This window comes from Paroedura picta, chromosome 3 (genome assembly GCF_049243985.1).
Source record: "Paroedura picta isolate Pp20150507F chromosome 3, Ppicta_v3.0, whole genome shotgun sequence".
In the NCBI taxonomy this organism is placed as follows: Eukaryota; Metazoa; Chordata; class Lepidosauria; order Squamata; family Gekkonidae; genus Paroedura; species Paroedura picta.
The window spans coordinates 144197326-144341504 of NC_135371.1; the positions used below are offsets into that span (position 1 = coordinate 144197326).

The following is a 144179-nucleotide window of genomic DNA, read 5'->3' on the forward strand; positions in this document are numbered from 1 at the left end:
AGAAAACTAGGAAAGCAAAAATGCATGAGAATTGATAAGCCCTACAGGGAACTCTGCGCTCTTCTTTTGGTCATGCTACTCAAGGTTGTAACAGGCAGCCGTGAAAATGGCGGCTGCTAATGGGCAGCGTTAAGTAAGCTAAAGTGAATACCACCGCTGAGTTGGCTCATTCCTTTTCTATAGGCTCATGCCAATGAAAAAGGGTGGGAGAAGGGGTGAGATCTTTTGCATGCTTAACTTCAATGCCACGGGCCATCAGGGCAGCATGGAGGATAACAAGAGGCTATATATAGCTGATGCACGAGGAGAGGGGAAATGACCAAGTATGTGGAGAAATGCATGAAGAGCACCTAAGTGCCATGGAAGCTACATATAGTGCACTGCTTGGGGAACCATGCTATACCTGTCAAAGAGTTGCATGCAAATCCTGAGCCACAGACTGACCACTGCTGAATATGGGGTAGCGATTGTCTGACATTGTTTAATAAAGGTAAGAAATTTCTTTTGAATTTCCGATATAAATACTGATTTCTTGTTATAAATAGGTACTAGCATCCATATTTTCTCTGGCACCCAAAAACACAGTGGGAGCATTTTTAATGGGAAAACTACTGGGGAGAAGTGGGTTAAGCAACCTGCCCACCCTCCTCTTCTCTACTACACTGGCAGCCAACCAATATTTTTTTGTTTTTGTTTGCTTAAAAAGGTGCCAGGGACAGAAACATATCACTGTGTTTCGTATCTAGTGCCACACATGTAAACTGCCACCGAACTTTAATCTCTTTAATTATAATGCTAAAGCACAGATTTTTTCTTCAGAATACAGTTCCTTTACTCTTTGCTGACAACCATCTTTCTAGAGTACAATGGAAAACGTTTTTACATGTTCTCCATCCCTCCCATGTTATATAAAATTGAGTCAACAAACTGCAGCTGTTGTCACTCGTTACAACTCACACACTGTCTACATTGGTCAATAATTTTGATGGATGCAGTTCAGAATTCAGATGATGTATCTACTGCTCAAGACACACATATCTAAGTAAAAAGCATCCTGTTTCTTGGCATTTTGATAAGAATTCTAAAATGCAGAAGTGGTTGAAATGGCACCCGTAGAACACTTAAGATTCTGGTTAAGTTTTGAGGTTTGTTTTTTTGTTTTGTTTTAATATTAAGATTAGGTGAAGCTAATGGCAGTTCCTCTGCAGAACCTGGAGAATGGAGACATCTTCCTACTCCATATTCCCCACTCCAAAAGTCACTCACTGGGAAATTGACATTCTTATAAGGACACTGCAAGGAAAACAAATTAAGAGGCACTTTAGGTTAGTGAACTGTGGATCACTTTTACAATGCTTACTGATGCTGGACTAGGCCCACTAAAGAAAGTTAAGCCTGTTATATTAATGCACAATTGGCACAGGATTTTAAACTACCTTCATCTAACATATGGCAAAAGCAAAATGTTTATCAAAAATAGCAAGATTTTAACTGACTTCCACCCATTCTCAAAATTCCATAGAAGTAGCCCTTAATGCATTCCCATCTCTCAAATGCAAACTTTGGCCTATGCGACAGAAAACGGAAACTGTGCTGCTACTCTCTGGTCATGTTAGCTGTTAAGACATTTATGGCATTCAAGCATTAGAACAGAAAAAAAAATTGTCAATCCCTTTTACAGATATCTTTAAAGCATAGTATAATACCTGTGAAAATTTCTCATTAATTAATCTGCAGCTCAGAGAATAACTGGTAATATATGGACTTCTAATCAATACCTGAGAAATCAAAAGTCAACTCTGGTACCACCAGCTTCCTCAAAAATGAGATAGAAACAGTTATTAGTTCAACAGTTCTGTTCTAATTTCAGTGAGTATTTCCTTGCAAGGCTGAGTCATAGGTGCATCCTAGGCGAAGGGGGTATTTTTTATAAAAATTATACTTCAGCAATACAGTATATTTGAGATGTAATTCAGTTGCTTTAATTTTTTTTCTTTCTGCAAAGGTGTCTTGCCTTCTGGGCTACTGATGCAGTGGCCAATATTGACTCACTTACAGCTGTGTCTACTCTCAACACAGTCATGTTACTTGAGCAATATGCATCCGATATCCATAAACGCAAGCAATCTCTACCAGGAAAAAAAAAAGCCCGTTTTGTTAGCTTCTTCCACGTATCACTCAACACACAGTCTGGACTTACTGAAGGAAAAAGGGTACACCAGGTAAATGTGTAACTGACGGATGTTTCCAAAGCTGTAGGCAACCATGTGATTTAGGTTAGCTTAGCTCCAAACTGTAAAACGCAATTTATTTTTGTAAAACGGTTATGATCTCACAATGACCAATCAAGATCAGAATGTCCCTTTGCTTGACTGATTCCACTGCATATATTCAGTGATAGTAAACCTCAGCTGATTTCCTTTCTGGTACCATTTGAGAGTATCTCCTATTGGCATGGAAGCAAAAATGCATTTGTAAACTTCAAATATAGGCTATTTAATAAAGCAGAGCTGTTCACCACGCAGAACAAGCTCTGGAAGGAAAAAAAAGGCCATGCTTGGAAAATTGTCTGCAGGTACAAATGTGTCACATTTTTCTACAGCCCTTTCACGTATCACCAAACCTCTTTTAAACTTATCAAGTTTCCAAAGGGGATTCTGTCAATCACATGTCTACAGATATTACAAGGTTATTTCAAGAATACATATTGTATCAGTTTGGAAAGATGGAAGAGGCTAAAAATTCCAAGTTAGCTTTAAAAACTTGAGGTCTGTTAAGAAATTAGAAATGATGCAAAATGGAACGACAGTGGAAGGGATTAAAGCCCAATTTTCAAGAGAAATTGGAAATAACTTGAACAGCAGCAGTTTTCACCCACACACTGAGGTCTGCCAAGACCCGGGGGGGCCGGGGGATTTTTCTTCCAACTCTGCTGTAAACGACTAACACAAACCAAAGTCTTTCTGCACATCACTGTAGCATGAGCTGCTTGAGGTTGTCGTGAAGGATTGTATCCTTGACGTCACGGAATACCAGGCGGATGTTCTCTGTATTTATAGCAGTGGTGAAGTGATGATATAAGGGCTTCTGCTGCTGATCCCTGCGCTTGGTACGAAAACAATCCACCAGAAATTTTTGGACATCTACTAAGGAGTGGGGATCCCCTTCAAATTCTGGGAAATAGTCTTTGATGCTAACTTTCTGCACTTTTTCCTCCAGCAAGTCTGTTTTGTTTAGGAAGAGAATGATGGAGACGTTGCTGAAAACTCGGTTGTTGACTATAGTTTCAAAAATGTTCAGAGATTCTGTAAGGCGGTTTGTTAGTCGATCCTCCATAAGGACCTGGTCAAATTCGCTCGATGAAACCAGGAACAGTATTGAAGTGACACTGTCAAAGCACTCAAACCAACGTTTCCGCTCCGACCGTTGGCCACCTACATCAACCATCTTGAAGGGGACGTTTTTAATCTCAAAATTGTACTCGTGGATCCCCTTTGTTGGTCTTCGTGCCAACAGAATATCTTGCTGGGAAGGAAGATAATCCTAATAAAAGGGAACAAAATGTGCATCACTGATACGTTCTATTGAATGCTACAAAGTAGCCTGTCTCTTCAGTTTAAAATATAGACAGCTTTCAACTATTAGAAGTTGCAAATTCAAACCAAAAGGCTCTTCAGGATATAATATTAATTTAAAAACTCAAATAAGGTATTAAACTTACTGGTTCTCCCAATTTATCCAAGTTGTCCAGAAAATATTTTACAGATTCTCCCTAAAAAAAAAAACACACCACAATTATTAATTTAAATAGATAATATGCCTATTTAAAATGAGTTAGTGAACTACTTTTATAAAATACCAACAACAAAGCCTGTTGTATCTAACAATACAGTGGGGGCTAGGCTCCTCCTTCCCCTCCCAGGGCAAGCCAGCCAAGGCCTCCCTCCCACTGCTCTCAAAGACCCACTGAGGCCTCTGCAGGCCTTTTCGGGGCAGGGGGGAAATGCTGGGGGGGAGGGAGACTCCACTCCTCCCCATGCCGTCCCGAGTAGCCCTGACAGCAGGAGTTCTGTCCCTCCTTCCCCACCGCCCTGGCTGCAATCCCTGGCCTTCTTACCAATGGCTGGTACTTCTTCCATATGGAAGATGTTGGAGGGGGTGCAGCCTGGGGCGGAACATCTCTCGTGACTGGCTGTTTGTTGGATGGACAGCCAATTAGGGATGGGACAGCCTACCTGATTGGTGGTTAGGCAAGGAGTCCCAACTCCTTCCAGCACTGTCTTACCATTTTATTTAGAGGTTCAGATGGCCAGTGTAGGAGCACTACACCCCAACTTTAACTGCACTCATTTGAAGTTAAGCTCTAAGGACATCAGTGACATTTCCATCATGTTCAAGGCCACAATTTAACAGAAATAAGTATATTTATACCTGCAGGTTTCAAGGGACCTTAGCACCTTTGTAAAAGCACTGATGGATTTATACCCAGGACTGCCAAGTGTTTACAAGCTCTGTTTCCAAGTAACATAAACCAAAGTTAGTCCAAACTGTGTAATGCTCTTCTGACAATGTTATACAAATACTCTAATTCTAGTTCTAAAATGTAAATAGCTCTGTGCTTAAAAGAAATGGCAATTAAATTGCAAGGAAAAGAAATTCACAGAGAAGAGCTAAACTTAACACTCCAATGAAATCAATCCTGTACTAGTGCATCTTTACCAGAAGCCATGAACTATGCTCCAAGATACTACTGTTTGGTGTCTTCTACTGCTTTTCAAATTGCCTTTTCATGCTTGCATGCACTACTGCAAATGGACTGATGCCAATATGCTCCTAAGCCAAAAAGATTCAAAGAGGAAAAATCCCTCTCCTTACAAGGATTATTTTATTCAATGAAACCCTGGGCTAACAAAGTAATCTTCTGGACAACCTAAATAAAAAGACTCAACTTTCACTAGAAATTGACTAGGAATCTTGTTAAACCAAACATTTTACAAGCAAAATATTGTTCAATCACTGGCTATGCTAGCAACGAGATAACGAGAACACTGAATGTATTGATGATTTCATCTTTCTTGGCTCTATGCTCAATCAAAGTGGTCGATGCAGCTGTGAAATCAAACTGGGCCAGAATGCAATGTTAGGTATGAACCAAATATGGAAGAGTAAGGATATCAGCCTTAATACAAAGTGCCGGCTAGTCAATGCCATTGTCTTCCCCATAACAACCTATGGATGTGAAAGCTGGACTCTGAAGAAGGAAGACAGGAGGAGAATAGATGCTTTCGAATTATGGTGTTGGAGACGAATGCTGTGAATATTGTGGACAGCCAAGGTTACCAACAAGATAGTTTTAGAGAGGAAAAAACGAACTATGTCATTAGAAGGGAAGATATTACGGCTAAAGCTCACTTACTATGGACACATTGTGCAATCAAACTTGCTAGAAAAATCATTAATGCTCGGCATGGTCAGCGGCAAAAGGAAAAGTGATCGCCAAAGGATCCGCTGGCTCGACGCAAAGCCGATACAGGGATGACCAAGAACCAACTAAAAGAAGCAGTCAGAGACAGGGGAGCATGGCAAAGACTTTCCTATAGAATCGCTGAGGGTCGGACACGACTGAACGGATGACATCATCATCATCATCGTCTATGCTAGCAAAAGCTTTGAACCTCACAGATTGACTTTTTGGATAGGCTTAGCTGATATAGAAATGAATACCTTGAAAACTTTTGTGCAAGTGAAATGAGCAGCTCTAGTAGTACTATTACTAGGTTGACAGAAATGGTAATCCATGGCTTAGACATCTTAATCCCTCCCACCTTCCATACAATTCAATTTTGTTTTCATTGTCTTATAATTAAGAAAAATTGATATGATGGACATAAGAAAGCTATGGTGGGGTATTATGTGTGGTACGCTGTTATAGACAGGTATGGTATAGTACAATACAGAGCTATGGTTAGATAATCTAATCATGATTAGAACTATAAAATGTAAAAATATCAGGATTAATCAAAAAACTTACTTACGTTTTGAATAACCTTATCGCTATCAAGATGAATTCTGATAATGGTAGAATAGAAATATGAAAGTCTACTACTTACTCAACTGTTTGAAGAGAAACAGGGTTGCACTTATATGTAACTATTATTGAGATTTCCCATGCACACTGGAACTGCATCTGTGCAGGCTGGCCCCAAAGAAAACATTTTCTAGCTTTAAAAGACTGAAAGGGTTGCCCATCCCCATTGGTGAAATCAGCATGTCAAGGGAATAGGTGCCATTTCCCCTTAGTTCCTCCTGAGTTGCTACAGCTAACATGGAACATAAAAGAAAAGAGGTGTAAGATGGAAGATCTTGACAAACAACAGTTACAGGTATGTGTAACCCCGTTTTCATCATTGTTCCTCCATGCAGCCCCACATTGGGATAGTAGCATCTGGAGAAGACGGTGAACCTTTCAGCCAAAAAGAGAATGCAGGACAGCTTGTCCCACTGCTGACACACTGTGTGCATTCACATCCATGTCATATAGTGGTTGACAAGCTCTGATGAAGGCCGCGTAGCTGCCTCGCAGATGTGCTCCTCTAAGGCAGCCAAGGCGGCTTGTGAATTGGTGAACTGTGCCCGAACAAGGAAAGGACATCACGCACTTGCCTATGTAAAACAGAGCTTAACTGTATTCATGATCCAGTGGGACAGAGTCTGAGAGGAGGCTCCTTTGTCCTTATGAGGGCCAGCATAGCAAATGAACAGGGTTAAGTCTTTACAAAGGAACTGGGACCTATGAAAATAATTTTTAAAAACTCCCAAAATGTCCAGAGTGTATAAAGCCTTTTTTGGCAGAGTTCAGGAGAAACACTGGTAGATATAGTGTTTGAGATCGGTGGCAATGCTAAACAACCGTCCTGTGCCCCTCTGGGGCACAGATCTACTCTGTTGCTAAAAAACTGGATAAAGGATTTGTCAGCACAAACAGTGCCTAGTTCACTCACTCTTCTCAGTAACAGTACAGCTACCAAGAGACACATCCTCATAGACAAACACAGCATTCCAGGCTGGATTTCTGTGAGTAAAATAGCAGGAGTGCGCAGGGTCTTTTCCAGGCCTATTTTTGGCCTTGGTGGGAAGTAGAGTTGTGCGCGGCGGCATCTGAATCGGCCGTTCCAGGCTGACCCAGCCAGCGCCGCACTGGTACATCAGTCGGCACACACACGCATGCCTCCCCCCCTCGTGGCGCTAGCTGCATCGGCCTTGATCGGCTGAGTCAGAGGCCACCGTGCACAACCCTAGTGGGAAGACTCAATGAGGTCAGACATCAATGACTGGAGTTGCCAGCTACAGGTTGACAAGCTCCTGGAGATTTTGTGATAGAATCGAAGGAGGGCAGCATTTGGAGAGGGAAGAAGCCTCAGCCAATGCAATACTATAAAGTCCATGCTCAAAGCAGTCATTTTCTCCAGGGAGACAGACCTCTGTCATCTTGAGTTCAGTTGTAATTCTGGGAGGATGGCAACCTTTGATCTGGCAGACTTGATCTGGTCTGGGTGATTTGATACTATCCAACTCCTATGACTCAATTAGGCCTGGCTGCTTCCTACTCTTCAACAGCAGCCACCCTATGAAGTAGAGCCATTGTAGTAGAGCTGTTACAGCTTCAGAGTAGGGTCTAGGAGACCCAGGTTCAAATCCCCCATCTTGCTGTGGAAGTTTACTGGGTGATTTTGGACCAGTAGCACACTTTCAGCCTAACTCATTTCACAGGGTTTTTGTGCAGATAAAAGGTAGAAGAAAAGAATAATGTAAGGTGCTTTAGACCTCACTGTGGAGAAGGGTGGGGTATAAATATAGCTGAAGATGGGAGGTAGATAAAATGTAGATTGGTGAATGGTTGAGAAAGCAAGAATGAGGCAGGGAAACTGGAGAGAAGGAGGGTCAGATAAAATAATTGCGGGGGGTACAGGGAAGAGGTGCCAATCGCACAAATCCTTGAGTGTTCCCTACCATGCAAGCAAGCCTAGTCCAGTGACTAGTATCATACAACTATGACTCAGTTTTCCCAGGCAGAGGCTGGCAGCAGGTTAGGAGAGGGAAAGATTAACACACAGGGACAGATGATCAAAAGACAAAGGTAATGGTGTTTCGAGATCAGCCAAAATTAAGAGCCTGCAAACAAAACCATCACAAAATTGAACAGGTCAATAAGTATCCAGGGGTTATTATACAGTCCACAGGAGCTTATAATGCCCACTTCCAGTATGCAGCAGAGCAAGGCCAAAGATCAGCATTCTGACAGCCTCTGATGGCTAGTTACTCCCTTTGTCTACATGCTGGAACTCTAATGTGAACCTATGAATCATCTTCAGCTGCGCCCTGACAAGATGATCAGAACAAGCGCTCATGGTACTCTTCAAAATCTCCCAGCATCAGCTCTGGATTCTCAAACACATGCAGTTGTTCTCTATTTCACTTCTCTAAAAAGGAGGGGAAGATGTAATCAGAGGACTGATCTGAAGGCTGGCAGGATAACGTTGGTTGCTGGTCCTCTTCTTCTGGATCTGAAAAGGAACCTACAAGAGAGGCCACAGGGGGAGAAGGAGTTCATGGAGGCATGATCTTGCCTCAAGTGGTTATTTTAAAACAAGGCTTTGAAGAAGAGGCGGAAGGTTCTGACCCTGAATGTTCTTTATGTTTGGATTTCTGGAGCTTCTTAGCAAGGGGCTCAGAGTGTGATCAAGCCTTAACCGCTGGACTCTTGTGAGGTAAACCTCTGTTCTTTGCACTTCACCTCTGGAACTAACCACAAGGCCCTCTTCAGAGGCACAGGCATAGCACAGGACCCATAGATACCAAACAGGCTGAAGCCAATATGGAATGGGGCACTGTCGGAACCTATGAAGGCTGGGGTGCCTAAAGGTCTCAGAGTTGGAACCAACTTGGGCTGGAGAGCAGAGGACAGACTCTTCTCCCAAAGCGCTGCCTTAAGACAGGAGGCCCTGTCTGATTGGGCTTTTGGAGAAGTGTGGACAAATATGGCAAGCTGTAAAATTATGATACTCCCCAAGGCAGGTGAGGCACAGCTCATGTTCATTCACTGCACACCATTTTCCTGCTGCGGTGTGTACACTTCTTAAATAAGGCCTTGGACGCCATGGACAATCCACAACCCCCAAATCTCCAAAAAGAGGATGAAGCCAACAGCCATCAACTGAACATGGTGAAGGAGACAATCATTCGCTACACTGACAGCAAGAACTCTTCCTTAACAAGGTAATAAAGTCCAGAAAAGGAGCAATGCTAAGGAGTACACCATTCATAAATGTTAATATATTAAATGCAAGCTTAATCCATTTATATATAATTCGTATTTTCTAAATTGTACTAAACGTAAGAGAAACATTTGAAAATGAAGAAGCGCTGTAATTGGCTTGAGGTCATAAAGAAATCTGTGGCGAAAGAGGGAGCTGAGCTGAGGTTTCTCATAACCAAGGATAGCATTAAATGATGAAATTTTGGCCACATAGCAAGCCGTGTTTTTACAATATCAGTGACAAAATCTCGATAAGCTGTCGCAAAGTTATATTGTCACATACTGAAAATTTTTGTAACTTGCAGTTGTACTACGAAAGCTAATTAAAAGATAATACTTTCCAATTAACTTAGACTGCCTTGCAACTTCAGATCAAGCAGGACAGCAGTGATCAGTACACCACATGAAGGCAACTGGGACAGTAAGCTGACCACGGAAGAGTGGTTGAAAGAACCAACAAAGCTCCACTTACACTTAGTGGATATTTTGTGTCTCCCCACCCCTACTCCCCCTTCTGATGTAACCTGGCGCATCTCCCTAAAAAGCCACTCCAATGGATTAGGACAACCTCACAGGGTTGAAGAGATGAACTGCAGCAAGAACAGGGAAATGGTTGAAGTTTCTCTTATTGCATGATTAGCTTTCTAGTTACGGTTGGAGAATTGCAACTCTATAAATAATCTATAGTTAACTCTATAAATAATCATGAGAGATTATTTCTTATCACTATATTGTATGCCGTCTTTTGGAGCCTGGATATCATTCATTATTTTTCCATATACAACACTATAATGAATGATATCCAGACTCTAAAAGATGGCATACAACATAGTGATAAGAAACATATTACCCTTACTGCCAAGCAGTTACAAGATGGATCTGAGAAATGAGCTATTCGTTATATCATCTGAAATATAAAGATCCATGAAGTCTAGTGCTAAATCAAGTACACAAAACACAAGTAGTTCACTGGGAAACTAATTCCTCATCACACCCCACTACTGTGACAATTACTGTGTCTGAAATGCTTAACAATGATTAACAACAGTTGCCTTAATCCAGAAAGCAGACATCCATTGTTATAAGAACCTATATTGAACCCTACTCCCAAAATGCCTCATAATAAGTGGCTTTTGAAACTCCTTTGGGAAAAAGAAACCTCTAAACAGGGCTAATGTAAGACACTCTAAGTCAGTCAGTCCTTGAAGATAACTTGGAATCTGCAGCCTGAACAAAACGAAGCAGCAGAGCTTGTGGAAATGGGAGATGTCCCCCTATAACACCTATATTACAACAGTGGCACTGGCTACCAATCTGTTTCCAGGCTAAATTCAAGGGACTGGATTTTTATCTAGAAAGTCCTACTACTGGGACCTCGTATTTGAATAAGGGAAAGAAGAGAAATCACAAAGAATTTAAGAGTGAAATACTCATGCGCCAAAAGCAACAGCTTACTTGCACAGTAGGATTGCTTTCTGTAAAATGTCAACACCTAGAAACCAAGCAATAGATTATGACTTGAGAGTTTTCATTACAAGAAGAGATTTCCCCAAATGAGACTGAAAGATCCATTAGGGCCCATTATGCATGGAGTGGAAGGTCCGCATTCGGAGTGGAATGGCAGCGACTAAAATCACCAATTATGCACGCTGCAGGCGGCAACCGGGCGCAGAGTCAGCGTATGCCGCTGAAAAAGCCGTGTTAGCGAGATGCGGAAGAAAGTGGAGCTTCCCGGGACCAGGGCGCAACCAGAAGCGGCTCTGGACTAGCCGTGTGCATAATTGGATACTCTGGGTTTTGCCACCATTGCGTTCCGTCCCGTGCGTAAGCGATTTGCTTTGCTTCTTCCTCCTCTGCATTCTCCATGCTGCCGTTTCAGCGGTCGTGCTTAATAGGCCCAGAAGAAGAGGTTTCCCCAAATGATACTGAACGATGCACAAAGATTGCATCCTAGCGAAATATCATCTTGGCACCTCTGGCTGTAATAGGCTGTCTGTCATTTGGCTGGCCTTTAGCCAGTGCATCTAAAGGGTCAAGGAACATCTGCTCACATGTTGAATTTACGGTCACCGTTATCTAGGTCCAAGGGCTCACGTCTGACTTCAGATATCTAAGTTACAGGTATGTATTTTAACAGAATATAAATATTCTATTTTCAGAAAGGTCATATTTCCAATAGCCACTTATGGCTGTGAAACTTGGACGATGAAAAATATCCCACAAGAGGAGAATTGATTCATTTGAACTCTGGTGCTGGAGAAGGCTTCTGCAGATTGCATGGACAGCAAAAGTAACCAACAAGGAAATACTAGAATGCAGAAAGACTGATATATCGATGGAAGTCAAAATCACAAAACTACGGCTCACTTACTTTGGCCTTATCATGTGATCCAGTTCATTGAAGAAAGCAATAATGCTAGGATTGGACGGTGGTGAAAGGAAACCAGACCGACAAAGAACATGATGGTTAGACATGCTCAAAACAGACACTGGCCATAGCATTATACAACTAAAAGAATTGGTGCAAAACTGAAAGACTTGGTGACAGCTGTGCCATGGGATTGCCTCCTTAGGCACCACTAAATGGCTAACATCATCATCATCATCATATTTAGATAGCATGTGTTTATCTATAGTCTTGTGATCTAAGGAAAAAAGTTAAAACAGGAATGTTATCAGACAGACAAGTGCTAGTTTACAATTAATTATGAACAGAAAAAAACGAGACGAGATCTTTGATAGAATTATAGAACCAGAGTTGGAAGGTATTAGTGTGTGCTGACTTTGATAAATGTATCAGCAGGATAAGAGCTGGGAATATAGATATCCAGCTATTGGGACACAATTTCCTTTGCTGCTCCTTTTTGTAATTGTGACTTTGTGCAGGGGAGACAGGCCAGTTTAAAGGATGAAGCTGAAGCATAAATAGAAACGGAAGTCTGAACATACATGAATCCCTGTGTCAGCTTGATTACTGTCAATAGATCTTGTCAAGTCATCCTACAACCATGTGCAATTAGCCTTGGCTTGACTGCAGGCTTCTGCAGTGGTGGACCAGTCTTCTGAAATGGCTTATCAATGGAAAGATGGCCAACAACTTCACAATTGGCCTTTAGCAGTTAAAGTAACATTGTTTAAAAGTGTTCTGAGGAATTACTAGTGGGGCAATGGGAATAGGAGCTTTTTTCCCCTTGTGTGGCAGACATTTTTCTGGAATGCAAGTTTTTGCTGCACTTTGTTTTTAGGGGGTTATTTTTTTCTGCTTGAGCATGTGAGCCTTGCCCCTTCTTCTTTTAAAGTCCTCTAAACAAACACATTTGCCTGAACTTTTGTACTATTAATTTTCTCTCTCTCTCAGTATTTAACTACAGCATAATTTATCTTCTGTTTTCCCGTACCATTTCTAGTGTTTCAGTCTGGCATTTACAATGGTAAAGTGATGGCAGACAGTGCTTAAAGCACAATAGAATCTTCCGTGAAACAACTGGCTTGACCACAGGGAATGCAGTTCCTCTCCTGTGAAAACAGCACCAAATCAATAATAAGAGCTCATGCTACTTCTGCTTACACTATCATGTTTCCTCTTTTGAGTATTTCCTGTGTGCCACACCAGATATTCAAAAAAGCCATAACAGAGTCATATCATACAAAGCCTTCAGAACTAGATTTTTCTAGAATCTCTCTGAGGTGGTGGGTTCTCCATCTTTGGTAATTTTTTAACAGAGGCTGATTCTGTGAAGGCTCAAGGGGGTGGCAGGTTACAGTGGATGAGCGATAGGGTTGTGAGTGTCCTGCATAGTGCAGGGGGTTGGACTAGGTGACCCTTGAGGACCCTTCCAACTCTATGATTCTATGATATCTTTCTTGTACAACAGAAGAGCTGGAATTGCAACCAAATGTTACCTGCAATCTTTCATTCTGAAGGATGCATGGTTTGTAGTGGCAAGAGTCACTTGTGATTAGACACTACCATTCTCTTTTCAACTCAAAACAAAATGTCAGTAATTTTTATTATAAAAAAGCATCGGTTATTTTCAGAGAGACTTCAGACAGATGCTACCCTTTATGCTTCCCAAATTTAATCTTCAGATTCTGCCATGTTTATCTTCACAACTTCCTCCTCAATCTCAGCTTCTCCCCAGCACTGGTATTACTGACAATCTCTCCTTCACCTTTTGGCTGAGATCAGGACTGTGATGGTATTGCTGACATTAGAACACAGGCCTTCAGTTCCTCAGATGGAACCTTCAGGTGGGCTGCAGAGCCCTATTCGGTTGGCTGCGAGCCACAACTGAGCTGCCATTTAAACAATAACTTAAGAAACAGATCTGCTGCTAGTGTGCATAGATAACTAACTACGGCACCATGCCTCCAGCCTTGCCTTGGACACACATTGAGAGGAATGGCAGAATGATGAGGAGTCACTCAGTGGTGAAGAGCACCCTTTTTTCACAGAAGCAGCTCCAGAGAGTGTAGCTCCTCTTCTTCCTGTCATGACTGTGATGCCATGTAGCTTCCTGAAATGGACTTTCAAGTAAGTTGGTTCCAGGCTGCCATTGGGAAAGAGGGTCCTTGTTTCAACTGCAAGGGTCACTGCTAGCTTCAACTAATTGCACAGTAGTTTGTGGCATATCTTCTTCATAGAAATCCAAATAAACAAACAAACAAACAAATAAATAAATGAAATAATGTGATGTATGTGTTATGTAGACTGCTCTGACTTTTAATGACAAGTAGCAAGCTCTCAAGCTAGCTCTAGCCTCAGCTTTTATTCCACCAGGCATTCTGAGATTACTGCATTAAGACAATACATCTTCAAGTTAAAGTACTGGATTCAAAAGCAACAAGATGCTCTCAGAAAGACCAAGGAAAGGTGCCTCAGTACATAAATTGTTCAATTAATGGTCAAAAGTAGTAATTAGTTCACATGGCTTTATTTGAAACAAGGGAATACATTCAGGAATACAACGGGCGCTAGATTGCGGTGAGGTGGAAGAACTCTGCAGATGGCCTCTCCCTCCCCCCCAGGACCCGGAAAGGCTGCAGGTTGGAGGCTCCCGGGAAGGGAACTCACCGACAGGGGCAGCTCTTATGCAGCTGGGATCTGCAGCCTCTGAGTCTGCATGTTTACAATGTTATATATAATATATACTAGGGGCCAAGCGCGTTGCATTCAGGAATACAGCAGGCGCTAGATTAGGGGGGTGGGGTGGAAGAACTCTGTGGGTGGCCTCCCGTTTCCCCTGTGACCTGGAAAGGCTGCAGGCAGCTATTAGGAAACTCACCGGCAGGGTTAGCTCTCACGTGGCAGGGATCCGCAGCTTTCAAGCCTCAGAGGGAAGTGGAAGGAGAAGGGATTGGACAGGGGTGGGGGACAGAAGGAGATCGGCTGGCTGCTGGACAGATAGGCAAGGTGGTTGGAGGAGGCAGCACTCGGGGCGGGACAGCCGCCCTGAGTGGGTATTAAGCGCTGAGTAGCACTTAAGCCATGAAACACACTCCTCCTCCAAGCCCTTATCAGAAGTATATTGTAGAACAGATGTGCAACTTATCTGTATTCCCCCATCCCCGGTTTCATGTAAATAGCTGCTAATATTGCACATTTTCCAGCCTCTCTATAGAGTGATTAAGTCATACTGACACTAAAAGTCAACAATATAAGATTAATATAACAGGGAGAAGTAATAGAAAAATACAGCATTTAGGAAGTGTCAACTGTCAGATATGAAAGGTCTGTTTCATTTACCAAAGTATACTTATACCCTGTTTCTGAAAACATAACATTACTGACTCTCTGTGTGGCATGAGTTTCCTGCTTAGCCTGGAAACAGCGAAGAAGCTTCATGTCTAGTCTAAGTCGACTTCAAGACTGCCAGACTAGGGACAGAACTTGAAGCCACTTGATTGACTACACGCTAAAATGAGCAACTGGATAAGCATGGTACTCACTGCAAGCAAGAGTGGGTTGACATTGATTAAATTGATAAAACATAAGCTGGCAAATGAGACTATTTCTCAAATCCTCAATTCCACCAGGTGGCGGTATGGCTGTAAAAACAAAACAAAAACCTCTAATACTCCCATCTGCTAGTGAAAGGACTGAATTTTACCAACCAAGGCTCCAGACACACCAAGTCAGTATAACTGTGTGCAAATATAAAGAGAACATTCACTTCTGGAATACAAAATCACTTCTCAAAAGATTTTCGGAAGTTCTTTTAGGGGATCAGCTCATCTTCAGAGATGTGATCACTGTAGAAATTCTAAATAACGTTAACCAAATACAGAGGGGGTATTGCTGTCCTTTAGCATTCCCAAGCTTCCCTCATTGTTGCTGTATAACAAAGCTTGCTTGCTTTTTTTTTTTTTTTTTTACAAACAAAGATGATTTTTCCTGTTTAAAGTTTACATTTTATTTTGTCTCCATTAATTCTGAAATTTAAAATTCTGGGACGATAAGACCACCAAGGAAGATACTAAGGAGGATTCACATACGGATGAGGAATATGATTGTCCAAAAGGATTTGATTAGTTAATATCATAGAGTTGGAAGGGACCTCCAGGTTCATCTAGTCCAACCTCCTGCAGAATACAGGAAATTCACAACTACAGAGCCATTAAATAACTTAAATAACTCAAGCAGTACACTGGATCTTGTCATGGAGGATAACTTAAGCAGAGAGTTCTAAGCCCTTTCAACTTGTTAGTAACAGTGAATTACTGATATGCTCAACAGTGAATTACTGATATGTCTGAGAAATAGCTTACCAAACAGTATAGATGGCATCATAAACTCAGCAACACCAGCAATCAATCAACCAGCCTGGTACTGGGATATTTATGGACCCAAGTATAACTGATATGACATCTTATAATATAGACAACACCGACTGGCTGATAAAAAGGGGTGATGAGGCAAATTTTCTGGCCCAAGACCGCAGCCAGACCAATCTAACATCCTGACTGCTCCCACTCAAAACACCGGAAAAGCCTCCAAATCCACTGAAAAACTCATCAAATTTGGCCAATTTGACAAACCAACCTGAAACGAAAATAAAAGGAAATTCAATCTCAAAAGGAATGATCAACCCACCGGTGACCACCAAAGAGCTAAGAACAAAGAGGCAAAGACAAAAGAACTTAGCAAGGAGGAAATAAAAAATGAAGAACTAAAAAAAAGACAGACAGAATATCACATGCGGAGCTCCACCACCGGAGTCCCTGTACTCCCTGAGCAACAACCATTCACAACCCCCGTTCTCCCTCCCCCAACCCCAGGCACAGCAAACTCCCGGACAGCCAAGACCCAGACTGCCATACCTCCTGCCAACCCAACCACCAGTGGAGCATAGCCTGTGGTTGCAGCCGAAATAGTCCAAATTGCTACCCAACGCCAGGAAGCCCACCCGCTGACCACCGTCAGAGCTGAGTTGACAGCCACATGTGGGGGACCAGAACCAGTAACAGTCTAAGCTGCGCCCAACACTGGCACAGCCACCTGGTGACCTGGCTGCTACTGGAGCAGAGCCAGTGGCCACACGTGGAAAGGTAGCCATGGAGATGCCAGTGGTCATCTCCAGAATTTTGGTTATCAGCAGAACCCTGCACCCAGGGTTTTAATAATTAATATATATATTATTATTAATAATAATATATATTAATCAGCATAAATTGAAAACAGCATAAATTGTTTTTTTATTGGAATCATTTTTATAGATTTGTAGAAGAATTAGAACTGAAATTCTCCACATAGAAATGCTGATTGCAGGTGATTTGAAAGTAAGACCAGGAGAAAGTGGGCTGGATTTGGTGAAGTCTTTAGGCCTTTAAGGCACTCTGCATAAAAATACTAAAATTAACAGTTAAATATCAGTAACTAACAAAGCACCCCCCCCAGCCATCTTCCATCTGGCCTTCAGAGTTAGTAATATATAGATAGTGTTATCTTACCCTCCTTCCCACAAGCAATCAGTTAACAATTTATTTAACAGTTTGTATGCCTACAAAATCATTGCACTATTTCCATATTAAATTTTCACTTAAATAATTTCCCCTTGGTTTTGTAAATAATCAGCCAAATTAAATTAATATAATTTATTTCGTTATCATTGCCGTCCCTAATGCCTTTGAGCTCACCCTCTGATCTCCAGTCTCTGGGACTCTTGGGGGTCAGACTCTATAGGCTGAATATTTCACTAGCTTCTGCTCCTTGTGGGTACTGGACAGTCCCCCTTCTGTTCTCCCAGGATAGTTTGGTGGCAAAATTCTCTCTTTCCTATAGCACCCTAACTGTAGAATAGGGATGAGATGAGCCTTGAGTGGTGTCGAACATTTATAGCAACAGATCTGCTCTTCTCTTCTTCTCTCTCTCCATCTCCATCTCCTTGGCTGTCTCTTTAGTTGCATGCTGGTCGATGCTGGGGGTGATGCTACTGGAGTAGATTTCCTTGGCCACTAGTGGCTGCTGAGCTGTTCCTAATGTAGCAGGGTTCTGCAATTCAGTCCGGTGCTCCCTTGCGGCCTCCATTCCTCTTTCTGCTAGACCCTATCTGCTCGGAGGTTCTAGTTGCATGATGGGATGAAGAGACATACTCTACTCATCCAGCTCTGATGGAAATCAGCCTGGCACAGCTCTCAGCCATCGAGGCATGCCAGGGAAAGTAAAGGACCCAGCAGCAGGTGACATCAAAGCATTAATGACTGAATTCTGTTTCATACAGAGGGTTGGGGCTCTGGATCAGGGACCATGCCTGACTTCTCACAGAGAATGTAATGGGCTTGTCGTCCAGCAGTTGATCCTAGAGACAGAAAAGTTTGCAGTTGTAGTGGGTTCCTGGATAAATTCTTTTGGCTTCTGCAGCAAGTTTAGTTGTCAAAAATGGTGCCTTGGCATCTTAATGGCAGCTGAGCTGGAGGTGAGTTGTGTTCTTGACAGTTCTGAAAGTTTCCTTTTCTGAAAGTTTCCTCCCTCTCCTGACACTTGACTATAGTGATAAGAAATGATTTTCAGGTAGTTTTCCTCATGTCTAATCAAAATCCAGAAGCAAAACTGTTGCAAGGTTCTGCTATAGGCAATGAAGTATCGTGAACTGAATGCATTATATATTCCAATACCTGATTCAATTTATGTTGTAATTGTAACTGATTACTTTAACTATTATTAACCACCCTTCTTGGACTCGCCATCTCGGGGGCAGTGAAAAGCAGTTTGAGCTTACATTGACAATAAAACAATAAAATTATATATATTACTAATAAAACAGTGACTGCAAAACTTTAAAACAGTAAATTAAAAACGGCTGTCACATCAGTAATAAATTACTTGCAATGATGGTGAATTTGCTAGCATCGATGTCAAATAGGAAGTGAGAGTTGGGGAGAAGGCCAGTTATTTTTTGTAATATGATTTTCTAACTGACCTCAATAAGTCCAGCACAAGAGCTCCATCTTGCAGGCTCTGTGGAACTTGGCAAGTTCCATCAGGGCCCTGATCTCTCCTGGGAACTCGTTATACCGGGCAGGAGCCAGGGCCAAGAAGGCCCTGGTTCTGGTTGAGGCCAGGGGCATTTTTTAATTTTAATATGCCAATAAAGGCTATGCTATGCTAACTGTGAACCAGGTGAGAATTTCTGAAACTTTTCTGACTTTATACAAGTCATTAGTTCCCTCATTAGCTCATGAAGCTCTTCATACAAAAAGATGCTATGATGCTTCCCATTCCACTTCCCTCTCTCAGAGGCAAGCTTTTCCCTCTGTTTTTCATTCTTTTTACTGACTGAGTAGCCCGAGTACTGTTTTTTATACAGTTAATGTTTTATATTGTTACAGCCTATGAACATACACAATAAATTCAAGTAATAACACAGGTAGGAGAACTGGGGGAAAGCTGGTAAGGAAGTTTGGGAAGTAGGTGAAGACTTCCATTCAAGCTAAAGAAAGGGGACTGGTCTTCTAGTGAAAGGAGAATTTCCCTACCCAGTCAAACAGGGAATTAGATCCCAGGTCTGGTGTAGTTAGAAACTGCTTTCAGAGACCCCCAGAGTCAGTTAAAAATGCAAGACAAGTACTGATGTTTTAAGAAAAGGGGCTTGGGTTCTGGAAAGAATGTACCTGCCTTCTGAAATATGTGTGCCTCATTACATTGCACTACCATTTCTCTATTCCAACTGCTACAAGAACAGAATGTCCTCTCACAACTGAATTTCAAAGGATGTCTTCGTCTCATTTCACTGCCTTTCCCTGACATCTGACCAATTTCCCTGACTTTCCAGAAAGGTACAATCCTACAAGAGCAAGATGTACAGTGTGAATGGTATGTATGATGTGACTTAAAGCAGCTTACTATTATTTTCCTTTTCTCTATTTTATTCTCACAACCTTCCTTGAAGGCAGGTTAGGATAAGCATGGGTGACTGGCCCAAGATCACCCAGCAAGCTTCCATGGCAGAGTGATGATTCAAGCCTGGGTCTCTCCAATCCCAGTGCAACTTGAGCTTTCTTGTAAAATGTTATAAAATGACACATAAGAAAGAATACAGTGTGGATAATAGACACCTCCCTAGTGCTTTTCTTAACAAGAGAAACTGCCTATACAGATTCTAGATGAACACACCTTTTCCTGTCTTTGAGAATCTGATCAAAGTCTTACAGGCAATGCCACAGAAGTAAACAGGATTCAGACTTAAAGTGATGCCAGCATTCTTCCCAGACTGCTAATATTAGTTGTCATGTGTTCTCAATCAAGATACTGGTAGCCGTGTTACCTGAATGTACTTACTGACAGAATATTCTGCATTACTGAAGTAATGTATTTCAGGTAAGGCACTATAGTTAATATTTGCAGCAGTATTATTTAAGTATAAACTTCACCTATCTAGACTGCAACAAGTAAAACAACCATAAAACTACCGGTGGGACCCAGAACTCATTTTGCAGACTGATCCCTTCCCCCAGCTGCCTGACCCACCCCATGGCATTCCAGAGGGCCCTCTCTGTGGTTGTTCAAGGAGTGCACAGGGCTGCAATAGAGAACGCAGGAATGTTCTGAAGATCCAGCCAAATGTAAAAGCTGTATAATTCATTTAGATTTTTTATGTAAGTATTCCAAATCCCAAAAAGTCAACAGGAAGATTTTGTAGGTACTGCTGTAATGAAAACTAATGTTGCTTTTCTATTCCAATAGGATTCTTAGTCACTCCCTTAAAAAAAAAAAGCAAGGCAATATCTATATTCAAGTTTCTGTGCCCCCCTGTTTTATTCCAAGGGGGGCAGGGTATGTATCCTTGCATGTAGGAGGTATAATAAACAAGGTTAAAAGGCCATGAAACTCTAACAGAACAGAGTTAAATCTTAATTATACAAAATACAAATATAATCAAGGAATGTATTCAGGCTATTTAATAGCTTTACTTGCCCTAGGTTCCCAGCTGCTCCTGCCAGTAGAAGAGCCACTGAATTGCACCTGGAAAATTGACCTCTAGGCCAGAAAAACCTATGCTATGATAGTCCTTATATTATACTAAACTGTTTTTTAAGCCCCTGACTTAAAAGTCACTCCTTGATTTTCCTGTATGTGTGCATGCAAAGGCCAGTGTCCCTTGCTTTACTCCCTGACTTTCCTGCATGTGTGTTTATGTGCAAGGACCAGCAGCCCCCCCCCTCACTCCCTGAATTTTCTGTTTATGTGTGCACATGCAAGGACAAACATTCTCCTGTTTCATTCCCTGTCTTTCCTCTGTGTATGTGTGCATGTGTAAGGGTCAGTGTCCCCTACTTCACAACCTGGCTTACCTGTGTGTGTGTATGTGCGTGCAAGGGCCAGCACCCCCTTCTGTTTCGCTTCCTGACTTTCCTCTGTTTGTGTGTCTGTCTGCAAGAGCCAGTATGTCCCCACCTCTTCACTCTCTGACTTTCCTGATTGTTTGTGTGCGCACGTGCATGTGTGAAGGCCAGTACCCCCCTGCTTCATTCCCTGACTTTCCTGTGTGTGTGTGTGTGTGTGTGTGTGTGTGTGTGTGCGCGCGCGTGCATGCAAGGGTCAGCGTGTCCCCCCCACTTCACTCTCTAACTTCCTTGCATGCGTGTTACAATGGTCTTGGATGCTCGTTCCAGTTATAAAAGACAGACTAATACTATTATCGCCCCAATGAGCATGTATCCCTAGTAATGTCAATCCTTCCTAACTTCCTAGTCACAAGTCCTACTGAGCTGGTTCCTGGCACAAGTCTTTCTCATTCTTCCTAAGATAAGTGGCAGTTTAACCTGGAGATTCATTATTAAGAGTTACGTCATTTTCAGACAATTCCAGTCTTCAGATCTAATACCTACTAATTCAAGGGTGCAATTTCAAATATGCCTAGCTGCACAGCTGTCTACTCAACAGTCACATGAAGGCCGCCCACCATCAGAAACAATGTGCATGAAGCTGCTTGCCATTACGGTTCCCCATTTGACATGTGAAATTTTAAGCATGCCTTTGGAAGCACTCTTTGCAATATTCTGGATGAAATCACCCCCAAAGAAAATACTTTGACATTCAAGCATATAAAGTATTGCTCGTGCACCTGACACAAAGAAAAAATGGTGGTGGAGGAAGGAAAAAGAGAAATATAAGCCAGCCATGAATAGTCTCCACGTCTTCACTTAAACAGCTACCTATTCTATATTATGCATATATGAATCAGGCCAGTTTTGTTGAATGCTTGATTCAGTTAGATATAAAGGTAAAGGTATCCCCTGTGCAAGCACTGAGTCATGTCTGACCCTTGGGGTGACACCCTCTAGCGTTTTCATGGCAGACTCAATACGGGGTGGTTTGCCAGTGCCTTCTCCAGTCATTACCGTTTACCCCCCAGCAAGCCGGGTACTCATTTGACCGACCTCGGAAGGATGGAAGGCTGAGTCAACCTTGAGCCGGCTGCTGGGATTGAACTCCCAGCCTCATGGTCAGAGCTTCAGACAGCACGTCGGCTGCCTTACCACCCTGCGCCACAAGAGGCTCTTGTGTTAGATACAGATTACCTTTAATGGCATAAAATTCATATAGATAGATAATCACAACAAAGATGTACATAGGTGATATACACTGAAACCCAATGTGTGGGCTAGCATCACTGTATCCCTCATTCTCTGAGAGCCGTCTGAACCTTTTGAGCCATTCTAAATACATACTTACACAACCTGAGGTTACAGCATATTTACACAACAGTCCCCTACAACTTGACCTATTATTCACATCTCAAAATAGCTCACATCAGCTTAGAGTTAAAGACAAATTAACAAAAAGCCTTAAGGTTGTATAACAAGCTTGCAACTGAAATCAGTAGAACATAGCTTTGAACTACATATAGTACCTAAATTCCAGAGAAGTAATCACGTTTGTCTTTTGTAGCAAAAAGATTTGTGGCATCTTAAAGGCTAATTACAAGCTTCGTATTGCACAGCACTTTTATTTTCTTCTAGGGGGCTAAGATTAAACATTATCATGGAATACGTTCTGGTGAACTAGCTGCATCTGCCCCGTATTATATGCTAGAATACGCCATTGCTTCTACTGGCCATCGTTTTCAGTAACTGTGCTTTTGCTTTTTACTCAGTATTTTCTGATGCTTCCACACTGATAGGAATACATTCTTGGACCTCAATGGAAAATGGGCTAAACAACCATTTTCAGTCTGGAACAGAAAAAAAAAACTTTTAATATGCAACGTTCTTATGTTTTAACTATCTGCAAGCCATTAAGCACCACTGGTTGCGAATGTGGAACAGAAATGGTTAAAACTAAACAAAGCAGGCCAAATTAGGTTTTGCGCACCACCCTAACACATCAATGAAAACTGAAAAGCACACAATAGCGTCTCACATTGAGAAACAGTTTATTCTGTGTTCCACATCTGCTGTACCAGTAAACCAACCAAAGCCTTCCTTGGAAAATACTGGACTGTCTAAATAAATATGAGATCTTCTATGTGCCTATTGACGAATAATATGCAAGGGGGAGTAAAAACAAAAACAAAAAACAAACTGGGTCAAACAAATAAGATCCCATTTTTAAAGCATCAGGAAAGTTTCCCAGAAAAACCACATCACTGCTTAATAATATATGAAACAGAAAATGAAATTGGCAACACACACATTACTAGCAGTGAACAATAGGTTGGATCCAGAGAATGATGAGTGGAGTGCTGCTTGTACATGCACCTCTCTCCCTGCAGCCCATTTTATTTCCCTGAATCGCATGCGCGATTTCAGCCGCACGTGGCGCATGTGTGCATGCGCGGCCCCAATTCCCTCTCCCCCCCCTCCCACAGTAAGAAGCTTCCCGGGCTGCAAGCTTGCGGCCTGGGAAGTTTTTTACTGCGGGGGGGGGGCGGGGAGAGGGAACCGCGGCCCGGCACCGGGCCGCGGCCCGCAGGTTGGGGACCACTGCCTTGGAGGTCTCCCATCCAAATAATGGGCAGGGCTCATGAAATTAAGCTAACTTGGGCTAGTTTAATTTTAAGCATATTTAAACTCACTTTCTTTAATGCGATGGCAGTTCGACTTAAGAAAAATATACCAGCAACATACAGGGTGCAGGCAATTCCATAAAAATCCCTCCTATTTCAGGAGGCCTGGGTTGGAGGAACTCCACACAGATTGCACTGTTCAATTCAGCGCATAAGTAACTTTAGGGATTGTATGCAAACCACAGAATACAATGTTTTAAATGCTTGCTTTGGCCCAGCCCTCCTGAAAGGGTTCTCCTCATTTTAGATTATCAACACACGTTTGTTTGGCTGTTTACATTGGTCCCATTAATCATATCAATGCCATCAATACACCAATCATGTATAGTATGTTTTTAAACAAGATGCAACAGTGATTTTGTTAAATGTATAATATACTACCCCAAAGGCATATCAAAGTTTTCCCATTAAATAAAATATATGGTCTCTTTTATGACAACCACAACAACGTGACTCACAAAAGTGCCACTAAGTGCTGGGGAAGGGAAGAATAAATATTTTTATACTATTGATAAACCCTTGAAATATTCTTCAGGCTTCAAGAAATCACAGAAGATGCAAAATTGTGCAAATATAGTTGGAAAGCATAGGTGTGTACATGCCCACCTAGGGCCTCTCCCCATCCCACCTCCTCCAAGCCCATCATTGGCCTTTTTGGGAAAGGGGGAAATATTGACATGGATATATATGGTCAAATCACACAATAACTGTTTAAGAAATTAAAAAAAATATATTAAACATTAATTTTCACCCACTCAGGAAACCCTTCCAGGGATGTCAAGAGAAACCCTGGTTGGGATGCAAAAACATTTCTCTCACTGCATGATCAGGCTGGAACTGAAACAATTCCACTTTGCTTGCAGTCAGAACCCTTTGAATATTGGGGAAAGTAGCTGACTAGGATTAACCCTAAATGTGCAAATGTAGCCAGAATTCCTGAACTCCCTGCCAGACTAACGGAACATCATCTGAGGGTGCCTTACGGCCTCCTTTAATAATACTGGGACACAGATCACTAGCTTTTTTCTGGACTAAATTCATGGATGTTTTTAAAGAGAACCTGAAGACTACTCTTTTTGCACTCTGAAGTGTAAGTTCAAATGCCAAGTTCTGCTATTTCTCCATTGCTTAGCCTTGTGAAAAATAACTTCCACAAGAATCTATTTCTGGAAGAAAATCAAGCCTGATTAGGCTATATATCTTTACTTACATTTTTATCTACATTTGCTATTCCAAGAATATATAACTACTTTTATATTAGTAATGAAACAGACCACTGTTTCAATTGCAATTTTTTAAGTGTACCATCTCAGTAAGAACAGCATTAAGAAGGATCTGTGCATCTTACCAGCTGAAATTCTCTGCGCCTATCGTAGGCATGCTGGATACCACTATCTGCCCACAAGGCTCTTATTGCTAGAAGATACTGTAAAAAAACTGTGGTCTCCACCATCCCTTGTGCCACCATTGCTGAACGGGTATCAAAAGCCATCAGCTTGTCACCATTCTTTTGGTTAGCAGGATCTCCCCAGGGAATATGAAGTTTCTCTCGTGCATCCACAAGGACTCTTATCCCTAAAACAAAATTAAAAATTCATTAGTTTTCTAATCATATTTATACTTGACATCAGATCCAATAGTTTTTTTCAGTGTAATCAATATGCACATAGACGCAGAAATGTCTCAAATCACGAAACAACTGTGTGCAATATGCAACACATGGGCAAAAATGGCTAGCAGTAGACCCATTTAGCACACAAAAATGCCAGTATCTTCCCACATCCAATGCATGAGAACATGTAAATTCTTTAACCATGTGCAAGGCAATTCAAATGGCACCAGCCAAATTACAGCTACATGGCATAAGGTCCCACTGAACTGGAGATAAAAAGGCCTTGGAGGGGAAAAAAAAATCTTTAAAATTGGATGAAAAAACTGCATCCCTCCCCTGGATTTTTCAACATGGTTGCCACTGACATTTTATTTTCCATTTCCTTGACTCTAGTTGATTTCATTGAACACTTTAAAAAAATAGCCCCAAGTTAAACAATGCATATGATTAAATGATTAAAAACTAGGCAAGTACTGAAATGCAAATATTTATTAAGAGCTTCAATACAAACTACTTTGAACGCTTCTTCAAACATTCAAACAACTCCTCACACACAATACATCTAACTTGAACATAGAATCTGGCAACACAGCTTGCAATAAACTCGGATACCAACTTTGCAGCCACATCTACTCAGACAACACAATCACTGGACCTGACAATATCAAGTACACCATCTCAGGCACATTCACCTGCTCATCTTCTACCAATGTGTATGCCATTAAATGCCAAGAATAGTCTTTGGTTCTCTTTATAGGATTAACTGGTAACACCATACATGCCAAAGGACAAATGGACACAAATCACTTCAAAAAGGATGTGGACAAAATCGAGAGGGTGCAGAGGAAAGTAACAAAGATGAACTGGAGCCTGGGAACCAACCCCTATGAGAAAAGCCTGGGGGAATTGGGAACATTTAGCTTGGAGAAGAGGAGGTTGAGGGGACATGATTACTTTCTAAGTATTTTGAAATGTTGACCCTTGGAGGAGGGCAGGGAGGTATTCCTGTTGGCAGCAGAGGATAGGACCCACAGTAATGAGTTAAATTACATGTAGAACAGCACCAGCTAGTTATCAACTTCAGCAGTGGAATAGGCTGCTTAAGCAGGTGGTGAGATCCCCATCTCTGGCAGTGTTCAAGCAGCAGCTGGACAGAAACTTTAGGCTGATCCTGCATTGAGCAGGGGGTTGAACTAGATGGACTGTATGGCCCCTTCAGAATCTGTTTTTCTAAATCTAACATTTAGAATCACGAGTGAGAAACCTGTGGAACACTCCAGCCCTCCAAGACATTCAATGGGTGACCTTAAAGTGACTGCTTTATAAAATAACTTCAAGAACAGACTAGAAAGGGAAAACACTGAATTAGAAATTATTAAAACACTAAGGACAATGGAATCCCCAAGACTTAACAAGGATATTGGTTTCGTATCTCACTACATATGCTAACTTCATTCAGTCCTTACACCTGTATTCTCACCAATCCCCCCCAGAAGGGTCATATATATCTTTTTAACATCTTTATTAGGTTGTATGCTAATTTACTGCTCACTTCATATATGGAATGATACACATAAAAGCTTATTCGTTGAATAAATCTCTGTTGATCTTAAAGGTGTCAGTGAACTCAAAGGTTTGTTGTACTGCTTCAAACCAACTTAGCTATCCACCTGAATCCTTCTTTAAACAGTAATTATACTGCCAATCTTGTTTTATTCTCTATTATATATGTTTTGCTGTTTTGTTATGGGATGCAGTTTTATCATGCTTTATGGGGGCCTTTATATTGTACCCCACTACGAGTCCCTGGAGAGTGGCGAGCTAAAAATCTATGGAATGAATAAATAAAACATTAAAAGTATAAATATGGCTGGAGCAAATAACAGCTTGTGCTGTTAAAATAAAAAGTTAAGCGGTAGGTGAGTGGAGAGTGGGCGGGCCTGTCCTGTCACTTCCTAATCAAAAACAACAACCTTCTATTAATATTTGTCTTAGTTAATTTATCCCAGAGTAGATCTCTGGGGTGGAAGCAAACGCCCCCTTCAAATTTAAAAAGGCAGTGTAAAACACAGAGCTGGTCTTCTTGGCTTTTTTTTTTTTTTTTTGGCTAAACGGGTAGTTTCTCCCTGACAAAATTCACTTTGTTGGGGCCCAATATCCTATATTGTGACATCCAGGAAGTAAGTTTACATAATAAGTGTTTAGCATATAACTTCCCTACTACAGACAAAAGACTTTTAGGCCAATAGTTTGTACGTGACATGTTCTCTCTTAGTCGCATTCACCCGAACAGCTGGCATAAGACCAGTTCTGTCTACCATCATAAAAAGAATGGCCAATGTAGGGGGGTGGGGCTGGGGACGACACAACATGAGAACCAGAAGCCTTGCCCAACTTTAATTGGCCAAGTAGCATTTTTATTTCCTCAACAGTCACTGGTGGCCAATCAAGAATATTTTCTAAGGAAAGTTCAGAGGGTTGCAGGGCAACAATCCCTTCTTCATAGAATACACAAATGTATTCATGCCAAGTATGGGAATGGGTAGATGACATCATAAAAGAATCAGTATGAAATGCTCTGGAAATTACCTAGAATTGTTAGAAGTTGTGGCCCAGATGAGCTGATCCCATTACTTATTAATAAAATTATTTCCTCTTTTCCCTTGTGAGTTCTTGGAATTGACTGCCCGTCGTTGTTTATGCCATTTAACTTCTATGTACTCTGTATATCATGTATGAGCATGCCTGACTTACTCCAAGAGGCTCCTGTAAATTACAATAGAGTCAAGTCCTTCAGAACTCAGCATAGCAGCATAAACCTGGCATTGACAGGTGGCAGTTTCTTCATACAAATTCTCTATTCATGTTGACTTATTAACTGAACATCTACCTTCAACTGAAGTATTACCATTAGACAGAATAAGGCACATTTTGACAACATTCCACAGGTCTTAGAAATTCTTGTTGCCCATCAAAATGCCATTGTAAGATGTTGCCAATACAACTTCATTATCCTGTTCTACCATGTATGAGTGAAACTGAGTCCTGAATTCATAGGGAGCAGCTGTGATTAAAGTAGTTTATTGCTGCTTTGATTTTCCAGCTGTTGTGTCATTGGTTTGATTTGCTGCATGCAGAAGTGCAAAATACTGTCCCTATTCTGGTGATCCCAATGTTTGGTGTCTGTATAATGATGACAGTAGGATCTAACATTGATAAGTCATGAACCATACTGAACTTGAAAGGACTTTTCTCAACCAACTTTTCAGCAACTGCTGCTACCATATTTAGACATTCTATTTATCTATTCAGTTATTATTCTATTTCTATTCTATAACCGCCCCTCTCGGCACAGCTGTCCCAGGACAGTTTACAATAATTCATTAAAACAATACATTTCAATGGTATCAGTAAAAGGATTTTATTTTTGTAAGTTTAAATCCTTTAAAATGATTCTATGCACTGTAGCCACCAAACAGCAATCAGACAATCTGCTCACTAGTCAATCCAGGATGGGAGGTTTGTACAAAGGAGGGCTCCTATGATTGACGTTTGTTAGATTCATTGGCCCCAACCAAATACCTGGTGGAAGAATTTTGTGGCCACTTGACACTCACTTAATTTATTTTAAGAGCTTTACTGCAAGGTCAATTTTTACTTGCTCACGGCAAGAAAGTTCTCAGCCAACCGCATGTCAATTGTCAAGAACTGAGAACCAGATGACAATTTTTTGTTGCTTTTTTGATTTTATGCTCCTGAATTTAGCTCATGAAACTCTTCATAAAGAACAGGTGCCAATGCCTTTTGGCTTTGAAATCTCTTGCTCTTCGCTTTGAAACAGCTTGCAATCGCCATCAATTGTTTTCATGAATGACATTTCATGGGTGGCTCTTGCATTGCAAATTTTATGCAACTTGCAAGTTTACTGTTAGAGAGCTTTGTTTCTACCTCATAGTTCTTGACATTGTCAAAAACAATACCAGCAAATGCTGGCAGAGACTCATGGGAATTGTAGTCATGAACATCTGGAGGACCACAGGTTGACTACCCCTGCTCTAGTTCACATAGAGCCTGTTCTATATAGGCCAGAACTTGAGCCCAATGTCTCTTCAAAAAGCACTTTCCTGGGGACACCTTGTCTAAAGATCTGTAATTCAAAGCCCCTAATCCAATCTGCACATAAGAGTTGTTTTTTATACCCCTCCTTTTCACTCCCCTTCCTTTCCCCATAACAGACATCCTGTGAGGTAGCTGAGGCTGAAAGAAACTGCTATGAGAACAGCTCTAACAGGAGTATGATGAGCCAAAGGTCACCCAGTTGGCTGCACATGGAAGAGTGGGGAAGCAAACCCAACTCTCCAGGTTGGAAGCCACTGCTCTTGACCATTACACCAAGCTGGCTTCCTAACCTGAAGGGTATTATAGAGAGAGCATCCAAGAGAGGTCCATCACATGTTTGATTCATCTAGCTTGCACAGAATCCATTTTATACACTCCAGAACCTGCACCTGACATCTTGAAAATCACTTTTCTGGGGCGCCTTGTTTAGGGGTCTGTAACTTGGCCAAGTCCAATCTTCACCAAACTTGGTGGGCAGGTAGAGGAGAGTCAGATGAACATGCCCTGTGATTATGGAGTCTCTGGGACATGGGAGAGCTACCCACCATGTCCCAAATTGGTGTGGCAGAGTGGCTAGGTTTGGGCACCAGGTTTTCCCAGTTTGTGCCCATTCCTAGTTATGGGTACAGACGTAGACTATTGATACTTCAGTGAAAAGTCTGAAGTCTATTTTACATAAACAAAATGCTTCCATCAGCTTTTGGCTAAGAACCTCAAGTGGCCTACAAGAAACATGCTTAGATACAATGGTCAATAACTGGAAATTTTTGCTTTCCTGAACACCATGGAAAATTGGCTTGATATTTCTGTCTATTGACTCTTTCTGCACTCTTCTTTATGTAAAGCGAACATCTAATGTTTGTTCCATGACAGAAATGATGTAATTTCCTTTGTATAAAAGTAGAGGAGAGAGGTGTATGCAAAACAGTATTTCATGAAGTGTTCAGCTTACCATTTAAAAATTAAAATTTTAAAATAATCCCCCCCTTTATGAACATCATTCTGCATTAGAAGGTCTGATTTCTCAAATTTATTGTTGAGTGTAGTGCTAAGACATGCTTGGGTTTTATAGTTGGGCAGAAGAAATAATGCAGTATTTGCTAACCATCCAAAATATTCCCATCCTCCAATTAATTAAAATTGATACCAGTTTCTTTAAATACAAAAAAGTTTCAAGAAGCCAATCAGCTTCTCCACAAAAAAGCTCTATCTTTCAAGTTCATTTTATTTTGTTTTACTGTTAACAACCATAAGCATTTTCAAAGATATATAATCAAATCATGGAATATGCATGCAACATCACATTAATTTGTATTCTGCCACTTTTCAATTTCAACTGCCCCAAGCATAGACTGTCCTCCTGCAGTGGCATTTGACCCATTTCCCTGACCAGTTTCCATTTCCCTAACTTTCCAGAAAGTGGCAAGCCTGTATTTATTCAACACACATAACAAGCCAGTTCCAGGCACTGAGAAAGAGTAAGATTGATACCATACATTTGTATGGCTTTTATGAATTAACATAAACTCAGCACTCTTACATAGTATATACAACCGGGAAAGAGTATAAAATATTAACAGTACAAACACAATACTCAGGTTGATTGCGTATTATTTGGGATTATATAGGCTGCTTATAGAATTAGATAGATTCTTGAAGGACAGGTCTATCAGTAGCTACTAGATATGGTGAGGGGAACTTCCATGTTCTGAGGCACTAATCCTCTGAATCCCAAGGAGCAGGCCTGACGCGTCTCCAACACGTTGGGCCTGCTGCTCTCACCGCAGCGTTGGCTCCCCCCCCCGCGAGGTCCTGGCCTTGGCGCGCCCAGAAGAGCAGGGCCACCGCGTCTCCGAAGCAGCAGGCCTGCTCTTCAGGGCGCGTTGAAGCCTTCCCGCCACCCCCTCCCTGCCCAAGGTCCTGGCTTAGCTGGCAGGAAAAGACCAGGCCCACCGCGTCCTGCTCCATTCCCAGCGACAAAGCCTCTTCCCCCCAGCCAAGTCACCGGGTAGTGGCCAATGATGGATCTGCAGGGGGAAGGGAGGGGTTCCAGTCCTTCAAACCTCTCAGTTGTTCCTGTACTGTTGGTGGTGGCTGGAGCTGAAGTTAAGAGTCGAGTCCTTCTTCAAGGGGAATTGGGGTGGAGTGGGTGAGAGGGTGGGTGAGTAGACTGTATTTGTCCTACAGTGGCAGTCAGTAGCATGAGGCTAAGGTGGGCTCACTGGGCCACTCCGGACCTTAGCAAATGAGTGGGTGGGCAAGAGGCCTCCACCTGCCTCATACTACTGGCCATCCTTTCTATTGAGAGTTGTTCCAGGGTTGCCAGCTCTTAATTGGGAAATTCCTGGAGGTTTGGGGGGTACAGCCTTGAAAGATGAAGTAAATTCTTAAAAGGGAAAAACTTCAGGGCCTGGGGGGAGAGTAGTAGACTTATTAATGTCATAGGAAAGCAAAGGGCAATGAATACTGCAAGTGACTGGAACTCCAGGTGCATAATTTGAAATCCAAAGAGCAGCTCCACAGGTCAGGGTTGGGTCTGATGTGGACAGGTTTATCTGTTGTGGGGAAAGTTCCACTGATTACAAATAAATATCAGTAAATACACTTAGGACTGCACCTTGTTCAGAGACCCTTGAGTTAAAACAATATTTCTTCGAAATTTAGCATGGGGAGAGGGGCCTATTTAACATACTGCACACAAATAAAACTAACTTCTCATGTAACATAACGGCCAGCAGCACCTACAGCAGTGTATTGGCTGAGAGGACAACTTGCTCCACCAATCACCAGCTAAAGGATAAAAAGAAGATGCCATGCATGCTGTTAACAAGTGAGATTTTTTTTAGTTTTTCTTTTTTACAGAGTTGAGCGTTTATCAGGGCTTTTCTGCATTTGGGGGGGGGTGTGATGTCACTTTCAGTTGCAGGACACCTCCGGTGTGAGTGGAAAGGAGGCACTTTTGTGAGTATTGAAGTATTTCTCAATACTTCAAAGCCCGAAAAATATTTCAGTGGTACCTCCACAGTCAAAAGGCTAAAAAAGGCTAATCTAGAATGTCATTAAGTTGCCCAAGGCAAGCACCTTTCTCAATCTCAGTCCCTTCCCTTGCAATAAAGAGAAGCTGGCCTACCTTTTTAAAGGTGCTTCTCATTCATAATCTTGCTGTAATCCTGTTCTAAGGATTACAACAAGATTATTAACGTGATGCAAGATAGAAGACATGCATGGTGTCTGAACACCCTGAACTATTTTGGTGTCACCAAATATACAGTTTTTTTATAATAGCTTCAACTCCTGAAAGTTTATACCCCCAAAATCTTGTTGGTCTTTAAGATGTTACTAGTTAGAGCCTATTTTCCCCTTGTCACAAATTGCATGTTAGTATACTGTTGTAGAGTGCAAGCAAGAAATTATTGAAGGCTATTCCTAATGCAAAATAGAGAATGATGATTACCAATTAGAGAGCTTTTCTGTTTGGGGGGAGTGTTTGAGTGTAAAATCTTCTAAAGAAAAATCATTTACAAATATAACAATGAAACGGCAATTCCTCAGCCTCTATTTTGTAACCTAGTCTCAGTCTCTATTTCTCTCAGCCTCAGCTACTCCACAAGATGACTGTGGTGGGGAGAGAAAGGCAAGGCAATTGTAAGCTGCTTTGAGACTCCTTATGGAAAGGAACAGCAAAGTATAAAAACCAGTTCTTCTAATCAAATTCCATGATTAATAGAATAAAACAACATCAGGGGGTAGTTGTGTTGGTTTGAAACATCAGAACAAAGTTTGAGTCCAGAGGCATCTTTAAGACCAACACAGTTCTGGTCAAGGTATAAGCTTTTATTCAGGGTATAAGCTTTTGTGTGCATGAATCCTTCATCAGATGTATCTCAAACTTTTGTTCAGCGTAAAACAAAACAAACCATGTTTATTATCTGCATTAATAGGTCTAAGTGGCACTGTTTAATTGCCTAAAAGATCAGCCATGTAATATTGTCTCTGCATCCTTAGATTAGCAAGGATTATAAATGGGTTGAAAAAGATGAAACCAAATGATAGCAATTAAACTGGTTATAACACAAGCACATTTGGATGGCACTTGCATGGATGAAAGAGAAACATGCAATCTGTGTAGGAGTTTAAAGAGTGCACATTTACCCTGGAGGCAGATTTTCCTAGAACAGAACTCTTAGTGTGACCAATTATATATAAGCTTCAGAGAATTTTTAACCCTTATGGTTGTGTATAAAACAGTAGCAACCTCTAGGAACATCATTAGAGCCCCAAACTCAATTTTAGAGATCCAAATATATCTGAAGATGTACAATGATACCCACAGGTACCTGGGAAATAGAAAAACAGAACTAGCTTTCCCAGCGCAGGGCTACAAGTGACTATTGTACAAACTGAACAAATGTTGTACCAAGATTTAATCACCTCTAAGCTGCTCACCTTTCCTGAAGTATTATGTGGCCAGGAGCAGTCAGAGACCTGAACATCTTTCAGACCAGTATAAAGCATGGGTACTCATTTATGGTTCAACATGTCTTTAAACTGCAGTCCCTGTAATATATAACCATTAAAGTGACCAGATTTTAACATTGGTAAAGCGGGACACCATTGACCGGGGGGGGGGGGGTTCTTGATTAAAAATTTGGTCTATATGGAGCAACAAAAAGTTTCATAGAATGCATAGAACGTAAAAATAGTATTGTAATATATATATTTTTAATTTCAACATAAGTACAATTTGCCAGGTACCCCAAATGTCCCTCCAAAAGTGGGACAATCTGGTCACCTTATTTAAAGTATGTGATTCATAAATTTGCTCACTTCATTTACAGTCCCCCTTTCTCACTGAGACTCTTGGTGGATTTTGCATTATAACATACTTCTTTGAGAAAGCAGTGGTTTTTTTAAAATGTCAGCTAACTTGTATTCTTCTCCCTCCTCCTTAAAAAAAATTGGGCTTGGTTTCAGCTATAAATAGTGACAAGGTATACTGTAGGATTCCAGTTTAAACCTGTTCAGCCTCGTTTTCACTTTCATTGCTACCTAACAATTTGCTATACTGTACACAAGATAAGTACATTTTGATAGCATCTAATCTGTACAATGTCAAAAATAATGACCCACTTAACTCACTTCTATACCACAAGAAAGTGTTAAGCAATGACAAAGAGGCACCCAATATGAGACACGTTCAGAACAAATGTCTTATGCTTCACTTCCTTGTGTGAACATTTCTTTAAAATTCCTCATAACGTGCTCAACATAGTCTCCCAATTGTATAACCCATGAAAACTCTCCTTGCTTATCTGTCTGGCCCACATTTGCACATCTTTTCACATAATATACAAGTACAGATTAGTGTAATCTGACACAACTGTCTTTATACTGATAACAGATGAAAGAAGGTCATATATTCTAGTTACTCATAAAACTTTTTAAAAATGGCAATCACAATGCAATTTCTGACTGCACCTGATTCAACTATATTATATTATCATACCACTGAGTAAGGCTCAGTTCTGATCAAGGGCATCATGAGTGCATCCCCTCCTGGGTTTTCATCCCATTATCTTGGATCTCTTGATTTCCTTTCCCTCCCAGCCTATTATTTCTCATGATGCAGTTTGACTATTGGTTGCAAAAAGTTAGCTATGTGGAACAATAAACTCAGCTGAAGCTCAATATTGCCTGCTTTGACTGATGACAGTTCTCCAGAATCACAGAAAGAGAGAGAAAGAAAATTTCCCAGCACCCGTTACCCAAGTTTCCCAAGCTAAACATACCAACTGTTGGACTTAGGCTCTTCTACATGCCAAAATGTGTGCTTCATTACTGACCCACGGGCCCTCCTTGAAGTGTCCTTTTGATTACCACACATGAGCCATCCACCATTCATGCCTGAAACCTTTCCACCGTATCCAGTTCAAACTCTGTGACCAAGCTCTCCTTTGAGACACCCACAACCTCCTAGCTACATTCTCCTGGTCTCAACTTGTGGCGGTGTGTGCAGTGTGTCCAGTTCCCCGTTGGAACTCCCACCCCCGTACCCTGATGGCCATTCGCTTGCCTCTACACGCACTAGTCTGATTTATTCATCTATCCTTTGACCTGACCTTCCACCACAGCACCCACAATGCGAAGCCCCGACGGTCCCAGCCCCAGCCATGCCCTCCATCATCATCATCATCACATAACACCGTGCATTAAACACAAAAACTAAAACCCCAACAACAACAACAGCGCACCTTTTGACATTTGGCTAAGCATCCATTCCCCAGCTGCTGTCCCCGAAAAGACCACGAGAGCGGTGGCCCCCACCGCCCTATGTCATCCTCGCCGGCTCTCTCCGCCCACTCTCCCCCTCCCTTCCGACTGAAGCCCCCCTGCCCCCGCTCAGCCACCACTTGCTGCACAAAGTCATCCAGCTCCGCAGAACCCACCCTTCTTGGCGAGCCCCCTAAGCCCGGATCCCGCCAGGGAGACCCTCCGCGGAGCCCCCCCCCCCACACGTGCAGGAGGGCAACAGCCCGGAGGGACAGGGGCTGCCTGACATGACCGGATGGCCCCTCCACACCCAAGCGCTCCGCACCGCCCGCCCTCTCCTCCTCCTCCTCCTCCTCCTCCTTCCGCGGCCTTGAGCGCTCCGCGACTTCCCGGTCCTTCCTGCTTGTCGCAGCAGCCAGGCCTTCTCGAGCGGCCACCCCCCCCCCCGGAGCCTCCCCCCCCATCCCCCCCCGCAAGGGGTCTCGGCCTCGCGGCCCCCTCCCCTCACCCTTGATGACGTTGCTGTAGATGGTGGCTCGGAACTCCTCCCGCGCGGCGCGGTCCCAGTCCTGCCCGTGGATGATGCGCATCTGCTTGAGGAACGTGCTCTTGCCGCTCTCGCCCGCGCCCAGCAGCAAGATCTTGACGAGCCGCTTGACGTAGGTCTTCTCGCGGTTGAGGCACTTGTCGATCTCCTTGGACTTGCGCTGCTGCTCGGCCTCGCTGCTGTTGAGCAGGCAGCCGGGGAAGCAGCCCGACAGCGGGGACCGCGACGGCAGGAAATCCGCCATCTTAGCGAGCACTGCCAGCCAGGGAGCGGCCGCCGCGGCCCTGCTTTACTCTGCGGCTGCGCAGCACCCGGGGGGAAGGGGGCGCGGCCAGCCGAGCGCCGCCCCTGCCAGGAGGCCATGTGACGCGGGACGCCGCGCGAAAGGAATCACGTGACGGACGGCCGACCCAGCATCTCCCAAAGCTTCCTCGTCCTGCCCCGCCTCCCTGGGGATCCTGGCAGAGGCAGTGCGACGTAGACCCGGGCGGCAGCGCAAGCCACGCCTTTCTTTCCTGTACCCCCCCCTGCCCCCTTGGACGGTGAACCGGCCCCGTGGTCGCAAAGCTTGACTTAATACTTTGATGGGCAAACTGTAGATCTCCTGGTGTGACAGACTACAATTCCCATGAGCCCCTGACAATTGGCCATGCTGGCAGGGGCTCATGGGAATTGTAGTCCATGGACATCTGGAGAGCAGCAGTTTGGCCAGCCCTATGGGCCCATCGTGTGAGTGTTCGCCCAACACTGCTTGGTTTAGTCTCTCACTTCTTGATTCCTCTGATGAGCAGCTGATTACAAGCCACTCTGTAGTACAGTTACTTGAGTGTTTTGTCTTTCGGGACCAAGAGTAAGGTCTATAGCATACGTTCATCCGTTGAAGCAAAGTTGAACTATGGTACTCAGAGTGTGGTTAGAATGCATTCAACTTCTTTTTGTTACAAATACATTTGGTATTCATTATCTTGTGCCTTGGGAGAGGTAGGAGTTCAATAGTAGTGTTCACCCCTAACTCTGGGAAATCTTGAGTGACCTGACAAATTCCTTCCCCGTTGACCACTTGCAGATACAGGGCCACCTTCAGAAGCTTGAAGGGAATGCTAGTCCAAAAGAGGTGGTGAGACTTTTCATTTCTGTGCTGGTATCATCAGGCCTGTCAATGGGACCCAGAAAGGAAGTCTGATCTGAGGCGCATGTCCGGCCTCAAGGGTGCAGCAGGGACTGCATTTCAGGGTTGTTATTGAACCAGCAGGAGGTGCAGAGGTATGTCCCTGGAACCCTGCATAGGCCATGTTTAGCATGCTACTGGTGTCCTAGGAACACCGTTTACCTTACAGGGCAAGTAAGTAACCCAGAATCACAGATCTCAGAATTATTCCTGGAGAGATAGGCTGATGTGATGGAGAAACTGTGGCTTCTGTAGAGTCCTGGATGTCTGCACAGCTGTTAATATTATGTATGCAAGACTGGATGGTTGGCAACACCACCAAGAAGAGAGGAAACACCCCTCTGGGAGCTTGTCTAGCCATACACCCTGGTAGCTGATATAGCTCCTATAGCACGTGACGGCGAACTATAACAGTGAAATTGAATTTACCAGAAGAGTACATCTGCCATGCATTTTTTTGTTTCTTTTTCCCAACTGTTCCCTGGGGTTTTCCATCCTGCCATTTATCTCTCCCACCCCTCCATTTTCATTGTCCTGCTTAAATATATCAGCAAAGTAGTGCCCACATCTATGACTACAGTGTGTTCTCTCATTATGGCAAAATATGGTATGGTTTGTGCTGGTCAAGCCTTCTTTGGTTCCTGCAAACTGCATATAACACACAGAAAGCAAGACAGACTCTGGATGTTTCATCCTGGGAACAATGGTGCTTGTGAAGAAGAGTTGGTTTTCATACTCCACTTTTCACTACCTGAAGGAGTCTCAAGGTGGTTTACAATCACCTTCCCTTCCTCTTCCCATAACAGTCACTCTGTGAGGTAAGTGGAGTTGAGAGCTCTAACAGAACTAACCTGTGAGAACAGCTCTGAGAGAACTGTAACTAGCCCAAGGTCACCCATCTGGCTGTATGTGGAATCAAACCTGGTTCTCCAGAATCGAGTCTGCTGCTCTTAACCACTGTACTACTAGCAAAAAAAGTTTCCTCATTTCGTCCTCTGTGACATGAAAGCTTCTGTTGCTGTGTTGTTATAGTGCATGTATGTGGCCTTGGAGGTGGGGACTTGAGACTGGCCCTACCTGTCTTTTCTCACACACTTCCTTGTTTGTGTGTCAGGTACCTTCATTAGGCATATTATGCTTTGCCAGTGTAGATTGGAATCTATTCAGTCTTCCCAACTTTCCACTTCTACTACTGCATGCTCAATTTTCAGTGGGGTTTTTGGACTGTTTGTAATGTATTTCCCGCCCCCTTGCAAAAAAAAAAGTTTCCCCTTAATGAGATTCTGTAGACACAGTGGGACTTGGCCTGTGTGAAAGAGGATCCTACACACACACTTTCTCCTCAAAGAGATGTAGAAGTGGATTATCCCAGTTAGTGGAATGACATTCCTTTCAGCCCTCTGTGTCCTGGTCCCCTCCCCAGGTCCCCACTCCCTACATGGTGGCATGAGCTCTTGGACAAGCTGAGTGCCCTGTCAGAGCTATCACAGTTCCATGGGGCCTGCAAGATGGAGCTCTTCCAACAGGTGTTTGCTCAGGGCTAGGGTTTGAAGATCTCTGGGTCCCTTCTCCCCTCTCCCTCCTTTCATTTTATTTTTAAATGGCATCCTCCCTTATTTAATCACAGCACAGAGTCTTTGAGACCTACCAAGGGAGGTAATTGTTAGGTAAATTCTCACTGTCTTTTTTTATTATGGGTTGGGTTTTTAACTAGGGTTTTATGATTTTAGAATATTGTATTTCCTATTATATGAAAGCTGCTGTTCTGGAAATCCTTGTTAATGGCCACTGGATAATTTTTGTCTAGTTGCTCTGGATATTGTCAGTCCTAGACTGATGATATTAAACAGGTTTCTGCTACAAATGTACTGTCTGGCCACAGGCATGTCATATTCCTTCAATCTCTGTTGAGGTGCGAGAGGGACTTAGGGAGTGGCTTGGAGAGATAGATATGGGACAGGAAAGGAGGAAGATCGGATGAAATACAAGGCAGAGCTTACTGGAATCTTGAGATACACCACTTTTTGAGGATTCTGCCCTCTGATGCAAAGGAGATGCACATTTTCAAACACTCACAGAAAAGTCATAGGTGAATGCAGGAAGCATTGGAGTAGACCACCGGCTCATGCTGACCACATTTGAAGACCTGTACTCTCTCTGTTTCACTGTGACCCTGGTTAAACTCCACTGTGTCCATGGCAAACATGACTGCTGCATAAAGGGTGATCTGGAATGAAGGTTGGTTACACACCCACTTCTATTTAGCAAGGCTGAGGTATTCTTAACCCTGCTTCCGAAAATCAGATACTCTTCTCACTGGAGATGTGCCTGAACATCTTTTAGCAAGATTTAGAGGGCACAGTTTATTAGCATAGTTTCAATATAGGTTTTACATCTTCCATTTGGCTGTTTTTTAGCATTACCTGCCCCAATGCTATAAGATGGATAAGGTGTGACTCAACATTACCAGATACATGTAGTAGCTTTGAATGGGAAGAAAGGAATGAGATTCCTTTTAAGAGGGTTTGTTTGCCAGTTGTATTATGTACGATGAAGATTACCCTTCTAACAATTTCTAATCTTTGGAAGGTTCTGAGCGTTGAGGGATTTGCTTGAGAGAGATACTGTCCTCTATTTTTAGCCTGTCAGCCCTGAGCACATGAGTGGAGCTCCCTCTAATGCTAGTCGCTGGGAAGGCTCTGGACACTATGCAAATCAGATCCCTGTTCTCCTTGCCTATTGGTTACGACAAAGCAGCGTCTGATTTCACCGCTGCCTTTATTTTCCAGACAAGGGAGTCCCACTAATGCAATTTGCTTTGAACCAGTAACAGCAGCAGCAGCAACAAACACCTCCACCTTCTCTGCCATTTGTCAAGCCTATTTTTTTCCCATTCTTCCTTCATAGCTTTTGGGTTGGGTAAATAGAGCACAATGACTATCAGACGCATGGATCAAGGCCAGCGTCACAGGCCCAGAATGGCATTCCTGAAAAAGGTAATTTACTGTTATTTTTAAAATGTACCTGATATTACCTGATATTGGAGGAAACCTGAATGCAATTGTAAATGATCTGTTATTTGACAAGAATTGCATGTCATAGATATGGTGCATGCAAGTGAGGGAAATGTTATCACAATAGGTGTACCTTTTTAGTTTTTAGAATGAATTATTTTCTAAGAATGCTACACTTCCATTAGTTTAAGGTTGAAATATGATTGTTTTTCTTTCTCCGCTCTTTTGGTCTAAAGCAATGAGAGACAAAACCTCTTGATTTCTAGAGTCTCCAAAGGAAAACAACCTGTTACATAGCCTGCTTCACATGGCAGCAGTAGAAACTGCTTGAAATGAAACTGAGCCAAGGTAGAGGTTAACAGGCATTATGAAGATATTGTATTAATTCCGCATTTTATTCCTTGCTATTTTGTTTTTTGTTTCTGTATGGAAATGTTCTATTGCATTTTTGTTAGGAGTGCGTTAGAATAGACTAATTGTGCATAGGATTGTACTGTTCGTGCTGGTTCAAGTCTGGTTAATTTCTCTCCCCATTCCCAGAGCGCCTCAGAAATCAATAATTATTGTGGATCATGATCTGATGCTTGCACACAAAGGTTGTCATCTAGAATAATTACCACCCCAGTACTCACTGCCTTTCACATGGATTGGAACCAGCTGCGTGGGTAGAAAGGATGAGGAAAATCCACCCATCACCTTCTTTCAAGAAGCAACTAATCTGTATTAAGTGTTCTTAAGTATTTGTTTATTTAAATATGCACTCTTAAGAACTTGCCTGTGATGTCTTTTACAAAGTGTGACACAAGCTCTGATATCTGCCTCTTCATAATCCAGTTTGAATAGATGTGCTTATAAAATTGTTTAAGTTTATCTTGGAGAGGGAAGGCACCACAGTAAAGCCTGAGCTCTATAGATTTGGAAGGGAGACCACCAAGGAAGACTCTGCAGAGGAAGGCAATGGCGAGCTACCCCTGCGCCTCATTTGCCTCAAAAGCCCCTTGCTGGAGCTGCCATAAATCATCTGAGATTCAACACACACACAAGTCTATCAGATGTCACAAAGACAGATAGCTGTGTTTAGAAATAGGTCTTCCTTGACGCTGCAGGTGTCCATAAAAAGAGCATTTTAACAGTGCCCAGTATCTGAAAAGAGTTTTAACAGAGAAGGTATTACCCCAACTTTTCTTCCATGAGTGTTCTTCCTTTTTTTGTCTGTGGCTTATCCTGGTGATCAGAATTAGCTGAATTGACAGTGACACAGCTGCCCATTTCAGGTCTGTGTGCTGCATTTAAACCCTGCACAGCATATGTGCACATCCGCCTCTCATCGACACAGGAGGAGGTGGCAGGATTACAAGTGAGAAAAGGAGAGATCAGAGGGAGTGTGGATTTATTTGTCATCTATTTTCAGTGTTTGTCCTTTTCATACTCCATGAGTGTTTTCAAAATATTTTCTCCTTTGGAACTGTCTTACCTAAAGCATATGATTTATTGTTAAAAAAAAAACGACTAATAGTTTATATTCCTTTTTTATTTGTACTCCTGGAAATTGCACAAAGAACAAAAGGATCACAGTAGAAGATTGGGTAATGCCCTACATTTCTCCTGCGTTACAGGAAGATGTTTTCATTGGGATAAAAATGCTTCCAGTTTTTGCCACAGTAATATATTAGTCTTGGCTATTTTATTTATAAAGCACAATAAGAGAATGTGTCAAGTATATCTTATTTATTAAAATTTCCCAGAGATAGTGGGGGGCTAGGCTGTCCTTTTTGTGTGAGTCTTCCCGCCCCCCTACACAGAGTACTATGTAAAAGAGATTGTTGGGTCTCACTTTTGGCTTTTGGAGCCCCTATAACATCCCTGCAACATCTAAGTTTGTACTTTTCCATTACCTTTGTCTAAAAGGTTTTGAAATTGCTTCTAAAAAGGTGAGCCTATGTGAAATTGTGCTCTATAATGTAATGGCATTAAATTGCTGTTCTAATGGCCCACCTTTGGATATAGAGTTACCAACAGACAAAGTGAAGGAGTGCAAGATCCACATTTAAGTTATAAAGGATGCCGCAAAGCTTGGACTTCAGTTTTACTCTGGTTTCTCTGGGCTTCAGTTTTGCACCGTTCATTGGTGCTATAGTGGTCTGAAAATGTTCTGTAAAATATGTGACATCTGCCGCCAGTAAGAAACGATAACGTGATATAACATCAAGGGAAACTTGTCTTATAGTGTTGGTCCATCTAGTCCAGTAAAGTCTGCTTTGGGTTGGTAATGGTTCTCCAGGATCTCAGGCACAGAAAAATCCAGCTTCCTAAGTCTGTGACTGTCTGTATGTAAAGCGTGTGCTTTACCATTAACCCGTGCCCCCTCCCTGTGCTGAGAAGGGTTAAGAAAGACATGAAGAGCTATTCATTTGCAGATGGTGTTCCCCTTGAATAGCAAAGATTGGCATGATGGTTGGCTTACTGGCAGTGCAGTTCTGAGAAGTGTTAGATTGTCCTGAGCCCACTTAGAAGGGTGCATCTCTGCTTAAGATTGCAAAGTGAGTATACTAAATCAGCTCATTAGTTCACTATAAAATGCCATGAAATCATATCCTAATCAATTTAAAAGTAAGTACCCAATCTTTACTCAAAACAGGCCGATACCACACTCTTATACATTAAGTAAAGTTGGCGGTCTGGACCACATTGCCACAAGGCATGCTTGGTTTGCTGCCCACTGCTTTTCTCAAACGTACTGGAGAAGTATGTTTTCTTTCCAGTTAACAGACTGTTGCAAACCTGCTACTAAGGTGAATGAAAAAAATACTGACCAATTGAGAGATTACTTTGGTATTTGTTTATTTCTCGTTTTATTTCTTTGCCTTTCCCCCTACAATGTTCATGGTGGCTTACAGTAGAAACCATCCTGAAAAACAAAAACTGTCCATTATTTCATGGTAACTCATCCAATTGTTCAAGTCACTACCTGTTCCAGTAACTTCCTGTTGTGATGCTGGGCCATAGGCAGCCTCAACTGTCAGAAAAGTGGGAAGCAACAAGTATAATTCCCCAGGTCATGAGGTGATTCAGCAGTGGACAGGCAAATAGGCAATGCACCCAAAATTTCATAATCATTTATTCACATTAATGTTGTGAACTTCTTATCCTTCTGATACAGACTTCCTACCCTCTGCTATCCTGGTTGGGGTCAAGTGTGTTGTTGTTGTTAGGTGCGAAGTCGTGTCCGACCCATTGCGACCCCATGGACAATGATCCTCCAGGCCTTCCTGTCCTCTACCATTCCCTGGAGTCCATTTAAGTTTGCACCTGCTGCTTCAGTGACTCCATCCAGCCACCTCATTCTCTGTCGTCCCCTTCTTCTTTTGCCCTCAATTGCTCCCAGCATCAGGCTCTCCTCTAGGGAGTCCTTCCTTCTCATGAGGTAGCCAAAGTATTTGGGGTCAGGTGTACTCCCCCACATAAATCCTTTTTTTCCCCAAGACTGGCTCCCTTTCAGCTCTCTTGTGCTGCTATAAAACAGTCCTAATTCTTCTCTTGCCCAGCCAAGAGATGACCTTAGCCCCACTCTTCTGGCCTTTAAGCCATTTCTATCCCTACTACCACAGCTTCCCAAAGTGATTAAAACAGGGGGATCAAACCCTGCCTCTACCTGGTTCCTCCATCCTTCTGCTTCTTTGCTGTTTTGCCTTCAGGCCTGAGCTGGAACTCCTCACCTCCCTCTTTTGCTCACCTTAGCTCATCCCATATGATCTCCCTCCCACCCCAACAGAGTTTAATAGACAAGATGTGGTCAGCTCTCTGCCCTCAAGAATAATAGCTGGATTACAGCAGCAATACAGGGGATTAACCTTTGTATCCTGTCAGTCTAAATACATACATACCATACTGTTATTAGCCCTTGCAAGAAAAATCAGGCTGCTCAAATTGCCTCTTTGTTGTTGTTCTGAGGTTAATAAGTGTGGTTTTGATTGACAAAACCATCTTCATTTGCTGTAGTCCCAAACTGAGCCATAGCATGCCAGTGTATCCTTTAAAGCAGTGGTTCTCAACATGGGGGTTGGTACCCTTTTGGGGATCGAATGACCCTTTCACAGGGGTGGCAGCAGGGCAATCAGCTTGGCTGGGGGGGTGCCATCCACACAACAGCCTTGCGGGGTAGATCGAGATAGAGCGTTCGTCTGTCTGGAGTACCGGAAAAAGAGTGAGATTGGCATGGTGGGACAAGAGGCAGAGCTGAACTGAGAACCCTCCCCCCCCAAAAAAAAAACAATTGATATCCAATCATGAACAATGGATCTTCATGCCATTGGTCAGTTTTGGTTTAATTTCTGTGAAAGAACACTTGCATAATTTTATGGTTGGGGGTCACTACAACATGAGGAACTGTATTAAAGGGTTGCAGCATTAGGAAGGTTGAGAACCACTGTTTTAAAGAAATACTAGGAAGACCAGATCATGGCTCTTTCAGAATCTCAACTGTTTGGGGGCTAAAAATGACTGTTGTCCAATTAAAGACCATGGCTGACCAGGAACAGGAAGCATTATAGTTCTACTAGAGCAAGGGAAACTAATGGGTGGTTTTTATGGGTGGAATCTAGGAGTGCATCAGGGGACAGGGAAGCATTCAGCCTATAGCCTCAAGTAGCTCATAACAAGAAGAACCAGAGCAAAAATTGGAGGATTTGTGATGGAGCTGGGTGTGATCATGAACACTGTTCTATCAATGGTTTATTCAAGGACCATGCAAGTGAACACAACATAAAAGACTCTAAAGTGTTAGCCTTGAGTGGTGCTGTATCACAGTCATGTTAAAGCATCAAATGGAGATGAATCCTGTGATCTGTGGATGCAAGGAGTACAGATCTCCTCTGTTTCTCCTACATAGCCCTTTCCAGTCCTGGGAAGGTTGGTTTCTCAGGCAAAGGGATTCATGTGTGCTAATTGCTGCATGGGTTGGGCTGTTGCAGTGGGGAGGGGTCAGTCGCTCCTTTCTATGAGCAGAACTAGATTCATGCCACAAGTCTTCAGTGACATCAGTTGCCAAATGTTATTGGCTATATAATGCTATCATATTGATGGTTAGTTGGGACCACCAATCCAAAAGCAGGAAGAAGGGGGAGGGGGTTGCAATGAATATCAGTTCAAGCGAACATTTGTACAACTTAAGTGATATTGGGGGGGAAGGTTCTGCTCAACAGGAATTGATAGTTCCAATGTGAAAATTGAAACCAGTGGATATTCAGTACTGTCCTAACCATAATCTCTTAGCCTGTATTAGCCCTTTAGACTCCAATTGTGTTTACCACTTTTCCTATAGACTCTCCAATGAAGTTCATAGTGAAAAATTTCAAAAGATACCACTGGGAAAAATGTGATTATAGAATGGGTCTGACGTGTTTGATAATTTTTCTTGCAGACAGGAAGTTAATAAAAAAAGAGAATTGGGTTTGTAGAAAGCCCATTAGCTATTCTGTCTGAATCTGACCTTTATACTCAGATTTATGGCTCATGACTGAGACTATTGTGAAATCCCATGTTTTATTCAATAAGACCCTTAAAATATAAATTGTTCCCCATTTGCCACCTCAGTACCTAATATGCCTCATTAGGTAGCAGTCAGTGGGGATAATTATAATGTGTCAAATTTTGATATGAATGCTATGCATTGGCTGAATCCATTAAGTGTTCATTTGTTGATTTACTGTGCTTTGGGGTGTAGAAACTGATTTACAATGCACAGTAGTGTGTTACTTTTGGGGTGGATTTGCCCTGGGTGCCATAGAAATGTACTTTCAGCAGCAGACTTTTTTTCTATCCCAAGGCTTGAGGGTTAATTAATGGGCTAACCTTTAAAAGCATGGTTTGATCTTTTGCATATGTGTACAAATTTTATTACTTACTGTAATTGGCAGGCAGATGGATAGACTCAGCTCTTATTGCTGTTATATGGATTTTGGATTTTCTTCTAAGCAAATGTAAATAGTGAAGCAGTGGGAGAGAAGAATGGGTAATCATTTATACTGGAGGAAAATGGGTCAGTAGCCAAACAAAAGGTGAGCTTTGCACAAATAATGCAAGGTGGATCTATTACAATATTTATTTATTTATTTGTTTATTTATTTATCTATTTATATGTATATACCGCCCTCAGGATGTATTTTACAGGGTATATTTTACAAGGCTCAGGGCGGCTTACAGGAAACAGTAAAAAGATACAGATAACATATGGTAACAACATGTGATAACAGCAATAATATTATAACAGCAGTAACATTAACATGATAACAATAATAACTAGGGAAAGACAAGCAATTGACTGTTGTATTATCACATGTTTATCTATAAAAATGGCCTGCAGTGTCTTGGTGAGTCCATTGTGGAATCTCACAAACAGCCTTAGAGGGTAGGTCATGTTAGGTTTCTATGGGACAGTTAAGTACAGTAGTAATAGTAGTAGTAGTTGTAAACTTTTTTTCTGTGGGAGAGTTAAGGTAAGATAGTTGCCCTCTGCTGATGAGAAATTTCCTGCCAGTGGAGAGTTCCATGGGATCCAAACAGTGTACTTTACTAGCTTTATGGTTTAGATCATTCACATGTCATTCATGCAACGTTGAGTCTGCATAGCCAGGCTTGAAAACTCCAGAGCACAAAGAAGATGATACATGGAGAAAATACGGCATCCGGCAACCCATCAACTACTTGGATTTCAGTTGAATCTGCTGGAATTACAAATGCTCATTTTTATCTGCTTGATGCATTTGTCCATAAACAATATAGAAGTATATTGGCCATCTAAAATGGTCTGGTTTTCTTTACTGTTTTCATTGTAACTAAAGTTTGGGCCCTTGTCTATAAAGTCATCCATTTTAGTGCCAACAAGCATTTTTAGAGATCATTCAGTCCAGTGGCATGCTATAACAGGCTGATGGGAAGAATAGAAAGAGTCACAAGGAGCTGTAAAACCACTGATGGATTATCCAATACCCAGACTCACCATGTGCATAGGACACCAGCAAAGTAGAGGCACAAAAAGGGGGAAGGGGTAAAAGAGATTTTAGTGTTTGTTATTTTTTTAAGTATCTAAGTGCTCATCATGGGGAAAACCAGAATTTTGCTGGACTTACACATCCAACTTACACATCCTGGACTTTTGCTGGACTTACACACACAACTTACATACCCTTCCCCAATTTTTCTGTTCCCTTTCTGTTATTTATTGACACCAAAATCAGTGGTCACCTACCAAGGTAGATTGAAATAATGCAAATAAATCAGACCCTGTTGTGTGTTGCAATGCATTTATGTTTTATTATTGATATTGATGAAGATACAGATTTGTATATATATATATATTTATTATTATTATTATTACTAGAAATAAAGTCCGCTGTAGTGTTAATACAGCGGGCACTAGAGCCTGGCTCCCCCCCACCCGCGGCCATGTGAGGCCTTCTCCCGGCCGCTGGAGCGGCCGGGAGAAGGCAGAACAGCTCCCCCCACCACCAGCTGCCATCTTAGGCCTACTCCTGGCCGCTGGAGCGGCTGTGCCGCGTCTGTGACGCGGTGAGGCCGTTCCAGCGGCCGGGAGAAGGCAGAGCAGTTCCCCCCACACACACCTGGGGCCATGTGAGGCCTTCTCCCAGCTGCTGGAGCGGCCGCACAGCATCTGTGACGCGGCGAGGCCACTCCAGCGGCCGGGAGAAGGCAGAGCAGCTCGCCCTCCCGCAGCCATCTGAGGCCTTCTGAGGCAGAGCGCCTCCCCCCCACACACACAATGATGGCCGGTGGCTCTCCCAGCCGCAAGACTGGCGAGGCCGGTCCTGCAGGCGGGAGAAGCAGGAGGAGGAGTACGGGAGCTGGAGGACTCACCGCGTCGGCTGCTAGGTCAGTGTGTGCTGTGAGTCTCTGGCCGGGGGGAAGCAGCCAATGGGGAGCCGCGCGAATGGGTGGGCCTGGATGGACACTCAGAGGCCCCAATCAGGAGCCGCTTTGCGACTCCTGATTGGGCCCTCCGAGTTTTTATCCCTGACAGGGCCCGCCCTAACTCCTCCCCACTTGCCCTTACTCGTTTATTCCTCCTGCTCTTCCGGAGCGGGCGGTTTAAAGATTATTATTATTATTGATTCATTATTGGGTTCCCCCCTTCCTTATTTGATTGTGGTCTGATGGCAGTAATTTGTTTTTTTCAACACCAGTTACTTTATTAATTTTTCTTTGCCTCAGAACACAAGTGGGTAGTTCATAAAATGTATTTGGACAATGATAATGTGTTGAAATCACTTTCTGATACTTTCTAATATTCTAATACTCACTAATAGGCACTGGGCATGTACAGCACCGCCACCCAGTATTTTTGGGGTTCATGTATATTGGATCCATTATACCTGATTCTCATATAAGTATGGAATTTGGATTCAGAAAGTATTCAGGGACGCCAATTTTATTTTTGGTTCCCAGACATTTAGAGGGACCACGATCCATTTCAACACACACCAAATAGCTGATCCTAGGGAGCAGGTTTTCTCAACTTTTTTTACCATTGAGAAACCCCTGAAACATTCTTCAGGTGTTGAGAAACCCGAGAAATGGTGTAATTATCCAGAATATGATTGGGAAGCATAGTTGTACACATGCGGACTTGGGGCCCCACCCCACCCCCTCCCCACTCCTCTCCACTCCCTTTAGATCCCTCCAGGCCCATCACTGGCCATTTTGGGAGGGAGAAGCACATCACCCAATAAACATTTAACAAATGTTAAAAAAAAATATATAAATTAATTAACTCACACACATTTGCAAAACCATTCCATGGCTGTCAAGAAACCCTAGGATTTCATTAAACCCTGGTTGAGAAAGCCTGCTATGGAGAGAAGTCTCCTTGCAGGTAAGCTTAAACTATGCTGGGTCCCCCAGTTTGAACTTATCCCCACAATGCCTACCAAACAGCAGATCCTGTGGAGAGAAGTCTCTGCAGGATTGGCTTGAGCTGGGCTGGGGGTTCCGGTTTGAACTGTCCCTCAGAGCCTGCGAAATGGCAGCCATTCCAGTGGTCCCTTTTGCTTCCCTCATTTTGGGAGGTGAGGGGAGTGAAAAGGAGACTTTAACTTGCTGCTGGCCATTTAAACGTATCAGCTGTTCGGTGGACTGTTCGGTCAAGCTGTTAAGATTAAATGGCTGGCAACCATTTCAGCGGTATAGTTGCTGAATATGCCCAAAGGATAGCCAAAATAATTTGAGTTTTTTTGGGGTGAGCTGTCCTGGTAACTGAAGCAGATTTCGGTTTTCATGAACCAAATGCACACATAGTGGCAACGTGCAATTCTGAGTCCTAGTTGAATATTATGAATGCATTCAAAAAACTTTTAGATGGCTTGGTCATTATTCTGGAGGTAGGCATATTGTGGCAGCCCACTGTTTAGACCCCTAGCTCTCTATTTAAAGCAGCCCACCATGTGGCCCATCTTCATAATGTCTCTGGGTCTGGACACCTGCTGGGCGCAGTCCGCGCAGGCGCGTTTGCGCTGGGGCTGCCGCACGTGCGCGGGCCCCCGGGCCGCCCTCTCCACCCACTATGCTGCAGCGGTCCGCAGCAAGCAAAAGCTTGCGGACCGCTGCCCTATATTACTGATGTTAAGCTGTGACAATCATTTTGTGGCTGGCTCTACCTCCTAGAGCAGCCATTTAGAGCAGCGGTACCTTCAAGTGAATACCAATACAGAGCAGCTGAGCATTATAGTTTATGACTGAAAGAGCAGGACATTTAAATTATATTGCCAGACACAGCTCTATTATAAAATGCTTTACAAAATTACAAAAAACAGCAAAGACAAAGGTGGATAACCTCTTTATCATTACACTCAGATGAAATAACAAATATGTTTCTCACTGTGAGCATGGAACGAGTACTGGAAATCCTTGGGCACACATGTTGTTTCTCCCTTCTTGAAGCGTTACTTGGTCCTAACAAACCACAATTTGCTTATGATGTCCAAATCAGAAGAAACAAGAAGCAGTCCTGGAATCCTGATTTATACGCAGTAGAACAAATTACAGTTTGGCCTTTTGTCCAGTGTGGGAGGGGAAAGACACGAGCTTGAGGATTTTGAAGTCTTGTTCCAGGAAGAAGAAACCACATTTTCTCATTAGTTACATTTGAAAATAAAGCCAATAAGTTTGATCCTCTTTCTAAGCGACTATTGACATACCTCCATGGATGTCAGCGTTTAATATTTTGAAAGGTTTGATAAGCATTTGATTCTCTTCCAGGAAGGGGGGTGGGGAAACACCTACTAAATTTTCCTCAGCAAAGGGTTTGAGGCTGAGTCATTTGGCAGCACTCAATGGAAGCTTCCCAGTTAATCTCCCTTTATTTTGATAGATATTATTTTTTAATGTCAAGGGAGTACTCAGCAGGGAAAGAAAAGTGGCATGCCTCTGAAGCATTTTGTTCAGAGAATCAATGTGTTGTACTCCAGAGGACTGGTGTAGATTTTCTGAACAAACTGTTTGCTCTTAATTGATGGCAGTCTTTCTGACAGTCTGGTGGGGATAGACTGAAAGCCTTACATGTTCTTGCCGGCTTAAGATAGAATAGAGTGTGATAAATTAGACTGGTTGATGAAGCAGAGACTGCACTTTAAAAACTTCTTGATGCTTGAAATAAGATTCTTATTGTTATGGGAAATTTTTACTGAACTTTATTGATTGCTTCCAATTATTTTTAAAGGTTAAGACTGATGAGCTTTTTTTTTTAAGTAGGAATCTGAAGTGTGATGTTTAAAGTTCTAGAGTGGATGTCTTTGGTAACGTTCACTTTCCTGTTGCAGAGAACCTGTATTCATCTTGCTTAGACAGGGACAGTTCAGGTCTTTAAAGGGGCTCAGGAACAAGCTGAGCCCAGCAGCACTGGCAGGACCTCAGGTTCCACTTGCCTCTGACCCAGGCAGTAGAGAATATCAGAGCTAGCCAATCCCTGTGATACTGTCAGCACCACTGGACTTAGCTCAGTTTGCTCCTTGCTCACTTGAAATTTTCCTAGTAAATTAGAGACATGGTTGGCTTGGGTTTCTTTTAGTGATGCCAGCCTCCAGTTAGGATCTGGGATCCAGTCTGGAATTATGGCTCATCTCCAGACTATGAAGATGTGTTCCTCTAGAGCAGTGGTCCCCAACCACGGGGCTGCGGCCCGGTGCCGGGCCGCAAAGGCCTTGGCACTGGGCCGTGGCTCCCTCTCCCCGCCCCCCGCAGTAAGAAACTTCCCAGGCTGCAAGCAAATCAGCCGCCAAAGCGGCAAATTAGCTTGCGGCCCGGCAAGCTTCTTTTTTTTTGGGGGGGAGAGGGAAGCACGGCCGTCGGCACAAATGCGCATGCGTGTTTGCGCCATGTACGACCGCAAACATGCATGCGCGGCAGTTTCACGCATTTGTGAAACAGCCTGGGGGGTGGAATCAGTCCAGGGTTTCAGAGTTGGAATAGGGCCATGCTACATCCTGATTGGCCCTGCCCCTAGAGCTCCCACCCTCCTTCTTCCCTGGACACTAGCCACTTTGATCTCAGATGCCTGAGAGAGAGATACAGAGACACAGAGATTCCTGCCAAACTGAAAACAAGCCCAGATTACCTGCTATGGCTCCTGCTGCCACACAGAGAGAGGCAGAGAGAGAGAGAGAGAGAGAGAGAGAGAGAGAGAGAGAGAGAGAGAGATCTGCGCCTGCCAGCGTCCCCTGGGTCCTAGCACCCATTTAATTCCTGGTTACAATGGGCTTTCTTGCTAGTCTGGCATAAAATTGTGCTCCACAGTGGAAGCAGCAGCAAGCAGGTTAGAGACTGGCAGGGATAGCATTCATATGCTGCTGTTCTCATGCTGTGCTTTGCTGTCATTGATGCAACATGAATCTTGCCAAGTCCGCCCACAATACCTCTTCTGGCATGGTTATCACATGAACCTTTTCTGCACGGGGAATTAGGTCTGGGCTGGTGCTCATCTGGTTGATGGGCAAGTCCCCACTTCCAGATGATGTTGGTGCCAGCCATGGGCTACCCGATTCATGTCCTCCGTTATCCTACAGCAAGGGAGCATGGATGTCTCCATGTTCCCTTTTTTGCCTCAGGTTCCCTAGGTCAGGGCACTCTCATGTGGAAGGAGAAGAGTCAGGCCACCCAGTGGAGGAAGAGCTGTCACATCCCTGTCAATTCCCTTGTGGGGTTCCCCAGGGGGCGGTTCTCTCCCCAACATTGTTCAACCATTTTATGCACCCTCTGGGCCAGCTGGTCCAGAGCTATGAGCTGAGTTGTCACCAATATGCGGATGATGCCCAGCTCTCTCTCCTTGTTGATGGCCACCCAGACTCTTCCCAGATACATTTGCCAGATGTTTGGAAGCTGTAGCAGAGTTGTCTGATACTCAACCCCTCCAAAATGGAGGCTTGGCAGGAGCAGATCAGGAAGCGCACCTGCCCACCTTGGCTGGAGTGCAATTTAACATCTCACCCTCAGCCAGGAATCTGGGGGTGATTCTGGATGCCTCCCTTTCCATGGAGTAGCAGGTACAGTGTTTTTCCATCTGTGCCAAGTAAAGCTAGTAGCACTGTATCTTGTCCTCAGATTGCTTGGCCAATTTATCCATGCAGTGGTCACCTCCAGATTAGATTTCTCATTCTTTGTGGGCCTACCCTTGTCCCTGACCTGGAAATTGCAACTGGTGCAAAATGTGGCTGGTAGGGTCCTCACAGGAACATCTTGGAGGGCCCATATTTGGCTTGTGCTGCGGCAGCTGCATCGGTTGCCAGTTGCAGCTTGGATCAATTCCAGGTTTTGGTGCTAACAAGGCCATCCGTGGTCTGAGACCCTCATATCTGCGGGACCGCTTAGCTCTTTATGTTCCCCTCAGGGCATTGTGCTCTGTGGGTATGAATCTGTTGGAGGTTCCTAGCCTGTGGGAGGTTTGTTTGGCCTCGACCGGGGCCAGGGCTTTTTTGGTCTTCACTCCCACTTGGTGGAATGAGCTCCTGGGAAAGCTGAGAGCCCTGATGGAGCTTTTGCAGTTCTGCATGGCTTACAAGATGGAGCTGTGCCGCCAGGTGTTTGGTTGAGGCCAGGGCAAGAAAGATCTGGGCCTCTTGCTGAGCTGCCAGGTCACTGGGCTCCCCCTGTGGTTGCCCCCCTGAGCCAAATGGTCTGTTGAGCTTGGGGGGGGGGAGTTTTTCACCATCAAGGGTCAGTATTATACTGGGAGTTTTAAGATTGTTAAGTAGGGATTTTACTGTTGTGGGATTATTGTGACCTACCATGAGCCACTGTGGGGGTATGGCAAGATATAAACTGAAATATAAATAAACAAATAACAGTGCAATCCTTATACATTTTGAAGCTTGTTGACTACGATTGTGGTAAAAAGGTGTACCTTTGCTTAGGATTGCCCCGTAAATTCTGTGTTTTTCTTTTAAACAGTAAAATGTTTAGGTTTTAAAAATATATTAAATAAACTTAAGTTTTTCAAAAATGGCTCAGAGGAATTAGAAAATAACACTTTCCCCCCATAGCATCAAAATTTCTAGAAATTTCACATTGCTAGGCCTCAACTGTGGAATTCAAAGATTAATAACTTGCACTTTGAATTGTGGCCAGAAGAACACAGACAATCAATGTCTGACTAATAAGATTTCCAACTCTAGCTCAGGAAGTTCCTGGAAGGGCAGAGTATGGGAAAGGGAGATCAGCATGGACGTAATATTTATTTATTTTTATTTATAATTATTGCATGTATACCCTGCCCCTTCCTGGAGGCTCAGGGCAAAGGATACAAAATTTGCAATGTGTAGTTTGTATCTCCAGATAAGGTGACTGAGGCTAATGGAATTTTCTTATTCTATCCTGTGTTGTGTTGTGTTTAGTTTTTGCACTCAAGCTGTTCCTTTCCTTTTGTTTCATTCATAACATGCATTTGTTATAATTTGCAGTGTGAACCTCTGCTAGTGGAGATGCAGGATCCAGATTCTGGCATCAAATTGATTACTCAGAGAGTCATGATCACTAACATTCCACATGCTATGACTGGTAAGAGACCTTTGACAATAACCTACAACGGAACACAACACTGGCCATTTATACTTGAATACTGTCCGGAAGATACAGTTGGTACAGTATGCTGTGACCCAAACTGGACTCAGAGAAGGGGAAATTACTTTAAGGGTTCCAGAAAAGAATAACACAGGACCCTGTAAATCTTTTTATCTTTTTATACCAGGATAAGTGAAACTTGGGTCATCCTGGTTTTGGGTTGGGTCAAGAAAAAAGTTTGAATCTCACTAGCTGGTGTAAAATTAACTGCTGTCAAACGTTGCTGGGGAAAAGTGGGGAAAATATCCTGATTATGTCATTATTAGCCAAATCCACCTGGGCGGGGCAACGTGATTAACATACTTTAATTAGGTTGATGTGAGCCAGATCTGTACGGACACAAATGTTTGGGTGAGTCATAATAGCTCCTGAAACTGGATGGAGAATAAATTAATGACTTGAGGGTCCTCCTTGATTTGGGGGGGGGGGCAGGGAGGGACCAGGCATTGGCAATAACAACTTCCTTGGGATAAGGAGACCCCTGTGGAGTATGCGGGTATATTCCAGTGTTGAAAAGTCTTTTGTCACTGACCCTGTGCTGGGGAGATTGCACTTAATCAATTTGTAATGCCAGCATATCCTTTCTATCCATTCCTGGAGTTTTCCAATGTCACGGCTGTACCCAGGTGCTTTTGAGACTCTCCAAGTTTCAGATCCCCTTCGCATTAAGGCTGTAAAAGGGCATGCCTATTAAAACAACCCAAGTCCAAAATAACTATCCAAGGGGGTCTCAGCTGGTGGAAGGAGCTGGGTTCTCACAGTGATGACTGAAGTGGGTTGTAGGAACCATGTCACTCCAGTATCATTTCCCCTATTCATTCCAATTTACTTTGGGGCTCAATTCAAGAGACTGACAAATCTGTCTCACTTTAGTCATCTTTGGAAGCCCTGTTTCAATTGACTCTACCATATGATGGTTGATGTGTAGTAACCTAAAAAATGGCCTTCTCTGTTGTGGCCCCAAACCTTTGGAACTCTCTTCCAAGGGAGATCCCCTTCTCTCTCTCTACTGGTGTCCTTCATCAGCAGTTGAAGACTTTTTTGTTTCATCTGGCATACCCCAAATCATGGTTTTTGGCCCTCCTTCTAGTGTTGTTTATATTTCAACTGCTTAAATATTTTAATGTCTGCCAACTTGTGCATGCTGATTGGATGGAAAGGAAACAAGTCAATATAAGGGCAGCTGGTGTTAATAATAATTTTATTTCTCCCTGTGGTGTTAGGAGGGTGGTCACAACCATCCAGCATTTCCAGCCAAGAGAAAGTTGCTTCCAGGGAGCTGTGACTGCCATCTTGATACCACAAAGAATAGAAGGTCATGATAAGGAAATTTTCCATTATGCTTGGTTCACAGAAAAAGAGCAAAATATCCTACCTATTTCTATGGCTGGAAATTACAGCTTCCCCTCCTTCAAAACTCACTGAATAAGAAAATAGGCAGGTAGCTGTGCTTTGATACCTTGGATCTGTCATTACAGTGTGCTTACAACCATTGTACTCTCCATTTTACTCTTCATTTATGCCAGCTATGTTCAGTCAAGATGTCACCTTCTTACCTGCTTACAAAGAACGGAGCATGTTGTAAATAATCTGCTACAGTTTATCCCTTGCTGTATACGCCAAATCTTTTGCCCAGCCAAGGAAGGAAGTAAACAGGAACAGCATGGGGGTACTTATGACTTAGATCCTATGCTGCAGAAGGTATTGGTGAAGGTTCTACAAACAGAACCTCTCCGTTTGTCAAAGCAGCTAAGAAACATGGGGCAGATGCCTCTGCTAACCTTGGCTTCGCCCATAATTTTTCACAGGCAGTCATAGTTTGAGACAAGGGCATGAAGACCTCCCATACGAGGGTGACTCACTGTTTTCATCAAAAACTAATAACTTCCTCTATCAGGTAAAAAAGAACAAATGAACAGTGAGACCCTTCAGTGTCTCTTTTACCAGTATGACTCAGTTCTAGCCTGGGTTACATCAATGGTATTGTACGTACCAGTGACGCTTTTATCAGCAGTCATCCCATAGAGGTCATAGCCTCTTGCTAATCAGTCTACTAAATGGCATCCCTAGCATCATGCTCCAGGTTTGAATGATGCTGCTCAAGCACGTAAACTAAATTTCTGACCAAAACTGCACAACTATCAGTCAGTCTCAAATTTTAAAGACTGCTTTATTGCCTTCAGAATCAGAAATCCTTAACTGGCATATAAAACTATCAGAATAGAAATTAGGATGAATAGATGTCAAAAGACAAAATTGGATAAAATGGCAGAATATAAATATTTATTTTAGTCATTTATTTATTAATTTTATTTATTACCCACTAATCTCGGCCAGGCTGGCTTGCAGCAGGTTGCAAGACAAAGCAAAACAGAACAGTACAATAAAACACAATAAAATCCTTAACTACAATACCATACAGCAGCAGGCATATACCATTTAACAATCACCTCCCCCAACTACCCACACACAACGAACCCTACCACCACCTAACTCTGTACTACAGGGTGGGTGGTTGTAGATGTACAGTATTTGCTGGCGTATAAGACTACTTTCTCCCCCTGAAAAACATGCCTCCAAGTGGGGGGGTCGTCTTATACGCCGGGTGCACTTCAGTTGAGATAGACATAGCTGCCCATAGTGGCCCATAGTACTGTAATGTAATGTAACAAACTCTATATTTTGAGTGGAAATGTTGGGGGGTCGTCTTATACGCCCAGTCGTCTTATACGCCGGAAAATACGGGTAATGATGTCCAGATGCCAAAGACATCTGGAAGGAGGGGAGGGACCCATAGATCTTCCTGCCCTAGCCTCGACCAAATGCCTGGTGGAAGAGCTCCATCTTGCAGGCCCTGTGGTACTGTGACAGCTCTGACAGAACCCTCAGCTCATCCAGGTGCTCATTCTACCAGGTAGGGGCCAGGACTGAAAAGGCCCTGGCCGAGGCCAGGTACACTTCATGTGGGCTGGGGATCGCCAGTTTATTAGATACAGCGACCCCAAAGGGAACTAATAAGTGTACATCAGGTATACTTCACTCATTCCAACACTCCTGAAAATCTACATCACACTCCAGATGCCATCCATCATCTTACAGATCAACATCCAGCTTACAGCTTCTATCAGGAGCTTACCATCTGATAGCCAAGTACAAAAAGGCGTCTAAAGCATTACTCAGATGGTGGCCGAAAGAATGTATTATGCATTTGAGAGAGCTTTCATCAAGTGGGAGGGTACTTCATCCATTGTATTAGGAGCTCATTGGTAGTCTGTGGTAAGCAGTAATGTCACCTGACTAACACATGCTACTGGCAGAATCTTGTGGGAATGTAGTTCATGGGCTTTCTTTTCAGCCATTGGTTTAAGTCAGTTCAGGGGAGGAGACAGAAAACACAGTAGTATATATATACATGCCATAAAAAGCATCAATGGAACCGGCATAAAGGAAAAAGTCATAGCACAGAAAATGCCATGCAGAGTCAAAAATACTACAATGTGTTTTCCATGAGGTGTGGACAGGCTGGCTCACCTCTAGGTCCCCAAAAACAAAGACACCTCAGCACTAAAACAGCATGTCAAGGCTTCCCAGGAAGGATCTGTGATAACATCTAACAGCCTGTCTCTTCCTGCTCCAGTCATACCAAAGCAACACTGGGCCAAATGGTCAGATCTACATATCTTCTGTTGCCTAGCCAGAACTCTTCAAAGGTGCCTTGCTGGGTATAAAGGGAAATGGTTGCTTAGCCCACCAGTCTCATTCTCACAGATCCCAGTTTCCATCGGGAGGGATCCTGCTAGAGAACTACAAATAACCTAATCTCCCAGCCGAAGGGGGATGGGATTAGACAGGGTCTTCCTTTGCTTTCTGGCACACAGTGTCTCTGTATTGATTCTCTGGTTTTATGTAGCTCTGGAATGATTTTGACTAAATCCTCTCCTTCTTTCAGCTATTTGGTCTCAGTGTGGTTATTGGCTCTCTGTAATCAGTGGAACCCACAGAGGTTTGAGGGGGACCCCCCCCTAAACCTTCCTTACATGGCAAAACCAGTGCCACATACAGAATTTTTAAAAAACCCAAACATCTTTTTTGCAGATGTTTTGCGAAGTTTCTTGCAGTGCTTAATATCCCCTGTTCTCTTTGCTTTGTAGGTTCTGATGTATTCCAGTGGATTATGCAGCGCCTGAAGATTGATGGTGAAGGTAGGAAGGGACATCAAACTTGGCTCTTGCAAGTGTTTTAAGAATGTCTGGATTCTCCTTTTTGTTAAACTGTGGATTGCTTTTAAATGTTTGGCTTTACTCTGTGTGCACCAACCACAGCAGTCAATATTTTCCTTTATAGAGGCATTAAACCTGGGATGTATGATGGTCAAGTATGGATATATCTATCCTCTTCAAGACCCCAAAAATCTCACACTCAAACCAGACAGCAGCCTCTACAGATTTCAGGTGAGTGGAGCAATGGCCAAGGCAGATGATAACACATGGACTGCGGTGTGTTGTGGAGTTGGCATGGATTTATTCATTTATTACAACAAATGAAAGATGAAAGCACAGTGAAACTCTTAACAGAGACACAGTAGTGATGCAGAACTAACAACAATAATGTTTAAAAAAAGAAAAATATTCAGATAGGGCAGGAGCTTCCATGGAAAAGAAGAGCCTTGAATTTGCACGTACCACTTAAAGCACTTTTAGGCCTTCTCTTGTTTTTGGTATGCACATGTGATAGATTAATGGCCACAAAGAATGGCTAATTTATTTTATTTATTGTATTTCTATACCACCCTCCCCGAAAGCTCAGGATTTACAGTTACATGTGATTTTGGCCTATAATCTGCTATTCAATAGAGAAGAAACTAGGCAAATCTCCTTAAGGAAGGAGTATGGGAACCCCAGCACCACTGATAGAACAGCATTATGTTACCTGGTGCCCAAGAAATGAACAACAAAGTATTCAGGGTCATTGTTTTATACTCTTTATTGCTTTATTGTTTTTATTGGTAATTTTGTACTGATGATAACTATGTTGTGCACTGCCTCAAGCCAGATTTTAGAGAGGGGTGGTTTATAAATCAAATAATATAAACAAACAAATTATCATCATCATCATCTTGGGGATTCCTACAAAGGTATTCCTACAAATTCCAACAAAGGATTGGGAAAAGGCCACAAAACATTAGCCTCTGGAGTTTCCACAGGGATCCATGCATTTTGAGGGAGTTGTCTGCAATAATCTCATTGACCTTTATGTTTTACAATGACAAGAGAATGATGATCAGTATTATCTATAAATACGTGATATATACATTTTAAAATAAGCAAAGGAACAAGCTTTGAAAGGAAATCAGCAGGTATGATTTAGAGGAATGATAACTTGGGCCTCTGTTTTTGTGTGGCTTTCTGCAGACACCCTACTTTTGGCCAACACAGAAATGGGCTGCAGAAGATACAGATTATGGTAAGTAATAAGATCTGGGAGGCCAGCCACCCAGCCTCTCGCTCACCCAGAAGGACAAGCCATGTTGGCTGCGGTGCTTGTGTTGGGGTAGCAGGGAGAATGGCTGCATCAAGGGAATATCAGATGAGGTATCAAGGGAATAGGAGACATGGAGCACCTAGAAGGATGCTAAGGCTGCAGCAGGGAAGCTGCTGCATGGACCAAGTTCATGGTGGGTCAGCCAATCGGCAGCAGAAGCACCCATATGGCTGGATTTGAAGGCTGCAGATTGAACATAGCCGCCTGAGCTGATTGCACAGCTAAGCCTCTGTGAGAAAGAAGTCCAGAGATCATCCTGAAAAAAATCTCTACCTGCTTCCACCCTGTCCTGTGGATCTAATTTACAGCAAGAGCCAAAACACCTGCTGGAGCCTTCCTATGCTCGTTTCTGGTCCCTGTGGTCCATAAGGAAAGAGGGAAACATGGTGCAGGAAATATTGGCTCTGGGAATGTTTGTTCTTGAAACTGTTTGGTTGGAGGGGGCTATTTGGTGGAAGGACACATTTCAGGTGGAGTGTCCCCTCCCCCCCCCCCCCCGGGCTATGGGCCTGTTCTGGCATCCAGAGCTTTCATTTGAGAAGCCTACAGGAAGCTGTCATTTAAACACATTAGTAACACCTTGCTTTTTCTGAAGTGTACTCAAGGCCTTAAGTGTTCTTAAGCAGTCCTTTTAAATCACACAGGCTGAGGTCCATTTCTTCTATTCAATGAGACATTTTATACAGTGTGGGATTTTACTAGCTTTTAAAATTGTGTGCTACTGATCTGAAGTCTGTTTGATGCTATTTCATGTTTAATGGCTTCTGTGTATTCCCACCATGTGGAATCACCTCCATGTGGCTGCATTTTTAAGTGGTTACCATGCCTAGGGTTGCCAGCTCTGGGTTGGGAACTACCTGGAGATTTTTGGGGTGGAACAGGAGGAGGGCCGGTTTTGAGGAAGGGAGGGGCTTCCATGGGGTCTAATGCCATATAGTCCACCTTCCAAGGCAGCCATTTTCTCCAGGTGACCTGATCTCTGTCACCTGGGGATCAGTTGTAATCCTGGGAGATTTCCAATCTTTACCTGAGAGTTGGCAACCCCAACCATGCCACTAACTGTAAGGTTGAATTGGGCCTTATATTGCTTATTCTTACGCAGAAAGTGAGTTTTACATTTTCTCCAGAAAAATGTTGGGACTAAGTGAGCCCATATCCAAGAGCTTATTTGGTTTGTGGACCAGACTGTCAGAGACATTTCAGCTCTCACCAGCCTCACCTTTCTCTGTAGCTGCTGTCAGGGGGCTGTGTTGCTAAGACACCAGCATCGACAAAACGGTTTTAAGAAGAGCATGCATTTGGTTCATTACACAGATATAGGTCAGGGAAATATTCACCTCCTCAACCCAAATAAAAAGCCAAATTATTTCCCCCCCGCCTTAGTACTCCTCACCCTGAAAAATGTCTTATTGATGTGCCCACAGCGGGGTCACTATGGGGAAATGTCATGCTAGATATCTGTCCTTTTCTTCTCAAGGGATCACCTTATTAATTATGCAAGTTTGGGTTTTTTTTACTAAGCCAAGTGTATTTTCTTCCCCCCACCCCAGCAATTTACCTAGCCAAGAAAAATATTAAAAGGAAAGGACTCCTAGAAGAATATGAAAAGGTAACAAGATATTCTCCTCATTTGGGAAAGCTGTTATCCATGTGTCTTGTTAATGCTGGGCAAACAATACCATGTATTCAGTTCCAAGTATAGGTATAAAGTAGTTGGCTATCTTTGCCGACTAAAAGTGGATCTACATGTTTTCAGCGACCCAGGGATGCCAATAAAAATGGAGCCCCTCTGTCAGGTTCCTTTGATAGTTAAAACCAACATTTCTTATATCGTTTTGTTGAATCTTTCCCTGTCCTCAACAGCCAGGGCTGTGGAAAGGGGCAGGGAACACTCATAGCAGTAGAATTCAGGGTTACTCAGTGAAATGGGCAGTAGAAACTACTTCATATAACATATCATTTGTGAATGAAATTCACTGCCCAAAAGATATGGCGATGCCATTCATGACGGGGGTGGTGGGGTGGTGGTGGACTTCTTTAATCATTTTGGATCTTTTTGCAGAGAAGCACAAAGCAGGATTTTCCAATACCTAGGAGAGGAATAGGAAATATTTGCTGGCGAATTTGAATAGTTTACAGAACCAGAACCAGCCATATCAGATTAAAGAAGTTTTTTCCTTACCTGCTGTAAATTGAAAAAAAAAATTGTTATATACAATTTTGTGTATCTATATATTGATCTCTGATGAAGATAATTATGATCTAAACCATGAAGGCCTCAGTACCAGGCCGCTAGCCTGCCTCACCCCCCCCCCCCCTGCAGCGAGAAGCTCGCCAGACCCCGGCTAGCTTCACTCATGGCCCGGCTAGCTTCTTGCTATGAGAGGGGGGAAGAGGCAGGCGCGGCCTCCAGCGGAGCTGCCGCACATGTGCGTTAGTGCCACCTGCTGGCGAAAACGTGCATGCGCGGCGTCCAGGCCAGCAGCTCTCCCCCACCCCCGGAGGTGGTCCTCAACCGGAAAAAGGTTGGGGATGGCTAATCTAAACAAGTTAGGTCTGAACTTGTTGGCATTTGTGGTGTATACACTGAGATGTTTTATGTGTGCCCAATAAATATGATATTTTAAAACTTTTTTGAGCATCTTGGAGGTGTTCTAGATAAGTTCAAGGTTTTGGTATTGACCTTCAAGGCCTTATGCCGTCTGAGGCCCTACATATCTGAGGGACTCTTGTCTTCCTGTGCCCCCTGCAGGGTGTTTTGCTCTGCTGGTACTAACAGACTGGTGATCCCCAGCTCCCATGAAGTACACCTGGCCTTGACCAGGGCCAGGGCCTTTTTGGTCCTGGCCCCTACCTGGTGAAGTTTGCTGCTGGATGAGCTGAGGGCACTGCCAGAGCTTACACAGTTCTGCAGGGCCTGCAAGACAGAACTCTTCCACCAGGCATTTGGTTGGGGCTAAGGCTGGATGGGGAAGAAATGGAGGTAGTGACAGATTTTATTTTCCTGGGCTCCATGCAGGTTTGACTGCAGCAAAGAAATTAAAAGACGCTTGCTCCTGGGGAGGAAAGCTATGGCAAATCTAGACAGCATCCTAAAAAGCAGAGACATCACCCTGCCAACAAAAGTGGATCTAGTTAAGGCTATGGTCTTCCCAGTTGCAATGTATGGCTGTGAAAGTTGGACCATAAGGAAGGCCAAGCGTCAAAGAATTGAGACTTTTTAACTCTGGTGCTGGAGAAGACTCTTGCGAGTCCCTTGGACTGCAAGGCGAACGAACCAGTCAATCCTAGAGGAGATCAGCCCTGACTGCTCCTTAGAAGGCCACATGAAACTCAAATACTTTGGGAAGGAAGGACTCCCTGGAGAAGAGCCTAATGCTAGGAGTGATTGAGGGCCAAAGAGGAAGGGGGTGACAGAGAATGAGGTGGCTGGATGGAGTCACTGAAGCAGTAGGTGCAAACTTAAATGGACTCCAGGGAATGGTAGAGGACAGGAAGGCTTGGAGGATCATTGTCCATGGGTCGTGATGGGTTAGACACGAATTCGCACCTAACAACAATAACAAGGCTGGGTGATGTTGGGGTCCCCCCACCTTCCGCACTTTTCTTTCCAAACAACATTCTGTCTTCCTCTGAACCCCTCTTACCTGCAGTGTGGAGTCTGGCATCTTGCCAAGAAAATACCTTGCCTTGGCAGCTCACACCGTTTACTGGTTCTCATTGTTATTTAATTGTTCTTATTGGTGTTTTATATGGGGGTTTTATGATGATTTTGTCATTACGGCTTATTTTTTGTAAGCCACTGTAAGATGGTCCCACGAGAGTGGCGGTTAAGAAATCAGAGAACGAACGAATGAATAAGTAAATTGTTTCTATTTTTCTTTATTTGGTTTGATCCCTAACTATAGTGTAATGACATCAAGGTGCAAAATAAGTTGGGCTACAGTTCAGAGAAGAGAAATTCAACACACAGCTACCATGTTTAGCAGCAGCCATGCTTCAGATAGCATGTAGTTTCAAATTCATGTCCGTTGTGGTTTGTGTTAATATCTTATCTTGCAAGTCCGATCTATGCAGAATTGCATACTGTGGCATTTTATCATATTTTGCACCTTAAAAATAACCCAAATGTGTTGCCTTCAGTGGTGTTTTGCTGGTATTGCTTTTTCCAGGAACAATATAACATGCTGAACACCAAAATCAATCACAAGTGGGACTTTGTTGTTATGCAGGCCAAGGAACAATATAGGTGAGATATTTCTGAATGTATGTATTTTTTGTTTCTCTTTGCTTTGCTTGGGTGTTGGGGAGAACAGGAAGCAAGTCACTGGTTCTCATTTTAACCCCTCCCCAATTTTTATAAGGAGATTTCTTGAGCTGACCCATTATATCTCTCTTTGCTTTTGCATTCAAGAATCATTACACTGACTTAACAGAAATTACACTGCCTTACAGATAGTTTGCACAGACTGCTTGAAAGGCATAAATTACTTATCTGCAAATGCAGTTCCACCTTCCTCTGATTAGTAAGCTTCAGGATTTTTAAATCCATTTCCAAGGGGTTCTTGTAGAGTCTCCCAGTCCAATTCCACCTCTGCTGGGTTGGAGCTGCCATGTCCTTGAGGAGCGCTCATGTTGCTGTCGAACTTCAGCATAGAGTAGTCCCAGAAACCAGAGAGAAGGGAGGTTGACCATACCTCAGGGCACTCTCTCTCTCTCTCTAGCCTGCCTCCTGTCCTTTGACTATGCAAGGGAGGTCTGGCTCTTCCTCCCTGACATGATCTTGGCCTGCTTATTAAAGGCATGTCAGTATCAGGCGCTAGACTGAGCCTCTGCAGAGGTTTGCACTCCTTTCCCAATGTGCTTCCCTCCTGAATTTCCTCACTTTGCTCTGTTCCAGGCCCTTCCTGCCAGTTTGATTGGCCATTTTCCTTACCCATTAACATCCTAGCCTGTCTGGCTGCTCCTGGGATTGGCCCAGTTGTGCTGGCTGCCAGTAATGCCAAGGCTTCATGGAAAAGCTGCAGACTGGCTTGCTTTACCAAGGCATCCTGCTAGCCTGCTGTTGTTGCTGTGGTTATCTGACCAGATTCACTAGGGGCTGGGAGAGCTCTTGGAATTTGAACTTATCTCCTGACTACAAAGGTCTGTTCTGCTGGATAAAATGACTGCTTTGGAGGGTAGACTTCATGGCATTGTACCATGTTGAGGTCCCTCATCTCCATGAACTCCACCCTTCCCATTTCCTATCCCCAAATAACCAGGCATTTTCCAGTTGGAAGTTGACCACACTGAATATAGTGTAATGACCAGGCATGTGAGCTGGAAAATGCCAGGTTCAAAACTCACCGATAATTAACTATCAAAAATCCAAGATCTTTGTTTTAAGAAAAACATCCCATGTTCATGACAAGTGGAAAATTCATGTTTTGTTCCCACTCAAGCCTAATTTATTGCTATATTTAAAACTGTGAAAGAGCCCCCCTTTACCCCAATGATCAGATTGACCAGTGATCATGACTCGGGGCCTTTTCTATCCCCACTATGGTGAGACTTGGTTTGTTTCTTTCCATCTTCCACTTTAGGCACTTAACTGAACTGCTTCTGCTCTTTATGCATTGAAAGGTTGGTTGTATAGACTTATTTGGGTTGATTGGTGGAGGTATAATGCACCTTTGTGGCAGGGGATTGGGCTAAAGAGCTGAACCTGCCTTCCCTCCAGGGGCATCTAAGTAGTCTAGAGATGCTGTAATTCCAGGCTCCACCATGAAGTTGGTAACAGTATGTTCATGAGAACAAGGATGGAAAACTGTGTCCAAGTATGTTTCAGGACAGTAAAATCTAAAGTAATGGTGAAAATGAAATTCTTGGCAAGTACTTTGCTGGCTTGTAGGAACTGTGGTCAGAGTTTTGCAAATAGTCTTATGGATGAGAAGTAACCCTGTACTGTGATGCACTGAAATGTAACCATGTATCTCGTTTTGCAGGACAGGAAAAGAACGAAAGAAAGCGGACCGGTACGCTATTGACTGTCAGGAAAAAGCATATTGGCTAGTGCATCGAGCACCTGTAAGTGCAGATATATCTGCCAATCAAGGGTGTTTGCATGAGTCATATTACTGTGACATAAAAAAAAAACGTTAGTCTACAAATGGGTACAAGTTTCACGAATTTCCTGGCAATCTGAATTGCTCTCAGTTTATATCCAATTACATTTTTCTCAATTTTTGCTAGTGTTTCTATCCTTTTATTGCTTGAAGAATTCTTCTGAGGGCAAACTGCTTCACAAATATAAAGTGACATGGTGCAAATATTTTAAATAAATAAATGGCATAAAAATATATGGCATATAAACTCACATACTCTTGGGCCACATAAAAAACAAAAAGAAAAAATGATCCCTTGGGGAAACAGGGACCTTAGCAGCAGAAGAGATTTTACATTGTGGTACTCTGCACGGAGCCAAATAAAACAGCTTAAAAAACAACCAGTTTAGACCGCTTTATTATATTACAATCGTTGTTCTGCATTGAATATAGTTTCTTGAAAAACTACATTGCATTGCTCTCTGCATGAAACAATTCATAGCCCTGCCCCCTGTAGTTTTGCCAACTCCGCTTTGTTCTCTAATGCGGTCACTAATCTGCATAACTAAGGAGCTTCTTTGCATGACTAATAGGCCGTCTCAGGCAGGCAGGAGAGAAATGAAAAGCATCTTTCAGAAACAATGCTTAAAAGACGCTTAAAGCACCGAAGAAGCACTTCACCATGCAGAACAAAATCAGTTTTGCGGAGTAAATTCACTCTTCTGTGCAGAGATCAGAAAAACAAAGATTTATTTACTGAGTTTTCATCAGCTTATCCATCATGCAGAAGAGGCCCTGGATGAAGAAGAGACTGTATTTTTTGCTTTTCATAGGCCCATTATGTACGGCCGCCGAAACGGCGATTTCGGGTCACATGGAAAACGCGGAGGGGGAAGACGCGACGCATACCGGTTATGTACGGGGCGGGGCGTGACGGCGGCAAAACCCAGAGTAACCGATTATGCACGCGGCGATCCGGGCGCCGCTTCTGGTTGCGCCCCGGTCACCCGGAAGCCGCGCTTTCTTCCGCGTTTCACTGACGCGGCTTTTTCGGCGGCATGCACCGAAGCTGCGGCCGGTTGCAGCCGGCTCCGTGCGTTATCAGTGATTTTAGTCGCCGCCATTCCACCCCGAATGTGCGCTAAAACCCCCGTGCATAATGGGTCATAGAGGTTCACTGATGCATGCGAGAGATGCATTTGTGCTATGATTTTTTGCAGGACCAGTATAGGTTCTTCAGTCTAGGAACGTACATTAGGATATTCCCAATATTATGGACAAAATTTCCTCTTTCATTTTGAGAATTTCCCAAAATGTTGGTATTCATGTTTATCTGTTTCACTTAATATTTCTGGCAAGGCCTTGGAGGAGGAGCATGTCTCATGGCTTAAGTGCCACTCAGAGCTTATCACCCACTCAGGGCAATTGTCCCACTCCTGAGTGCTGCCTCTTCCAACCAGCTTGCCTGTCTATCCAGAGGCCAGCCAATCGCCTTCCATCCTCCACCCCTGACCACCCCCTCGTACTTCCACTTCCCTCTGAGGCTTGGAGGTTGCAGATCCCTGCCGCATGAGAGTTGCCCCTGCTGGTGAGTTCCCTAACAGCTGCCTGCAGCCTTTCCAGGTCACGAGGGGAAGGGGAGGCCGTCCACAGAGTTCTTCCACCCCACCCCCCTAATCTAGCGCCTGCTGTATTCCTGAATGCAATGGGCTTGGCCCCTAGTATACTATATATAACATTGTAAACATGCAGGGTGTTTTACAGAATGGAATAAGACAGGTTTCCTGCTTTGAGGACCTCACAATCTAAAATTTGACATAAAGGAAGTAACAGAGGGCAGGGGCGAAGATGGATTTTGAGATAAACAGAAGAATCATGTACATTAATAAAATGTCCTTTGGGCTTCAGAGAAATATTAGGATTTCATTTATTCACTGCATCACTATATGCCATTCTTTGTTGAACTGGATTTTCTCTGTCTCATTCTGCTCTCTTGGACCAGGGTATTTTTTGTTTGTATGTAATATATGCTAAACAACAAACTGAGGAATCCACTGGGGTTGCTAGATGCAGAGCTTTATTATTATCTAACCAGCTCCCTTTCAATACCAATATCAATTTTTAGATACTTGGGCATATGAAGACATGTTTTTTTAGTAGTGCAGTACTGCGGTGTACTAAAACCACAACAGAGTAAGAACCAGAATTCTGCATTAAGATCAAAGCAGAATTTCGAGATGTCTATATTTTCAATAACTTTGCATATCATTAGTAATTTTTACAGACTAAACTTGTGACTGTACAGCTCCTTCTTAGTTCATTTCTTTGAATTTATAGTCACATTCTTTTGAACTAATGAATGGGCTCAGATAGGACTCCCAAATTGGTTAGACTATTAATTAAGTGAATGAATAAATGAACCAATAAATGAATGATTGAAATCTGTTGATCCTCTGAACACTTTTGGAGATTTGATAACAGGCAGTTTGTGCCACTACAAATGGCTGCTATGGTGGGGCAGCTGATAAAATTGCTGCCCTGAGAGCTAGGAGTATTCACAAAATGTGGGGAGATTGCATTGAGCATTAGATGTATTGATATTTATGTGTTAAATTGGTGCAAAAGTATAATTTTTGTGCATGGGCGGGGTTTTGTTTATGACAGCCAGGAATGCAAGATCCACTTGAGTACGGACTAAACCGAGTGAGTGATCCCAATGAAACTAAGGTAAACCAGGTAAGTTTTGTCCTTCATTATTTAATATTTTCTTCAGCAAATGGTGGAACTCTATAAACCTGAATGGTAAATGTGCTCTTATGACCTAAGGAGTCTCAGACAAACATAAGTGGATTGGTGAGCCCAAAAACCAGTGGGATGTATGAGCTGCCATAGAAATATTACAGAGTTCTAGAAAGTACTAGCAAAGAATAAAAGGACCTTTTAGATGCCACAGTACTGTAACAGACAGCTTTGCTGTAACAGACAAGCATAGCTACCCTTATGGAAATTTCTATCAAAAGAAGTAGTTCAGCTTCACCACTGAGTGAAAGATTGATGCCTTTTCTCCTCCTAAATCTAGTTTACTATCCCCCACGTCCTTAGATAGTGGCTTTCTTGGCCAAGTTTTCATGGAGATGGTAAACCTAAGTCTGGTCTATGCCACTTCCTATAGCAGCTAAAGGCTCACATGCTCTTTTAATACTGGCCAAGGGTTCTGCTTGGCTTCTGTGATTTGATATTGGTTCTGTTGGGCTGACAATAGACTCCCTTCCCCTTACATCAGTTAGTTTGATGTGGATTCTCTGGTTTGACATTGACTGTGCTGGGCTTGCCACATGGGCAGGTGGGTCTATTGGGATTCTCCTGTGTGAAGTTTGTTTCTTTGTTGTTTCTGTTTGCATTGGGAGACTTTTGGCCAGTAGTTTTGTAAAATATGTGGGTTCATGGTAGAATACCAGGCTACTGGGCAAATAAACAGCCCTTTATTGGTGATCTCAGCAGTGAGTACATATTCTAGCAGGCAACAACAAGACTGAAAAACCCCAAGAAAACCCCAACTTATATTCACAAACAGACAGATTGATGGAATAGCATGTTATCCATTTAATGAATGAATGCAGCTTATTCAAAGGGCAATTTTGCATGGTTTAGTTGTTCACTGACCACCATGCCTATTAGTAGCACACAATACATTTTGCAAAGTCAGACCAGGAACTATATGATGGACATACTTTTTTTTTTTACAAGTTGTTGCATTGACAGATATAAACACTGTCAAAAGCTGGCCTGTTTATCAAAATCCTGAGTTAATTCAACTTGGTGGAAATGTGGATTGACAACATTAAACCGGTTGTATTTTGTAGTATGAACAGAGAATGAAAGAGTAACAAAAATTGGAATGATGTAAAATTAGAACGCAAACATGGACAGATGCATGAGACCATTTAGTTTAAAGATCATATATGAAGCCCACATTATTTAAAACAATTAATCATGTTCCCCTTCTTTCCCCCCCCTTTCTTCCTAGTTCGTTTTTCTCCGATGTGCCCTCTGCCTTCCTGTCTGTGAAGTCCATGTGCAATTGTTCAGTAGAAGATTAAAGCAATATAATATCCTATTTATGCCTTTTCATAACAGTGCTGCTCTCCTTCGACAACTGTATGACACCTTTAAGAAATATCAGTCTGGGATGGGTCTAATTTCATTTTGTTGCCTTTTAATATTATAGCATTGTTTTCTGTGAACTAGAGATACTTAAATGTCACGTGGCTGATTGTTAGGAACTCTGATGGTGTTTAATTGGAACTGCTGGGGAGTTTGGGAAAATAATACAAGAAGAAGAAGAGTTGGTTCTTATATGCCGCTTTTCCCTACCCGAAGGAGGCTCAAAGCAGCTTAAAATCGCCTTCCCATTCCTCTCCCCACAACAGACACCCTGTGGGGTGGGTGAGGCTGAGAGAGCCCTTATATCACTGCCCGGTCAGAACAGTGTATCAGTGCCGTGGCGATCCCAAGGTCACCCAGCTGGTTGCATGTGGGGGAGTGCAGAATCGAACCTGGCATGCCAGATTAGAAGTCCGCACTCCTAACCACTACACCAAACTGGCTTTCTATAGCCCCCATTACTGAGCATTCCTGTGGGATCCAACCTAAAGATTATTCTGGCAGGTTTGTTATGGGGTAAAACTTTGTGAGCCAGAGTCCACTTAACTAGATGTTCCTTTTACCATTTTGTCACTAGCTATTTGTTCGTCACTAGCTATTTTCTGCACAAAAATGTCTCAGAACCATTCATTGAGAACCCATGCAGGGAAAAAATGCTGTTTGGGCAATAATGGTTTTGAGAAGAAAATGTTGGAGAGGAAGGTATTATGCAGCCTCTCCATTTCATATTTCCTTTGCTTTGCTGGTGTTTTGCTTTGCTGTTGCTTTACTAAAAACCAAGTTTTGGGGTTCTTTTTCACATATTTGCATGTGCTGTGTAGGTAGCCCCTCCTATTTGAGCTCAGGAGAGTTGTAGGAGTAAAAGGGCCCCCACAGAATTTAGAAGCATCCCTACAAACCTGAATGCCTTGTGCTTTTGTTACCATCATCCCTCCTCAAGACAAAACAAAATCAAAGCATGAAAATTCAAAGAGAGCCTGATAACAGCCTGCAGTTCATTTCTAGCTTTCTGTTGCTTGCTGGCTGGTGGATGTCATGGAACATCATCAGAACTATTTCAATCACAGCACTAGCACAGCAGAGGCTTTCATTTGCAGTCTTTATGTTTTGCAATGTGCAGGTCCTGTTGTCTTTAATGAATACTGAATGATCTAATCTCTGTCTCTTAAGTGAGTCTATAGTAGCTCCATACAAATAAAATATGCTGTAATTAAATGGATACACACATACACAGGCTGAGAGGAAACAGATGCTGAATAAACCTTACCAAATCATAAGAAACTCCTGGCATCACTGTATGCTTTGAGCTGGGATTGATACTAGTCTGAGACCGATTCCACATGAGGAATTTGCCCCTGCACAGCCTCTCATTGCTCATGGGTTTTAATGCTGCTTCCTCATGACATCAGCAACAACCTGTAGCTCTCCAGTGGGTGGTGTTGGTTTTCATCAAGTTTTCCCTGCGATGAGTTTGCCCTGTGTTGGTTTTCATCAAGTTTGCTCTTGTCACACTGCAAATTGGGGCGGAAACTGGGGCAAGCCCATCTGAAGGGAGAAATGTGCAACAGTCTCGGTAACGTTGTGCCCGCCCTCACATCCGCCTTCCCCTCCCTATATCTGGCTTGAATTTGTTTTTTTAATGGCATGGTCCACATAGCTATGGGACCACAAAGCGATGTGCCTTCAGTTAAAATAAAATTTTATCATCAGTGTGCACAGTAATATCAGGATTGGGTAACAACTCAATCTAAAACACATTTCTGTTGTGAGTTCTGGAGGCGGGGTATGAACAGAGAAAGGGGAGGGCATGTGATGAAGCAGCCCTTAGTTTAGCATCCGGCTCTGTGTTTTAAATCTTCATCGTTAACACAACCATCGCGGTTCAGTTACCATGGTCAGCCTATCACAAATCTACGCGAACAAAGACAGACCATTATACAAAGAATCCCAAAAAGACATCTAGATAATTTTTTTATTGTTGTGGTGTGATCCCATAGCAATGCGGAAATGTACGTTTAAAAAAAATGTTTTACTGTTGTTGCGTTTCCCTGTGGCAATGAGGAAGTGTATTTTTTAAAAATTAATTTCAGGACCTGGAGGGAAGGAAGTTTGACTCCCCAAACCACAGTTATGAAGGGATTGGTGGCTTGCATTGATTGGCAACCTGAGGAGTTGGTGGGAAACTTCGGGTTGTCCACGCTTCTTGTTTCTCCATTGCCTCATCAGGAGGCAAAAAGCCATGATGAGCTGGCAGGATAACGGGGGAGGGGTCTCCCATCAGGAAGCATGCATGTGGTTTAATATTGCACGTTTGCAATCAGGAGGTGGCGCACGTTTTACGCCTCTGTGTGGAATCGGTCTGAATTTGCAACTACAGTTTTAAACACTCCTCCCAAGATTTTTTTTTCGCCATTGTGTTTCTTTGTTTTGCAGAAAAAAACAATAGACGTTTACAGGAAAGAGGTAATTTGTCTTTCACTTTTATAACAAATATTTATTACTGTTATTTGTATTAATAATTCTGTCTAGCCGTAACAAAAGGATTCTTTCTCCCAACTTCTATATGTAACTAAGTGCCGGTCTAGAGTTTGCACTTACCACATTCATTTATCTGTTTTCACATGGTGTGTATTAGACAGTTGATGTTTTGTCCTCTTTTGGGATCCATATCACAACTTTAATGATCATTTAGCATTCTAATTTTAGTTTGTGGCATTGTTTGCCCAATGGGACATGGCTTTGTCAAGCATCTTGTGTCTACTGGTGTCAATGCTATTTGTGTGGGTTCCTGAAGTTTTGAAGGACTGTCTAGGCATCTGTTTTTCTGAAGCTGCACCTGAAAGTAGTAGCCTCTAAAATTCCCTGCAAGTGTGTCTTTGTGCTTCATGACACAAACAGATCATCTTTGCCAAAGAAATACTATTTGCATATCACATTAAAATCTTTATAAACAGTAGGAAAATATGGAGGAAATCAATATGGAGTATAGTGGTTGAACTTGGAGCAGAGAGACCTGAGTTAAAATCCCCACTCTTCTATGAAGCTCACTTTTCTAAGGCCAGTCTGTCTCTCTCAGCCTAACCTACTTCACAGGTCTGGTGAGGATAAAAGGGAGAAGGGAAAGCCACGTACATCACCATGAGTTCCTTGAAGGAAAAAAAAGATAAAAATATAATCTAATTTAGTACAACAGTCACTATGTTGATAAGGAAAACAGCTCAGAAATGGCTTTCTCTATTATTTATTATTATTACTATTATTATTACTATTATTTAGATTTATTTCCCACCACTCCCAGGAACCAGCTCGTGGTGGAGTACAAGTTGTCCATATTAAAAACCCCAATAAAAACCCATTAAAACAATGCATGGTTGTAAAAAGAAACCACAAACATGGTAGTGTAACACAGCCTCATGTCTCCCAATAACATCGTAGGATCTAATAGAGGATGTGGGGAAAAGGAGGGCCTTGATGACACATGGCATAGCTGCTGCCTAGTATAGGGGTGCAATTAGATCTTCCTCATCACTCCAGCCTTAACCATAAACCCGGTGGTAGAGCTCCATCTTGCAGGCCCTGCAGAATGCCAAAAGCTCCCACGGGGCCTGTATCTCTTCCGGGAGCTCTTTCCACCAGGTGGGGACCAGGACCCAAAAGGCCCTGGCCCTGGTCGAGGCCAGGCATGCTTCTCTGGGGCCAGGAACGACCAACAAGTTGTTTACTTGCAGAGCGCAAGGCTCAGTTGGAATGCAACTTCAGTTGGAATGCAACTACCTAATTCCACAGCAACTCAAAATAACAATTATAAAAAGTTCACCATACAGTATGACACTGTGTAAAGTTTATCATACATAGAAGCATAGAGCTGGCAAGGTCAAGGTAACCTAGACCAACATCATGCCCAATGCAGGAAATGTACAACTGCCTTCTCTACTCCCTCGGTGACTACTGCTGTATGCCCAGAGAAAGGCAAAAAACCCTCCAGAATCCCTGACCAATCTGGCCTAGAGGAAAATTCCTTCTTGATCCAAAAATGGCAATCAGCATTCGCTTGGACATGTATGAACTATGAGAGCCGAACACTGACTCAAACCGCTCCTGCTCTCCCTCTCTGGATTTACTAGTTTCTTGGTTGGTAAATCCCTCCAAATGTCTACTGTTCTACTAATAACAAAAAATATCTCCATAGATCATGTACTACCAGCAGGTCCTGAGGAAGACCACAGTAAAGTGCTCTGTCTCTCTGGGAGGGTAAGTTCTGTCATCTCTAATGTCCATCAGCTAATTACCCACAAATTCAATGCTGTTAATAATGATTATGTCTTTGAAAACTGAAATGTCCTGCCTGATGCCTACCTTGATCAGGAACTTCTGATCTGGAAGTCTTAACCTTCCAATTAATGAGTAAGAATAAAATACGGTTACTCAGTAGTGAAACATTCTTGGCATTTATCTTACCTTGATGAGGTGGGAATTACAGTCATCTCATCCTAGGTGGGTGTGGGAGCATGGAAGGAGAAGCCAGGCAGAGGAAGGCAGACCAACCAATGGGGCAGGTTGCCACAGTGCCAGGCAGGCAAGGAGCCAGTGCTACCCTATTAACCATATGAGTGCAGAGCCCAGGAGAAGAACTGGCAGGGGAAGAAGCTGGACAGGTGAGGGAAGAGCTTGCTGAAAAAGGAGGATGTGATGGTCAGGTGCCCTCTTCCCCCCCCCTCCCTTGTGGGGTATGAGAATTTCTTCCTCCTCAAGAAAAAAAAATGTTCAATTTAAACTTCTGAGCGCTTTTGCAAAGGGTTGCTAACTTTTCAACCAGCCTTGCTCCTCTGTCTTTAAGGGCAGCTTGCTCTGCAGACATTACTGCTGATTTCCACATTGTGAACAGGCTTTGCCTGCTTTCTGAGGATCCAGCTTCATTAGGTCAGGAGTTTTTTCTTGTCAGTTCCAAAATGTTGTTCTTGTGGGTTAGTTAGTGGACCCTTGGGATGCGCCTACTGGGACCTGCAAGGTCATGGGTGAATTGGTAGAAATCAATGCAACTTTATATATAAGTCCTAGCACTTAAATTTGTTTTTTCAGTCAGGTTTTTTTCAGTGCCATTTTGGAGTAGGATATGTGGAAAATTACAAGCTGTGGTTGAAAGAACTGCCCACAGATGACCATCTATTTTTCTGCTTCAATGGTTCTAGACTCGTGAAGTACTCTGAACAATTTCGCTCCAGTGATCCCATCATCACAGGATGCCTCCCCAGCAACCCCTGGATCTCTGATGATGTTGATTTTTGGGAGCTCAATGCAAAGATGTACGTATGGCATTTCCCTTCAACTTGTGAGGTACACTGACTGACAACTGTACTCAGAGCAGTTTATAGCTGCTTATGGAATCCTGTTTTATAGCAAGTTGTGAGGTATCTAAGTTCTGATTCCCAGATTCTCACTGAATTTTTTTTGTTAGTCTTTCAAGTGTTACTGGATTACTATGTAATTTCTAAGATCATATCTTCATCCAGAGAGGGTGCCCCCACCCCTTTTAAAAGGTTCAAAGTATGGACAGAAGAGGAAGACCTCATGCATTTTACCAGGATGCTCAGCTGTCTACTCCTCTCCTGGCCCACTTCTGCAGCCAAGAGTTTAGTGTTGTGGGTAAGAGAGACCAAGGCCTGTTATGTATGCAGTGCTTTCCTCCGTAGTCCATTCGCTGACCCTTTTAAATTGTCCTTTTAAAAATGTTTTTAAAACATTCCTGTTTATGCATTTGCTCTGATTTTGTGCTGTTATTTTTTTTAGTGATTATGCATTCTAAACCATTCTGACTGCAACTGTGTGAGGGGGAACTTCCTCTGTTGTGCTGCAAAGTCACCTGACTGACACTCTGGCACATGCTGCCGGTGGGGCCTTATGGGAATTGTAGCTCATGGACATGGAGACATTTCCATGAGGACACACAGACTTCTGAATGCCAAAACTACTACCTTTCCCCCTCTGAAATATACAGTTCCTCGTAGAGAGTGAGCAGGATGGACCACAGCAGACTGCAGGTTCCCATGCAAACTTAAAGTCCTCATCATATCATCCCCTCCACCGTGAAGGTTTTTTTAAATCACTGGGAGCCTCTGCCAGTAGCCTGAAGCAGATCTGCTTTCTCATTCTCCTGCAACCCAGATCTAGCATTTCAGACTCCTCCATCTTCACCAGCCTGACAAATTTTCAAACAAGCCCCCCCCCCCCATGTGAACTGATCATACATAGAGCTTTGTAGTCTCAGAAGCACTCACGGAAGGCGGTGGAGGATATGCCATATATATAACAGGGTAATTTCTACTAATTTACATAACAATAAAGTTGGTTGCCAGGGCAAATGGCATAATCATGTGATCACTGACAAAGGCAGAGTATCAGCGGCAGGCACTCAAACTGCCATAGGTAGACAAGGGACTGTGAGCAGAAAAGGGGAAAAGTCCATAATACGCTAACATTTATGCATCAAAAAAGTCCATCCTCAATGCCATCACACAAGAAAAGTTGCCGTAAAACTAGTTTCAGAAGCCTCGCTGAAAAAACACTGCCGGAACAGCACGCAGCATTTGCAATGCAAAAATGAAAATAATATGATGGGTTTCGTGCTGCAAAAACTGTGCCATGTTAAGAATTAAAAAATAAGATGTCATTTTGGCAGTTTTTTTGCGAGTTTTTCATGCTGCATAATATACCCAAGAGTGGGAGGTGAAGTAGCAACACCCTTTCTTGGTCCTTTGTCACCTTTTAAAGGGAGAGACACCTGGATGAAATCTAGGCAGCTACATTGATAGGATTTTCCTCTTCTTTTACCCAGCTATGCCCAGATATACTGGGCATAGCTTTCTTTAAGCTAAGGATAATCCTGATTTAAACCAGGATTTATGTTCACCTTACAAACCAGGGTGCTTTCTGCATTCACAGCTTAATTTAGACTCTTACAATATCAGTTCTGATCTCTGGACAGGTCTTCTTTCTCAGATATTATCCTCCAAATTGCAGAGTTTAACTCAACATATTAATAAGAAATTGAGACCCACAGCTAGGCTTGAACCCACAAAGTTGTGATATCTAGATACAAGCACCTTATTGACTGAGCCACCTCAGCTGCATTGCCGTTAAAAATCTATAAACCATATACAGAATGTTCTTTGGTCTTTTCCTTTTTTTAAGAAGGAAGAAATGCAATGGCTCCTTTCAATCATTTTTAAAAGAAAGGCATCCAAGTGTCACACATCCTCTTCACTTAAAAAAAGAAACTACCAAGATTGGAGGGAAAGGGCAGGGGAAAATAACAGAGACAGGGCAGTCCTGATAGTGCCCCCCCCCCCATCTGGCTGTTGGGGAAGGAAGGAAGAGGAGAAAAGTGGCTGTAGGCAAAAAAGGTTCATCTGTACTTCTGACATTAATGCTGCTTTCTGCTTCTCATAACATTTAAGGGGGCTTATAAAATAGAGAATATGGTTTTATAGCATAGAAGTTGAGACAAAAAGAAGCCAGCACTAAAATGGGAAGTGGGAGTGAAAGCAACTAAGACTACTCTCTGCTTGCAGTTTGAAAGGCAATTCCTGCTGCAAACTAACCAACCAGCCGAGATCTCTGCACATCAGTGCTGGAGGTGTGTGGGGGGGGGGGAGAAGAAAATCCCATACAGATGCTGTATCTGCTTGCTGAAGTGCAGTGAGCATGTATTTCTCAGATTAAGCAGAGAAACTCCACTCTCAGATATGTCTGGGTGGGAGTGACTCCATTGTCAATCCTAAACAGTGCAGATTGAGAAACAAACAGTTAGCAACATCAGAGTGGACACCCAACTCAGGTGTAAATTGATTTTTTTTTACCTGAGCTGAATTAATTTCAGAGGCCCAGTGCATAATTAACAAGAGCAAGTTTAAGCATAATTGTGATGCCCTAAGAGTTGATCAAAAGATCCTGTGCTGTTGACAGTACATGAAACTACAAGGATGTATTTTGCCACATTGTGTAAACTCTGCAAAATGTAATTTGGATTTAGATTTCCTTCTCTGACAACAAAGATCAGACATACCAAAGTTGGTGTATAATGATCCAGACACATACTGCTTACTTGCCAATTTTAGTGGCCTGATCTCAAGAATTTAATATGGCATATTGGAAATAAACGGAAAAATCTATTTACAGCCAAATAGAGAGGGGTCTGCTGCTCTCTAAATATACAAGAACAGAATCTGATTTCAGAGAGATACAGCACCAGCTATATGTAATAAAACTTTCACAGGGTGGAACCCCTCACCAAAAAACGTGTCGAAAGATGGGCCCTGAACTTTGCAGAGCTGATGAGGGATCCCAAAGGCCGTAGGAGCTTCCGGCTATTCCTGCAGAAAGAGTTCAGCGGTGAGTATGAAGTTGTGTCTCTCCCCCTGCCCCCTTTTTAGTTCCCTTTTGCAGTGCTTTTGGGGAACCCAGTCATACTGTGTCAGCTGAAATTAATTTCATTAGCAAAAGCCTTCTATTTCCTCTGCTTGCCATAGGTGAGGTGATCTGAGGTAACAGGTGTATACCCATAAACAGACTAAAACTGTCTATTATAGATTTTGCCTCTCTGTGAAATAATTGTGTCCTAAGCCATCTAGTGGTACAAGTCAGATATAAAACAACATCAAACAAAGGTGCTCTGTGACATGTAACATGACGTGATTGGGGAATTCAAAGTGTTTAAACGTTACAGATCATCTGTATCTGACACATTCATACTCATAGTGAGTTAGACACCCCAAGTCATGTTTATTATTTATTTATTAAGCACATTTTGATCCTGCCCTTCTTCCAAGGAACACAGTTTTCTCCCACCTCCATTTTATCCTCACAACAACCCTTTGAGGTAGGTTAGGCTGAGTAGCTGGTCTGTGATCATCCTTGCATTGGAATCTGGGTCTCCCAAATCATAATATGATTATACTATCCAGGAAAGAGAATCATGTCATTCAGGGATGAGAAAAGCTGCTTATGCTAAAGTTCCTTCTTCTAGAAAACTATTAACAGTTGTTCTCTGCATTAGACCATCATAGAATTAGTTGATTTCAATTTATAATATTGGATAACAAACTCATTTCCCTTTCTCTTTGCATTCAGGGGAGAACCTGGCCTTTTGGGAAGCTTGTGAGGATCTGAAATATGGAGACCAATCCAAGGTCAAAGACAAAGCACAAGAAATTTACAAGTGAGCACAGAACTATGTTAGAATAAACTTTATGCTGCCTTCTCCTCATTTATTAATTTATTATTAATTTAAAATATTTATATACCAGCTCTCCATTTAGTTCAAGGTGGTTCCAGTAAAATATATGAAATCACATTGCATAATAATACCATCTTAACAATTAAAATAATCAACATTGCAAGTCTAAATAGAGAATATAGCTAAAGTTAGCTATAAAACATAGGTCTAAAAGTCTAAAATCTTGGTCAACAAAGTCAGCTAACCCTCTAACCTGCAATTAACAATGGTCAATAAATTAATAAGTAAGTGTTTTGCCTGGTGCATGAAAATTAGAAAATTTGTTATTGTTTGGAGACAGATGCTATTCTATAAAGCAAGGGACAACAGCACAAAAGGCCCTGAGAATCTACTTTGTTGTTGAAGATAAAGGCCCACTGAATAGTGTCTTAAAAGTTAGGCAGGCTCAAGTGAGAGCAGGTAGTAATTTGCATACTTTTATCACACCCCATTTAAGGTTTCAAAGGTAGGAACAAATACATTGAATTCAACCTGGAAACAAACAGGCAACCACTGCAGATCCTTATTTTCTGGTCTAATATGTTGCCCTGCTACTGTGCTTTAGGATGCTTAGGGCTAATCCTGCGTTGAGCAGGGGGTTGGACTAGATGGCATGTATGGCCACTTCCAACTCTATGGTTCTATGATTCTATGTGTCCTGAACGAGCTGGAGGTTCAGAAATATCTTCAAGGGCAGCCCCATTTAAATTGGATTGTAGTAATCTAATCTGTAAATGACCACATCTTGGATAATCATGGTCAATATCATGATTTTCAAGGGAGGGCTACATCTGGTGATTCAGCCAACATTGGTTGCAGGCAATGTGTATCCATGCAAGAAGTAGTAGTAACCCAAGCTGCAGTCTCTCAAGAGTGATACAGCCACATCTTTCAGGGGCACTCGATCAGCACCGTTCATTTGTTTTGATACTATTTCTTGTAAAAAATACTTCAATGCAAGCTTGAAGTTTAGTTCCTGGACTTACAAATATCTTAAAATCCTTTATTGAGTAGCTTGCCGCTTTTAAGCCTATGGATCTCTACTGCAAGATACGCAACTGCACAAAGTGACTTGATGTGAAGAATGGCTATGTAATGTTATCCTATTAATGTAATCATATGCATACTTATCTGGGAATATACACCAGAGAATTTAGCAATACATTATTAGTTTTGTTTCTTTCACCCTCAACCTGGAGATTTAACTAGCTAAATGAGGAGGAAGCTTTAGAATATGAAGGAGGATTTAGAATATCCTGACTGAAAGGTCAGCTGAAGCTATGAAAAAGTTTTGCTCCAGTTCATGTGAGGTGTGTATGTGAAGTTACTGGAATTGGAAGGATCTCCATGCATTCTTTCCTCCCAAGTATCCCCCTCCTTTTTATTTTTGATTTCAGAACCTTCCTTGCATCAGGAGCAAGGCGCTGGATCAATATTGATGGTACCACTATGGGCATCACAGTCAGAGGCCTCAAACATCCTCATCGCTATGTCTTAGATGCTGCACAAACTCATATTTATATGCTCATGAAAAAGGTTTGCTATTTTTGTTTATAAATCCAGAGTGTATATCTTTTCCAGATGTCTAAATGCCTTACTGTAATTCCCCCTAAAACCTGTGGGGGGGAGTGCTCAGTATTTGCATGTCAGTATGTACCCTAGTGAATCTATCTATGTGCTCTCAAAGAACACATATGAAAGTAATCTTGTCTTGGGTAGGGGTGCTCGAACACTTGCAGCTATCAGCAGCTGACTTCCAGCTGGTGAGGAATCAGCTGGGAGTTGGTTTCTAATCTCTGGTGGTAAAATATTCTTCCCAGAGAAAGGGAGACAAAAGAGCTCCTTCTCCTTCCCTTTGGCAAGGGGAATCTCAGGAGCCAGGGCTTTCACTGAGTCCTAGCACTTGAGGGTGGGGGGGCTCTTTTACAAGTCCTGAGGAAGGAATTGGTGGAACTGGGAACAGCCATATACATAGGTACCAACACCTTTAAAAACAAACCCCAAAAAGCAATGTCAGAAGCATTTCTTCTTCTTCCCTGTTCAGCTTGGAGGGGAGGGGAGGGGAGGGGAGGGAAAGAGTCTATTTCTCCTTTCCTTTTTGCAACTTTACTGTGTAGCTGTTTTGCTCAAAGGGCAGAATCCGAATCCGACACTGCTAATCAACTGATAGCCAACTTCTGACAAATAGGCAGCTACAAATTTGAGTTGCTTGATGCAATACGAATGTATCTCTGACTGGCCCATAGTCTGACGTGAGTTTCAAACATAAGTTGGAGTTCTGAAATGATTTGCTGAGGAATTTGAAGCACCCCTAGTCCTGAAGAACTGGTTGTGTTACTGGTCTGGGCCAGATTTTGGCCATGTAAAGGTTACCAGTTAATGATGAAAGAACTGAAGCCTTGCTACAGGACAATATCTGTTCCACTTAATATTCTGGTAAGGCCTAGTGCCACTCAGCGCTTAACACCCACTCAGGGCGGCTGTCCCGCCCCTGAGTGCCTCCTCCTCCTGTCTGTCCAGCAGCCAGCCAATTGTCTTCAAGAATAAACTAGAAAGGAAAATTGCTGAGTTGCAGTTTATTACAATACTCAAAACATTGGAATCCCCAGGACTCAATAGGGACATTGGTTTCTTATCTTACTACATATGCTAACCTCATTCAGCTTCTAAATCTGCATTTCTAACAAACACCCAGAAGGACCATATGTCCTCTTTTCTTATTTGAAATAATAGAATTGGGTAGTAGGTTGTAGTGTACTGTAATGAATAGCATAATATAATCTCATTTAGTATGTATTTCTAATCTGGGGACATGGGAGACAACTCTACACCCAATTGCCTCCCTTCAAAGACACTTCCATGCTTGAGCACGGGTCTTTGTTGACTGCATCTGCTCATTTATCTGATATCTGAATCTTTTAAATATCTTCATTCTGCTATTTACTAATTTAATGCTAATTTTCCCTCTCTCTCTGAGTATGGCACATGCATGTGAAAGCTTACACCTTGATTCAAAGTCAGACTTCATTTTTCCTTCATAACTCATAAAACTCTTTATGGGTACAAGATCAGGTATAAACTGGGTCCCTGCCCTGGGTTGGAAAAATGATGCTTGCAAATAAAAGCATATTGGAACATGAAAACTTAACCTGACTCTCCTTTACCTTTGCCATTTGCACCTAAAGTCATATAGACGATCTCTTGAATTCTCTGTAAGTTCCCTATATACTGTTCCACTGGTTTTCAGCATTTTCTATTCTGGGGTCAGTTTTTTAAACATTACGGCCCATTTTTTCTGTCCTGGCCCCTACTTGGTGGAATAAGCTTCCAGAGGAGATCAGGGTCCTATTGGAGCTGTCCCAGTTCTGCAGGGCCTGCAAGATGGATCTCTTCCACCAAGCATTTGGCTGAATTCTCTCACATACCCCCCCATGTAGAATGTCCTCTGAAAGATGTGTTGGAAAATGCTGTTGGTACGAAGATGTTGAGATTTTAGAATTCTAATTAAGTGTTGTTTTAAGACTTTTAACTGACGATGTAAATTGTTCACTGTATACTGCCCTGAGCCGCATGGGAGGGCAGTATACAAATTAAATAAATAATAATAATAATAATTTTCCTTTTGGTATTACTAACTTCAGAGCTACTGCAGCCTAAGAATATAACAGTAATGGTATTAACTTAAATATATGCAACATTTATCAGGTGCTCAGCTTTATAAGGTGTTTGCAACCTCTTCAGAAGAGTTTCCTGGAACTTAATGCCATCGCAATCAAAGTTCAGATTCTCATACCTTCTTGGGTTCTTTGGCATATGACAAAATGACTTTATCGGCTTTGTTGCAATTTCTAACCATAAGATAATTCATTTAATCAGTGGTTTATGTAATGCATGCTGAGCACAGAGAAAAAAATAGTCCTTTGTGCTACTGGCTGAGATGGCCTCAGCCTCTTTGTCGGCACAACAACTGTAAGGAAAGGTTGCTCCTAAGCCCATAACCACCATTTTTCTCTTTTCTTCCCCCCCAGTAGGATTCTTACGGTCGCTATTTGAAGTCTCCAATATACAAAGAAGTATTGTCCAAGTCAATTGAACCGCAACCATCAGTTAAAAAAAGGCAAGTGGGTTGAGGTTTAATTGGGGGCTATTTGCTTTTGGTTTAAATAAGGACACTAAAAACAAAGGGCCAGGACCTGAGTGGAAAAGGACTGTAATTTAGATATTTGCTTAATTAAAAGTAGGCCTTCCCCTAAAAAGATCTTTGACATAGAAGCTGATGAGTAGCTTGCAGAGACTTGCTTTCAGCAAAGAACAGTCTGGGCCAATTTAGAGACCTCCTTTGCTGCAACAACTGCTGCTTATTTTTGCTCTGCTTGTTTCCATCTCCTAGAGACATTTCTCAAGTAAAGCTCAGCTAAACAGAAACAACTGCACCTTGCACCTTTATTGGTTGAGTTGTCATAGAAACCAGCCTAGAGTAGCCCAATTTGAAACTAAGGCTGAGCAGTAATAATACGTAGTCTTTATCTAGCACTTTCTGCTAAGAGCTTCATACAAACAATCCAGGATATTAGGGTGTGTTTTATTATCTTAATATTACACCTTAGGAGGGAGTAGGGGAGGGCTGAGAACACCAGCTTCCCGAAGGCAGCCCAGTGAGTTTGTGACTGAGGTTAGCTTTGAAAGAGAGACATCCTGGCATCATATTTGCTGCTAAACCACGTTATGGAATCCATGGTAGACTACCCCACGTTAGCCTTGATAATGACTCCCACTTTAAGAAACAAAGAGTTTATGTCCAGATATTTAATTCATATTCATGTCATCTCTTTGTGGTGATCCTGGCTGCCCATCTGCCATCTAAAATTAGCAAAGGGGGTGGGCTAATCCCTTTGAAGAGACAGTTTCTCTCAGTACCTCTCAACAACAGAGGATGAAGACAAATATAACATTTGTACAGGATGAAATGTAGTGGGGGAGGGTAAGGGTTCAGAATCCCCATTTTATGGCTTCCCCGTTTCAAACCTGCATCCATCCAGTTTGCTGATGCCTAGCAGCAGCCCATTTTTAAGCTATGGATTTGCATGCTAAAATGGAGCCTGGTCCTAAAGAAACACATACCCCCTGGTGATATCTGTTAGAACGGTCCAAGTTAATGTTAACAAGCCATCCATCTCTCTAGTAAATGTATACCTTGCTTTTCTTCAAGGTGCTCAGGGCAGGTTTCAGCCCTGGCAAATGTTTGTTTATAACTTGGTTGTTTCTATAGCCTTTGTGATTTAGGCCAGGGGTAGTCAACCTGTGGTCCTCCAGATGGCCATGGACTACAATTGCTCATGGGAATTGTAGTCCATGAACATCTGGAGGACCACAGGTTGACTACCCCTGCTTTAGGCAGCACCCTGATTTCATTGACCAGGAAGCCTAGGCATGCAGAAAGTTCAAATACAATGCCTTTCAAACATTTGTTTTCACCACTGTTGATAACTGTAAGAAAAGCAAGTCATTTCTGGTATGGCAGCTCTCGTGCAATAAGGTTTTGTTGTTTTTAAGCCATGTACATTAAAAAAAAAACATTTGGCATATGATGAAATTTTAAAACTTGCACTAAATTTAGTGCATCAAAAAATTCTGGAACCAAGAGTTTGGTTCCAGTGTTCTAACGGAAAGAAAATGGGAGGCTCAAAGATAACCATTGAAGCTACTTAGTGGATACTCTGTGAGACCGTTTCCCCACTGGGAACTTTGCTGCCCCGGCTCCAGGGTGGGAGCACAAATCCGGGGTGGGCAAGGTGCACTGGGCCAAATGTTCCCCCATGTGGGAGCAGGAAGAGGGGGGACAACCTGCCCCGGCTCAAATTCCAGCCTGCAGCCCAGCGCAAAGCCTCCAGCATGGAAATAGTCTGAGCCAGTAGGTATTTAGTTCAAATAAATGTTAATTGAGGTATGGTCAAATGTTTACTATTCTCCTTTACTATTCAGTATTCTCCTTTTTAATATTGTTCTATCTTATTTGTGAATATATCTATGTAGCAATTTAGATATAGATAGCAATGTAGATATAATTTGTATATAATGCTATGCCTGAATGCACTTGATCGAAAACTGAGAGGCCCTTACCGCTAGATGGCTATGGAGCATGCACAGTCATATAAAGCTGGGATAGTCAACCTGTGGTCCTCCAGATGTCCATGGACTATGATTTCCATGGGAATTGTAGTCCATGGACATCTGGAGGAGGAGAAGAAGAAGAAGAAGAAGAAGAAGAAGAAGAAGAAGAAGAAGAAGAAGAAGAAGAAGAAGAAGAAGAAGAAGAAGAAGAAGAAGAAGAAGAAGAAGAAGAAGAAGAAGAAGAAGAAGAAGAAGAAGAAGAAGAAGAAGAAGAAGTTGGTTCTTATATGCCGCTTTTCCCTACCCGAAGGAGGCTCAAAGCGGCTTACAGTCGCCTTCCCATTCCTCTCCCCACAACAGACACCCTGTGAGGTAGGTGAGGCTGAGAGAGCCCTGATATCACTGCCCGGTCAAAACACTTTTATCAGTGCCATGGCAAGCCCAAGGTCACCCAGCTGGATGCATGTGGGGGAGCGCAGAATCGAACCCGGCATGCCAGATTAGAAGTCTGCACTCCTAACCACTACACCAAACTGGCTCTCTGGAGGACCACAGGTTGACTACCCCTGATATAAAGGATCATTTGGTACAGCAAAATATGCTTTCTGACCCTTGACCATTGTGTAAATAATAAACTTGCCTCTAGCAAAGGAGCTGGCCATGTTCTCGTTGCAAATGAAAATGTTCTTCCTAATTTCATGTGGGAAAGGCCTGAAAATATGGAGTGTCATACAGAGCAGATATATGTAAGGAAGAAGAGCCCTTTAAATTGGAGGAAACCTCCAGGCATTCCTTACTGTACCTTTACAAACAAATGATGCAGGCCACTGAATACACAGAAGTGAATGAGAATGTTTGCAAGCTGGAGGGGAGATTACGCTGCACAGAGTTCAGCAAATATCATTTGCTGAGGATCTAGGAACACAGTTCTGTAGAATTAATAACTATACCTTGAATAGGTGGTTCCTTTATTTCAGAGGGCTGAAATCAAAGTTATATTTATACCATCAACATTTAGGGATTGTTTCACAATTGTTAGTTTCTGTCTGCCTAGTCAAGGAATTCTGGGACGTTTCATCCAGAGCTCCTTGCTTGCTGTTTTGGCTAAAGTGACCATCTTTTATCAGAACTAAGAACCTCAGGCTTTTGATGATCTGCTCACTTACAGCAGCTCCAAACTTTTCATGACAAATATACATATTGTCCGTACCCTGGTATTTGTCTGCCCTCTAATAACATGTAATGTGTGGACAGCATAGAAGCTTATCCCCACTTCTATAAACTTCCATTTGAACACATCATGGGGATCTTGTGCCAATCAGACACCTCAGACCCACGTACATTTTAAAGTTATATACCCATGTCTATACATCCCGTCCACGTCACATTTGAGCCACGTAATACTGGTATGTTGGTAACAAATATACTTGCTGTATAAAATTTGGAACAGCCTTTATCCCAAGATGAAAAAAAAAAAGAGTTGGTTCTTATATGCCGCTTTTCTCTACCCGAAGAAATCTCAAAGCAGCTTGCAGTTGTCTTCCCTTTCCTCTCCCCACAACCGACCCCCTGTGAGGTAGGTGAGGTTGAGAGAGACCTGATATCACTGCTCGGTCAGAATAGCTCTATCAGCGCTGTGAAGAGCCCAAGGTCACCCAGCTGGCTGCATGTGGGGCAGCGTGGAATCAAACCTGGCTCGCCGGATTAGAAGTCCGCACTCCTAAGCACTACACCAAGCTGGCAAGAGACAAGTCAGAAGTCCCAGCCTTAGCAAGAGCTTCTGTCTCTCTTTCAGTTTAATCTGCCATCTGTTTCATCTTTGCTCTTTTAACAAACCAGTGAGTCAAGGGGATGTTATCCTAGGACAATTGCTTTTGCAAATAGGAGTTGCAGCATAAAGTTGCTTTGCTGTTTCTCAACACCCTGCTTCTTTGTGTGGCTTCAGATGTATTTGCTATTCACTGCCATCCACAATAACCCTAGGTTTCTCTCTCTCCCCCCCCCTCTGTTTCTCTTTAGCTCTAATCCATTTGCTCGCAAACAACTCCGCTCTAGTCCCAGCCCTATCATCGTGAGGCAAATGGAAGAAGAAGAGAAGGCTAGGGAAGCAGAACTCTTTGTGGATATCACTCAGGTTCTGAGCAAACTGGATCGTAGGTACATGAAAAGATAGGATATCCTGGTCCATTATGGAGGGTCCAGAGGCTGGGAAAAGGCCAAACAGTTGTGTTGATGTTGGCTGCATTTAGGCTGCATTTCCACCTTCCTACCCGAAGGTGGCAGTGGTGTTTCATTATTAGGGATCCATTTCTGTCTTGTTGCTGCCCTCCCCTCAGGGTAGGAGTATGCTGTTGCCATGACATTCACAGTAGTGTTACTTCATAGCTGATTGCTCATAGAATCGGAAATGGCAGAAGAGTTGCATTGTGAGCCTTTCAGTGACTTTTCCCATACCCAATAGACTCATTTTACAAGCAATAGAAAGTGCTTTCTATAAACTGCCTAAAACATCCTTTCCCAGAACAAAAAAATCTAGATACCATGGCAACTGGCTGCTTCTTCTCTCACTGTCTACAACTGATGGAGGAAGAAAGCTGGAAAAGGATTGCTATGAGGCTCAAGGCAGAACTGATCTATTTTCTTGCTATAATTTCTGCCAATTATCCACAGATTTTATTTTTCTCAGTTGTAACCAAAGGACTCTAATAATGTTCAGATACAATACGGAGGGTAGTGGGGATGATTCCTATAAAAGAGCAAAAACTCTGTTCAGATTAGTTACTAAGTGATTCTCTGTAATCACTTTGTCATAGCTGCATGTAGGATAGACAAAGAATAAATGCCCTCCTCTGCTTTTTAATGTACAGTTGTGCTTGATGCAGGGATTCTAAGCTGTTATTGTACTGATTGGTTAAGAGGTTACAGTTTTTAGTCCTATTTCGTTAACATGGAGTACATGAGTATATTTTACATATCTGATAAAAATCTGAACATGTCTAAGAAATACGAAGCACTTTTCTGCCCAAACGTCTGTTCATCTGAGCAAGATATGAGTATTGTGTACGGGTGTGGCTCAGTGGTAACAATTTCAAAAAAAGCACCAAAATTAGGCCCCTTGGGGCTGCAGCAACAAAACAAAGCAGGAGTCTAGTGGCATCTTAAAGACTAACTTGACACTGATCTTCAGTTGATTTTAGAGCAGCTTCTCAAAATAGCCCATTGCATGGTTTCTCAGCCACTTTCTACTGATTTAGATTTATTCTGACTGTGTTTCCATCAAGTGGTTAAATCTGGTACTGATATGGGCTAGCTAGAGAGCTTTCACTTAATGAAAATATGTGCAACCAAGTAGCATGAGAGGTCATGTGAAATCTCTATAGTGTCCTAACTACGATAAGCATGAACTGGGAGAATGCAGTGTGTTTTACAGCATGCTCAGTTTACAAGCAACAAACCATCACAAATTTTTAGGAGCTAATTGAACTGGTTTGGTGTGTGAGGTTTGTGACATGGTAGAATCCCCGCCCAGTATATTGCAGACTGCCCACTAGATTTGGTGAGGATTGGATGTTCAGGGTCTGAGTTATGATCCCCTCCAGAAGGTGTCTTCATAGAAAAAAAAATCCACAACCCCTCCCAAAACCCCACAAAATCAAAGGCAACATAAGCTGAGGGGAACAGAATCAAAATCTGTGAAGGGGGGAATTTTTTGCAAACCCAAGAAAACAGAGCAATGTGCCCAGAAGAAACAGTGACACTATTGAAGTGCAAGCCCAACAGGACTAAGGTCAAGCCAGTTCCAACAAATGTAATCTGGGCGAGGATTTCTGTGCAAGAAAATGGGAACGGAACACAAAGGCAGGCAGGCAAAGAAGGGTGGGGTGGGCTCTTGAAAATTACAAGCCTAGTTTGTAATTGACAGGATGTTTCCAAGGCTGCAGAATTCTACTCTAACCCCCCCATCCCCATTGTTTTGAAGTTTGGTAAACATTTTTGTTTGGCCTGAGAAATCTGTGGAAAGTTCATGCTGGTTGACCTGCCATGGATTTCAGTTTGTAAAATGACCAGAATCATGCCCTTTCATGCCCACGCCTAGTCCCAACAGCTCTCCCCACTCTTTTTCCACCAGGCTAGTTCCGTTCTACAGCTTACTTCACTATTAGTTGATCCATGTTTGTTTGGTTTTATTGGGATTGCTTCACTACCATTTTGTCATCTTTCCTGCAAAAGATCAGAAAAGCTTTGAGAATCATTGTGATAGGCTCAGTTTCTTATCACAGCCATGAAAAAATATCAAGAATGTGATCATAAAGCGGTTTTGCGATGATTTCTATACAATCGGACAAATGTAACCCAGGGTCGTGCTGTAAGTTTAAGCAGGTCTTCCACAAGCAGACCTGTATAATTTTCTCAAGTCTGTAAATGCCATTACAGGTCTTAATTCAATAAAACACAAATATCATCTTGTTTTGCTTCACTGTATCATAAAGACTAGAACTGGAAAAAATGGAATAAACTAGAGTAGTGGTTTTCATACTGACACTGAGAAACAGATTACCTTCTAGAATATATTCTAGATTAGAATTCTTCACTAAAGAATTTGTACATGTTAAATATAATTTAATGTAGAAAGGTTCCTTCAAGGAAGGTAATTTGAAAACCGTTGGACTAAAGGATACACCATAACAGAAAACATGTATTGACCTCAAATAATCTATATTTGGCTTTTTCCAGGTAAAAATATATCACCAAATTTTATAGTGCCATTACTTTTAGCTTTCTGTTAAATGACCAACATGAATTGGACTTCACCCCTTGCTAACTGAGAAATCATGGGTTTCCACAAGTTTGAAAATGGTTCTCTTGTGTTTATTGTGTATTTTCACACTCAGATTTGTCACATTTCATTTATTCATGTCAAATAAAGCTAGAAGGTGAAAATGTCATGGTGCTTTCCTGTCATGTCTTTGCTCCTTTATATGTTCAGTTTTCTTTTCATGCTGTTGAATTTTTTCACATTAGATCAAATAGTTTATCACTGTTAAAACATAAAACATATTTATGTGGAAAACTTCTTCAGATATTTGTAACCCAATTCCCCCGCCAAAGGGACTCAGAACAACCTTCTGCATCACTCTCCCTTCTACCATTTTATCCTCACAACAACAATGCTGTGAGATAGCCCAGGCCAAGGTTATCCAGTGAGCATCCATGGTAAAGTAAGGATTCAACTACTCCAATCATTCTAGTCCATGCAGGTGAGACATGGCAAGTGAGCTTGCAAAACCATCGTTTGCTTCAATAGTGCTGTAACCCATCTCAGTTACAGGGCACCATCTTTTAGAAATATAGTTCCTATAGTTTAAATAGTTCCCTTGCACAACAATAACAGGGCCACGTAGTTTTTAAATGTTCCATATATGTATCCAGAGCACATACTACTTAATCCTATGGACATTGACGTACAAGAGACTACTCTTCCTGCAGAGAAGTGATTCTTCCCCCCTTGTCAATTGAGTTTTCTACAATACCCACTCCATGATCATATGGCAAGAAATCAAATTTGCTAAGTGCATAGTTATATTTACTGTAGGACATATAATGAACGCACTTTGTGGATACCAACCTGCTGGAGGTCCCTGGCCCCAAGATAGTTTGCCTGGCCTCAACCTAGGCCAGGGCCTTTTTGGTCCTGGCCCCCACCTGGTGGAACGAGCTCCTGGAAGAGCTGAGGGCCCTTTCAGAGCTTTCACAGTTCCACAGGGCCTACAAGGCAGAGCTCTTCCACCAGGTCTTTGGGTGAGGCCAGGGTTTAAGATCAATCAGGCCTCTCCATGGGATCAGGTCCCTGCACTAACATCTAGGTACACCTCTTAGGGTGAGTGTTGGGGGGAGGTAGAGAGTTTCCACCATTCTTGTAGTGCTGTTGGGAGTATAGTTATTATGGAGTTTTCTTGGTGTTTTAAGGTTTTATTTGTAAGCCAACATGAGTCCTTGAGAGGTGGCGGGGTAGAAACCAAATAAATAAATAGAGCAGTGTCACTGTCTAGGGCCAGGTTTACTTATCTAAAAGTCACCTCACTATAAAGTCAGTGATCACTTGGTGAGAGCAATATCTGTGTATTTTTTTGTTTGGGGGGGGGGTAAGTTTTTGGCTTCGGTAAACCAGAATACACATCCCTAAAGCAAAGACTGATAATTACTGGAGAGTGTTTTGTTATAACATAGAAAATAATGTGATTGCCTGGGATTTTATTCACAATAAGAATGTAAAAATTAGATTCCATGCGCCCTACTAATTCATTAAAAATTAAATAGAAGCAACGGGGGGGGGAGTTTATTAGGGATAAAATTCATGGCCAACTTTTGAATTTTATTTTTAAAATTAATTTATTCAAAATTTCATCATAGATCTGCAATTTAAAATTAACCTCAGAATGTAATCTCAGGTTTTGGTAATCTTAAAAAGTACAATGTGACAGAAAATCTCAGGCTTCTTGTGTGCAGTGATTGAAGATTCACCAATATTCCCTGTTCTGTGTCATCCTTTTATTATTAAAGGTATAGGCAGAAGTATTTAAATTCCTGGTCTTTACAAGCAAAGACTGACTATGCCAGGTTCCAGAGTGGAATGATGGCCCCTGGGAATAGGAGAAGTGTTTCCAGCCTGGGCTGAATCTGCATGGAGCTTTTATTCCAATCCCAGGTCGATTCGGTCCTTGCCATCTCCACTGAATGCGATTTCCATTTGGATTTTGTCCAGTTTAAATTTTCCCTCTGCAACAAGCATGATTGATCCGGAGTGACCCTACCTTTATCCTGCAATATCCTAAAGTGGATATCACCCTCAATATTTGAAGAGTTGGATTGAGAAAGCATGAGAAAGCATGTGGAGCCCTGCCTGTTATGATTTTGGGGCTGAACTCCATGGTAGAGAAGCCCTGATTGGTCAGGGTGTCAGTTCCTGGTTTCCAGGCTTAACTTGCCTTAATGGGGAAGCCCTAACTTTTCTCATCAGAAGCTCCAGAAGCCTAAATTTCTCTCGGTAGAGATTTGCCTCTTGTTTTTTTTCTCCCTCCTCTGCTGTCTCCAATTCTCTCTCCCCCCCCCCCAGTTCAAGAAAAGAAAGAGGCTCCTGCTGTGCTTGGCTCCCCCCTCCCCTTCTGAGCTTCCCTAACAACATGCAGAACACTTCTCTGTTTCAATGGGAAGGGTGGGGAGAGGAAGACTCAAGTTCAAATTGATCTGGATTCAGCAGGATCCACAACGGGATAAACAAAGTAAGTGCAGATTCAGCCCTGGAATGACAGGTAATGTGGAATTACAGCCTCTGTGATTGAAATATCTACTTGATACTCAAAATGGATTACATGGCATAAAACAATGTAATCAAATAGCATGAGACATAATGAGCAATGTAATAGGACAACAGAATTACACCAGCTTGGTGTAGTGGTTAGGAGCACAGTTTTCTAATCTGGCAAGCCGGGTTTGTCTCCCCCCTCCCACACATGCAGCCAGCAGGGTTTGTGTAATGGAGTAGATTTGGACTATACTCTGGATATAAACAAAAACAAAGCTAAGATAATGTCATTAAACACGAAAAAGGAAGACAAGGACTGAATAGAAAAATCAATGGATGTGTAACAGTTTAAAAAACCAATTAAATATTTGGGCATGAATTTACCACACCACAATGTGGTCAATTTTATAAAGAAAATAACAGGAAACCCGAATAAAGATAATTGAAGCCATACAGACATGGGAAAAACCAAAAATCTCTTGGCTAGGAAGGGTATTGACAGTTAAAATGAATATATTACCTAACTGAACTTTTCGTTTCAAATGTTACCAATATATATGGAAAACACAATTATTAAATCTTGGCAAAGACTGATAAGCAAATTTATATGGAATGGGTAAGAACCAAGGATAAGACAGGGTGTTACAAGATGAAAAAGAATGTGGAGGTCTTTATATAAACAGGCAGCTGCACTGGTCTGGATAACAGATTGTATTATTCATCCTCAAGCAAGCAATCTAGACACAGTGGACACTAAAGAAGGAATTCACAATTATCTATGGGAAAAATGTTTAAGACTGATCCAGAGACAAGATGGTCAACATATTATAAGAGATAGTTTGCTAAAGAAATGGTTTAAATTCAGAGAAAGACTAAGGCCATCACTCTCACCACTGACTTCTTTAATAAAGGCCCATCTTGATTCAAACTCAAGAAAGAAAATAGATAATTTAACTTGTGATAAGATGATTGATAAACAAGGGAAAATAAAGGAATGGCAAACTATTAAGTAGGAAATAATATACCTTGGTTAATTTATTATCAGTGTCAAAATGGAAAGGTCAAGTAAGAAGGTAGCTATTTGAGAGAAAAAACAGCTTATGAAAATTTGATTATAGGTGATATAAAACATTTCTCAGGTAAAATTTATAAATTGTTATTGCAATATAACTTGGAAACAGATCAAATAAAAGACTGTATGATAATATGGACCCAAAATATCAGCCTTGCAGGGCCAAAACTCTTAAGACCCGCAATATCAGATAATGCTAAAATATATTAAGAACTTGTAAAATATATGGTAACAGCTGCTAGGAACCTCTACACATCAATCAAGATGGAAAAAAGATTCATCACCAGACATTATGAACTGGTTAAACAAATGGATGGAATACAGGACAATGGAGAAACTTACCTATTTAATACACAACAAATCAACATCAGGATTCAGAAGAAAATGGAAGTCAATATATACTATATAAAACAACAGAAGCAAAGCTTATTTCAACCACAGGGTTAATATAATATCTGGTCTGTAACTTTTAGAGGATGCAAAACAAGGACATGAATTCCTATGTCTATGCTCCATTAAATTTTTGAGTTTTTTATTAATAGTAACTCTAGTATATAATTATAAGTAGTATTTTTCTTTTTTTCTATATGTATATGTCTAAATAAATCCAAATACACATCTAAAAAAAGTTCTGCTTGTTCCTTTTCCATTTTCTTGTGAGGATGTTTTGGCTCTGGTAATGCTTCTCTTTTTCTTGTTTTGGTTACAGGGTTTTTTAAAATCAACCTTTAATTGTGTTTTTATAAACTCTAATTCAGTCTGTATTTGACCCATCTTCATATACAAATTCAAAACCAGCTCCACAATCAATGCAGTCTGTTTGGCTAACATCCTCATCTCCTGGTGTTAATTTGTTTCTGCTGCTTTTCTTCCTGTTTCTGCGGTTAGAGCGACTCCGGGGACGTTGGAGCCTCATTTCTCCCTCCCCTTCTCTTGCTGAGTAAACTCCCTCTTGAGTTTCTACTTCTTGCTCCAGCTACTCTGCTTCTAGTAATTCGTATCTGTTTACCACTGGTAGAATCCTGTCCAGATGAAGTGCCTCATACTGCCAACTTGCCTGGCTCACCCCACTGCCAGCAACGGCCCTTTGCCTGCTGCAGTTCCACAATGAGGAAAAGGGGCAAACCCCCTCCCTACCAAGGAATATGCTCAAGGGAGCTTCCTCTCTCTCTGGAAGGCAGGTGTTAGGGGCCAGCCTGAAACAGGCAGGAGTGACACAGCAAGACACAAGGCTCAAACACAGGAAACAGGGCTGAAGTGCAGGATCAGGAAGAGTCAGTCAGGAGAAAGTACTGGGGGAGTCGAGGAGGGAATGATGCAGCAAGTCCCCATGAAAGCACTGGGGAAGGGCCAGAAAGACCAAGTGAGGTGGCTGCCATTGAGGAAGTGGTACGTCCTCTGAGTCAGTGTGCTGGGAGGAGGGCCCATTGTGGGAGAGAAGAAGCTGGCTGCAGCTAGCAGGCACAAAATCTCAGGAACGGAGCAGAGAGGAGCAGCAGATATGGCCAACTAGGGCAGGGGGGGGGTAGACAGGAAGGATGGGTGGAGTTTGGGGGATATTCAGTGTTTCTTTGCATCAGGGAAGAAGCTGTAGTCATCTGGCAGCAGCTTAAAATGACTAGGTTAGTAGTAAGAGTGTGTTGTTATTTAGTTGTTAGCTTGTAAATTACCTTGAGCTTGCAGTGCTTCAGAGAGAAAGAACTGCATCTGCTGCCATCTTTTACTGCCAACCAAGAAGCTTGTACATACTCAAAAATCTAAATTCTTTAATCTTCAAATCCACCAATTGTCCATCCGTTTTTTCTCCTCCCCTGTAAAAAGTCAGTAACAGGTTCCACTTGTGTCACAAAAGTAGATGTGGATTTTTCTCTATGCAAAGCTTAGCCATTTCAGTCAATTCTTGACAATCCAGTCTTATATTGTAGTAAATTTCAATTTTTCCAGTTCTGTACATATAGAATTCTTGCTGCCATTGTCATATATCTAAATAGAGTGCCATGATTATTTTCCAGTTCATTATTGATGAAACCCAACAAAAATGATTTAGGTTTTAAACATATATTAGTTTTTAAAATCCTTTATATACAGGTATGTACTTGTACCCAGAATTTTGAGGCTTTGCTACATATGGTACCATCTGTAAACCGCCCGTGGCGCCGCGGGCGCCACGGTCTAAATAAAGCAGTAAGGGGTCCTGGGGCGGGATGAGTCCGGGATGAGGAAGGGTCCAGATTGGACCGTTCCTCATGACAGACAATCGGAGGGACCAATCGGCAGGCGCGAAGCGCCTGCCGATTGGTCCCTCCGATTCCCAGCCCCAGGAACTGTGAGCCGCGCGCAGCGCGGCTCGCAGTTGCTCCCGGCCTAACGCGGCGAGAGGCGCGAAGCGCCTCTCGCCGCGTCAGGCCGCCGCCTGAGGGAGCCCCCGCCACAACAAGAAGATGGCCGCCGCCGAAAATACGCCGCTCTGGAGCCGCCTGCCCCCGCTCAAGGGAGCCCCTGGCAGCCGCGCAGAGCGCGGCTGCCGGGGACTCCCTGCCCAGCGGCTTGACGCGGCGAGAGGCGCGAAGCGCCTCTCGCCGCGTCAAGCCGCCGGGCAGGGAGTCCCTGCTGCTGAAGGACACACCGCCGCGTCCAACAAGGCAGCCTACGGCCAACAAAACTCCGCGAAAAAGCCTCGGGGAAGGGGCTGGCCAGCGTCTCCTCCATGCTGCCCGCCCTCCTCGGCCATGGACCTCCGCCTCCACCCGCACCGCGCAGAGACGCCACCTGCAACAAAGTCCGAGCTGCCTTCCCGCAGCCGGACACCCGAGCACAAGCAGCAGCAGCAGGAGCAGCAGCGCCGTCCCCCAAGCCACCCTACAGACGAACAAAAGGCAGAAAAAACCTCGCCGAACGGTCTGGCCAGCAGTCGCCTCTACGGGGCCGCGTCTCCTCCCTGCTGCCAGCCCGGCTTGGTCGCGCTCCTCCTCCTCCACCCGCGCCGCGCAGAGACGCCGCCCACAACAAAGTCTGAGCTGCCTTTCCGCAGCCGGACCCCTGAGCACACGCAGCAGCAGCAGGAGCAGCAGCGCCGTCCCCCAAGCCACCCAACAGACGAACAAAACGCTGAAACAAACTTGCCGAACGGTCTGGCCAGCAGTCGCCTCTACGGGGCTGCGTCTCCTCCCTGCTGCCAGCCCTCCTCGGTCACGCTCCTCCTCCTCCACCCACGATGCACCGAGAGGGCCCTCCGCCTGCAACAATACCCATGCGCGACCAAGAGGCAGCCCAGCGCCGCCTCTTTGTCTCACGCCCGGCTCACGTTCGCCTCGCCAGCGGCATCTTCAATCCAAGGACAGGAGCACTGCAAAGCCGGTGAGTGGCCCTGCCGTTCTGTCTCGCCTTGGGGGGAGGAACGCGGACCCGCTTTTGAGGGCAGGCTCTGGGAGAGGAGGGGGGGTGGGAGTGTGTCACTTACCCTTCCCCATTCTCCCCTTTCAAAGCCCATTTTTATAAATGGGCTTTGCCCCTAGTTACTACATATGGTAAAACGTTCCTGTTTGTTTTTCACATTTCCAACATTTATTATATCTGTGTTGAAACATAGTGTTGGGTTTCCGTGGTGTGCAACATTTTATTTAAAAATTCTTTTAAATTTGAACTTAAAAATTTAACTTTTCCTCACACTTCTTCCTATTTGGGTATTGTACTCAAAATGTTGATTCCATTTTATCATACAATCTTTAACCTGTTCATCTTCCATCTCATACTTCAATGAATGTTTATACATTTTAATAACATGTTTATCATTTATAAAAAGTTCCATCTCAAAAACATTTGTAGATTTTTAAAAGCCATATATTCTAATCAATTCTAAATCTATCGAGTTGAACATTAAAAAAAACCTTATCATGTAAAACTTTCTTTTGTCAGTTCTTTTAATTTCCTCTTGAGAGAACTCTAAAATGTCTCTAAGGCCCATTCTGCATGGTGGCAACCGTATCAGGCTGCCAGTGTTATGGTGGTGCAGAGCTTTATGCTCCATAGCTTCCTGTGTCCCCAGGAACACATTTTCGCACCGGAACTGCTCTGGCACTGAAATGTGACCCCTGGGAAATACAGCAGTGGAGGAATGGTTCCGCTGTGCAGGCAGGTGCGGGGGGACTTTCTATTTTGCAGGTTGGTGGGATTGCATGGGACACAGTCCCACTTTCTTGCAAAATAAAAAGAAATGTCCTGGTCCATTCTGCAGTGCGGCAAAGTGCTGTGAAGTAGACCAGGGCATTTTTTGTCCCCTCTGTGCCACCGAAGGGCAGAGAGGAAGGCCCTTCCACACAGGCGTGCCACGGGACAGGTTGTGTTGGCCCCCACAGAGGGCTAAGGGAACATGGATTCTCCCATGTTCCCTTATCCTGGGGCAACTGAGGGCCCGATCTGTGGCAGAGCCAGGAGGGGGCCTACCCAGCAGTTGCATCATGTGGAAGCACGGATTAGCCTCGCTTCTATATGACTGCTCTCTTGGCCTTTTCTACTCATGCGGAATTGGCCATTGTTAGCCGATTGTAAAAATTGGCATGATTTGAAAGAGAAATAACATTCTAGGAACAACATTCTTTCATTTTAATCAAAGCAATTCTAACCAAAAATGATCATTTGAAATTATCCCAACTTATCAAATATGTTTAACATTATCCCATATTTTACATAATTGTTTTTAAATTCTTGTTATACAATATTATACCCAAATATTTTGCCATTTTTAAATGTTAAAATTTGGTTTTTTTATTTGCTCCTGTGAATTCACATTTTTAATTTTAAAAAGTACAAAAAATGTCCAAGTAAGTATGTCTTCTCCCCTTTGGTTTTGCCTTGCAACTAGCTAATTTTGAGACTGAGGATGGGTACATTTATTTCAGAACATCCTACAGTTTTGAGAACCACCTAGGACAGACATCTTCTCCCTCTGCCCCATGGGGAAAAATACACAATGCCATTGGGCATGTAGCAGCATCAGTATGTGTGAAATAAATTGGAGGGGGGTGAAAGGCGAAGGGTTTAAACTCCTGCCACTCCACAAGTTGTTATTTTTTGTTTTAATGCCTGTTTTAAAGCCTTTCTAGCCACTTTAATCGATACAATTCACTGCCATGTCTAGTTTGTACCATGAAACATTTCTTGCCTTGCACCATGGCCTCATGTTCAAGTTCATTCATGGCTTTTAGCCTTTTAAAATAATCTTTCCGCACTAGTGATATCATTTGAATTTGCATATTTAAAGGGTCGACTTTTTAGTCCATTTCTATATTAAGAACATTTCCATGTTAGAAGACATAGCTTCTTTTAGCCTCTCTTTGGATTTTCTTTGGATGCAGCAAGTCATCTCTAGTGTTTCTGCATTTGGGCTTTCCTCCCCTCATTTCCTAGGATGAAATTTGTGACATGCTTTCCCCACTGAGTCCAATGGCGGCAGCCTCCCATCATGCTTTGGTCCCTTCCCCTTTTAAAAAAATGTGTTTTTTGCAAAATGGTGCCTGCTTGCATCTTTGTTTTTGTTACCCCCATTAATACTACCATTCTGCACGCTTGATCACTTCTCCCAGTTTGTTAGACAGTGGTTAGGAGTACAGACTTCTAATCTGGCATTCGATTCTGCACTCCTCCACATGCAGCCAGCTGGGTGACCTTGGGCTTGCCACGATGCTGATAAAGCTGTTCTGACCGAGCAGTGATATCAGGGCTCTTTGAGCCTTACCCACCTCACAGGGTGTCTGTTGTGGGGAGAGGAAAGGGAAGGCGACTATAAGACGCTTTGAGCCACTTTCGGGTACAGAAAAGCAGCATATACGAACCAACTCTTCTTCTTCTTCATCTTCTTCCCCTTCCCCCCAAAGTGTCCTGAATGTATTTTTTTTAATGTGGGTTGTAATGTTATAACATTATAATACACTAGACTGCTTTTTAAAATTTAGAAACAGCATTGTAACACAATCACCCCCGCTTTTTAAAAAAGGCAGATTGTTCAGAATGGATGGAGGAAGAGAGGATGGCGATGAGGAAAGGGGCATTCCCAAATGACTCAAAATGTCAGGCGTGGGGAATAACCCAACTGCACACATTTCCTTTCTCTTTTTCCTGGTAAGTCCCCTTATTCCCCATGATGAAATGAATGGGATGCAGAAATACAGTTTAGGCTTTTCTCTGGTTGGAAATGAGGCTTAAGGGTTTAATCCGTGGATCTTAGTGTCAGGCTTGATATGAGGAAGAATCTTGAGGAAGAGAGAAGTGACATTTGAAGGGATTGAGGATAAAAACAATGTGTGGGCAAGACGGTCATTCAAAGAAACAGCAGAGCTGGAGAAGGGAAGCTTTTCAGGCAGGAATATATCAATTTATGAGGGAAAAGAGACAGGGACACTATAGAAGGCAATTTTTTTTTAAAGAAAAAGCCAAGTTTGAAAAAGTATGGGTGCTCTCAGCACACATAGCAACATGACTGCCAACTTTAAACTCCTCCTACTTGTCACCCAGGAAAGGAACTGAAGCAAAAATCAAGGCAAAAGTCATAGATGTCTTTAATTTGTAAGAAAAAGGGCTAAATAATTGATGTAGTTCTGATGCCAAAGGTAATTTAGGTGGTTTTCTTTCATACAGATATTTAGCACTTGGAGATCAAAGTATTTAAAACCCCTGCTGCTGAGGTGAAAGGAAAACTTTCTCTGCTCTAATAATATCATCTTTATGTAGTTAATAAACTGCACACTTCAGTCAAACTATATCATTACAGAAGAATTAGGGAGCTAATAATTTAAAAGCAAAGAAGCCTCTCTGCTTTGAACTAAACAACATTCTGTTGAATGAGGGGGAACATCAAAGCTTTGTCACTATTACCAGTGTGGCTGGAGCAGAGGGTCTCACAGAACGTGTACTTCAGTCATCTGAGGCAACGGGTGGGGAGAGTAGAGGTTGAGATTAAAGCAACTGGTTTTTCATGCCAAAGGCAGATCCAGGTGTTTTCTTTTTCTGCTGTGCAAGCATCAAGTGACTTGCTTATCAATGAGTTTGCCTGTTAAATGTGTGTGTGTGTGTGTGTGTATGTATGTATGTATGTATATTGGACCTTGTGCTTCAAATTTTCTTTGATTCCCCTCATAACTTTTCTTCTTTTTTAGATACAACTAAATGGTTGTCTTTTTCCCCACCTCTGGCTTTAGGGATTTGTTAAGATTCCATAATCCAGCACAAATGCCATGGGAGACTATAAAAACAGGGGGTTGAGCAAGGAAAAAAATAAGTCAGTTTTAAGCAAGCAATCCAAATCAGGTCTATGCAACAGCATCCTTAAGGCTGACATTCTAAATCTTCGGGAAGAAGCTTAATAAGGAAAAATGCATTTCAAGCACCAGTTATTATTAAATGGAAGCTGTCCGTGAAAACAAGAAAAGTTAATAAGACACATCAATATTGCCTGATTTAAGGAACTAATGTGTAAAAGCAGAAAAAATTCAGACCCCAGTGGTTTTGCAAGATGGAACAGACTTCATCTGGTGCAGAAAAGATCAACAAAGTTTATGCTTGGTTTGCATCACTTCTATAAGCAATGCATATTAGTAGCCCAATTATCTGGTAGACACTCTCCTAATCTTTGAAGAAACACTCAACTTATGATTATTACAGTCAAGTACACCATCAGCTATCTAGCTCCAGATGTTTTGGGACTGAAATGTCAAAACTGGCATTTGGAATTATGTTCAGAAGCAAAATGAAAGGTACTGGAGATCCCTGAACAACTGGAAAAATGTGCTCATTGTGATGTGTGATGTGTTAACAAAATGGGTTCTAGTCTAACTAAAGTTTCAAAAGACTCCTTGTTGGACTTTTGGACAAGTCATGATCCTGGGTCCCTTCAGAAAAATAGAGCTGCGGAGTAACAGTAATAGGTTACCTTTGTGGATTAGCCAAAGATCCAAATTGACATCACTTGGGTGTTTAAAAGGAATAATCTTTACTGGAAAAATTAATTACAAATGCAGATCATATTCATCTGCTTCAGTCTCCTTCCTGAAGCAGAGTACCTTGCAAGCCTCTATAGCAGACTTTTTCAACCCTTTGACCATGGAGGAGCCCCTGAAACAATTTTTGAAGCTTGGAGGAGCCCTGGAAGTGATGTCAGCTCCCTACCTCCCTACCATGCCCCTTGGAAGTCACATGTCACCAGAAGTGATATCACCATGTGCGCTAACAGGCAAGCTTGAGAAGGATTCAGGGGAAGAAGCAGGTGGTGATTTAAGGCAGGAGTAGATGTGCAAGCTCTGCTTTCTCCCAGATGCAGAAACCGGGAGAGAACTCACTCATTCTCGGGGGGAGGGAGCAATGGTAAGGGCTGCCATTGGAGTAGAATCATAGAATCATAGAGTTGGAAGGGGCCATACAGGCCATCTAGTCCAACCCCCTGCTCAACGCAGGATCAGCCCTAAGCATCCTAAAGCATCCAAGAAAAGTGTGTATCCAACCTTTGCTTGAAGACTGCCAGTGAGGGGGAGCTCACCACCTTCTTAGGCAGCCTATTCCACTGCTGAACTACTCTGACTGTGAATTTTTTTTTCCTGATATCTAGCCTATATCATTGTACTTGTAGTTTAAACCCATTACTGCATGTCCTTTCCTCTGCAGCCAATGGGAACAGCATCCTGCCCTCCTCCAAATGATAACCTTTCAAATACTTAAAGAGGGCTATCATGTCCCCTCTCAACCTCCTTTTCTCCAGGCTGAACATTCCCGTCCCTCAACCTATCTTCATAGGGCTTGGTCCCTTGGCCCCAGATCATCCTCGTTGCTCTCCTCTGTACCTTTTCAATTTTATCTATGGCCTCCAGAACTGCATACAGTACTCCAGGTGTGGTCTGACCAGTGCCGTATACAATGGGACTATGACATCTTGTGATTTTGATACGCTACCCCTGTTGATACAGCCCAAAATGGCATTTGCCTTTTTTACCGCTGCATCACACTGCCTGCTCATGTTTAGTTTAGAATCCACAAGTACCCCAAGGTCTCGTTCACACACAGTGTTACCTAGAAGCGTATCCCCCATCCAGTAGGCATGCTTTTCATTTTTCTGACTCAGATGCAGAACTTTACACTTATCTTTATTAAATTGCATCTTGTTCTCATTTGCCCATTTTTCCATTGTGTTCAGATCTCGTTGAACTCTGTCTCTATCTTCTGGAGTATTTGCCAGTCCTCCCAATTTGGTGTCGTCTGCAAACTTGATGAGTAGTCCTTCCACCCCCTCATCTAGATCATTAATAAATATGTTTAAAAGTACAGGACCGAGCACCGAGCCCTGAGGTAGCCCGCTACTCACCTCCCTCCAGTCTGATGAAACACGATTGACAACAACTCTTTGAGTAACCAATTTCCTATCCACCTGACTATCTGAAAATCCAGATTGCAGTCCTTCAATTTATCCATCAGAACATCATGGGGAACCTTATCAAAAGCTTTACTAAAATCCAAGTAAACGACATCAACCGAATTTCCACGATCCAGCAAACCTGTCACTTGGTCAAAAAAGGAAACCAGGTTGGTCTGACAGGACCTGTTGGAGACAAATCCATGCTGACTTCCTTGGATCACCAAATTGTCCTCCAGATGTTTGCAGATCGCTCCCTTTAATATCTGCTCCATTATCTTACCCACAACAGAGGTCAGACTCACTGATCTGTAGTTTCCCGGGTCATCCTTCCTCCCTTTTTTGAAGATCGGAATAACATTTGCTCTCTTCCAGTCCTCCGGGACATCTCCAGTCCTTAAAGAGGTCCCGAAGATGATGGACAAGGGTTCTGCAAGTTCTCCGGAAGGTTCTTTGAGCACTCTCGGGAGTACTACTGAAACTGGCGGATGGAGCTACAAAAGCTGTTATGGCCATGCACAATGCAGAATCTAAAACATTCCAATGAGAAAATATGTTCTTTAAGAGGCTGAGCAACACTCATCTATTCTTAATCCTTCAGGATCCTCCATCCAGCAGATTATTCATCAGACTTGTTGGGATTTACCTTCAATTTATTGGTCCCTATTTCCCCATTTCATCACCCCAGAATCTATTCAGAATATTCATTGTCTTGTCTAGCTTAGATGAAAGAGGAGATAAGAGTTCGGTACCAACTACATACTGATGTAACATCACCCCTAATTTCTGGGTGATATTACCTAGGGATTTCATATAGCTTCTAGGTTGTGTGGGAGCATAGGTAGATGTCTAAGAAGTAAAATAAACCCCAAGAACAATAGGCTTAATTTCCCCGGTCCTGGTCTCGGTCATTCAAGAGAGTCACTAAAGCGATTTCAGTCCCAAAGCCCAGCAAAATCCATCTCATCCTATAACAGCTGGAACTGGGTCATTACTACCCACTTGAACATGGTATTCCAGACAGTAGTAATCTCAGAGGCAGACTTTAGAAATTAACAAAACAAGTCTTTTATTGGAAAATAAATAGGAGTCCCTAAAATATCTTCACATTGTTTAAACTAAACAAGCACACAAAAGAAAGTAAAGAGGTCAGATGGTTGCAATCAAGGATTACATTTTTGAGTTAGCAAAGATTTTGATAGCTACCATCCACAACATGCAGAAGTCCAATAGGGAGATCCATGTAGAGAAGCAGCAAAGAACAAGTCAGTGCACATTGTTGGGTGGCTGTCAGCTCCAAGCAACACACACAGTGGACTGGGCCAAGTGTTAAGCTTTTACAGTAAAAAATGTATCCTACGCCCAAGTTTACCTTGTTTACCAGGGTGAGACAAAGAAGTGGAAACGACTAATGAGTGAGCTAGTTCTTAACAAAGAAACCTTGCTTGGCTTATTTGGGAAAACTCTGATCTGAAATATTTGCAGTATTTGTATTCTGGCCTGAATGGGGATCTTAGGCATGAGGGAAGCACCTATTTAATGGGAGCTTGATGACTGAGCAATTTGGATGGGGAAATGGCTACAAAGATTATATCATCAGGAGAAATTTGGGAGGCAATATTTCCAGGTGTTGAGAGTTGTTGAGAGGATTAGAGTTAATATACATTGGTGCTATATATCTTTGGGCTAAAGATGGCTGCACTAGAGGAGGAATGTTGAATACATGCCCTCTTGAAGACCTTGTATTTGACTCTGCTGACTGCCTGACTTTTCTCTGAATTACTGAACAACTGTTTGATAATAGAAGAAACTTTATCTACCAGGTCTTATCTCTGAGCTTTGAAGTAGTAAACCTTGAGCTTGTTTGCTGTTATTAATGTTGGCAACTCAAAGAAGGTTACCACTCCTAAATGAGACTGTGCTCTCTATGAAGGGTTCTTCTCTGATGGCATCTAGCTTATCATTTGATAAAGATTTATACTTTTTCACTAAGCTGTCAGTTTTTTTATACTTACTAGTGTTGAAGCTAGGCTGTTTCCATTGGGTGCACAAGAACGTTTGCATATTGTTTCAAAGAGGAAAAGCTACTAAATGCCACTGCGAGTTGGTGACTTTTTTTGTTGTGGAGAGTTTAACATCAATACTTCAAACCATTTTAACATCAATACTTCAAACCATTTCAGCCCTATTGGCTTCTCTGTGCTATCTCAGCAAGGAAGCTGGGAATGCAAGTGTGGAATTGATGGCATTTTCATCAGAGTGGGAAGCTCCCAGCCCAGCTACAGGAGTTGACAAGTAATGCCAGCTGGTGTCCAGAACTGTTGAACTTATCTGCAAGGGTTTAAAGACAATCTGTCTCAAGCTGAAAACAACTTAGACTCCTCCAAACATGTTGAGTCTAAACAGACCACATCAACAGAACTTGATTTTTCAGCCACATAAAGTCTCCCTAATAGTTTGTTATGTTATAATAATGGGCATATACCTTGCTGGGTGGCTAAATATCAGACATCATCTGAAAAGCCTGTTTAGAGAACAAATCAGGGTCATAGAACTGGCCAGCATTGAGCCTCTTAACTCCCATAAACATTAGCACAGAGAGTTTCAAGATCTCATTGCTGCTAGTATGTGAGAAAAGATTTTTGCGCTCCAAAAAGCTTTCCCCAACTCATGTATTTGTTGATACAAAAATAACTGAATAATGCCCCCAAAAGAGAGACACTACTTTAGCCATGAACACTAATGGATCATTTAAAGTGAATTCAACTGATATCTTCTGACAAGATCAGTTCAGTTCAACCACAGAGACTTCAGTTCAACCACAGAATAAAAACTAGAGCCACATATCATTTTTATAAGGATTTTATGAGGATTAACTCTTTTCCTGCCCATTCACTTGCAGACCAAATGAAGGTTATGAACATGAGAGAGGATCTGAAAGCTAGACTCCAAGAATCTACCAAGTTTGTTCTAGAACAATCTCTACCTCTTCAGCAGTTAATAATATGAATCTTATGGGGTCGCGATGGGTCGGACACAACTTCACACCTAACAACAACAACAAATTCCCTCTTCTACTATGACAGCATCAACTTCCATCACCAGGTCAGAAGGAAAATTGGAAAGGAATTCTCTTCTCTGGAAAGGAATTCTTTTCCTCCCCAATGGAGTCTGCCATCATGTCATCTTCCAATCCATTGATGCCAACTTCAGAATACCTAATTCCTGATAAAAATGGATGCATTTTCAAGGACTCTGGTGGCTTACTTGAATTGACAACTAATCTTCGTTACTTGGAACATTGTGGAATGGTCTTCCAAAGGCTCTGATTAAATGTTTTGCCCAATTTGATACAGTAGACCTGGCTTACTGAGGTCTGCTTTTTTCAAAGTTTTTTTTACAGTAGACATGGCTTACTGAGGATTTTGGTATCCCAGATTTATATTCATTAGTAACCCTAGCTATTGGGAGCTGGAAGGAAGGGATTTTTGTTTCTAACAGTTTGAAATTAAAAGTTAAAAAGTTATCATTTAAGAATTCTTGGACTATGGCTGTGCTTTTATCTTTTAAATCAATTTCTATCTTATGCATTAACTAGTAAAAAAGCCCATTGTATGTCTTAAATACAATGGGCGCTAGCCTGTCGTGGCAGGGAGGCCCTGGCAGCGGCGCCGCTGGGCCCAGATCACTTACCGGGAGCCTGGCGTCGAGCTGGGGCTGCTGCAGGTCATTGAGGAGCCGGTAGGTGTTCTGGCCGCGGCTGCCGGGCGGCTCCTGGGCCTCCGGCGGCTGCGGCGGCTTCTGGGGCTGATTCCCGGGCTGGTGAAGGGAGCAAGGCTGGTGAGCATCTCCCGGGGCTCGGGCGGCGGCTTGTGGGGCCGATCCCCGGCCTGTGGAAGGGAGCGAGGGCGCTGGGCGGCTCCTGGGGCTGGGGCGGCGGCGGCGGCTTCTGCAGACGATTCCCGCCCTGGCGACGGGAGCGAGGCTGCCGGGCAGCTCCCAGGGCTCACGCGGCGGCGACGGCTTCTGGGGGCGATTCCCGCCAGGCAGCTCCCAGGCCTTGGGCAGCGGCGGCGGGTTCTGCGGCGGGCTGAGGCGTCCTGTGGCGCTTCGCGGCTCTGGCGGCGGCGCGGCTGGCACTGGGCCAGCGTGGCAACTGAAAGCGGCGGCCGGTGGGCGGCAGGTGAGTGTGTCAGCGGGCGGCAAGGCGGCCCGCTGGTGATAGGAGGAGGCGCAGCTCCTGCCGGAGTTGCATCCAGCTCGGCGGCAAGTGGGGAAATGGTGGATGTGGGCGGCGAGTCCAGGGCGGGCCAAGTGGCCAATAGGGAGGCCCTCTATGCGCGCCTCCCAATTGGCCACTTGGCCCTCGAGTGGCACTCGGAGGGGCCCAAGCAGGAGCCGCTTCGCGGCTCCTGATTGGACCCCTCCGAGTTTTTATCCCAGACTGGTCCCGCCCTAACTCCTCCCCACAATCCCTTACTCTTTTATATAGTCCGTGGCGCCCGTGGTGCCACGGGCGGTGTACAGATGTTTATCTACTTCTTCAGTGTGCCTATGCCCAAAGCAGACTAATATGGGATGAAGTGGAGGCATGTAAATTACAACTCACTCAAAGGTACCCAGCTGCAATGCTGATTATGATGTGTGTGTTAATGCTAGGATAATGATGCCCAACAATGATGCCCAACAATGATGCCCAACTGGCTGATAAATTTGGGGCCTAGCTAGGTGAGAAAGGAAGAGAACAACCAAAACTCCTTGGATTCAGTGATAAATGTTGCTGGTTTATACTTGGCCTAAGTAACCAATAAACTAAATATAACCATCTTAACTGGCACTGTACTTGGAGACTATCCTGGTCAATTTAAATTCTGGTCTGGATCCAGGCTTTCCATCATATAGTACTTTCTTGTGATACTAAAACAAGACCAGAAAGTGATCATCTCCCTCTTACATTACTGTGACTGAGGGCCATTCTACACTTCTAAAAATGTAGTATTAAGCAACCAAAATTGCTTAATGCTATTAAAAAACATACCCCCACCATTTCTCACCTCCTTGCTCTCCTCCCGCTTTCTCATGCTTCCCGGCACTCAGCACAGCTGAATAAAATGGCTGCGGGGAAGGACTCACAATACTGGCAAGTCTCCCCCCTGCCTGTCAATTATAGCTGCCAGCCAATAAGCTTTGTCTTTCTTTTTTTTTAAGTAAAACTTCTCAGTTGCTATGCCTATGCATAGCATATATGCCTCCCTTTGTGTCGTCCCTTGGGCGTTGTTTCCTGTGCCATTCGTCCTGAAGGGGCTTTTTTCTTTTGTTCTTTCTTTCTTGGTGTGTGTGTGTGTGGGGGGAATTACACAAGGAGGGGCGGCAGCGGGTGACTTGCCCCGGGATTGGCTTGACAGAAAGAATCGAAGGCAGGCAATTAAGGCAGGGAGCGAGGCGAGGGGCTTTGCTCTTTCGGGCTGCTGAGGAGCTGTCATTTTGTGTTCACCTGTGTTCCCGATTTTGGGGGGGGGGGTGTTGTAGAGAGGCATGTTTTGTGTGTTAACTGGTGGGGAAATTTTTTGCTTTGCATTTAACATGTATTCGTTGCTACAAACAGTATATTTAAAAAATGAGAGGGGAATGGAAGGAGGGAGGGAGAGACTTTGAAGCAGAGCCCATAGGAGACAGGCAGTAGAGGGGCAATCTGAAGAAGTTATGAGAATGGAGTACCCCTGGTGAAGGAGCCCTTAGAAAGCTGAATGGAGCTGATAATGACCAATACTTTGCTTTTCCTTCCAATGACATTTCTTTGTATTTCCATGCACTTCGTCTTTCTTGTCCTTGGGATTCTTCCAGTGTTTTTGTCTCAATTACCACCACAAGGACCTGGAATTGAATCTTTTTATTGTTTATTTTCTATATCTGCTAATAAATTTGAATTTGAATTGAATCTGGAGTTCCTAGTGGCACTGAGTACCACCTTGCTTGATGCCTTTTGGTTCATGCTGTAGCACTGAGTTGTTTTGTTAGAGAACCGGACCACTGTGTTGTCCTTTTGACTGGTCATCAGATGCCTATGCCTATAAAAAGGTAAAGGTATCCCCTGTGCAAGCACCGAGTCATGTCTGACCCTTGGGGTGACGCCCTCTAGCGTTTTCATGGCAGACTCAATACGGGGTGGTTTGCCAGTGCCTTCCCCAGTCATTACCGTTTTACCCCCCAGCAAGCTGGGTACTCATTTTACCGACCTTGGAAGGATGGAAGGCTGAGTCAACCTTGAGCCGGCTGCTGGGATTGAACTCCCAGCCTCATGGGCAAAGTTTTCAGACGGCTGCCTTACCACTCTGCACCACAAGAGGCCTATGCCTATAGCAGGAGAAAAATGGGAGGGGGATTGGGGAAACTGATGGTGATGCAGTGACATAACTTCCATCATTGTGTTGTCTGTTATGTTGCTGATGAGGAATGCTTATTCTGTTGTCATGCTGCTGGCAGAAGGGTGGGATTTGTGAGTTTCTTGCTGGTTGCCAGTGATACTGTCAAAAGTGCACCTCCTAATCTACCCCCCCCCCCGCTTCCTAGAGTTCCAGTATATTCTCTGCACTGTGACTACTAATGCAACACAGAGGCATATGTGATGAAGCTTTTTCTGTAGGCTCCAAATCAGGCTGAGGGTGGCAGTGTCTAGGTAGGGCCACATCAAACCAATAGCCCAATTTTTTCAGCTTGATTAACATGCTTCTTATTTTGATTTTTTAAAATTCATAGACAAAGAACTTTGCCTTCTTAATACTGAGAAGCATATTCAGCAATTCTTCTGGTTTCTGAGAGCATCTAGGATGTGAAATGTGAAATATGTATCCATTGCCACATTCTACAGTGTTTCTGCATTCCCGTGGCCTTTTGGGACATACAAAGCCTTGACAACCTCTCCAAAGAAACCACGGTTCAATAATGAATGTCAAAATCTCAAACACCACATATCTCAAGCTAAATGTAGCCTGAAGAGAAGATTCATGCTGAGCTGATCCAACTTAAAAGGAAATTCAAGCAATTGATTAGAGATAAGAAATATGAAGAAATTAGGAAGGGTTGGAATGCCTTAATTCTTGCTACTCAAAACTGTGATTCAAAACTTTTCTGGTTCTTAGTTTCTGGAGCAATGAGAGAAACTTGAATCCTCAATCCAAAATGAACATGTTCTTGGTCCAGAGCAGGTGAGGTTTATGCATGGTCAATCTACACCAGACCACTTTGCAATTTTATATCATCCAGCTGAAAAATATGTCATCATTCCGCTTGCTGTGGCCTCTCACAAAGTTTAGTCTCCTAGAACTGCTAATTTCAGCATCATAAATTGAGAAGACAGGTCTATTTTAGGTAACACAACCATTCATATACTATGATATAATTAAGACACAAGGCACTGAATATGTTGGGCCAAAGGGATGATTTGTAAAGGACACCCATGATTAATTTTCTTCATTTTAAAAAGATTTGTGCATGTAATTTTGAGTCCAACTGACTTTGATGTGAGGCCACTTTCCTTTGGTTTCTAGGATCGTTTTGAGGACAGGCAGAGACACAAAACCAGTCCTTTGAAATAAAATCACCATTCAGACTCTCTCAAACAAATGCAGCTTTCATCCAGTGTTAAAAGAAAGTGTTTGGTTTCCTTTCTAGACTAGCTGCAGAAAAACTAATCTAAGATGTCTTGCATCTGTTTAGCCATCCCTGTCCTGGAAGGCAGCCACTCCTACTCACAGGTGTGAGCTCCAGAATTGTTCTTGTAAGAAAAGGTACTTCAGAGAGAAGGCTGCTTAACTCAGAGAGTCCCCTTATTTTAAATAGGTTCTTTGAACATTAAATATGTTTTTCTCATTAAATATGTTTTTTAAAAATTATTTTCAATCCATCTAGAGTTCTTAAATCAACTGCCTGTCTCACTATGGTGTTATCTAGCATTGAAATTCAAATATAAACTTGGGTCTGACAGAGGGCATGAAGCTTCAGCCGGAGGACGGAGCCAAGAAAGCCATGTTCCATGGACAAAATCTGTGATTTTCCAGGGTCATAGGTAAAGATCTTGATTGTTTGACCACAGAGGCTAGGTACTGACTTTGCATGCTATACAAATGCTCTACTACGAAACCATAGTGCCTCTGATAATATACTCCCATGTCGCATCTCAGGTTTTGCTAAATTAGAATCAGACAGTTGGAAGGTACCTCCAGTGTCATCTAGTCTAACCCCCTGCACACTGCAGGAACTCACAACTACAAGTTAGTTAATACAGAAATCAAAATAGAGTGGCACAGTGTCAAAAATGCTACACATATAAAACAAACAAGCACTATCGAACACCAAAATAGCTCTATAAACCAATGACAATATATCCATTTTCAAATACACATAGCCTCTCTAATTAAATCCTCACATCCCAAAAGATTATAAAAATGCACAATGCATCAAACAACTAGGAAGGTTCACAGACAAAGTCATTTTATTAAAAGCCAGAAGGTATTGTCCTCTTAAGTCAACTAATTCCAAAATGCTTCCTGTTGTGAAGGTCTAACTTCTTCATAATACAGCAATCCACAGACATTTTCTCTCCAAAGATACAATATATCATGTATTCATGCAAAAATATATCATGTATAGGTGATAAGAATCCAGTGCATGTCTTGTTTCACTTAAGCCTTTTCCGGTGCGTTTCATAAAATTGTTCTCAAATGGTTCAACAGTGAACCTAAAAGACACATAGATACATCTGATAATATACTGAACAATTATTTACAAAAAAGACCTAAATAACAATTATTTACAAAAAACATACTCACATTAAACAAATGGTCAGAAAATAATCTGCGACAACTTCTTCCACATCTGCTGATGCTGCCAATTGCATACAAGCCAAAAGCTTCCTTGCTTAGTTTTAAAAACCTTCAGGTGCATCCAAATAGCAGCAAACTTAAAGGGAACCATCAAGAATAGCGAATTCAGTTCTAACTCATTACTTAAACCCATTTCTCCTGTTGTCTTAAATTAATAAATAAGACATGCCTCTAACTGTAATAGACTCTTTTTGATGTTCGTTCTATTAAAATGATGTGGTTTAAATTTTTTCAGGATTACATAACATTATGTGAATGCCCCATGTTTTTAAAGTGTAGGGCTATTGGAACTTTTAAAACCACATTCTTGATTCTAGATCCGTGTTCCAGAATGTTTGTCTTAGCTACTTGCATGCTGTTTCCAGTGTGGCTCCTCGCACAAGGACAGATCACAGCATGTATGATTTTTCAAAAGTAGAGTGATTCTATTTTTAGTACTTCTATCCCTAGGTTAAGAGCCTCTTGTGGTGCAGTGGTAAGGCAGCAGACATGCAGCCTGAAGCTCTGCCCATGGGGCTGGGAGTTCAATCCCAGCAGCCAGCTCAAGGTTGACTCAGCCTTCCATCCTTCCGAGGTCGGTAAAATGAGTACCCAGCTTGCTGGGGGGTAAACGGTAATGACTGGGGAAGGCACTGGCAAACCACCCCGTATTGAGTCTGCCATGAAAACGCTGGAGGGCGTCACCCCAAGGGTCAGATATGACTCGGTGCTTGCACAGGGGATACCTTTTTATCCCTAGGTTGAAAATGAGCTTCATTTCCAAATCTGCCATGAACAGACCAAACTTGGGCATAGGTGCTACCCATTGGAAACTCACTCAGTTGGAAATAAAATTGATTTAAAATCTAAAATATTCTTTTCCAACAAAATATCCAGGATATCTATCAAAAATAAACAGGTGGAAAATAACCAACCCTTTTCAATAGTACCTTTTCCACTGTGACTCTGGCCTTATCATTAGGGATGATAAGGCACGTAGTTAATATAGCTGAAAAGTATCAGCTATACCAGCATGTGGGGGGTTGGCTTGGGAGGATTGGCTCTGGCAGTATTCTTGCTTTGCATACAAAAGGCCCCAGGTCCAGACTTTTGCCACTCCAGTTAAATTGATTTGGCAAACTCTGCATAAAAGACACTAGAGAGTGGCTATCTCTCAAGTAAACAAGACACCTTGATGACCCATGATTCTTACTTTTTGTTATTTCTACTATAATGTGGAATGGAGGAACTTATATATCTTTTGCTTCATGAATTTATCTACATGCTCCCTGTGAACAGCTTATATATGGACTTCTGATAGAGAAAGTGATTTTCTTGAATGTTTCAACTGAAGCATAAGATTTCATTCCTTCTCAGTATGAAAAAGCCCTGAATTCACTTTCTTCTAAAGCACATGGTATCAGAATTTTAAGCTCCCACTGTACCTGGAACAAGGGGTACAAAATTCCCAGGGGTTAACTTAAATCAGCAAGACCAGTGGTCTCCAACCCACGGGCCACGTGAAGGCCATGGCGCCGGGCCGCGGCTCCCTCTCCCCGCCCCCCCCCCGCAGTAAAAAACCTCCCAGGCCGCAAGCTTGCGGCCCGGGAAGCTTCTTACTGTGGGAGGGGGGGAGAGGGAATCAGGGCCGCACATTGTGCATCACATGGCCGATATTGCGCATGCACGGCACTTCACATATGCACATGCATGAAAGTGCCGTGGATGCGCAATTTCCGCCACGCATGGCGCATGTGCGCATGCACAGTCCGGCCACGCATGTACAATGCCCGGGCATGGCCACACATGCGCAGCATGCGCAGGCGGGCAGTTGCCCTGCCGGTCCCCAGCCTCAAAAAGGCTGGGGACCACTGAGCAAGAGGGCCTAATGAATCATCATATACTTTTAAACTTTTAATGCAGTTCCTTATTGCAACCACTAGGGGCACAGACAGAAACTGTGACTTCTTGGTTGATTCTGGTTGACACTTTTTGGAATCAGAATCACACATTAATGAATTGGAAAAGTCATATTAATACGTTCGTCTGGAAGAACAAAAGACCACAAGTTGCATTCAAAATATTGCAAGATAATAGGAAGAGAGGTGGGTTCGATTTTCCTAGCGTTAAGCTTTATTACCATGCAGCAGTCTTAACATGGCTAACAGATTGGGTCAATGACCCACTGAAAATAAGCTGGAAACATGAAGAAATGGGTTTTTCCCCAAAAAAACTTGCACCATTTATTATGGCCGGCAAGAAAGACCCCAGATTCTGGGAGGCATCAAATATGGAGAACCTGCTTTCTGAAGATATGGGGAAAATACAGAGAAAGGATTAGTCTGAAAGTTTCACCATTAAACATTATCAATGAAAAGATAACAAGAAGTAAGATTACCGATTTTCTGCTTGTTCAAAATCTTGTAGATAAAGAGAGGGAAATGAAAAGTTGGCAACAGATACAACAAGAAGAAAAAAGAGCAGATTGGCTCACATATGTTCAAAGGACATCTAATATGAAAGAAGAATTTAAAAAATCTCGAGGGATTTTAAGATAGAGCAAACTGAATTTGAAAGGTTGATAATATAAGACAAACCACATCCTTTGGGTAGAATTTACAAACTTTTGTTCAAATAGGAACATCTAAGGTTATCCACAAAATGTCCAAACAAACTGATGGCAAATGTTGGAAATGTCAAGATGCTGTTGGATCTTTTTTCCATATGTGGTGGAATTGTAAATTGATCAAAAAGTTTTGGATAAAAATTCATGACAAATTGCAATCTGTGTTTAAGTGAAAGCTTCTTGTTGTTGTTAGGTGCGAAGTCATGTTCGACCCATTGCGACCCCATGGACAATGATCCTCCAGGCCTTCCTGTCCTCTACCATTCCCTGGAGTCCATTTAAATTCGCACCAATTGCTTCAGTGACTCCATCCATCCACCTCACTCTCTGCTGTCCCCTTCTTCTTTTGCCCTCAATCGCTCCCAGCATTAGGCTCTTCTCCAGGGAGTCCTTCCTTCTCATGACAAAGCTTGTATTACACCCAAAATACATGTTGTTAAGCATTATACCTGTAGGTATACCTAAACAGGGTGCTGAATTCTTTTTCCATGTAACAACAGCAGCAAGAGTGATCATCGCTGCTGGCTGGAAGCAACAGCAGGCTCCCCACATGGAATCACAGAACACGAAACTGAGAAAACTAGGAGTAATGGCTAAACTAACAGATTTGGTTAACCACAGACCACTGGAAGACTTTCAAAAACACAGAAAGATAGCTAAAATATTTGTAAAACTATTTCTGTAACTTTTTGTAACTTTTCTGAATTATTGTTAAAAAATATTATTAAAAAAATAATCAAAATCAAACCGAGCTCGAAGAATCCAAAAAGGGCCATCCAGTATAGTCCCTGCCCTTCTCAGAGTTTTTTGTTAGCAGCTGTTTTAAAAGAAAGCACCCCATGGGGGGAAATTTTAACTACAAGACTAAAGAAAACATTCCTAAATTCCTAAGCCCATCAAGCCACTTGGTATGCCTTTGTTTCACTCTCCTCCATCCTCCAGTTCTTCTGTAGTTTTCTTCCTGCTGTCCAGCACCATTCCTTCTGGTCTCTACCCTGACTGGGAAGTTAAAATACACTTGAACACATCTGTGCCAAGTTAATATTTCCCCAAAATGTAGGGTTGTTTTTAGGATTTCACATTTTTCTACAAACCTAGTCAACAAATTTAACTATCCAAAGATTTGGCTGACTTCTCTATTAGAATATAGATATTTTTAAAGCTCATATGCAAGGGAAACATGAAACGAGAGATAAAACCCATTGAATAAAATGGGATTTTACCTAATAATCTGTGCAGACTAAACAAATTGGATTCAAAGGATTGAGGCTGGAATAAACTGGAAAAGAGCTCCAGTGCAACTGATTCGACCATAGTCATATATGAAGTCTGTAAGATGATGAGCTCTTCTTCTCTATGCAGGATAGTCATCCTTTAGCACCAGCTGAAGACTGTGCACCAGACAGACGCTTCAGCTTTGCCAGCTTGTTGGCCCCAGTGTCCGTCACCATGTAGCCATGGATGATGTTGCTGCTGACCACCCACTCTCTCATGCTTCTCTGGATCATATGGCAACAATGTTTTGCACTGTGTAGTCTGCATCCAAAAGAGCCTCTTGTGGCGCAGGGTGGTAAGGCAGCAGAAATGCTGTCTGAAGCTGTCTGCCCATGAGGCTGGGAGTTCAATCCCAACAGCTGGCTCAAGGTTGACTCAGCCTTCCTTCCTTCTGAGGTCAGTCAAATGAGTACCCAGCTTGCTGGGGGGTAAACGGTAATGACTGGGGAAGGCACTGGCAAACCACCCGTATTGAGTCTGCCATGAAAACGCTAGAGGGCGTCAGCCCAAGGGTCAGGCATGACCCAGTGCTTGCACAGGGGATACCTTTACCTTTAGTCTGTATCTATTCCACGCACATGGAACAGATTCACTGTGAGCTCACAGGGAGCTGATAACCACTACTGTTTCACCCCATTCAACAGATAAATGCATATCTGCAGGCCAATAGGACTTCTAACAGTGTTACTAATTACATCAATGTTAAAAGGTTTTTGTCTCCCTTCAGCTGGCAGAGTTCAGTCAGGCAATTTACTAACATGCCTACCACACCTAGGTGTAAACTGCACGGAGCTTTTATTCCAATCCCAGGTCGATTCAATCCCTGCTGTCTACACAGAAGGCGATTTCCATTTTGATTTTGGGTGATTTAAATTTTCCCTGATTGATCCAGAGTCACCCTACCTTTTCCCTGCAATATTTAATAGTGGAAATAGTGGAAATATTGGAAGAATCAGATTGAGAAAGTAGCACTCGCTCTGTGGTAGAGAAGCCCTGATTGGCCAGCTGACTCCGTGGTAGAGAAGCCCTGATTGGCTAAGGCTGCCCAGGCTCTTAGCTTTTCTTAAAGTGGAAGCCCTAATTTTCTCTCTGCAAAAGCTGTAGAAGCCCTTACTTCTGTGGGTAGAAATTTGCCTCATGTTTGTTTTCCCTCCCTCCTCTGTTGTGTTCTCTGTTGTCTCCATTCCTCCCCCCCCCCCCGTTAAAGAAAAGAAAGAAAGAAAGAAAGAGGCTTGGCTCCCCCCTCCCCTTCTGAAACTCCTTAACCTTGTGCAGAACACTTTTCTGTTTCAATGGGGGGGGGGAGAGGAAGACCAAGTTGAAATCAATCTGAATTCAGGATCCACACCGGAAAAAAACAAAGTTAGTGCAGAATCAGCCCTAGTCTGCATCCTCTCCTACAATCTAGAAGCCATCAAGAAACCACTTACACTTTTAGCCTCAGACAGGTAATGCAATTGTGGCTTTGTCTCTTTTCCTAGGAAGTATACACCCAGGGCAATCACAGGTATTTTCCCACTTTGTGAAATGTTTGAAGTTCCACCCAAGGTTTTTTCTCAATTCAGAAAAGACTATCATATGCCCTCTAGGTTCTGTATTGTACATACATAATCACTTCAGGTATATTGCTTTTGGAGCCACAGCACCCAGCTTCTGCCTTGAGATACAAATGTGACTATTTAAGGCACACGCCAAGGCCCCTTTGTATGTTTGTGCTTCCTTGGATATACCGCTTACACCACCTACTCTTGTAGGCTCTGCACTTTCTTTCACAAATTCTGGATGTTTCTCCTGTGGAATTCTGCATGCCATGAAGGTAGCTCTATTTTTTAATCTCTCCCATACTTTCCCTATCACACACTCTTTACCCTATTTTTCTCTTGTGTGCTAGTTCTCTTTATTTTTTAAATAAAAATCACTTACATTTTCAGTCTGGTCTGGTTCATTGAGAATTTCTAAGGCAGGCTTTCTCAACCATGAAACCCTGGGGTCCCTTGACAGCCCTGGAAGAGTTTCCCAAATGGGAGGGAGTCGATTCATTTTTAAATATATTTTAAAAATGTGTTAAAGATTTATCAGGTGAAATGACCATATATGATCATGTTGACCTGCACCCCCAATGGCCAATAATGGTCTTGAAGGGGGTGGGAAGGGGAGGGGCCCTAGGTGTGTATATACACAGCTATGCTTTCCAACCATATTCTGCATGCTTGTAACACTTCTCGGGTTTCTTGAAAGCTGAAGAATGTTTCAGGAGTTTCTCAATGGTAAAAAAGTTGATAAAGAATGTTCTAATGGAATAGATCTCATTGTTACTCCTCTCACCAGCTAAAATCCCAAACTCACTCTAATTTCAGTAACAGCCCTTTAATTGAGCGGTATAAGTAGAATTAGAATAAGTAGACTTTAACAAACTTGCAAATTCCCACCATAAATCTAATTGTTATCCTTTTAAGTAACAAGATAAACATTCTGACCTGTTGCCTCTGACTGATTAACTTTGGTCTCCATGTAACGTGCTATCCAACATTTAGTACCTCTAGTTTGAAGGTGTACATTATTTTGAAAGTAGAACTAATAATTTGGACCAGTTATGGTTTCCAAGTGTCTTCTCTTTCACACAAAGCCATGGTGGTGGCCTATCTGTTCAAGTGTAATTAGAAAATGGTGCGTCTGTTGCACGATCTCCCCAATTAAAAGCCATTTGAAAATGAGATAATGCATAGATCCCTTTGCAAACTACCCTAAAGAAAATTATTTTCCAAACATTTTATTTTAACCTCCCACTTTTCTCTCCATAAACGCTTGGGTGGTCCCCCTCTCTATAAATACACTGTTTGTTTTTCTTCAGTAAACTTCTGAATACAGTAGAATATCTAAAATGAAGCAATATTGCTCCTGAAGTATGACTGCACTCTTGTCCTCCTCATCAGTCCAGGGATGTAAAAATCAGTAAATGGAAAAGAGAATATCTCTGGGATCAGCAAGCTGTATATCAACCCAGCTCAGCTCCATACCCTTTTGTTTGCTGGCTGTCTGCAGAGAGGCAGGACACATTAAAAACTGACTAGCAGAGCAGATTCATTTATTCCTTCCTGATTGAGAAGAAGGCCGTCTCTGTTGGGTTTTTAGTGTTAGGTGGACTAAGGGCTGTCTGAGCCACTCTGACCCATTCTGCACTGGTGGCACTATGCTGGGCTGCCACTGGGTGTTTTCAATGGGGCAGTTTGCCCTACCATTTCTTGTGTCCTCATACAAGGCAGCCGGGGCAGAAAGTTTCCACCACGAAGGGAGGTAGTGTGGACTATTTTTCTGTTTAGAAAGGTGGTAACAACACTGTGTTCCTTAAAAAAAATGCTGCAGGTTTCTCAATGGTGCTGCACAGTGCCATGGAGCCACCTACAGCATTTTGTGTTCCTTCTGTGACACCGTAGTTGGCCCAGGGCAGGGGAGAAGCTGGGTCTGGAAGACCCAACACTTCTCTGCCGTACAGGCCTGTACCATTAGCACCTGGGGTGGAAAAGTGAATGCAAAAATGTCCATGTTCCCTTACCATGGGGCAACAGAGAGCCTGAATTGGGCCTGGAACAGGCCTAAGTCATGTGGATGCAGGGTTTGGCCCCACAACCAGATGAGCACCAGCCTAGACTTTAATCCTCATGTAGAAAAGGTACCTGTCTCTGATCATGCAGACCAGAGGGTTATGCACATTTTGACAGAGTTTTCTGGGGTTTGGGTGTTAGGTGAATTCAGGACTCTTTGTCACCCTGTCTCAGACTGATTCTGCATGGGGGGAAAAGCCTGGGTTAGTGCTCGTATGGCAGAGGGGCTAATCCCCTCTTCCACATGATGTCAGCACTGGCCCAGGCCTGCTTTAGTCTCTTCAGTACTATGTGGCAAGGAAACAGAGGTATTTTCGTGTTCCCTTTTTCATCATGGGCACCTTCAGTGGCCATGTTGGTCCAGGCCTGTGTGGATGGGGGAAAAATGGGCCTTCCAGGCCCGGCTCCTCCCCACCTACCGCATCCTGCAAGGGACAAAAAATGCCCCAGTTGGCTCCACAGCCCTTCGTGGTGGAGTGAGGCCGGATGGAGCATTTCTTTTTATTTGCATGAAGGTGGGATTGCGTTATTACACAATCCCACCTTGCAAATAAAAAACCCTTCTCTCCACCCCCTGCCGCCCTGCATGGTGGAAACTTTCTACCTCACCTGTCTTATGTAGCGGCAAAAATACAGGATGGACAGTGTGCGCTGGATTAATCAGTCCCCTATGGCGACACAGGAAGTGGAGGAGCTGACTGCCCCATCACGATGGACCAGTGGTGGCCTTGCACAGCACCACCACTGTAGAATCAGTCTCATTGCTCACACAAAGTGGTGGGACTTAGCTACTGGGTGCTGTGGCTGAGCATGTATCCATGTTTTATACCCTCCTGGTTGTGGACTGATCTCCCTGCTGAGGTTTGAGGACTCATGGCTATGCGAGAGAGCCTGGGCAAGGTGACAGCAAATGCTGGCAGAGGCTCATGGGAATTGAAGTCCATGGACATCTGGAGGATCACAGGTTGACTACCCCTGTTCTATGAAATAGTGACCAAAGACAGGCTGCTAAGGAGGCCATGAAAAAATCCAAAGTAGAGGAGGGTAAGCGCTGTGTGTACAAATGGATATGAGGATTACACAGAAAACAAGCCAACAAAATAACAGCGTGGTAGTGATTACAAACTATACAACATTCACTATGGGAAAGGGATATAAGCAATAGGCTAGATCCAGCTCTGCTGTTGTGGAAGTGGGGGATCACTGTTTTTAATTGTATGCGCTGCTGTTCAGCAACTTCCTTCTTTGGGAAAAATATCAATGACTAGGCGTAACTGTCATCACAATTAGCATGTACTTAAACTGGATTACAGAAAATTCTGCTGAAAGTGAAATAGCCTGTTGTTTAAAGCCTGCTGTAAGGACATTCTCTCTCCCTCAGCCTGATTTCATAGTCGTTTGTATGCGGGGAGGAAGTTTCCCATCAAAATGAGCCAATTAGGTGCTATTTGAAAGCCTTTCCCCCATGTATTCTGTCACTGCTGAAACTCATGGTAATTTGGGGTGAGGGGTGAGTGGAGGACAGAAATGACTGCAGGCCCATGATACTATGTAAGATTTTAGAAAGCTGTATGTGCTGGTCAGAGCATTGCTATGTGATTCAAACTGCCTTTTTTTTCCAAGTTGGGGAAGCTTAATGGATTGGGGGTAAAAGATCAAGTGTGTATCATTATAATATCTCATCTGGCCTCTCTGGCTCAAGCTTTGGATAGAAATCCTAGAATGATTCCACCCTAGAAAAGTTCTTTTCAGTTTCTCAAGGCCAGTCCCTTAGGCCTCAGCCTTTAAAGTCAGACTTGGTGACTAGTGGCATGTGGAAAAGGCCATTGCTTCCAAGCAGCCAAGACCTTATAGCTTTAAGCGGTATGCAGTAGCAATATTCTGCAGTCTGTCAACAAAAGGAATTGACAGCAGGATGATTTTGTAAAAAACAGCCCCCCCGCCAAATCCTCTCCACATGTCACGGGATAAGTTTAACGTGTTTCACCTCCCTAATGCTGGATTTGAAATTACCACTGTGCATAATGAATGAAATTGTTAAGAAAGAAATAAGCCCATCATATTAGATTAGCCCATGTCTTTGCTTCTACCTTGCAGCATACATGTACACGTGGATGCACACCTAGCCACCAGTTTTTTGCAATGAACAGGTAACAGCTTAACTTAATTGGTTTCTTTGTAGAAGAAGATCTTTGAACCTCCTGTGTGTGATGCCATCCATCGATTACCATAGTTATGTGACTGCTTTGGAGAAATGTGTTCCCTCTGCCCGCCATCCTGCTCTGCCTCCTACCCCCCCGCCCGAAATGATAACACATCTGTAAACACTTTCTGAAACTCTCAACAGAGCCTCCTCTGGATGTAGCTTTGAAGGAGATCTTCATGAAGACCTCTGTACCAGTATGAAAATACCTTGGAAAGTGATAAGGAAGTAAAGATAGAGCTCACATCCACTGTGTAATGCGGATTATCAAACCAAGGTTGCTCGCTTGATTCAGGGATTTACTTGAAATAGGTGGGAGTCTGGGATTCAATCAGAACTAATCTGATTTCTTCAGATTTCTTCTTCAACACGATTTCAGAATGAGTATCCAGTCCTTCAAATTAAAAGCAGGTTTCATTTAACAGCAGTTTGGTGTATGAAGGCACTGGCAAACCACCCCGTATTGAGTCTGCCATGAAAACGCTAGAGGGTGTCACCCCAAGGGCCAGACATGACTCGGTGCTTGAACAGGGGATACCTTTACCTTGGTGTATACCCTCTCTTCGTTAAGGCTTCAGATGGCTTAGTGTGAACATCTGTCTACATAATGTAACTAGGGAATCAATGAGGGACAAATCTCAGGATTTATTAGATGGAGTTGGGGATACAGTCTGACTTTAACTATGCAGATTGCCCTCGGACATCTATTTTGGGTATCCAGAGGTCTTTAGGCATCTTTAGGTGATTAGCCTGTCTAATAAATCCCAAAGTTCTTATTTTATTTGACTGATGATCCAGAACCTTACATCTATTGTAGCTAATGGATAGCAAGTCTGCTTTAACTAATGGGGAGAAAAGAGAGAGGCTGGTCAAAGCTTATTTGAAGAAATGGCATGTTTTAAAAGCTGACATGACTTAAAACAGAATCATGTAAGTTCCTTGCTAAACCACTTTTCAGTATATATTAGGTATAATTTTCTACATGAAAATGGCTTTGAACCAAATCTCTAAAGAAAAGTATTTTAAAAGAAAAGATGGGCCTTTTTTGTAGTGCATTAAATTGGGTATGAATTTGACAGATTTCAAAGACCGTCAAAATAACAAATTTACATCATAAATGTGCAGGGCCTCCTTTTTAAAGGCTCTTCAACAACTCAGGAAGGCATTTAACGGCAAGCAGGTTCAAAGTGTCATGGGCTCCCACTGGTATGAAAAGGAGGCAATACCTTCGATAGTCTCTCTGTTTCAGATAATGTATTTGTCTCTTTTAAAGTTAATAAACTGCACTCCTGTCAAGTTGCTGATAAATGAAAGAGACAAAGACATTGCTCTCCCCACATATTGCTAAGAAAGATATCTCCCAATAATTCTGAACCACCAGTATGCTAAAAAGAACTTGAAATGAATTCACCCTGCAGTTATTTTACACCATCAAAGAATATGAAATTTCCACAGAGGCATTTTCTGAAGTTTTATATGCTTTATTTCTGATAGTGGCTCATTAAGAAGCTTCCAAAGCTTTTTTTATTGTTTCAAAGACAGTCATCTAAATTTTTAATCATTCACTAGTGCTATATGGTCATGATGTTACTCTCTATCTTGAGGGAGATTATTATTTTGTAAAAAGAAATCTACATACTAATGGCAGCAGCATGTTCTTTCTGAATAATAAAGACTAGATATGTACATTTAGTTCACCCACAATGAAAAAAAAATACCTGGCTGGTAATTTCCACAGAGGTGTTTTCTGGGTATTTTAAACACACATACAGATTCTCTAATCTATATTGGCTACTGGTATAGCTGACCCATGGAGTAGTGAGTAAGTGGGGTAGTGAGTAAGAGCAGTGGACTAGAGCAGGGGTAGTCAACCTGTGGTCCTCTAGATGTTCATGGACTACAATTCCCATGAGCCTCTGCCAGCAAACACTGGCAGGGGCTCATGGGAATTGTAGTCCATGAACATTTGGAGGACCGCAGGTTGCCTACCCCTGGACTAGAGAACCAGTTTTGATTCCTCAGTCCTCCACATGAAGCCTGCTGGGTGAGCTCGGGCCAGTCACAGTTCTCTCAGAGCTGTCTCAGCTCTACCTAGTTCAGAAGGTGATTGTTGTGGGGAGAGGAAAGGAAGCTGATTGTAATCCACGTGGAGATTCCTGAAGTTCAAGAAAAGCAGGGTATAAAAAACAATTCTTCTTCTGTGTCCATGCTGAAAAGAACAGCATGACAACACTCAGTATTGGATACACCACATCACCATTAGCTAATGGTGAGAGCCAGTTTGGTGTAGTGGTTAGGAGTGCGGACTTCTAATCTGGCATGCCAGGTTCGATTCTGCGCTCCCCCACATGCAACCAGCTGGGTGACCTTGGGCTTGCCATGGCACTGATAAAACTGTTCTGACCGGGCAGTGATATCAGGGCTCTCTCAGCCTCACCCACCCCACAGGGTGTCTGTTGTGGGGGGAGGAAAGGGAAGGTGACTGTAAGCCGCTTTGAGCCTCCTTCGGGTAGGGAAAAGCGGCATATAAGAACCAACTCTTCTTCTTCTTCTTTCACCAGGCAGCTGGGCCTTACAGGCATGGCTCCCCCTCCCCCCACAGTGTCCCAGTAGGGAGACAAAATGCCCTGTTCGACTCCACGGTGATTTGTGGTGTCATGGAGGCAAACAGAGCATTGTTTCACCCCCACAATAATGGGATAGTGATATGCTGCCCCTAGAAGCCAGTGGTGGCCTGCCATAGCTGCTGCCGTGCATAAATCGTGTTAGTCAACCAAAATGCCTTCTCATCAAAGTTAGCAATTTAGCTTCATGGCTGTCATTCTGAGAAAGAAGTTACAGAGGGACTATCACAGCAAAAACAAACAGACATCTTGCGATACCTTAACCAAACAAGCTTTTAAGGATGGAGCCCACATCTTCTGATGCAATGCAATGGCTCCTCATTAGGCAATCTTTTTATGTAGGAGGTATTTGATAAAGAACAAAGCAGGGTCCTGTAACACAGGAAGTACAGGGTGAAATGTGATGTTGTAATTCCACTCTAAAGCACAGAGGCTGTTCATGAGGATGCTAGATGGAATGGGTGAAGAGTCCCAGTTTCAATTGCTGGTGCTATGCGAGGGGCCACTGAATTCCCTATGGCGATTTGGACTCTAGGCTACAAAAGTTAACTAAATTAAGGTTGTATGTGGGGGACATACTGCTATACATCTAGTGGTCTCTGACCACAATAAACTGAAACAATACATCTAGCTATAGAAACAGCCAAAGTTCTACAACCAAAGACTTCAACTGGTTTTCAAAGCCCACAACTGAGATGGGTATCAGACTATTGCAATCAATGTGAAAAATAAGAGAGAAATGTATAGCTGAGGGGTGGAGTGGGAGAAAGATTGATTTACGGAATAAAAGATGGACTTCCAACAGAGACCTCAAGGTGCACTTTAAGTTTAGCACTGCTTCCTGGATCTGAAAAGTTTAAAATCTACTAATTTTGCACACAGTTCCACCAAAAAGAAAGCTTGCAAGCTGTGAGCAAATATTGCCGTACGATCTCTCCACTATGTGCTAATGCAGATCTTGAATGAAGGCTGTGTAATACTGGTGTAGCTTTACCCACTCTATGAATTAAAAAAAAATTGGGGGGGGGGACAGCTAAATGAATTGACATAGGCTCCTATATCACATTGCTGGGCTTAATGGGGTCTAATTCCCAAATAGACTGGCTTACTTGTGTAATCATTTATGAAGCTGGCACGCCTTCCAAGGTGACACATCTCACATACCCACCTGATCTTGAAGATTAGTGCCACTGTGTTGATGTATGGCTTCATTCCTTGCTCCCATACGTTTAACAGATGTTCTTCCACCAGGGGGCAGCAGAGCTTGCCTCATATAAGAAGAAAAGCTCTACAAAGTCAGCTACTCCTGCATGAAAAGGAGGGAGAAGGGGCAGGTAGAGCACTACGATTAAGACTCCTATGACACATGCAGATGTGCCTCAAAACTCAAACTGGCCAAGATTTTGTCCATCAGGTCTTCTGTCCCCACCCCACAAAGGCTTCCAGCTACTGAGTTGTTTCTTATTGTTTAAGAAGCCAACATTTAACAGTTATTTATGGGAAATGATTAGAGAAAAAATGGGGTTGGGGTAGGTGAAAACTCCATTGAAGGGTTTCACAGACACAGAAAGTGTACCATGAAACTAGCATTGTACGCAGACAGCTTTTTCCAGCAGCACCAGTTTCCCCTGAGCATGAAGGGAGTGTAATGCATCTAAACAAGTGCTTTGCACGCCCAAGCGCACTCCTGTTTTTTAGGTGCATCCATACACAACCTTAGTCTCAAGAAAGATACCAGAGAGACAAGAAAGTCCAAACATCTCCTATCTCCTATTCTAAAATAATTACAGAACAGTTAGATTTGAGTCCAGTAGCACCTTAGGGGTCAACAAGATTCAACTCTGGGTGTTCTACATGGCTATTCTCTGAAACAATTTCTGTAGAAGGCTCTGATTACTCTGCACCATGAAGTTCAAAACTTGGTCCCCATTGCCCCACTTCCACAGGCAAGGAGATTTATTTAATCCATTCTTCCAGGGTGGAAATGGAAGAGCCATTCTTGTGAATCTTGCCTACCCAATAGACTGCAGCAAAACAGGCTAAGGAAGCATGGTGGTAAGAAAAGGAAGAACCCTGGACTCAATGTACTGCACTGACATCTGCAGACATAGGTGCAAGTCTGCATCCTGCAACCATTCAGAGGATAGGCCATGGCTGAGAGGCAGAGGATTGACTCTGCATGAAGAAGGCACCTGATATCTCCCATTAAAAAGGTCAGGTGCTAGGTGATATGAAAGATGTCTGCCTGAGACCACAGAGAACTCCTGCCAGTCTTTTTACAAGGTAGATATTGGTAGAGTAATGGTCTGAGTCATTAGGGGGCAGCTTCATATGTTCAAGCCTAGTCCTTTACTAGGGTCTCCCAACTGATAGATCAAACCTACTTTCAAACTTTCTTATCTAAGCCTATTCTATATGAGTAAGAGCCTCTTGTGGCGCAGAGTGGTAAGGCAGCAGACATGCAGTCTGAAAGCTCTGCCCGTGAGGCTAGGAGTTCAATCCCAGCAGCCGGCTCAAGGTTGACTCAGCCTTCCATCCTTCCGAGGTCGGTAAAATGAGTACCCAGCTTGCTGGAGGGTAAACGGTAATGATTGGGAAACCACCCCGTATTGAGTCTGCCATGAAAATGCTAGAGAGTGTCACCCCAAGGGTCAGACATTACTCGGTGCTTGCACAGGGAATACCTTTACCTTTACCTTTATTCTATATGAATGACCTTTGAATTCACTTTATATAGCATCATAATAAATATTTTATCTGATTAATACCTATGAAAATAGCTGTAGGGGGACAAATGGGTTGCCGAGCATGGCTGCGATTTCCTCATGTCTACCCACATATCATTTCCACATGGCTTGGGCAGACACATGGGCCTGGCAGTGGACCAAACAGACAGCCCCCTCCCAGGTGATTCATTTTGCCATTGAAAGCAGCATGGAGTGGAAGAGAGGGAAGGCTGAAGCTACAGCCACTCTGCCTTGCTCTGCAGCCAGTTATACCCCTCCATGGTCAGACATGAATGGTGAGTCTCCTTAAGTGAGATCCAGCATCTGAGGACTTCTATTTTGAAAGGAATCCCGGTCAGCTGTGAAACACAATTTGTGTAAAAAGACTTTGAGTTTGTGCAGAAATCCAGCTCTGGATGTACAGAATTCAATAGAAAAGGTGAGTAGTGAGAGACAGGTTTTAGTAGAGCTTCCAGGATTGCAAGGAAGAGGAGAAAGAAGAGGAATGGCTAAAGAATTTCCAGGTTATTTCCCAGGTTTTTCTTAAACTGCACTGCATCCATTTATAATGCCAGGATATGCTCTAAATATCAGGTTCAAGCTTGAGGCTTTTTTTTTTTTTAATTTTAACAAGATAAAAGATAGCAACACCCTGTGACTAAGAAATTAGTTTGGTAATTTGGTTTGTTCAGTTTGAAAATAAGTGCAAATTCTTTGGAATAATTAGTGTGTGAAAGTTGCTATCCCACATCATAGAAAATGCAAATAAATGCCATTAGGCAACAAGTAGGTATGCACCTGCTAATGCCCATAAATATTGGCCTAGGGGACCCTGTTTGAAATCCTCGCACTGCCATGAAGATCCCTGGGAGACAGGGGATGCCATTCTCCATGTGGTCATGCCAGGAACCACAACCCTCTTCCAGTTGCCCACCATCCTGAGTAGCACTGGGAGAATATGTTTTTGAAAGCCTCGTCATTGACTGGTTACTGTCCCATGATTTTTTTTTTTGCCCGAATTGACATAGGATCGCTCCAGGAATTGATGGAAACAATATGGTTTTAACATAGAGTTTCTGGCCATTCTTCTAGCCATCTGTGTTATTTTCAGTTAAAAACATGATGCTGTAGCCAGAATCTCATGTCCCTTCATATACCGTTTCACAGCCCAGCAACTCTAGGCAGGTGACCTTAAGCCACTCACACACACACACACACTCTCTCTTCCTTTAACAAGCTCCACAGAATTGCTGTGTGGATAAAATGGAGGACCATGTTTGCTACACAGAATCTTTTGAATGAAAAGTAGGATAAGAATTTGATATATTTGTTCAAGGTTGTCCCTCAGAAACCTAAGTATGGCTTGAATAAAACTTAAGTATGGCTTGTATCAACTTTCACCAACAGTGTCCAGAGGCAGCTAGACCATTCCCAGCTCAAGTTGCACACACGACTCATCTCCTTTCTGACACAGGACTGTAGTATAGGAGCTGCGCCAACTCCAGGCTTGTATGAACTCTCAGCAGCAGAGTCATTGTCTCCTTGGAAGAACATGTCTCTGACTTCTCTGAGCCTTACTGATTCCTACTGTTTTTTCCTTAAGAGCCAGCTTGGTGTTATGGTTTGGATGGGTGTCTCTGATCTGGAGAACTGGGTCTGATTCCTCCACTCCTCTGCGTGCAGCCAGCTGGGTGACCATGGGCTAGTTACAGTTCTCCAAGAGTTCTCTCAGACCCACCTACCTCACAAGGTGTCTGTTGTGGGGAGAGGAAGAGAAGGTGATTATAAGCCACTCTGAGTCTCCTTTGGGTAGTAAAAAGTGGGAAACAAAAATACCCTAGCTCTTCTTCTCCTCCTGAGAGAGTAGAGGAGGGGTAATGCCAGCCAGAGAGCCAGTTTGGTGCAGTGGTTAGGAGTGCGGACTTCTAATCTGGCATGCCAGGTTCGATTCTGCGCTCCCCCACATGCAGCCAGCTGGGTGACCTTGGGCTCGCCACGGCACTGATAAAACTGTTCTGACCGGGCAATGATATCAAGGCTCTCTCAGCCTCACCCACCCCACAGGGTGTCTGTTGTGGGGAGAGGAATGGGAAGGTGACTGTAAGCCACTTTGAGCCTCCTTCGGGTAGGGAAAAGCGGCATATAAGAACCAACTCTTCTTCTTCTTCTACTTCTTCTTTTTCTTCATCTGCAAAATGGGTTCTTCAGGAATCTATTGTCTGGGAAATTTCCTGAACTGGCTCAGGTGCAGGAATACTTGATTTGTAGGAGAAGGTTAATTGTAACCTGAAAGTAAGCTTCAAAAAGCTAATATCAGGCCCAGATCACTGTTTTCAGAACTGTACCCAAAAAGGTTGGCTATAAATGGCTATCAGATCTTTTTTCTTTTAAATGAATTAGAAGTGAATCGCTGAAAAGAAAACTACATTTTTGTTTGAAACGAGAATGACTGACAAACAAGTCTGCATTTAATCAGGAGGAGGCTGCGGTTGGTGATAAACAATAGGATGACATTTCTTAAAAATGGCCATTCAGGAATAGAATGGGCAGCCTGAGATCATAACAGCGAACAATAACGAACCAAATACTCGTATTTGGCTCCCTGCCATGATATGCTAGGCTAGCAGCAACTCTTCTTCCTCCAGCAACAAACATCTCATGTCTTAGTAATCACAACAGTCTCAAGGAGGAGAACTTAAAGGGTTTTTTCCCCCCCTTTTACCATAATCTGAAAACCACTAGGCTTGGCTTCAAAAACGAGGAGGCTTCAAAGTGTCAGAATAAAACTGTGCACACTCTGACCCAGCCAAGCAGCCAGCTGGCAAGCCCTATTCGAGTTACCATTTGTGGCTGTCTGATCATTTCAGAGCTGCCACCCTGATGACTTCCCCTTTCCTGAACTGATGCCATCATTTCGTAAATTTGGAGAAAGCTCACAGAGTATATGCTACTCAGGGTCTTTTCCAAGACTGCTGGCCCTTGTTTTTGAAGTTGGGAAGAGGGAAGGAATGGAGAGGAATAACAAGCCATGCTTGCGGTCCCCAAGAACTCCACTGCATGCTCCACAGCAATGGCAGGACTCAGCTCAACACCGGTTGGTTTGCTGGCTGATTGTGAGGAACCGAAGAATGCTCACCCCTGGGTCAACTCATCTCCTGTTTGCAGGTTGTGAGAAGGGAGCTGGTTGCTGGGCAAAGTGTGTGGATTTGGCAAAGTGTCCATGGGTGTGATCACACTATTTTCTTACAGAATTTGTGGCTGCTGCCACCCACCCACCCCCATCCCACTGTTGCTGCTACTTTTTTTAATGTCGTTAAAAAACAAGTTTGAGATATTTAATGGATTTCAGCAGTTGAGTCATCATAACCAGGTTCTTTATCATTTCCATGCTGCCACCTCAGAGGCTTGCTCAAGGCAACTTAGAATTAAAAACCACAGTATAAAAAGCTCAAGTAATTAAAAAAAAACAGCTATTAGACACAGGCAGCAAGCTATTGGAAGACACAGGAAGCACACTATTGAAAGGCATCTTTGGGCTGGATCCTGTAATGCAGTGACAACCAATGAGGTAACTTGTGTAATGTATTGAGTTAATTGGGCAACTGCCCCTTTAAGGCTTTGCAGATGTACTGAGACTATATAAGTTGCTGTTGTTAGGTGCCCCTGTACATCAATAAAGGGTTTTGTAGAACGTCTCTCCCTCACATTATTTAACACTGGCGACAAGGATGGGATTTTGGCCCACAGAGAGAGAGTGAGAGAGAAGGAATGGCAACACAAGGGCCCATTGAAGAGTTCTACGTGTCTGACCCAGGGAAGTGGGAAAGCTAAGTTGTGCGGTTTGAATTTTATGCCATTGCAAACGACATCACTGACGCCCACAGGAGGAGGGCACTTTTCTTCAGTGTGTGTGGGGCCCGGACTTATGAACTGGCGGAGGCTCTGGTGGCCCCGGCCCTATTGACGGCGACCTCAATAGAGAATGTTCTGGCCACGCTGACCGGCCACTTCACCCCCCCCCGGCCCTCGGAAATTGCACGGAGGCACGCTTTCTTCCTCAGAGGGCAGAAGCCGGGTGAAAGCATCGCCTCATATGTGGCTGAGTTAAGGCAAATGGCCCAGCATTGCAACTTCCGAGACCTTGAAGAGGCCCTGCGAGACAGACTAGTCTGTGGTCTTTGGGATGAGGCGACGCAAAGGAAGCTGTTTGCCCGACAGTCACTTACTTCCCAGACCGCTGTGGACGAGGTAGTGGCAGTTGAGGCAGCGGAGGCCAGCATGCGAGCACTCAGGCAGGCACGAGGCCCCAGGGGTCCGATGGGAGAGCTGGAGGAGCGGCCAGAGCATGAGATCCACCGCCTGCGGGCAGGAGCTGTGCTGACCCATAAAGCACCAACGGGAGAGCACAGAGAGGTGGCAGGGAGCCCCCAATGGTGTGGGAGCTGTGGAGGGCCCCATGCCAGGAGCTCATGCAGGTTTAGGGAGGTGCGGTGCCGGGCCTGTAAGAAGTGGGGTCATATTGAAAGGGTCTGCGGGGCAAAGAGAGCCTCTAATGCAAGTGAAAGGCAAGGCATGGTCTCCAGAGCCTGTAAGGTGGCCGTGGAAGAACAAGGAGAGCCTGAATACCTGGTCCAGAATTTGCGGCAGGAGTCGGCTTGAAAGATCACAGTCCAAGTGAAGCTCAACGGCCTGCCCTGCAACATGGAGGTGGACTCCGGTTCCGCTTTTTCATTCATCCCGGAGTCCTTGTTTGAGCGCATCTGACTCAATGGGGGTTTGCCGTTAGAGAAATTTGATCTGCCTCTGACTGATTTCCAGAGGAATCAGGTGCCGGTAATGGGAAAAACCCGGGTGGTGGTGGAGTTTAATCAGTTTAAGGGCAACCTGACCTTGGTGGTGGTGCCTGTGCACCGAACCAGTCTCCTGGGATTGGACTGGTTTGGCCCCCTTGGTATCACTTGGTATCACACGCACCAGGTGCGCTTGGGGTCTTTGATGCTTTATTCTGCTTGTTTGCCTCTGTGTTTGATGGGAACCTGGGGCAGTATCGGGGGGCCCAGTCTCCTTAGCACTGGATCCAGGGGTGGCTCCAATTAGGCTCAAGCCATGGCGTGCACCATTTGCCCTCAAACATAAAATAGAGGCCGAGTTAGATCGCCTAGTGGAACAGGGGGTGCTGGAGCCTGTATTGCACGCAAGGTGGGAAACTCCCACCATCACCCCAGTAAAGGCTAATGGTGAAATTAGAATTTGTGTAGATTATAAATGCACTATTAATCAAGCCCTTCAGCAGCATGCATTCCCGGTGCCCATCATTAGTCACCTATTGGCTTCCTTGGCGGGTGGAAAGGTATTTGCCAAGATAGACTTGGCGCAGGCTTACCAGCAGTTGTTGGTGGATGCTGCTTCTGCTGAGGCCCAGACTATAGTCACTCACAAAGGGGCTTTTAAGGTAAGCTACAGTTTGGGGTTCGTGTGGCTCCAGGAATTTTCCAACAGTTGATGGAAGATCTGTTAAAGGGGCTGAAGGGAACAGTCCTGAATTTTGATGACGTCTTAGTGATGGGAGAAACTGAGGCACAGCTGGTGGAAAAGCTGGGGGAAGTGTTAAAGTGCTTTGAAACAGCAGGTTTGCGTGTGAAAAGGGAGAAATGTGAATTTGGGGTACCCTATGTTGAATTCCTAGGGTTTTTGATTGATGCAGCAGGCATCCACCCAACCCCTGGTAAGCTCAGAGCCATCTGAGAGGCGCCCACCTCCCGGCTGAAGCAAGAGCTCCAGGCCTTCTTGGGCCTCCTTAATTTTTATAATTCCTTACTGCGCAATAAGGCGTCATTGGCAGAGCCGCTACATCAACTGTTGGACAGGCACTCCAAGTGGTCTTGGACGCCTCATCATGCCCAGGCATTTGCAGATGTGAAGAACTTGCTGTCCTCTGCAAGTGTGTTAACACACTACGATGAGGCACTTCCTCTGAACTTGGCGTGTAATGCCTCTCCTCATGAGGTGGGGGCCATGTTAAGTCATAGGTTAGCAGATGGCTGCAAGGCCCCGATTGCATATTATTCCAGCATGCTTTTGGTGGTGGAGAGGAATTATGCCCAAATAGATAGGGAGGCCCTAGCCATGGTCGCGGGGGTGCGGAAGTTTCATGATTTTTGTTATGGCTGCTCCTTTACCATATTAACCAATCACAAGCTCCTGTTGGGTTTGTTAGCTTCTCATAGGCAGATTCCTCAAATTCTGTCCCCCCAGGTACTCTGTTGGGCTATATTTTTGAGTGCTTATAATTATAAATTGGAGTATAGACCCGGGGCCAGGGTGAGCCATGCTGATGTCTTGAGTAGGCCCCTCGTTACCATCACCAGCCAAGGACTCTTCCCCAGCCCATGGGGTCATGTTGCTGGAGACCTTGCCAGTCCCACCGCTTCATGTGGGAGATATTGCAGCTGCGTCCACAAAAGACCCAGTAGTGGCCAGGGTTTTGAACTGGGCATGGAGGGGATGGCCGGCACAGGTGCCAGGGAACTAGCTTGTGCCGTTCGCGTCAAGGCATGCAGACCTGTCTGTAGACAGAGGGTGTCTATTATGGGGGACAAGAGTGATCATTCCGGAGCAGCTGCAGTCATGAATGCTGTCAGCACTTCGCATCGGCCATCCTGGCATGGTGCGGATGAAGGCACTGGCCCGCAGCTCTGTCTGGTGGCCAAAAATGGACACGGACATCGAGGGGTGGGTGCAGAAGTGTGCTGCCAGCCAGGAGTCCCAGCCACTTGCAGCACATGCCCCTGTACATCCAGGGGGCCCTGATCTAGGCTTTATAGATTTTGCAGGTCCGTATAAGGGGCAAATCTTCTTAATTGTTGTAGATGCCTATTCCAAGTGGCTAGAAGTGTTGCCGGTGTTGTCAAAGAACTGCGCCACCTGTTTGCATATGGCATCCCGGACATAATAGTGTCAGACAATGCGGCACAATTTAGGGGTGCCGAGTTCGAGACATTCCTGGCAAATGGACTTTTGCGGCATGTGACATCGGCGCCTTTCCATCCGGTGACCAATGGCTAAGCAGAATGCATGGTGAGGACAACTAAGGACTTGCTGGCACGGCTGGTGCACGGGGACTGGGGCCAGCGACTTGCAAGTTTCCTGCTAGCACAACGTGTGACGTCCTGTGTGTCCACTGGTCATAGCCCAGCGGAATTATTTATTCACCGCCGCCTGACAACATTGCTTGACAGATTGCACCCGGATGTGGGGGAATCCAAGGTGCCTGGTGGGAAGTTGGGAGGTCGGAAACCAAGGGTGTTTGTTCCATCTGACAGGGTGTATATCCAGAATTATGCAAATGGACCTATGTGGTTGCCAGCGGAAGTCCAGGAGGTGGCAGGTCCAGTGTCTTACAGATGGGAGGGTCTATAGGCGTCATGTTGATCAAATGAGATGGAGGGTCCCCACAGATAGCCCCGTTCTTACGGAAGAGGCCAATGAACAGGAAGGTTATATAAGTTGCGTGTGCGTTAATTAGTTGCTGGTTGTTAGGTGCCCTTGTGCGTTAATAAAGGGTTTTGTAGAACGTGTGTCTCTCTCACTATTTAACAACTTGCATCTGCACATTTGTAAAGGGATCACTATTACTCTTTGTGAATACACTATTGACATAGTTGCCATATTGTGACTAGGATGTGAACCAAAATCAATTTTTTTGTGCGGGAGGGGGTTCTCTAGATTGTACTATGCCCGTAACTGTAATGTAAAAGAAAAGGTTTAGAGATCCCCTGTAAGGAAGCAGAATTCTAACAATGATCATGCTAGATACAGCTTGCATTATTGTTAGCAATCTATCCAATCTCATTATGACATTTGTGTTTTATTTTTATTTTCACTGTTGTGAGCAAGAAAGTAAACAAAAGCTCTGAGGGTCTCAGCTGAACATTAAAAATTTACATTACATTTTTTAAAAAAGGATAGCTACTGAAAAAAAACAGTAAACATCAAAATCTTATTAAATATTTATGAAGAAAAGTTACAAAATTAAGGAAGAAAGCAGTGGCTGGAGGTCCTCAAGTCATTAATTTTTTATGCCTTTTTCAGGAATGGTGATGAGAGAAAATGGTTTCCATAACTATAGAGGCCTCGGCCACATACAGAAAATACATTCCTCAATCAAAGGGTGTGAAGCGAAGACGGATAAGATTCAAAGGTAACAAGAGAGCCTTGCATATTTTACACCCTGCAGGACATCAGGGGTGAGTACAGAAAATTAGAGATAGGGATCACCTCAGTATAGGCACAAATAGAGTTTTGCACAAATGTGACATTTACTCAGCTGTGGGCATCCACATCCCAGACCCAGTGTGGCAACCCTGTTTCTACTTACCCTTCTGGGAGTACCTCAGTCCCCAGGTAAGGAACCTTATTTGCATTCATGTTCCATGGTCTCCTGGAGGCATAATCAATTGGTCAAATCCAAACCCACTGGATATTATGACAAGGTAGAACATATTATAGTCTTATAATATTATTTTATTTAGATTTTATTATTTAGATTTATATGCTTCCCCTCCTGACAAGCCAGCTCAGGGCAGTTAACAACATAATAAAATTACATAAAGAATTAAAACTTTAAGTTAAAAATTTCTTAAGATTCCATTGACGCCATAATATCCCAGCTGCTGCCAATGACATTCCTCATTCCAGGGGAGGGGTCCATCTCAGGAGGGGGCCAACCCATGATGTTACTGATTATTGGGGGGCTTTTCGCACACCTTCAAAATCGCACAATGGTTGCCAATTGAAAATGCTACTGATTTGCCATTATGCACAACGTCGTTGACAATCTGCCACACACCTGAAACCGATCCGCAAAAAGCGCTTCCTTGTAGCGCTTTCAGGGAAATCCCCAAAAGTGGATTCACCCTCCGGAAAGCGCTACACTCCTGCAACCAATCTGCAACACTAGCGGGAAAGTTCTGTGCGTTACCATTGTTGTAGTTTCTACAAAGTCCCTCCCCCTGGCTCTCTCCTCTGATCTTCCGGCGAAGCGATCGCCATTTTTTTTTCTCCGAGCGAGCGAAGTTCAACCCACCAGCAAGCCTGTTTAGAGGCTTCCCCGGCTTCAGTCCCTCCCCAGAGCTGTTTATTCACTAAGCACAAACAACAGACAAGCCCGTTTGCTGATGTATTTTCCCTTTATTTTTTACACTGTTTTCGGCCGAAAATCGGGCCCGTGAGGGGGGGGGGATTTTTTTTTTCACTTGGGGGGAGTGTGGCAACGATGAAACGACAGCTCAAACACACCTGCCAGCTGATGGGTCTCTCCGTTGCAACGAATCAACACATATTCGTTGCAATGGGTGTTTTTTTTTTTTTTTTTTTAAACCTTTCTTAAAGGGAAAGGGGCTGTTTGGGAGCATGCTAACGGCTGCCCATTGGCTGCTTGATGGCCAGGGGCGGGACGAGCTTGGCAATAGCGCTTCCTGTCTAGCGATTTTTGCTGAGACCGGAAGCTTGTGGGAAACGATAGAAACGCAACTGGATTCCACTACAAAGTCAGGTATGCATAATGACGAATTGCACTATTTTAAATGGCGATTTTTCATTCAGCAAACAATTTGCTACAAGGATCCCGGTGCGGAAAGCCCCTGGTTATTGACCCCAACCTAAGGTGACCAGATTTTAACATTGGTAAAGCAGGACATCATTGACTGGGGGGGGGGGTTCTTGATTAAAAATTTAGTCCATATGGAGCAACAAAAAAGTTTCATAGAAAGTGGGACAAAATGGTCACCTTAGCCCTTACCAAATGCCTGGTGAAAGAGGCTATTGTAGGCCCTCCAAAACTGAGCTAACTCTTGAAGGGCCTGCAGCTCTTCCAAGAACTAATTCCACCTGGTAGGGGCCAGTTTTCTTAGCTGGAATCATGACTGCTATCTCTAGGAAAGCTATCACTACACAGGCCACTTGGCCGTAAACACAACCTGAAATAGATAGGGCTTTATCTAAGGAGAAATTGTTAGAGGCTATAGAAACTGTTTACCCCCCCTAAAATTGACTGATCTAAAGTAACAGTTTGCAAACAAAGACCTAGGGAGCACCTCAAGATTACTCCCACCAACTAGCTATTGCTTTTAAGAGGCATTCTTATAAATCAGACCGTGAGAATGATATGAGTGCAGATCAGTTGGGGGCTCAGTTGGGGGTTGCTGCCCCCAAATCTCCCAGGAACCCTGGTTCTCCTTAATCAACTGGGAGACTGAAGCTTTGGATAGAGTAGTAAATGCTAAAACCCAATTTTATTCCCAATTGAAAAACCAACAAATCAGCAGCCAAAATAATGACTCGGAAGCTTCAGGGGCCATACTGAAACTTTGGCCAGTAATGTTCCTTCTGAAGAACTTGCCCTGCTGACCACTGCAACAAACAAAGCCTTCATGGCAGGTGTCTGTCATCATTGTTCACTAGTCATCCACTGGAAGAACAAAAGTCTACAAAATCATTTAGAGACACCTTGCATTTCCACCACCTCAGACACCAACCTCTGAAGCTCCCAACTTGTTTTGAGACCACCTGGGTTTGTTGACCGACATATCTATGTTTCCTTGTCTGCATCTTCTAACATAATTCATTTCAGTTTCATTAAGATTTACTAGCCCATAAGCCATACATCTATCAATTCACACATTTAGGAAGACAGTAAAACAGAATTCTGCTAACACAATTTTAATGTAAAGTGCTCAAAAACAATCTCACTCTTACATTATCAGGGAAAGATGAATATTTTAAAATCCATTTTATTTATTGACTAACAGTTAAAATAATTGCAATGGGCTCTACCCCCCCCCAATGCTCCCTTGAAATTCTACCCCCAGCCTGCAAAGGTTGGGGATTATTGGAAGGGACTACAGGTGCAGGGCTGTCATGATCAGCTGTAACATGGCAGGATCCCTTTAAAGGCTGCCAGATCCCTTTTCCCCACATTATAGCTTATCCTGACAGCCCCTTGTGCTTCAGACTCAGCTGTAACAGGGGACTGGTGGTCCCTTTAAAGGCTTCCATCCTTGGCCAGGAGCCTTTAAAGGGTAGTTGATCCCCCTCTGCATTACAGCAGTTAGATGGCTGTTAGAATCAGCTGTAATGCAGGAGTTGGTGGTCCCTTTAAAGACTACTGATCTTGGCCAAGAGTGATTGAAGGCCGCTGGATCCCCTCATGTGGCAGCTGATTCTGACAGCCCCATAGCTGTCATGAACTGCTATAATGGGGCAGCATACCCCCTTAAAATGCCCCCCACTTTTCCAGACAAAACTTTGCCCTTGAAGGTGTGTTTGTATGGGGATGCATCTTGAACGTTCCAAAACCTTCAGGCATGGGTAGGGCTCTGACTGGAGGCTTTGGAACATTCAACACATCATCAGAAGTACATGCACTCAATTATATAATAAGAATGTGCCTTTCTAAAGGGAAATGCAACAGAATTATGGTGGAAATAATGTGGAACTATGGGGAGATGAAAAAAGGAGTGAGCAGAGAACACCAAGCCCCTCTACCTATCTATGCAACCATGCAGAACTCAATAGGTAGGAAAGGCCACTGCAGCACTGAGTGAGTGATCCCTAGCTGGCTCAGAGTGAGTCTGGGGGGGGGGTGCCTGAGCACATGCCAAACCAAGATGGCTCCTTCCCAGGCTTGACTGCATGCCTTGAAAGTCCCACAGAAGCAGTATGAGAGGGGGCAGGGTAGCAAGCTGCAGCAGTACCAAGATGCTTTGAGCGACAGAGCAAAAATAGTCAGCTTCTGCATTGACCCAACCATTCTTTTGCTTCCATTCCTATTAGTGGGTGGGAGCTGGTGGAACACTCCACTTTCCAGAGAGCAGGGGGAATCCCAGTCATTGTAAAGCAGCCATTTTCAGGGCCATGCAACAGACAGGCTGATCCTAAGCAGCAAATGTCTGCCTTGGAGGGCAGATGCTAAGGTGTCATAACCCACTGAGATTCCTCCCCAGGCTCCACTCTCAAATCTCCAGGAATTTTCCTACCCTACTTCAGCATTTCTTCTGTCTACACAATTGCTGGAAGAAGATAAAACACATTTAAGACTTTATAATTAGCTTTATAGCCCCCTCCCCAGTCTAAATTGGGACATTTTTGATGACCAACCCAGGGACAAAAAGAGTGAGGGTATTTTTTGCTTTGGGTTTTTCCCAGCTTTGTGATGTGCCCTTAGCCAGGACTTTTAGGAATGCCAGCCTCCCGATAGGGCCTGGGGAATCCCCCAGAATTATAGCTCATCAATCATCAAAAATTCTTCACCTATCTGTACAGAACAAAATATTTTTTCACATAAAACTGTTCTATATTGCAAAAAGTGGGAATTATTTTATATTTTCTTTTGTACCATTATATTATGGTTGTCTATATAATATCATTGATGATTGATTGTTTGTGTTAAAGGTTTCTTCCACTGATGAAAAATATTATTTTTTAAAACAGGCTATATGTTTTGGCTATATGTTCTTTGTTGTCAGAAACACAATGAATTAAGAGACTGCAAAGGAATTGATTAAATCTCTCTTTTTTGCTAAGCCAGCCCATCAGGTATTTTTTTTTAATGTTTCTTCAGTTTCATGAAATCGACTAGTCTTCTCTATTTCTGTCAAGAGTTGATCCTTGGCTACCCTTTCAACCACTTCCCCAGAAAGACAAGGCACAAGGTATGATGGGAGTTGGCAGGTAAAACAATGACTATGTAATTCCATTGGACCCTGTAGTTTGTAGTTACTGCTGTAATAAACCAAAGTCAATTTATCATATTATTTTATGTTGTACTAATTATAATCAACCTCACTAACATTTGTTATTACCTTTGTTACTTTCTGTGGCACTTCTGTTAATGTACAAGATGACAAGGCCTTTGTTGGCTGATATCCCCTGAAATTACTGAGCTGGTCACAGAGTTTTTTTTCTATGGTTATGTTGCTGAGGTCTAAAAGATAAAGGCTTCTAGACTGTCTTCTTATTAGACCTATACTTATATTATTATACCTGCTCAAACTGTAAAACTTTCTGTCGTGAAGGTTACCTGTAAGTTTTATTGTTCTTTAATGCCATTAAAGGTTTGTATTGTATTGTACTGACTACTGGGGTATCAGTAGTACACACTAGTTTACTGCAGTCATAGACCAATTCAAAGGTTGTCTCAATAAGCATTTAAACTTTTCAATACACTTAAAAGAGTTACTGTAAAGTCTAAAATTACATCATATACAAAGTTTTTGAATAACAATTATATTTAATCAGATTACTTACTGTACTGTTTAACTACATGGGCACAGCAATTAGCTATTTGTCTAGAGACATTAAATTTTTCATCTGAAAGTAGAATTCTCAGGTAAGTCCTATCCAAATGACAAAAATATTTATCTGTCATGGAAGAAACAGTCTTACTCCCCATATCCTTGTAATACATATAGACATCAAACGATGATATGGTTCAGAGACTCAGCTTCTCCAAGAGTACAAAAACAGAGTGTCTCATCAATGGGATCCCCCTTTATCTTCTCTCCAATAAAGCTAATGGCAGAGCTACACATCTTGTCAGTGTTCAAGCTTTCCCAAGCCAGCGAACATCTGAATCAAGTATGCTGACAGAGAGAGAATATATTTTTGCTTCCTAGGAGACATATGTGTGGCTCTGGACAGATCAAGCTGATGCTCTATATGTTGATTCCTGTGTTTTATTATACCTGCGCCTTATTTTGAACCAATAGAGCATGAGGTGAAAGGCCAACTTTTTCTAAATTAGCCCTAGTCACTCACAGCCATTTTGGTTAGAAGGAATCTAGGACTATCAAGGGCAAAAAGCATAATTGATTGTAATGCATTTTATGTGGACAAAAGAAAAATCCCAGCTTTGAATTGCCCAGTTTCAAGTTGAAGCAGGATCCTGCATAAACATGATGGCACCTGTAGGATGGCACAAAGAAATTTAGATTGTATCCTTACCAGCATACTTAAAAAGTTGAAATTCCAAGTTAAATACACAATAACTGGGCTAGAATTTTGATCTAGTAAAACTTTAGGCAGCTGGGAGATCATAGCCCCCCTTTGAGTGGTTAACCTTAATACAGAGTGTATGGTTCTTTCAACACACTCCATCATTACATTACAGTGCCTTGAGTTGGATCCTGTTTCTTGTAACACCACTACCAGGTACCTGAATTTATTGACCTGAATTTATTGACCTATTTGAACTTGTTCCCTTTTATCTTACAGATTCTTTTTTGGTTGTCTACAGAATGCCATTGTCAAAACCATGTCTGTTGTTTTTTGTCATTTGGTCAATTATTTTGCTCTCTTCTGTTCTCTTCTGCTTCCTTTCCATGCAACTGATTATCTTAGAAATCTTAGATGTGAATTATCACAGTGGAGGGTATTATCTTAGATTATTTTAGAAGTCTTAGGTGTGAATTATCATAGTACAGTGTTAGTTAGTATGGGGGACTCTCTGCTCTGGCTGATCACTATGGCAACACTATCTCCAACCTTAAGATATATATTGTCATCACTCTGGCTAATGAAAGAAGAACATCCTGGGCCCTTCATGCCCAAATGGACTGATGGGGGGAGCGAGGGTGGATGGTGATTAAAATGGAGCAGTGGTCACCTGACAGTCTTTGTAAGGATTCTCAGGAAGTAAGCATTGTTGTATTTTACAATAAAGAAACTTTCTTGCACACAGGAAGTTTTTTTATTGAAAGCAATCAGCTGAACCCACTCAGCTATAATGTTGGCCTTATCAAAATTAATTACAAGATATTCCTTTTCACAATAATCACTGGTGTGATCTAGCATTCTGTGGAGTCCAATCAGGATTCTGGATAAGAGAACTGCATCATCTACATGTATCACTATCACTAGATGTCAATAAATGTTTTTGGTGAATGGAATTTATTATCTTTCATATAGTTCACAATATAATTAATATTAAAGTTAAACAGCATGGGAAAAGATGTAGGGGAAACTCATGGAAGAAAAAATTTGATTTAGAGGAATATAAGTCACATGTCTATCTTTCCTTCCATTCTATCTCTGAATCACGATATGTATTATGCTAAGTGAGAAATATGTTTCCTAAATTCCTTGAAAAACAATTGTATGACAATAAGGAGTGACCATGGGTCTCTCTGTAAAGTGCCTTTTTGCTTCATTAGAGAAAGGAAGATAATTTCAGGCTGACTTTGGTACACAGCCAAGGTCCTTGCAAGTGTCTTCTAGGTGAAGTCTGGGCAGTCTGCCATGATAAGAGACAGCTTACCTTCTTGGACACCTCTGCTTTGATGCCAAAAGCTAACAGTCAGGAACCTTAGTTCACTCAGCTTAATTTAAAATTTAAATGCTAAAAAGCACACCCCATTTTATAACTCAACCCTCAGAGGGGAAAGGGACAAATGTACTAATTGTTGCAATATAATCTGAGTGGATATGATGGGACAGAGATTACGAGGCTTGTCATTCAGGGTGGGGCTGCACTGTGGGGCTGCCATTCAGGGTGGGGCTGCCAGCTGGAAATTGTGCCAAGAAGCAGAAGCCCTCCTCCAGCAGAGAAGACAAGTGAGACAGAACTTCTGTCTTAGGGAGAATAGGAACTGTTAATAGGGGCAAGAAATAGGAACAGGAAGATAGCACATTTTCTTGATAAGATATGCCAATGAATGCTATTTGCCTGCTAACTGAGGTGAATATGTATTCAGTTAGATTAAAAGTACCTGCGTAATAAAGTTGAAATGTCTTTTTTTCCATTGTGTTTACATTGTATCCAGAGCTAAGAAAAAACTTTTGCCATAAAACCTTTGACACAATGCAAGAGGACATCCCTGTTTTGGTGGATCCCTGTTTGACTCCCATAGAGATCTTTATTTGATCAATAAGGAGTCCTTTTGGATTACATGCCACTTCAAGAAAAGATTGCTCATGTAGTAAACAAATAAAATAATACAATCACTTGTAAATCTTGGAGGCCTCTAATTTTTCCCAGAGTTTTGGCCTCAAAATTGAATCAAAAGCTGCCTTTAAATCAATAAAGGCAGAGTATAAATATGTCAGTGCTTTACTTCCCAGTGAGTTGTTTTGTTATTAGACAAATGTTCAACTATTGATCATCCTTTTCTAAAATCTGCCTGCTCTAAAGGCATATTTTTTATTCTATATAGTTTTCTAATTAATCTAAGAAGTGTCACAAATAAAATTTGTTCATAATATTCAGGAGGCTGATGGGCCTATAATTCACTGGTTCATCCCCTCCCCCTCATTAAAAAAGAAAAAAGGAACAACAATGTCTCGTAATGCCTAGGGATACAGCCAGTTGTATTAATATATCTGAACAGAACTACCAGGTATTTAGCCCACCAATCTATATTTTTCTTCAAGTTTTGAAGGAATTGTATCTGAACCTGGGGCTTTTCCACTTTTTAACTGTGTGATGTGAGAGGACTAATAGAGGGCCCAAGAGGAAATTCTTTAATTGGTCCTAGAAAAGTGACCTATGACCTTCATGTAAGGCCTGAAGAAAGGAGGTCTAGTTACCAGGAGATATGCATGTCCAATGGGGACCTCCACTTCTGGATCCTTGTACAGCCATTTGGCAGTAT

The 144179-nt window shown here is 42.9% G+C and overlaps 2 protein-coding genes across 4 annotated transcripts; one reads left to right on the forward strand and one right to left on the reverse strand.

Annotated features, from left to right (window-relative positions):
- Window positions 1-719: 719 nt before the first annotated feature.
- Window positions 720-36675, reverse strand: GNA13 (G protein subunit alpha 13). The gene is made up of 4 exons (XM_077328376.1): window positions 36333-36675; window positions 25172-25398; window positions 3722-3772; window positions 720-3543 (listed from the first exon to the last, which is right to left on the reverse strand). The coding sequence occupies exons 1-4, from the start codon at window positions 36613-36615 to the stop codon at window positions 2971-2973; spliced, it is 1134 nt and encodes a 377-aa protein (XP_077184491.1). The 5' UTR covers window positions 36616-36675; the 3' UTR covers window positions 720-2970.
- On the forward strand, window positions 36648-90793 carry RGS9 (regulator of G protein signaling 9). Of its 3 annotated transcripts, none has more exons than XR_013229507.1 (17): window positions 36648-40535; window positions 54515-54611; window positions 58826-58876; window positions 59019-59125; window positions 60086-60137; window positions 61766-61824; window positions 64388-64464; window positions 66203-66284; window positions 68966-69037; window positions 72899-72928; window positions 74655-74716; window positions 75655-75768; window positions 78738-78853; window positions 79592-79679; window positions 81134-81272; window positions 83765-83853; window positions 87867-88004. XR_013229507.1 is itself a non-coding variant. In XM_077328374.1 (17 exons), the coding sequence occupies exons 1-17, from the start codon at window positions 40473-40475 to the stop codon at window positions 88018-88020; spliced, it is 1449 nt and encodes a 482-aa protein (XP_077184489.1). In that variant the 5' UTR covers window positions 36648-40472; the 3' UTR covers window positions 88021-90793. The 3 variants fall into 3 exon arrangements, 2 of the variants coding, with proteins under 2 accessions (XP_077184489.1, XP_077184490.1); XM_077328374.1 differs by having other exon boundaries at window positions 83768-83853; window positions 87867-90793; XM_077328375.1 differs by having other exon boundaries at window positions 68966-69028; window positions 83768-83853; window positions 87867-90793.
- Window positions 90794-144179: the final 53386 nt, after the last annotated feature.

What these genes read in the sequence shown, in the direction of transcription:
- RGS9 (XM_077328374.1), top strand. Translation starts at nt 40,473, where the DNA reads ATGACTATCAGACGCATGGATCAAGGCCAGCGTCACAGGCCCAGAATG. An exon ending in CATTCCACATGCTATGACTG is followed by an intron (nt 54,612 to 58,825) that starts GTAAGAGACCTT and finishes TTTGCTTTGTAG; the next exon opens with GTTCTGATGTATTCCAGTGG. An exon ending in TGCTCTGTCTCTCTGGGAGG is followed by an intron (nt 74,717 to 75,654) that starts GTAAGTTCTGTC and finishes CAATGGTTCTAG; the next exon opens with ACTCGTGAAGTACTCTGAAC.
- GNA13 (XM_077328376.1), bottom strand. Translation starts at nt 36,615, where the DNA reads ATGGCGGATTTCCTGCCGTCGCGGTCCCCGCTGTCGGGCTGCTTCCCC. An exon ending in GGCGCAGAGAATTTCAGCTG is followed by an intron (nt 3,773 to 25,171) that starts GTAAGATGCACA and finishes TTTTTTTTTTAG; the next exon opens with GGAGAATCTGTAAAATATTT. An exon ending in TGGATAAATTGGGAGAACCA is followed by an intron (nt 3,544 to 3,721) that starts GTAAGTTTAATA and finishes CCCTTTTATTAG; the next exon opens with GATTATCTTCCTTCCCAGCA.